Genomic DNA, 144,179 nt, shown 5'->3' on the forward strand with positions numbered 1-144,179 from the left:
ATTTGGTCAGTATTTTACATCAGTATTTGTAAGCCAAAACCAGGAGTGGGTGATAAATACAGAAGTGGTGTATATGTTTCTATCATACTTTTCCTCTGATTTTTCCAGTCCTGGTTTTGGCTGAAAAATACTGATGTAAAATACTGGTTTTGGCTGAAAAATACTGATGTAAAATACTGACCAAATACTGCTAGTGTGACGGCAGCCTCAAATGACGGCACATTTCTAGCGCACGCCCATTTTGACACAGCAACAGACGTTAGCGTGCACATGAAATTAAATGGAGTAATGTCCTTATTGTATGTAAGATATGAATGCATATAACATAGGCAATTTAGAAAAATTAAAGCATTTGGAACTTTTGTTATTTGTCTGCTATGATGCTGTCCTTTCCATCTTTCACATGGACACGGCAAGTACAGCATGTGCCCGCTGAGGCTGGTAATCGGGGGTATTGGTGTATGAATTATGGTTGAGAAATAACCACTGCAAAACTGATGGGGGGAAGAAGTATTTATTTCTTTAGCATTGCCTACTGTTTGGCAACGTTTAAAAAAAAAAAAGAAAACCCTTTAAGTTGTACAGTATACAAAACTAATCTAAAGCCAGCAATACATATATTCAGTGTCGGACTGGGGTGCAATGGGTCCCGCTGTTTAGCCCATTCAAATGTTATTTTACCCTCTTTCACAAATTTACATTGAGTAGTTTGAGTAGTATGAGAATTTGTTCTGTTTCTACAAAGTGTATTGTACCAACTAAAGGTCATATAAGGGGGCATGTGGCCCAATGCTGTATAGAGGCCCACTGGAATCACCTGTTCCTCTGTGGGCAAGTGCGGGCCTGTGTATATTAAATTATTGTTCCCCAATCTGCCAATATCAGTGGCATTTGGTGACCATCTGCTGTATATTGGGCTATCCCAACTTTCCCCAGATGGCAGAAGGCAGTAAGATTAGGCTGTTGGATTCAACATGTCAATCTTGTTGTTCTCTTCAACAAGGGTACAATAATTACAGTATGTATAGTTAGTGAGTGGTACCTACAAGCCGTTTTTTATATTACTGTGTGAAACCACATCTGCTGACAGATTCTCTTTAAAGTTACAACCATGCAATAATCACATAATACTCACACCCTAACCCCATACCCTACTCTATACAGTGGATGCATAAGAATCTAGAATCAGGGAAGCATAAGCAAGTATATATTTTATTATATTTACTGTAATTATTGAATTATTTTATGTACAAGCATAGCTAAAAAATATTGCAATGAATATGAATAAAAAATTATCTATTCACTTAAACACTGTGTACACTGTGCTTCTGTTTTGTTGAGACTGGAGCCATTTTGAGTGAGTCATATAGATACTGTGTGGACGGTACGGAGGGATATTGTAGTCATCCAAATCAAGTTCTTCTTTCACCAGGAATCCTTCATTATCAAGAGTGCGACACCAGCAAATGTCTTTGCTGTAAATAAAAATGTAAAGAAAACATGTCAGAATGAAATCTGGAAAAAAGTTTTAGCAGTAATTAGAAAATACGTATATGGCTAAATGTGCATTAATGATCATTTATAAAATCCAGTATGGTTACTATATGCTTGCACCACCAAATCTACCTCCCAGATCTTGCCAATCACAGCTTGGCAACTTCTGTGACTGCAAAATAAGTTGCAGAACTGTGATTGGCAGTAACTGTCAGGGAGGGGAAAAAGCGCATGCCCCCAGAGAAGACTCTGAGGAAGCGTCCAGTTGAACCTCAAGCAGAGATTTCTCATGCTGCGCTTCAAAAGCTACAAATGTGAATTATATTTGCAGAGCGATGTTATGTAAAATGGAAAAAAAACAGTAGAATCATGAGAGCTGAGGGATTATTTCCTAGGTGTTTAACTAATTTAAATTAAGTTGGCCATACGTGAGTTAGGTGTTGGTCGAACATACAGTATGTTCAGCAGACAGCTATCTCTCCCAACTCCCCCATACACATGAGCGCTTAGCTTTAGCCCCTTTATGACCATGAGATTTTTGTTTTCTATGCTTTCTATTTTTCCTCTCCTTCCAAGAGCCCCATCGTTTTTATTGTTCCTTTAATATAGGCACACAAGAGCTAGGTTTTGTCTCGGATGAGTTGTAGTTTTAAATGACACTATTCATTTTACCAGACAAAGTACTGAAAAGAGGGAAAAAAAATCAAACAGGTTGAAACGATGAAAAAAGAAACCGTACGATTCTGTCACTGTTTTTTGGATTTTATCTTTACAGCATTTGAGGTAAAAATGACCTGGCAGTATGAGTCTTCAAGTCATCAAGACCTGTTTTGTCTCGCTAATTGCATTTTTTCATTGCATTTTTTAATGTGATTTTTTACATGCATTTGTATAACACTTTTTTCTGCTGCATTTTTTTTTCCTCTTTTTGTTGTGTCATGTTTTAAATAAAACTAACTTGTTTTGGAAAACTACTGTTACTTAGTTTTGATAAAACTGTATTGATAACATTATTTGAAGATTACATACACTTTTATTGCATTTCTGCTAAGGGAAAAACTATAAATATACATATGCATTTTTTATCTGCCAATTCTTCTCATCTCAGTTAACTCTATAGGAAAATCCACAAATAAAATGCTTATATACTGCAAGAGAGGTTAACTTGTCTCAGATTTCAAAATAGCACCATATGTCAGTTTCCGCAATGTAAAAGAAAGCACAGTAAGATTTACATAAATACCCTATACTTTTCAGGAACTGGAATATGCTGCGTTTTTTGTGTAGTGAAAATATGCAGCATAAAAAATGTATCTAAATAATCATCCTAAGAACTTAGCCTAAGCGAATCCCACCTCCGGTAGGATCTAATACACTCACTAAAGGTATCTTCACACATAACGATATCGTTGCTTTTTGTGACGTAGCAACGATATCGTTAAGGAAATCGTTATGTGTGACAGCGACCAACGATCAGGCCCCTGCTGGGAGATCGTTGGTCGCTGAACAAAGTCCAGAACTTTATTTCGTCGCTGGATCTCCCGTGGACATCGCTGGATCGGCGTGTGTGACACCGATCCAGCGATGTCTTCACTGGTAACCAGGGTAAACATCGGGTAACTAAGCGCAGGGCCGCGCTTAATAACCCGATGTTTACCCTGGTTACCAGCATAAAAGTAAAAAAAAACAAACACTACATACTTACCTACCGCTGTCTGTCCCCGGCGCTGTGCTCTGCACTCCTCCTGTACTGGCTGTGAGCGTCGGTCAGCCGGAAAGCAGAGCGGTGACGTCACCGCTCTGCTTTCCGGCCGCTGTGCTCACAGCCAGTGCAGGAGGAGTGCAGAGAAGCAGAGCGCTGGGGACAGACAGCTGTAGGTAAGTATGTAGTGTTTGTTTTTTTTTACCTTTACGCTGGTAACCAGGGTAAACATTGGGTTACTAAGCGCGGCCCTGCGCTTAGTAACCCGATGTTTACCCTGGTTACCCGGGGACTTCGGGATCGTTGGTCGCTGGAGAGCTGTCTGTGTGACAGCTCTCCAGCGACCAAACAGCGACGCTGCAGCGATCCGGATCGTTGTCAGTATCGCTGCAGCGTCGCTTAATGTGAAGGGGCCTTAAGGTACATGTCAGACATGGAGGCAATTGTTAGGCAATACCAATCAATGGGCACCATATGACCATGCTGTGGAGTAGGCAACAGGCTGACAGGAGGAGAGTTTTCCCTCTGTCAAACTCCTCAGGTGCCAAGGTTGCTACTGACCACAGCATCTGAGGAGTTAACTTGCTGGGACTGAACCGTAGCTCTTGTCTCAACAGTGACAGCAGGAGTTTTTATATTTATTTCCACTGGCCCGCTGTGTTAGATGTTTAGTTCCCGCCGCTGCACAGGGGGAATCTCGAACCATGTCTCCCATTGTCCTCCAGCCGCAGTGGAACCTGCTCAGCAGAGACGTTGATCCCAGCATCTGACTCAAGCTGATACTGTGCGCTTGTGTGCTGCTAGCTTTCCAGGCTCTGCCTTTGTAGCCAGCACTGTTCAGCAGCGAGCAGGTGTTTCAGGGACTAAGTCCTGCTTTACCCACACTAAGCATGCCCACGGGGCACATGCTCAGGTCCTGTTGCGGCCCAAATTGGACCATCAGGAAGGTCCCGGAGCGCTACTGCTATAAAAGCTAGTGTAAAATTATTAACTTGTGTGTGTAGATGAATGTCTGTCGATGGATGAAAGCTCTGAATCATTCCCATCCCTAGTGTTGTTGCCTGCTCACGAATGGTAGAGCTACCTAGCGCCCGACAGTGCTATCCTGCACAATTGCACAAGTTGCTGTGGCCAGTTAGCAGTGACTGCCTGACGGAGGCAATGTCACTATATATCCAGGAGAATCTGGCAAGAGGATTCATTAGGAAGCCAGTGTCACCTGTGGGGGCGGGGTTCTTCTTTGTGCAAAAGAAGAACAGAGAATTGCGTCCATGTATTGACTACCGGGGTCTTAACGCCATCACTGTTAAGAATAAGTACCCTCTGCCTTTGATATCTGAGCTCTCCGATAGACTACGAGGGGTGAGGGTATTTACTAAGTTAGATCTGCGGGGTACTTACAACCTGATTCTCATCCGTGAGGGGGATGAATGAAAGACGGCCTTTAATACCAGGGATGGGCACTATGAGTATCTGGTGATGCCCTTTGGGCTCTGTAATGCCCCAGCCGTCTTCCAAGACTTTGTGAATGACATCTTCCGGGATTTGCTCTCCACTTCAGTGGTAGTCTATCTGGATGATATTCTCATCTACTCTCCAGATATAGATTCCCACTGGAGAGATGATTGCAGAGTCTTCGACCTCCTATGGGCAAACTCCCTCTATGCCAATTTGGAGAAGTGTCTGAGCAGGAGTCCTTGCCTTTCCTGGGCTATCTCAGCCCAGGGATTAGCTATGGATCCTGCCAAGCTACAAGCAGTAATGGACTGGCAGGAACCTCATTCTCTCAAAGCGGTGCAGCGCTTTATGGGGTTCATTAATAATTATCGCCAGTTCATTCCCCACTTCTCCACTTTGGTAGTTCCCTTGGTAACCCTCACCAAGAAGGGTACAAATCCCAAATTGTGGTCAGAGGAGGTCTCCAAGGCCTTCTTATCTGTTAAGTCCCATTTTGCTAGCGCTCCCATCCTGCATTGTCCCGATGTAGATAAGCCCTTCATTATTGAGGTGGATGCCTCATCCGTCGGTGCTGGAGCGGTCCTCTTCCAAAAGGATGCTCAAAGTTGGAAGCATCCTTGCTTCTTCTACTGCAAGACCTTCACTCCGGCGGAGAGGAATTATTCCATTGGGGACAGGGAGTTGCTAGCAATGAAGTTGGCCTTTTCAGAGTGGAGATACCTCCTGGAGGGGGCTCGCTTTCCCTTCCAAGTTTACACTGACCACAAGAATTTGGTGTATTTGCAAACACCCCAGCGGCTAAATTCTCACCAGGCTAGATGGTCCCTGTTCTTCTCTCGATTCCACTTCACCCTTTATTTCCTATCCGGGGAGAGGAACATTCGCGCCGATGCTCTCCCATTCCGTGGTGTCATCAGAGGAGGAGGAGGAGGAGCCTTGGCTAATTGTGCCCTCCGAGAGTCTGGGAACTATGGCTCCGGTGTTGCTAGAGTCTGTGCACCCGGGCAAGACTTTCGTGCCATCTAATTTGTGACCGGAGGTTCTCTCTTGGGCTCACTCGTCCAGTGTGGGTGGACATTTCGGGATCAAGAGGATATCAGAGCTTCTGGCGAGGATGTACTGGTGGCCGTATATGGCCCGTGATGTCGAAGACTATATTTGAACTTGTGTCTCCTGTGCCAAGAATAGGTCTTCTCGACAACAGCCTGCTGGGCTACTTTACCCCCTACAGGTGGCTGATAGGCCCTGGTAGATGGTCGAGATGGACTTTGTGGTTGGCTTACCCAAGTCCCGTAGCTGCACTGTTATTTGGGTAGTTACCAATCATTTCTCTAAAATAGTGCATTTGGTGCCTCTCCCACGGTTACCTTCTGCACGGGCCTTGGCGGCGTTGTTTGTCAAACATGTCTTCCGCTTACACAGTATGCCTGATAAGATTGTCAGTGACCGGGGTCCCCAGTTTGTGTCTCGGTTCTGGAGAGAGCTTTGCCGCCTACTTAGTGTTGAGCTGAATCTCTCTTCAGCATACCATCCCGAGACAAATGGGTTGGTAGAGAGGGCCAACCATACCCTGGTCACATACCTACGACATTTTGTCTCAGCCAGGCAGGATGACTGGGCATCCCTGCTACCGTGGGCGGAGTTTGCCTTGAACAACACCGTAGCCGACTCCACTGGGCAGACTCCATTCCTCCTTAATTACGACCAGCATCCACGGGTTCCTGTGCCCATGCCTTCCGGCGACTCTAGGGTGGTAGACTGGGCAGTGGAAGAACGGGACATCTGGGACCGCACACAGGATGCCATCCGGACCTCCAAGGAGAGAATGAGGGTCTCTGCCAATGCACATCGGCGCCCCGCTCCGACCTTTTCTCCTGGCGACTTAGTGTGACTCTCCGCCCGCAATATCGGGCTGCGAGTTGAGTCCACTAAGTTTGCGCCTCGCTACTTAGGTCCCTTCAAGGTTCTGGAACAGGTTAATCCTGTGGCTTACCGTCTGGCTCTTCCTCCACGCCTGGGTATCACCGACACCTTTCATACTCCCGACTCCAAGACTTCTCTCATGCTGTGCCAATCCTCTGGAATGCTCTACCCCAAGATATTAGGACCATCCACAATTTGCATAGTTTTAGGCGCTCGCTCAAAACACATTTGTTCAGAGCGGCCTATCACGTTCACTAATCAAAGTCATTTTATGTTTGTGTGTGTGTGTAGCCCATTCACTATCCCTATCTATTCCCCAACCCCTGAAGATGGCTGGACCATCATTGTAACTACATCATTGTAAATACACACCTGTACTTTGTATCTCCCCCTCCTCATTGTAGATTGTAAGCTCTCATGAGCAGGGTCGTCTTATTTCGCTTTAATTATTGTATTGTTAACGTTGTTACTTATGACTTTTGTGTTTGAAACTGTTAAACGGTAAAGCGCTGCGGAATATGTTGGCGCTATATAAATAAAGATTATTATTATTATGTGTGCCTCTTAAAGCCCGTTTACATGTCCCGGTTTTCCGAATCATCTGCCGGGACATCGGGTTCGTCCACGGATGAGTACAAGGTGAATTCTATCTTGGGGTGCAAGGTGGTATGTGGCAAAACATACTATCTGGTGGACTGGAAGGGTCACGGCCCAGAGGACAGAACCTGTGGAGCACATTCGGGCTCCACTGCTCATTGCAGCCTTTGAACGTAGCGAGGCCCATGTTAGGTGTCGAGTCCCGCCACTGCGCAGTGAAAATCTCGAACCATGTCCACTTCGGTCTCCTATTCTCCTCCAGCCACACAGTGGAACCTACTCAGCAGAGACGTCAATCCCAGCATCTGGCTCAAGCTGATACTGTGCACTTGGGTACTGCTAGCTTTCCAGGCTCTGCCTTTGTAGCCAGCACTGTTCAGCAGCGAGCAGGTGTTTCAGGGACTAAGTCCTGCTTTTCCCACACTGAGCATGCCCACGAGGCGACCTTCCATTGGAGGTCAGGGGTCACATGCCCAGGTCCTGTTGCGGCTCGAATTGGACCATCAGGAAGGTCCCGGAGCGCTACTGCTATAGAAGGTTCGCATGGCCGCTCGGCCATGCGCTAGTGTAAAATTATTAACTTGTGTGTGTGTGTGTGGATGAATGCCCGTCGATGGATGAAAGCTCTGAATCATTCTCATTCCTAGTTTTGTTGCCTGCTCGCGAATGGTAGAGCTACCTAGCGCCCAACAGTGCTATCCTGCACAATTGCACAAGTTGCTGTATCCAGTTAGCAGCCACCGCAAGAGCGGCACCATGCGCAGATAGTGCGCTTTCCTGGCCCTAGTTAGGGTGGTTAGTGGCGTCCGCCAGAGAGGCGCTGCACGCACTCCTATGCGGTAAATATTTACTTTAGTTGTTCCCCCAGCACCGCAGTAGCGGTGTCGAGCGCATGAGATCTAGAAGGACTCTTACCCTGAGTCTTGGGGCAGAGTTCTGTGTCGCCTTGCTTGCGCTCTCTGTGCAGTTAACCCGTGTGTGTACTCACATTATACCACCATATAGTCTGTCATTACCAAGCTGCAGGTGTCTTAGCTGCACGGTGGACCCCGGACTGTGAATGCACCTTATATCATCTCTAATACCCTGTGCCTGCATCATCTATGGGATGTACTTGTATGTTATGATGAATGAACGTACTCTCCTTCAGAACTAGAATATACATAATTTTCTGCTTTAGCGGAATGAAAAATGTTGACACAAATGGCAACCATTTAAATGAATGGCCATTTATGAAATATGTGAATGTGCCAGGTATTAACCACTTTTACATTGATGCCAGGGTCACACGACTGTAGATTCTCTCATCTAAGAGAATTGACATGAATATGCTAATGAATCTCTCATTAGAGTGACAGCATAGTGTGATCTGATTCTCTCGGATGAGAGAATCAAGCAATGACTATGGCATGACAATACATCACCAGCTTTGACATCTCAAGTAATTTATAGTGAAGAAAGCGGCTGTGAAATGATATCTATTACATCAGCTAACCTAGTGTTAGGTGTTAAGTTCCCGCCACTGCAAAGGGGGAATCTCAAACCACCTCCGCTGCGGTCTCCCATTCTTCTCCAGCCGCAGTGGAGTCTGCTCAGCGCTTGGTTGCTGCTGCTCTTCCAGGCTCAGCTATTGTAGCCAGTACTAGTCAGCGGCGAGCAGACGCCTCTGGGACCAAGTCCTGCTTTTCCCCTTCTGAGTATGCCCAAAGGAAAACTTCTCATTGGAGGTCGGGGGTCACATGCTCAGGTCCTGTAGCAACTGCCATTGGTCCTCTAGGAAGGTCCTGAAGATGCTGCAACTATAAAAGGTTTGCATGGCCGCACGGCCATGCGCTAGTATCATTTGTGTATGTGCTTGTTGCCAGTTGATACACTATCAATCTCTCTACATGTGGTGTGTGTTCGTCTAGCTTTGGGAATACTCTCAGGCAGGCAGTTAGCGTCAGTGGGGGCAATTAGCTGCTTGGCTTAGCATCTGGTTCCTTTCTGTGTGCGGTTAGCATGGAAGAGTTCCAGAGCAAGCACAACCCTAGTTAGGGTATTATTCCCACGTGGAATCTTACGACTCTGTGTAGCAACAGGGTTCATTCATATTCAGACCGAGTGACAGGACCCGTGTCTGTACCGCCATATAATTTTGACATCATTACATCAGAGGTGGATTTTGTTCAGGTAAACTACTGTGACCCTGCAACCATGTTTCCTTCAAATTTTCTACTGTAACATCACAAAATTGCTTTCATCAGCTGTACTGTTCCCACTGTAACTGCTTAAATGGAATCTGTCAGTAGGATCAACCCTCCTTAGCTTTTTTTCATAGAAATCCATATTTTTCTTATATGTAAATGAGCTGTTCGGGAGGATGAGCATGACACAGATCTGTATAAGAATTTACCTCCAGAGCTTTTAATAAAAAGGGAGTTACCAGTTTGAATCATGTAACTAACACACAACAGTAGAACTGAACTTTGTCTCCTTACAAACACATTTGCTGCAGCTCTCACAGTTCTGCTGTACTGTAACACTATTGAAGCCCTGTCTGCCTGTGAGATAGAAGCTGAGAGGAACCTGCAGATGTGTCAGGTATAATGACACACAGCTCTGCAGTGAGATCAGGACAGCAGGGATCGGCCATTACACATCACACTGGTATCTCCCCTTCATGTAACAAAAGCTCTGGAGGCAGATTCTCATACAGATCAGTGTCCGGCCCATAGTCCTGGACGAGCTCATTTACAGATAAGAAAAATGTGGATTTGCCTGGAATAAGAAATCAGATCGCAGATATCAAGATATAATTTTATTCAGGTTCCTATGTCCTGTGTGCCCATATAGACTGCTTAAGAGGGTCGATATTACTGACAGTGTCCTTTACTGCTTGTTTGGACAGCGGGACCCTATCTAAAGACAGAGAATGCCGGCGTTACACAAAAGAAACTTTCCAGAAGTGTTGTTTTTCCTCAAGGTTTTGGTAAGACTCCAGGGTCTTTTCAACTCCTACAGGGCTCCTGGTGAGAGTTGGCAAATATGGCATTTGGACAGAGGATGTTATTATAAAAAACTGAGGAACTTTACAAAAATTCAAATCACGGTAATAATGATAATATAAAATAATACATATTAATGTCATTACCTGCCAACAGCAATTGCAGCTATTAGGAATGCAAGCAAAATTGCCAGAAGAACGGAGAGAATGACAACAATTACGATCATTCCTGCACTACGTCTACCAGGCCCAGTATCAATAGTACTTTTGTTCATTCCTGTTAAAAGAGAGTACAATTTCACATACATAGTATACCTGGTATAAATGTATATGCTGGACTGCACTCACAAAGACATAGTAACTATGGATAGTCAAAATGTAAATCTTGTTGATAATAACTAATAATAAAAAAAAGTTTAAAATAACATCTGGCAATAGTTTTTTTTAAAACATAAGAGACACAAAAATATCATCAAAAAGTTTCAAAATGCCATGTGTAAACCCCCTTCAGGCAAGTTTTGCTGTAGGATCTGGGATACTGGGTCCCTTTTTATTTATTTACCAAGCAAGCGTTTTCTAGCTGTGAAGTAGCAGTCAATCATCATTTTAAAATATGGTACCTGTTATGAGGTTGAATTTTTCAGACCAGCGCGTCTCTCTGGTTAGTGTAGTATTATTCAGCAAAACAAATTTAACCCTAGAAACAAAAAACAACAGTTCGGTTTTTAAACCTTTACACTTGTGAAAAATAAATCTGAATGATAAGAATATAGTCATAAATTAAGTTAGTTTCAAAGTATGTAAAACACTACTTTTTAATTTATGTGACCTGTGCTGTAGCTTATGGTAAAATCACTTAAAGCAATATTGAGGTTTTTCTTATTAGCTTATATAATAAAACTAGCTATTGAACCCGTTCTACGCCCGGGTGGCGAGCATTTATATTGGTATATGGTCTCCATCCTGGTATGTGCTGCTCCATCCTGCGTCCCCATCCTGTCATGTGCTGCTCCATCCTGCTTCCCCATCCTGTCATGTGCTGCTCCATCCTGCGTCCCCATCCTGTCATGAGTTGCTCCATCCTGCGCCCCCATCCTGTCATGTGCTGTTCCATCCTGCGCCCCCATCCTGTCATGTGCTGCTCCATCCTGCATCCCCATTCTGTCATGTGCTGCTCCATCCAGCGTCCCCATCCTGTCATGTGCTGCTCCATCCTGGGTCCCCATCCTGTCATGTGCTGCTCCATCCTGCGTCCCTATCCTGTCATGTGCTGCTCCATCCTGCGTCCCCATCCTGCCATGAGCTGCTCCATCCTGCGCCCCCATCCTGTCATGTACTGCTCCATCCTGCGCCCCCATCCTGTCATGTGCTGCTCCATCCTGCGCCCCCATCCTGTCATGTGCTGCACCCATCCTGCGCCCCCATTCTGACATGTGCTGCTCCCATCCTGCGCCCCCATTCTGACATGTGCTGCACCCATCCTGCGCCTCCATTCTGACATGTGCTGCACCCATCCTGCGCCTCCATTCTGTCATTTGCTGCTCCCATCCTGGTCCCCCATCCTGTCATGTGCTGCTCCCATCCTGCACCCCCGTTCTGTCATGTGCTGCTTCCATCCTGCACCCTGGTTCTGTCATGTGCTGCTGCCATCCTGCACCCCCGTTCTGTCATGTGCTGCCCTATTCTGTCATGTGCTGCTCCCATGCTGCGCCCCGGTTCTGTCATGTGCTGCTCCCATCCAGCGCCACCGTTCTGTAATTTGCTGCTCCCATCCATATGCCCCATACGCTGCTCCATTATGGTTGATGGCCCCCGTAAGATGCTCCATAGTATATGCCTCAAATGCTGCTCCATTATGGTTGATGGCCCCCATAAGATGCTCCATAGTATATGCCCCGTATGCTGCTGCATTATGGTTGATGGCCCGCATAAGATGCTCCATAGTATATGCCTTATATGCTGCTGCATTATGGTTGATGGCCCCCATAAGATGCTCCATAGTATATACCCAGTATGCTTCTCCATAAAGGTTTATGGCCCCCATTAGATGCTCCATAGTATATGCCCCGTATACTGCTCCATAAAGGTTTATGGCCCCCATAAGATGCTCCATAGTATATGCCCCGTACACTGCTCCATAAAGGTTGATGGCCCCCATAAGATGCTCCATAGCATATGCCCCGTATACTGCTCCATAAAGGTTTATGGCCCCCATAAGATGCTCCATAGTATATGCCCCATATGCTGCTGCATTATGGTTGATGGCCCCGATAAGATGCTCCATAGTATATGCCCCGTACACTGCTCCATAAATGTTGATGGCCCCCATAAGATGCTCCAGAGTATATGCCCCGTACACTGCTCCATAAAAGTTTATGGCCCCCATAAGATGCTCCATAGTATATGCCCCATACACTGCTCCATAAATGTTGATGGCCCCATAAGATGCTCCATAGCATATGCCCCGTATACTGCTGCGATATATATAAAAAAAAAATACCATACTCACCTATCGTCGCTGGGCGCCGAGTGCTGGGGGGCCAGAGCAGGCGGGGACACCGGCGCGCTGTGGGGGTCAGGTGTCGGAGTCGCCGCTAGCTCAGGCCCCCGACACTTGCTATAGTCACCTGGCCCTGATCCAGCGCTGTGCGCCGCTCCATGTTCCAGGTCATCTGGCTGTGACTGTTCAGTCAGAGGGCGGCTCGCATTAAGCGCGTCATCGCGCCCTCTGAACTGTGAACGTCACAGGCAGAGGACCCGGAAGATGGAGCGGCGCGCAGCGCTGGAACGGGCCAGGTGACTATAGCTTATACTCACCCTCCTGCCACGTCCCTGCTTCTCCGTTGGAGATCGCGGTGTGCGTTCAGTGCTTACGCATACCGCAATCTCCTGGGCTGCGTCACTCTGTGGGGTCCAGACTGCGCCGGCGCTTGCGCAGTCTATAAAGGCTTCGGACAGAGTGACGCTCCCAGCCTTATATTATAGATATTATTCTTTTTTTCCCAATGTGTATTAACTTGGATTCATTTAATTAAGTTGACATACTTTTTTATTCACAAAAATGCAAAATTTTTTCACTGCAGCTTTCAATGTGGATTTTGTGGGTATTTTTATCTGCATCCAAATAATTCAGTGAGCAAATTTTATTCATTTTCCATACTGAAAATGCTACAAGAATGATATCTTGGTAAAACAGTTTAAGGGCTTGCTCACATGAGCGTATACCTCGGACAAGTGCTATTTGATTTGTTTTTCGGATAGCACTCTGACCAATATTATTCTATGGGGCAAGTGCTAATGCACATTTTTACACTGACAGAATCATGCTGTAATTTCACTTTGAAATCGGATGCCACTCACCCATACGTGGATGCGTGGAAAACATCAGACTGCATTTGTATGACATCTGAGTGCAGTCCGATTTCCATTGACTCACAGAATGGAGAATATGGAGAAATTTTGTTCTCCATCTTCTCTTCATAGTGGGATATGATTCTCAATCAGATCACACTATCCTGACATTCTGACCAAACTCTGATCACAGTTTGCTCAAAGTGTTACTTGTATAATCGGCCCAATTCTCTAGGATGAGAGAATGTCTCACCGTAATCTTACAAAAACAAACACCTTTTTTCTAGATGATGTCATGTTGTTAATAGAGTAAAAAGACAACACACACTCACTCATACACACACACAAATCGGAACAATTTTGGAAATGCCATACATCTTAGATAACTGTTTGGCTCACGACTATCTTTTTTGACTTCCCCCCACACATCGACACTTGGCTGTACACCTTACAGACATTGCTTATCTCTTATTAAAACAAAAGGACAGGGTGTTTGAATTCATACTGTACAATTTTTCTCTCCCCCTCACATCAGTTGGGGGAAAGTAAGGAGGCCCTTATACACATTGCATGGTTGTCCAGTTGAAGGCTTGAATTGTAGAGGACAATCTAGTGTGATGAAGTAGTGTGACACTAGTCACTACTACTCACAGACTAGGCATGGGGCAGAGTAGTCAAGAGGTCCAAGGTCAAATGCCAAAAGCCTGGAAGGTATGCCAAAGACAGAGGGATTATCACGGATCCACCCCTCAGGGTGTCTGGGATGCAGTTACTGACAGCTCGGCCGTCCAATCTGGTATAATAAGGTATAATTTGATTGACAGCTTGGCCATCCAATCTGGTACAGGGGCATGCTGAGTTGTCAATGTGTTGATTGACAGCTCAGCTATCCAAGCCATGCTTCTTAACTGAGCTGTTTCCCAGAACTCTGCCAGACGTACATTCAGTGTGTGAGGTTTGTGGTTTCCTGTGCCTTGAGTTCTGTATGCTTGATCTGTTGCCTGACCTTGGACTTTGTTCTGACCATCCGCCTGTTTAACCTCTTTTGCTCTGATCCATTATCCTCCCGGTACTCTGACCTTGGAACATTACCTGACTACGCTTTTGTCTCTTCCTTCTGTTTATGACGTACCCTCTTGGCTTCTGACCTTGAACTCCTTGACCACTCTGACTCACAGCTTGGCCGTGCGAAGTGACTAGCGTCACAGGGATAAGACAAACGATTAGTCTGTGTGGGACAAAGTGACTATTGGGGTGGCCTGTGGGCAAGCTTTTCCTTGGTTTCTCTGGCTTAGAGCAGAAGATAAGACTCTGCCTACAGTCAGGCCCTGGGGCACGGGCATATCATTAGCTGAAAACTTCTAGCACTGATTACACAAGAACCACAAGATGGATTTATTCACCCCAGATACTGTATCATTTTATTCAGTATAACAGCAGCAACATGACAGTGTCTGTAGTTTACTTAGCAAAATCCGCTGAGAGGTTCACTTTAACTCGTAAATGAAAACTCTTGTTAGATATTTGATAACAGTTTAAAGAGGTTTTCCACATTTAGAACAGTGTACCCCAAAATCTGATACCCCTACGCCCCTTGTCTTGCTCTGATTTTCTTATCTTCCATGACAGGCAACTTATGGGGTTCAGTTTTCTAACAGTAGAAAGCCCCTTTAATTGATGTCCAAAAGCAAAAGAAAAAAAAAAAGCCATTTACTGCAAATTACTCAGGCTTTTGCAAAGAAGGTACATATGGGTAATGCACATCAAAATCATGCTTCAACTGCATTGCACCAGTTTGGGCAAAACTCTGTGGCTACCTGTATGGTTACCTTTGGATCTATTCACTTAGTCCAGGTTATTGCAATGATTTTCAGATTTTGCAAAAGAGAAGTGTTTTGCAGTTAAAACTGAAATAAAATAAAATGTGTAGATTGGTTCTTATACTTTCACAGCACTGCAAATGGTGCAATTTTATTTTAATTCAAGTACAAAACCATAAAAGGTTTAGGTTTATTCTCCATACATTGTGTACTGTATTGCCAAAATTCATTTATATGGCAGCTGTTTAGGGCCCTTGTTTCACTGCTCTTCTGTTTTTATGATACTGTGGAGTAAATTCCTTCATGGACTCTTGTGCAAACAGCCATGGGATGAAAAAAGTTGTGTAATGGTGTCAAATGCCATCGTACAGCTACATGGGCTAAAAATTATGAGTTAATGGAAAGCTTTCTAGTAGTGCAAATATAGCATGAATTGAGTATTGCCAAAATTATAGAATAAGAATAAACATTTAATTTTTTTAACGCACTTTGAACGCTATAAAAAAGGAACCCAAATACACTGTTGGGGGTTGGGAGACCCTATTATTGATTCTTCTGATAAAAGTTGTCTCTTTAAATGAGACAACAAAATTAAAAAAATCATTAAATGGAATCCATCACCCTCAATGCATTTTAGATTGGCTATACAATGTTGTAGGAGACATAGTCCCTACAAAAAAAATCACACTACCATTTTACCTGTTACGCCGGCGTCACACAGCCAAAGAATACTGCCGAGTGCTATGCGAGAAAACATTGCATAGCACTCAGACCAGTGTTAATCTATGGGGCAGCTCCCATCACCTTTTATTTTCTCAAGCGTAATCGATGTGCGTGTAAAATTGCAGCATGCTGCAATTGTCACCGATGTTCAGCCAAGACTCACCAATGCAAGCGTATGGGTGCGAGAAAAAAAATCGCACCACACTCGGACCATGCGAGTGCTGTCCGATTTTTATGCACCGATGTCCTTTGAAAAGTCGGCAATTCATCTGCCGCATACAGTAAAATCACAGAGTGACACGTTAGAATAGATAGATAGAATAGATATATACACATAGAATACATAAATATACAGATGTCAGTGACACACACATATATATGTATTTATATTACACAGACTGATAGAAGAAAAGCCGGCAATTCAGCAGCCGCGTAGAGTAAACTCACAGTAGGAGCCAACAGGATAGAAGAGATCGATTACATACAGTAAAAACACATAGAATAGGTAGATATACAGATGTTTGTGACAAATACAATTGGTACATTGTGTTTGCAGCTTACTGTACATGTATTTAATTAACCCCTTAATCCCATATGACGTACTATCCCGTCGAGGTGGGGTGGGCTTTAATTCCCACCGACGGGATAGTACGTCATAGGAGATTGGCCGCGCTCACGGGGGAAGCGCGGCCGATCGCGGCCGGGTGTCAGCTGCCTATCACAGCTGACATCCGGCACTATGTGCCAGGAGCGGTCACGGACCGCCCCCGGCACATTAACCCCCAGCACACCGCAATCAAACATGATCGCGATGTGCCGGCGGTATAGGGAAGCATCGCGCAGGGAGGGGGCTCCCTGCGGGCTTCCCTGAGCCCCCCGCAGCAACGCGATGTGATCGCGTTGCTGCGAGGGTCTCCTACCTCCTTCCTCCTTGCTGGACCCGGATCCAAGATGGCCACGGATCTGGGTCCTGCAGGGAGGGAGGTGCCTTACCAAGTGCCTGCTCAGAGCAGGCACTTGGTAACGCTGCAGCGCTGTTTGACAGATCGGTGATCTGTCAGAGTGCTGTGCAAACTGGCAGATCATCGATCTGTATTGTCCCTTCCCCTGGGACAAAGTAAAAAAGTTAAAAAAAATTTTTCCAAATGTGTAAAAAAAAAAATAAAAAAAAATAGTCCTAAATAATGAAAAAAAAAAAAAATATTAATCCCATAAATACATTTCTTTATCTAAATAATAAAAAACAAACAATAAAAGTACACATATTTAGTATCGCCGCGTGCGTAACGACCCGACCTATAAAACTGGCCCACGAGTTAACCCCTTCAGTAAACACCGTAAGAAAAAAAAAAAAACGAGGCAAAAAACAACGCTTTATTATCATACCGCCGAACAAAAAGTGGAATAACACGCGATCAGAAAGACAGATATAAATAACCATGGTACCGCTGAAAGCAGCATCTTGTCCCGCAAAAAAACGAGCCATGATACAGCATCATCAGCGAAAAAATAAAAAAGTTATAGTCCTGAGAATAAAGCGATGCAAAAATAATTATTTTTTCTATAAAATAGTTTTTATCGTATAAAAGCGCCAAAACATAAGAAAATGATTTAAATGGGGTATCGCTGTAATTGTACTGACCCGAAGAATAAAACTGCTTTATCAATTGTACCAAACGCGGAACGGTATAAACGCCTCCCCCAAAAGAAATTCATGAATAGCTGGTTTTTGGTTATTCTGCCTCACAAAAATCGTAATAAAAAGCGATCTAAAAATGTCACATGCCCGAAAATGTTACCAATAAAAACGTCAACTCGTCCCGCAAAAAACAAGACCTCACATGACTCTGTGGACCAAAATATGGAAAAATTATAGCTCTCAAAATGTGGTAATGCAAAAAATATTTTTTTGCAATAAAAAGCGTCTTTCAGTGTGTGACGGCTGCCAATCATAAAAATCTGCTAAAAAACCCGCTATAAAAGTAAATCAAACCCCCCTTCATCACCCCCTTACTTAGGGAAAAATTAAAAAAATGTAGTTGGAGCGCCCCCAGGCACAAGGCCACGACGTTTCGGTACCGGGCCTCTCCGGTTCGGTTCTGAGGCTGTCACGGTGGCTAGACCCGGTCCGCGACCCTGCTAAGGGGCATCCAATGAAGGTGGTGGTATAGTCTGTCAGGAGTTCGTCACGCCACCTGTGTTGTTCGGTCAGGGTGACCGACGCTGCTGTAGGGTCCGCTGGGGTGATGGAATGGCAGCTGGATGGTATACCTTCCCACAGGTGAAGTATGTCCCCAGGGCTTCCCAGTAGGGTGGATGGTGATGGTGTGAGGTGCAGGCAATAACGAGGACACAGGGTTGCAGTCTCTTTACCTTTTACTGAAGGCTTCAGTTCACTCAGTCCAGAGCACGTTCAACCGGGCTATCAGAGAAAGTAGAAAAAGAACTATAGACAATAGGGATCACGGGTAAACAAAGGGACCCCTTTAAGAGTTAACCCTGGACAGGTTTAAAGCAGCAAACAGGAAACAGTTAAATAACTATGTACATACTCAGTTCTTCGAGGTTTAGTGCTGTAACTCAGAGGGTAGCACCGGTCGGAGTAGCCCAGCTGGATACTGACGGCTACCAGGTGCCACATAAAGGGCTCCCTCACTCCAGATGGGGGCCATATGGCTTTGCATATCTTTTTTCTCATCCGATACGGTATCAATGTCACTAATCGGTTGTTCAGGTATAATCTGGGTACGAATGTCACTTTTGGTAGTAGGTTCAGTAGCGGCAATAATGCCCACTGTGGTAGCAGTATTAGGAATTGTCAGTTCAGAGTTAGTCTTAGTCAGGGCAGCAGGTGGCGCTGCTACGGAGCTTATCAGTAGGTCTTCTGTTACTGGGGCAGGGTCGTTCTTCATACCTGTTTCAGATGTGGTCCCTCCGATGCCGGCCTGCTCCGTCTCCGCTGGGATCTGGAACGTTGACCACGGGGCCTTGCGCTGTGGCGTCGTCATCTCTGTTTGCAGTAGCGCGCTTTCCGGCAGGACCTTGCTTTCTGGCTTTGGAGCGCTAGAACTTCTTTCTCGCTCCGGACCACACGAGGCTGCCGACAGACGTCTGGTGAGGCCTCCGGTGATGATCTCCTTCCACCCGGCCTCAGCGCTCAGCTGCATCCGCCGGAGTCGATCGCCGAGCTCGTCCACTCCAGCCGGCAGGAAGTCGGGGCCAACAGGTGACGCCTGGCCGCGGTATCTCTCTGGGTAGCTGGGGGAGTCCTCTGCTCCGACCCCACGCTCTGATCCTGATCCCGGGCGGCTTGTCATGGAGTCTCCCACGTGGTTCTGTTCTTCTCCCTCCTTGTCCTTTTCCCGCTCTCTCCTTTGTGGGCGGTTTCGTTTTCTTTGTCTCCGCCCTCCACTGAGGATCAGGAGGCGGATCTCAGCAGCTGACGGACACGTCCTCAAGGTACAGAAATATTTAGACTGGGCGGCCATTACCTTTCGCACTCTTCAGCTTGCTCACGTCCACTTCCACGCCCTTCTTCTTCTCCTGCGCTACTCGTGGCGCGGCAATAACGGCGGTTTTGGCGGGAATCTTGCGGCAGATAGCGATACACAGTCTTTGCAATAAATCACAGTCAAACACGTTTCAATCACAGTTCCAAGGCACACATGACCCAATTCTTCAGGCTTAAGTACGATCCTGTTCGTGACGCCAAGTTGGAGCGCCCCCAGGCACAGGGCCACGACGTTTCAGTACCGGGCCTCTCTGGTTCGGTTCTGAGGCTGTCATGGTGGCTAGACCCGGTCCGCGACCCTGCTAAGGGGCGTCCAATGAAGGTGGTGGTATAGTCTGTCAGGAGTTCGTGACGCCACCTGTGGTGTTCGGTCAGGGTGACCGACGCTGCTGTAGGGTCCGCTGGGGTGATGGAATGCCAGCTGGATGGCATACCTTCCCACAGGTGAAGTATGTCCCCAGGGCTTCCCAGTAGGGTGGATGGTGATGGTGTGAGGTGCAGGCAATAACGAGGACACAGGGTTGCAGTCTCTTTACCTTTTACTGAAGGCTTCAGTTCACTCAGTCCAGAGCACGTTCAACCGGGCTATCAGAGACCGGCCGGTCCGATGGGCACATCCAGAGTTTCCCTCGCAGATGGAAATCGTTGCCTACCAATAGCGCCTGTGTGTTGTAGTCCTACCCTGCTAAGCATTCGGAATAGTCCTCACAACTGCTGTTCTCGTTCGTTCATTCTCTACAGCTTTCTCTCTCTCTCTTTCTTTGGTTCCAGATGTTGCTAGTTGCTAACGTCCCCGAGATATGTTATGGCTAGGATGCCACCCGTTTGACGGGAAGGCTTGGAGGTCTTCCGGGACCCTAGAGACGCCCCTCTCCCAATGTTGCCCCCTATGTCTTCGTAGGTGTAGAATGTAGACAGCCAACCTATAATTGACTGCCCAGCGGAATTTGAAGTAATGCGTGAAGTCAGTTACTCCTACGGTGATCCGGCCACCGACTACGCCCCTCAGTAAGATGTTGCCTTCCTCTCTCAGCACGACTCTTACTGGCTCTCCTTTGTGCTGATCTCGTTTACACTGTTCCACAATATTCTTCCCCTCTTGTCTCTTCCTTAGGATACCGCCGCAAGGTGTGCAGGCGCGGTTCCGTAACGTTCTGTTCTGTCGCTAGGCACCTGTCAGGTTCCCACGCCTGACAGGGACCCCCCTGTGTCTTCTCCCCGCAACACCCCCTGCCACGGGATGTTGCCTGGTTCCAACCCAGTCAGCTTCTGACTAACTTCCTCCCCAGCCCCTAGTTTTACCAGTGTGAGGAGTGGCCCAATAAATAAAGCCTTTTTCTCCCCCTAGTGGCCGGAGTGTGAAGTGTAATGTGTTCTGGTGATACCTGGTCAGGAGAACTCTTTAGTGCCATCGGACATACCGCTACTCGCCTTGGGGCCATACTGCAACGACCAGGTCTCTGGGGCGCTGCATATTTATTTCCATTTTCCCATTAGGGTTAGGGTTAGGGCTAGGGTTAGGGCTAGGGTTAGGGCTAGGGTTAGGGCTAGGGTTAGGGATAGGGCTAGGGTTAGGGATAGGGCTAGGGTTAGGTTTAGGGCTAGGGTTAGGGTTAGGGTTGGGGCCACAGTTAGGGTTGGGGCCACAGTTAGGATTGGGGCTAAAGTTTGGGTTAGGGTTGGGGCTAAAGTTACAGTTAGGGTTTAGATTACATTTACAGTTGAGAATAGGGTTGGGATTAGGGTTAGGGGTGTGTCAGGGTTAGAGGTGTGGTTAGGGTTACTGTTGGGATTAGGGTTAGGGGTGTGTTTGGATTAAGGTTTCAGTTATAATTGAGGGGTTTCCACTGTTTAGGCACATCAGGGGCTCTCCAAACGCGACATGGCGTCCGATCTCAATTCCAGCCAATTCTGCGTTGAAAAAGTAAAACAGTGCTCCTTCCCTTCCGAGCTCTCCCATGTGCCCAAACAGGGGTTTACCCCAACATATGGGGTATCAGCGTACTCAGGACAAATAGGACAACAACTTTTGGGGTCCAATTTCTCCTGTTACCCTTGGGACAATACAAAACTGGGGGCTAAAAAATATTTTTTGTGGGAAAAAAAAGATTTTTTATTTTCAAGGCTCTGCGTTATAAACTGTAGTGAAACACTTGGGGGTTCAAAGTTCTCACAACTCATCTAGATGAGTTCCCTGGGGGGTCTAGTTTCCAATATGGGGTCACTTGTGGGGGGTTTCTACTGTTTAGGTACATTAGGGGCTCTGCAAACGCAATGTGACACCTGCAGACCATTCCATCTAAGTCTGCATTCCAAATGGCGCTCCTTCCCTTCCGAGCCCTCCCATGCGGCCAAACAGTGGTTACCCGCATATATGGGGTATCAGCGCACTCAGGACAAATTGGACAACAACTTTTGGGCTAGAATTTCTCCTCTTACCCTTGGGAAAATACAAAACTGGGGGCTAAAAAATAATTTTGGGGGGAAATTTTTTTTTTATTTTCACGGCTCTGCGTTACAAACTGTAGTGAAGCACTTTGGGGTTCAAAGCTCTCACAACACATCTAGATGAGTTCCTTAGGGGGTCTACTTTCCAAAATGGTGTCACTTGTGGGGGTTTCTACTGTTTAGGTACATTAGGGGCTCTGCAAACGCAATGTGACACCTGCAGACCATTCCATCTAAGTCTGCATTCCAAATGGTGCTCCTTCCCTTCCGAGCCCTCCCATGTGGCCAAACAGTGGTTCCCCCCCCACATATGGGGTATCAGCGCACTCAGGACAAATTGGACAACAACTTTTGGGGTCCAATTTATCTTCTTACGCTTGGGAAAATACAAAACTGGGGGCTAAAAAATAATTTTTGTGGGAAAAAATTTTTGTTTTATTTTTACGGCTCTGCATTATAAACTTCTGTGAAGCCCTTGGTGGGTCAAAGTGTTCACCACACCTCTAGATAAGTTCCTTAGGGGGTCTACTTTCCAAAATGGTGTCACTTGTGGGGGGTTTCAATGTTTAGGCCCATCAGTGGCTCTCCAAATGCAACATGGTGTCCCATCTCAATTCCTGTCAATTTTGCATTGAAAAGTCAAACGGCGCTCCTTCCCTTCCGAGCTCTCCCATTCGCCCAAACAGTGGTTTACCCCCACATATAGGGTATCAGCGTACTCAGGACAAATTGTACAACAACTTTTGTGGTCCAATTTCTTCTCTTACCCTTGGGGAAATAAAAAATTGGGGGCGCAAAGATAATTTTTGTGAAAAAATATGATTTTTTATTTTTACGGTTCTGCATTATAAACTTCTGTGAAGCACTTGGTGGGTCAAAGGGCTCACCACACCTCTAGATAAGTTCCTTAGGGGGTCTACTTTCCAAAATGGTGTCACTTGTGGGGGGTTTCAATGTTTAGACACATCAGGGGCTCTCCAAACGCAACATGGCGTCTCATCTCGATTCCAGTCAATTTTGCATTGAAAAGTCAAATGGCGCTCCTTCGCTTCCGAGCTCTGTCATGCGCTCAAACAGTGGTTTACCCCCACATATGGGGTATCGGTGTACTCAGGACAAATTGTACAACAACTTTTGGGGTCCATTTTCTCCTGTTACCCTTGGTAAAATAAAACAAATTGGAGCTGAAGTAAATTTTTTGTGAAAAAAAGTTAAATGTTCATTTTTATTTAAACATTCCAAAAATTCCTGTGAAGCACCAGAAGGGTTAATAAACTTCTTGAATGTGGTTTTGAGCACCTTGAGGGGTGCAGTTTTTAGAATGTTGTCACACTTGGGTATTTTATATCATATAGACCCCTCAAAATGACTTCAAATGAGATGTGGTCCCTAAAAAAAAAATGGTGTTGTAAAAATCAGAAATTGCTGGTCAAATTTTAACCCTTGTAACTCCCTAATAAAAAAAAAATGTTGGTTCCAAAATTGTGCTGATGTAAAGTAAACATGTGGGAAATGTTACTTATTAAGTATTTTGTGTGACATATCTCTGTGATTTAATTGCATAGAAATTCAAAGTTGGAAAATTGCGAAATGTTCATAATTTTCGCCAAATTTTCATTTTTTTCACAAAGAAACGCAGGTACTATCAAAGAATTTTTACCACTATCATGAAGTACAATATGTCCTGAGAAAACAATGTCAGAATCACTGGGATCTGTTGAAGCGTTCCAGAGTTATAACCTCATAAAGGGACAGTGGTCAGAATTGTAAAAATTGGCCCGGTCATTAACGTGCAAACCACCCACGGGGCTTAAGGGGTTAATAAAAGATAATTTTTCCGAAAAAAATGGCGTGGGCTCCCGCGTAATTTTCATAACCAACAGAGGGAAAGCCAACTCCTGGGGGTCTATGTTTATAGCCTGGTAAGGGGGTAATATCCATGGAGCTTCCCAGGCTATTAATATCAGCTCACAACTGTATACTTTGCCTTTACTAGTTACTAAAATGGAGGACCCTAAAAAAAATTACGTAGGGTCTCCCTATTGATAACCAACAAAGGCTATGCAGACAGCTGCGGGCTGATATTAATAGCCTAGGAAGGCTGCCCCCCCACCCAGGCTAAAAACATCAGCTCTCAGCCACCTCAGAAAAGACGCATATCTAATATGTGCCAATTATGGCACTTTACCTCACTCTTCCCACTTGCCCTGTAGTGGTGACAAGTGGGGTGATAGTTGTAGGGCTGATATCACCTTTGTATTGTCAGGTGACATCAAGCCCCAAGGTTAGTAATGGAGAGGCGGCAATAAGACGTCCCCATTACTAACCCCATAGTCACATTGTATAAAAACACACACCCAGAATAAAGTCCTTTAATTGAAAGAATAACACAGACTCTTTTAATAAATTTTAATTAAACCATACTTACGACCTCGCGCATTCCACCGACACCCTTGTCATCTGCAAAATAGTTAAAAATAAAAAACAACAATATTCCTCACCTTTCCACAGAGATGCTGCTAATCCATTTGTCCCACTGTGGGTCTAGCTCTGCTACATCTAGATGGCAGGCTGCTTGGTTGCATAATGTGTCCATACATCCTGTCATCCAGCAGAAACTCGGAGCACAGTGTGCTCAGTGTCCCCCTGTGAACTCCTATTCCCTGTCTGATGGCACCACGAGCGTGAGAAACTACTCCTGCTCGCGATGCTGTGAGACAGGTCCTGTGAGCTCACAGCCAATGAACTCGCCTTGCCTTTCTGACATCAATGCGAGCGCCGTGGGAAATGGAAATATTTGTCAAAACACACACATTATATATATATATACTTACTACCTCAGTCAGTTCTCAGCTGCTGAGGTGCCAGGTCCTGTCTCTGACTCCTGTGTCTGCCACCCAGTGGGGTGTTGTACCCTGGCCTGTGTCCTTGTGTAGCCACCCAGTAGGGCTTCGTACCCTGGCCTGTGTCTGCCACCCAGTTGGGCGTCGTACCCTGGCTTGTGTCCGTGTCTCTGTGCCTTGTCCCTTTCCTGACTCTGTCTTAGTCTAGTCCTGTTCTGTGTTCCTTCATGCGACTTACGGTGGAGGCCGCGTCCCTTCAGACCACACACACAGGCTCCAGATTCTCCCTAAGGGCACCTTCCGGATACTTATACAAGCCCTGAGACACTGTCTGTGTCCACCATCCCCCATGAATCTACTGAGATCTCACAATCCTGGGGTCTGCCTGGTGTCAACCATATCTTATTACTGTGACTGAGGAAGGTCCGAATATTAGGACCGAAACGTTTCTGTTGTTTAACGTGGACACAATTAAACCACTGACTAAAAGCTAAGTTAGAGTGCTGGGTTTTTTTACTACAATTTATCATATTGGAATCTACCCAGGCACCTCACTATCAGGCTGTGCACGCGTTCACCTTTCTAATCTAGGGACAAGATCATAGACCTGCAAAAAGCTGGAATGGGCTACAAAACCATAAGTAAGACGCTGGGTGAGAAGGAGACAACTGTTGGTACAATAGTAAGAAAATGGAAGAAATTCAAAATGACTGTCAATCGACATCGATCTGGGGCACCAAGCAAAATCTCACCTTGAGAGGTATCCTTGATCATGAGGAAGGTGAGAGATAAGCCTAAAACTACACTAAAGACTTGTTATTGATATCAAGGCAGCTGGGACCACAGTCACCAAGAAAACTATTGGTAACACATTACGCAGTAAAGGTTTAAAATCCGAAAGTGCCCGCAAGGTCCCCCTGCTCAAGAAGGCACATGTGGAGGCCCATCTGAAGTTTGCCAATGAACACCTGGATGATTCTGTGAGTGATTGGGAGAAGGTGCTGTGGTCAGATGAGCCAAAAATTGAGCTTTTTGGCATTAACTCAACTCGCCGTGTTTGGAGGAAGAGAAATGCTGCATATGACCAAAAGAACACCATCCCCATTGTCAAGCATGTAGGTGGAAACATTATGTTTTGGGGGTGTTTATCTGGTAAGGGCACAGGACTACTTCACCGCATCAATGGGAGAATGGATGGAGCCATGTACCACATAATCCTGAGAGACAACCTCCTTCCTTCCGCCAGGACATTAAAAGTGAGTCTTAATTGTGTCAGCAAAACATACAGCCAAGGCAACAAAGGAGGCTCAAAAAGAAGCACACTAAGGTCATGGAGTGGCCTAGCCAGTCTCCAGACCTTAATCCCATAGAAAATGTATGGAGCTAGTTGAAGCTCCGAGTTGCCAAGCGACAGTCTCAAAATCTTAATGATTTAGAGATGATTGGCAAACAGAAGTGGCCCAAAATTCCTCCTGATATGTTCACAAACCTCATCATCAACTACAAAAATGTCTGACTGCTGTGCTTGTCAACAAGGGTTTTGTCACCAAGTTATTAAGTCTTGTTTGCCAGATGGCTTAAATGCTTATTTCTCACTGCAAAATGCAAATAAATTTATATAATTTATATAATCTGATTTTCTGGATTTTATTTTTGATATTCTATCTCCAACGTTAAAATTAACCTACCCTTAACCCCTTAAGCCCCGAGGGTGGTTTGCACATTAATGACCGGGCCAATTTTTACAATTCTGACCACTGTCCCTTTATGAGGTTATAACTCTGGAACGCTTCAACGGATCTTGGCGATTCTGACATTGTTTTCTCGTGACATATTGTCCTTCATGTTAGTGGTAAAATTTATTCGATATAACTTGCGTTTATTTGAGAAAAAATAGGAAATTTGGCGAAAATTTTGAAAATTTCGCAATTTTCCAACTTTGAACTTTTATACCCTTAAAGGGACTCTGTCACCTGAATTTGGAGGGAACAATCTTCAGCCACAGAGGCGGGGTTTTCGGGTGTTTGATTCACCCTTTCCTTACCCGCTGGCCGCATGCTGGCTGCAATATTGGATTGAAGTTCATTCTCTGTCCTCCATATTACACGCCTGCGCAAGGCAAGATTACCTTGTGCAGGCGTGTACTACGGAGGACAGAGAATGAACTTCAATCCAATATTGCAGCCAGCATGCGGCCAGCGGGTAAGGAAAGGGTGAATCAAAAACCCCCAAACCCCGCCTCCATGGCTGAAGATTGTTCCCTCCAAATTCAGGTGACAGTGTCCCTTTAAATCACAGAGACTTGTCATGCAAAATACTTAATAAGTAACATTTCCCACATGTCTACTTTACATCAGCACAATTTTGGAACCAAAATTTTTTTTTTGTTAGGGAGTTATAAGGGTTAAAAGTTGACCAGCAATTTCTGATTTTTACACCATTTTTTTTTTAGAGACCACATCTCATTTGAAGTCATTTTGAGGGGTCTATATGATAGAAAATACCCAAGTGTGACACCATTCTAAAAACTGCACCCCTTAAGGTGCTCAAAACCACATTCAAGAAGTTTATTAACCCTTCAGGTGTTTTACAGGAATTTTTGGAATGTTTAAATAAAAATGAACATTTAACTTTTTTTCACACAAAATTTATTTCAGCTCCAATTTGTTTTATTTTACCAAGGGTAAGAGAAGAAATTAGACCACAAAAGTTGTTGTGCAATTTGTCCTGAGTACACTGATACCCCATATGTGGGTGTAAACCATTGTTTGGGCGCATGGCAGAGCTCGGAAGGGAAGGAGCGCCATTTGACTTTTCAATGCAAAATTGACTGGAATTGAGATGGGACGCCATGTTGCGTTTGGAGAGCCCCTGATGTGCCTAAACATTGAAGCCCCCCACAAGTGACACCATTTTGGAAAGTAGACCCCTTGAGGAACTTGTCTAGATGTGTGGTGAACACTTTGACCCAACAAGTGCTTCATAGAAGTTTATAATGCAGAGCCGTAAAAATAAAAATTCTTTTTTTTTCACAAAAATGATTTTTTAGTCCCCAGTTTTGTATTTTTACAAGGGTAACAGGATAAATTGGACCCCAAAAGTTGTTGTCCAATTTGTCCTGAGTACGCTGATACCCCATATGTGGGGGGGAAGCACTGTTTGGTCGCATGGCAGAGCTCGGAAGGGAAGGAGCGCCATTTGGAATACAGACTTAGATGGATTGGTCTGCAGGCGTCACGTTGCATTTGCAGAGCCCCTGATGTACCCAAACAGTACAAACCCCCCACAAGTGACCCCATATTGGAAACTAGACCTCCCAAGGAACTTATCTAGATGTGTTGTGAGAACTTTGAACCCCCAAGTGTTTCACTGCAGTTTACAACGCAGAGCCGCGAAAATAAAAAAATCTTATTTTTCCCACAAAAATGATTTTTAGCCCCCCACATTTTTATTTTCCCAAGGATAACAAGAGAACTTGGACCCTAAAAGTTGTCCAATTTGTCCTGAGTACGCTGATACCCCATATGTTGGGGTAAACCCCTGTTTGGGCGCACCAGAGAGCTCAGAATGGAAGGAGCACTGTTTTACTTTTTCAACGCAGAATTGGCTGGAATTGAGATCGGATGCCATATTGCGTTTGGAGAGCCCCTGATGTGCCTGAACAGTGGAAACTCCCCAATTCTACCTGAAACCCTAATCTAACAACACCCCTAACCCTAATCCCAACGGTAACCCTAACCACACCCCTAACCCTGACACACCCCTAATTCTAATCCCAACCGTAAATATAATCCAAACCCTAACTCTAACTTTAGCCCCAACCCTAACCCTAGCCCCAGCCCCAACCCTAGCCCCAACCCTAGCCCCAACCCTAGCCCAACCCTAGCCCCAACCCTAGCCCTAGCCCTAACCCTAGCCCTAACCCTAGCCCTAACCCTAACCCTAGCCCTGATGGGAAAATGGAAATAAATACATTATTTTAATTTTATTATTTTTCCCTAACTAAGGGGGTGATGAAGGGGGTTTGATTTACTTTTATAGCGTTTTTTATATCGGATTTTTATGATTGGCAGCTGTCACACACTAAAAGACGCTTTTTTATAGCAAAAAAGTTTTTGCGTCTCCACATTTTGAGACCTATAATATTTCCATATTTTGGTCTACAGAGTCATCTGAGGTCTTGTTTTTTGCGGGACGAGATGACATTTTTATTGATAACATTTTTGGACACGTGACAGTTTTTGATCACTTTTTATTCCGATTTTTGTGAGGCAGAATGACCAAAAACCAGCTATTCATGAATTTCTTTTGGGGAAGGCGTTTATACCGTTCCACGTTTGGTAAAATTGATAAAGCAGTTTTATTCTTCGGGTCAGTACGATTACAGCGATATCTCATTTATATCTTTTTTTTATGTTTTGGCGCTTTTATACGATGAAAGCTATTTTATAGAAAAAATAATTATTTTGGCATCGCTTTATTCTCAGGACTATAACTTTTTTATTTTTGACTCATTTTTTTTTTTTTCTTACAGTGTTCACTGAAGGGGTTAACTAGTGGGATAGTTTTATAGGTTAGGTCGTTACGGACGCGGCGATACTAAATATGTGTACTTTTATTGTTTTTTTTTTTTAGATAAAGAAATGTATTTATGGGAATAATATATATATTTTTTTATTTATTTAGTAATTTTTTTTTTTTTTTTTTTTACACATGTGGAAATTTTTTTTTTAACTTTGTCCCAGGGGGGGACATCACAGATCGCCCATCTTACAGTTTGCATAGCACTCTGTAAGATCGGCGATCTCACTCACATCGCTGCAGGCTTACCAGCACCTGCAGTCGACCCGGAAGTACTCCCTGCAGGACCCGGATGCAGCCCCGTGGCCATTTTGGATCCGGGGCCTGCAGGGAGAAGACGCTCGGTACAAGGTGAGCAAATCACCTTGTACCGATCGTCTAAGGGAAGCACGCAGGGATGCTTCCCTATACCGCCGGCACACCGCGATCATGTTTGATCGTGGTGTGCCGGGGGTTAATGTGCCGGGAGCGGTCCGTGACTCGAGACTCGAAGCTGCGATTGTCCAAACGCTTGTGCTATACACAGTAGGAATGAATAGACCCGTGGAAGTTCCAGTTCTGGTACCCCATCTGAACTTTATTTATTTTCTACCAGAACGCTACCTGAACTTGAACCAGAACCCCATAGAAAACAATGAGGACCAGGATTTTTGAGCCAGAAAACTTCCGCTCTCTATCTCTGCAACGGAATTCCTTGGAACTCTCAATATTGCAGCAGATTTCCAGGAGAAGTACATATTTAACATTTAGCACCGAACACTAACTGTCCAGTGCGAACTCTGAACTTTTAACTTTGGGTTCGCTCATCTCTAATACACAGGAGTTCACAGGAGAATCGCAATGACATCAGTTTACGGGGGTCATCAGCAGACGGCTGTCCTGACAGCCCATCGACGCTCTGCCATCACATCACTGGCGCGCTAATGGGCAGGAGGAATGATGTCCTTCCCACCGGTGCGCGTTACATGCTGCTGACAGTGATTGACAGTGGCATTTAGCTGTTTAACAGTTGTGGGCGGAGCACTGCACCATCCACAGCGGTTAGAAGCACTTCATGGCTGATTTAATCAGAAATCAAGTGAGGGATGACAAACTCCCTTTAAGGCTGGAGTTACACCAGCATTATGGCATCTCATGCAAGAGCAACAGATGCGATATGCTAATGACCCTCGTCTCCTGCTGTGCTGCAAGCGGGAGCCGAGTGTCACGCTACTGTGCTGCGGTCATCTTGCACAGAGAGGATCGGAGTACATCTGCAGAGGAAGTGGAGAAATTAATTTCTCCATCTCCTCCGTTGCCGCCGTTGGCGTATATCGCACCGCACTCAGATGATATCCGAATGCTGTGAGTTGTGTCACTCACACCCATAGACTTATATGGGTGCGAGTAAGCCAAGACTCGTCAGAGTCTCGGTGCCAATCGCAGCATGCTGCAATTTCACATGCACGCCGAATACGCCGGAGAAAAAACACACTGATCTGGATTGCCCCGTAGAATAACACTGGGACGAGTGCTATGCGATGTTTTATCTCATAGAACACAGCCATATTGTATAGTAGTGTGACTCCAGGTTAAGGCCCAAAATAGGCTAGTCATTTTGTATTGTATATTTTACATATGTCATAATGTGCAGATCATTATTGTAAAAGCAGTAGACAGTTTTTGTTGCATTTTTCAACAAATGACAAGAGTGAATTATAAAGGAAATCGTAAAAGAGTTACTGGAATATTCCTCTATTTGTGAGGTTATGGGAAAAGACTGTTTCATCACATAACCCCTTCCTGACAAATGGCGTACCAGTAATTAATATTTTGAGGTACATTCCTGGAAATGGATGCACCGGTATGTCATGGTGATCGTGCGGGCACAAGAGCTGTGCTAACGTGATCGACATTAGGGGCTCGGCTTAAATGATAGCCGAGACCCGGCTGTCACAGCCAGGAGCGGTGCCTGCACTGCCCGGGCTGTTTAACCTTCTAAATGCTGCAATCAATCACAATCGCAGCATTTAGAAGGCTGTGAGAGGGAGAGCACTCCCTCTACCACCAATCGACATCCCCACGACATCATCGCTGGGGCATGAAGGTTGCCATTGACAGCATGAGGTCACATGATGACCTCCTCATCTGGCAGCCATACAGGCCTGTGCAGTTCAAGCCCGGAGTATGGTCTAAGAATCTACTATCAATGTAAGGGCCCTTCCCCACTTGCGATGAAATTGGACTAATGAAATCCGATAAAAAAGTGGTTTAAGGCGAAACCTGTAAATGTTTTGCAGTGGCCTAGTCAAAGCACAGTTCTTAATCCAATTGTGAATCTGTGGCCAGACTTGAAGATTGCTGTTAACCAGAGGACACCATCTACAGTAACTTGAAGAAACTGGAGTAGTTTTACCTTGAAGAATGGGCATAAATCCAAGTGGCAATACGTGGAAAGCTCGTAGAGACGTATCGAAAGCGATTTTCAGCTGTAATTATCACCAAAGGAGCCTCTTCAAAGTACTGACTTTATGAGGATGAATAGCTATGCACGCCAAAGTTTTAAGTTAATTTGTCCTATTTGTTGTTTGCTTCCCAATCAAAAGAAAACCAAATGTTCATGACTGTAGGTATGTTCTTTACGTGAACTGGTGCAAACCCTCAAAAAAACAGTAAAATTCCAGTTTTTAAGGTAGCAAAACACAAAGAATGCCAATGGAGAGGGGGTGAATACTTTCACAAGCTACTGTAAGATGTTAAAGTAATCAGAATAATGAAGTGATCTTACCTATAAGGTCCATTTTCAGTTAAAATCCCATTACAAAATGAAACATTTCCGCAAACCATTTCTATTCCAACCGGAATCAAAGCCTTAAATTCTGGGACAGTATCAGCACATGGGTATTTAGCAGCTGGCTGCTGGTAGATGTGATAGTAATGTTTAGTTGGGAATAACTTGTAATCATATGGAGTACTGAGATCATATTCTGTCAATTTTGGAACAACTGTGGATAAAACAAATTTAAAGTCAGTGAAGATAACAAATCCCTACATTAAATTAAAATGTTATGTTTGTTTATGACATGTTTCTGTTCTTTATTTTATTTTAATGTAACACTGGAAGGGAAAGAAGTAAAACTGAGTTTCTAACTGTAATTATTTGGATGTCTTTCTGATTGAAAAATGAAATACACTATGTGATCAGAAGTATTGTGACACCCACACCTTACATCTGTGAGTGTTTATGATAACCCATTCTAAATCCATAGGCATTAATCTGAAGTTTCCAATTTTCTGGAAAGGCTTTCTACAAGATTTTGGAGTGTCCAAATGAATTTGTGATTATACATCCAGAAGAGTATTTGTGAGGTCAGATAGTGATGTTGGACAAGAGTGTCTAGCTTGAAATCTTCTCTCTAGTTCACCCCAAAAGTGTTCAACATTCAATAGAGTTGAGTCAGGACTCTGTGCAGGACAGTTTTCCACACCAAACTCACTCAATCACGCCATTATTGACCTTTGTGTACTGAGGCTCATTTATGCTGGAACAAAAAAGTGCCTTGGCCAAACTGTTACCACTAAGTTGGAAGAATACAGTTGTCCAAAATATCTTTGTTTGCCAAAGCATTAAGGCTTCCCTTCAGCTTCAACTTGGGGGCCGAAAAAACAACTCTGCAGAACAGGACAGAGAGTGGAGGGACCCATGTCTTTTATGCACCTAGCACTTTAATAACCTTATGCCTGAATGCAAGTTAGTCCCCGAAAGAGTCGCTTGGACGAAACGCATCGGGACATCCAAGAAGGAAGAGTGCAGGGCCTCCATAACAGGGATAGTTGTGGACTGCCCTTGTCAGGCCGGGAGTATTTGGGGTTAGATCCAAATTGAGCCTTTATAGTGACCTATAGGACTAATCTACATTCCATTAATTTGTTGCCTGGAGTACCAAACCAGGCACAACGTTTATCCCGAACTGAAAAGAGGACCTCAGAATGGGTGAGAGATTTCCATTATAGCATTTTTTTCCATTCAGTGAGGCACTACTTACGCTATTTATGAATAGTATGCATGATACATATTTGATGTGCATATCCTTTTCTTAATAAGGTGGCCTCAATTTGACCACTGTCAGCACACAATCATAGATAGACCACCTACAAAATAATATTGTCCCATGAACTCATCACAAAGAAATATTTTTTTTTGTGTCCATTGATTTTGATTCTCACACTGTATGAATAATCAAATCAGCTACACTTGATCCTTTTATTAATAGGGAGGACAGACCTTCAGACCCTGAGAAAAGAGACTATGTCCCGGACTGAACGTTTTGTATTTTTTAGTGGTGGCATTAAATGTTATTGTAGAATCATTGAGGTTTTGTTTGTTATCTCTCACATTTGCTATATTCTGGATGAAAAACAACTCCATAACGTTATACCTCCTCCCTCATATTTTACAGTTAGCATTATAGATCAACTGATCAATTCGCAGAAAATCGAGTTTGAGTCAAATTTCCTGAAACTCAAAGTTCCACACAAATTCAAATACTTTGGCATTTTATTTGTGATTTGCAAAAAAAAACCCTACTAAACATAATTTCCCACAATGCTGATGCATCAGTGAGAATTGTAATGTCTGGAGTCCCTATAATGCCCTGCAGCTGTGACATACCTTCTACATTGGTGGTATAATGAACAGGAAGTGAGAGCTGTGGCTGCAATCTCATGTAATTTAGAAAACTTTGATTGCTGGCAGAGCTCACGTGATCCCAGGGAATGCGAGTACCGACAGGGCTGCAACGACCCTGGCAACAGAGGTGAGTATAACTATTTTTATTTTAACAGGGACAAACATGGGGAATAAAAAGGGGTTGTCCTAATAGTGGACAACCCCTTTAATATGTAAAAATATAGTATACACACAGATATGTGCCGATAATGTTAGCTGTACCAGTAATACTATGTTACTGAGAGGATTTAATGTGACTGGATTTTTGATCTGGGTTTTTTGAGTAACCAAAAGAATGTGGCTAGGAAAAATCAATTCTATGATCCAGTCTGGCGTTTATATGCCTTTTACTGGAAACTGGATTAGCTCAGTAATGTGGAGTGTGTGAAGACTGGAAATAGGCAGAGCTGCTGGTCAGTGTGCTCTGCAAAAAGAGATATGCTGGAGCCATAGAGGTGTTTGTTTTGTGAACACATTTGATACGAGTGTGAGTTGCTGCTGGGAATACCTAGGTTGGTAGGTTAGTGAGGTTGCAACATTTATGTTCAGTATCCATTGATACTGATGGAAGACTGTTTTCATTTTGGACCTGTAAAGTTTATCATGGACAATTACGTATATACTCGAGTATAAGCCGACCCGAGTATAAGCCGACCCCCCTAATTTTGCCACAAAAAACTGGGAAAACTTATTGACTCGAGTATAAGCCTAGGGTGGAAATGCAGCATTTACCGGTGAATTTCAAAAATAAAAACATCATTATTTCCCCATAGCTGTGCCATATAGTGCTCTGCACCGTTCATTATTTCCCCATAGCTGTGCCATATAGTGCTCTGCGCCGTTCATATTTCCCCATTGCTGTGCCATATAGTGCTCTGCACCGTTCATATTTCCCCATAGCTGCCATATAGTGCTCTGCACCGTTCATATTTCCCCATACTGTGCCATATAGTGCTCTGCACCGTTCATATTTCCCCATAGCTGTGTCATATAGTGCTCTGCACCGTTCATACTGCCCCATAGCTGTGCCATATAGTGCTCTGAACCGTTCATATTGCCCCATAGCTGTGCCATATAGGGCTCTGCACCGTTCATACTGCCCCATAGCTGTGCCATATAGTGCTCTGCACCGTTCATACTGCCCCATAGCTGTGCCATATAGTGCTCTGCACCGTTCATATTTCCCCATAGATGTGCCCCATATAGTGCTCTGCACAGTTCATCATTCCCGATAGATGCTCCACATAAATCTGTGCCATTGCTGCAGTAAAAAAAAAACAAAAAAAACGCCATACTCACCTTTCTTGCTTGCAGCTCCCGGCATCCGGTCTCTCCGCACTGACTGATCAGGCAGAGGGCGCCGCGCACACTATATGCGTCATCGCGCCCTCTGACCTGAACAGTCAGAGCGCAGAGACGCCGGGAAGATGGAGCGGCGCCCGGAGGCTGGAACGTGGACAGGTAAATATGCGATACTTACCTGGTCCCGGTGTCCAGCTACTTCTCCCGCACAGCTGGTCTTCGGTGCCGCTGCTTCTTCCTCTATCAGCGGTGACCGGCACCGCTGATTAGAGAAATTAATAGGCGGCTCCACCCCTATGGGAGGTGGAGCCGCTTATTCATTTCTCTAATGAGCGGTCCCACGTGACCGCTGAACAGTGGAAGAACTGCAGCACCGAAGACCGTGGGACGGCAGGGGGAGCGCCAGGATCGCTGGAAGCAGGTAAGTATGCCTCAGTGCCCTCACCCCCTCACCCGCCGACCCTGCCACCCACCTTGACTCGAGTATAAGCCGAGGGGGGCACTTTCAGCCCCCAAAAAAATTTGGACTGAAAATCTCGGCTTATACTCGAGTATATACGGTAACTACATGCTGTTTTGACCCCATGCCACGTGTATCCAAGTGGCTACCCGAAAGCATAAAACCCTACAATATGTATGTATATATACAGTGGATACGGAATGTATTCATACCCCTTTAAATTTTTCACTCTTTGTTTCATTGCAGCCATTTGGTAAATTCATAAAAGTTCATTTTCTTTCTCATTAGTGTGCACTCTGCACACCATCTTGACTAAAAAAAACAGAAATGTAGTAATTTTTGCAAATTTATAAAAAAAAAGAAAAACTGAAATATCACATGGTCATAAGTATTCAGACACTTTGCTCAGTATTGAGTAGAAGCACCCTTTTGAGCTAGTACAGCCATGAGTCTTCTTGGGAATGATGCAACAAGTTTTTCACACTTGGATTTGGGGATCCTCTGCAGTTCCGTCAGGTTGGATGGTGAACATTGGTGGACAGCCATTTTCAATTGGGTTTAGGTCAGGGCTCTGGCTGGGTCCATCAAGAATGGTCACAGAGTTGTTCTGAAGCCACTCCTTTGTTATTTTAGCAGTGTGCTTAGGGTCATTGTCTTGTTGGAAGGTGAACCTGAGGTCCAGATCACTCTGGAAGAGGTTTTCATCCAGGATATCTCTGTACTTGGCCGCATTCATGTGTCCTTCAGTAACAACCAGTCGTCCTGTCCCTGCAGCTGAAAAACACCCCTATAGCACGATGCTGCCACAGCCATGTTTCACTGTTAGGATTGTATTGGGCAGGTGATGAGTAGTGCCTGGTTTTCAAGGGGCAAACATCCCCACGCACGCCTGACACGTTTCAGACTTTATGTCCTTACTCATAGGCATCTAAAAATGTATCTAAATGAGTATGCAAATTGCCTCTTCTGAGAAAAAGAGGACTTAAACTCTATAGCGCCACCTGTTGGAAGTAGCGATCCTACAAGTCACAATCAACTCTTTAACGAGTCATGCAATATGACTTAGGATAAAAGCCAAATTAGTATCTCAATTCGCAGACACGGTGTTTCGGGCTGTTGGCCCTCGTCAGTGCGAAGCATGAGAACTAATGAGTAAGGACATAAAGTCCGAAAACGCGTCAGGCGTGCGGGGGGATGTTTTCCCCTTGAGACTCTGATATGTAAGTTCTTAACTTTTTACAAACAATGGATTAAATGAAAAACAAAACTTGAATTTATATGGAAATCACCTGGTGTTGGTTTTTCCTTTTTTGCATGCGCTGTGAGGTCTTATATAGACAGGTGTGTGCCTTTCCAAATCAAGTCTTATCACTTTAATTACACACAGCTGGCCTCCAATGAAGGAGTAGAACCATTTCAAGGAAGATTACAAGAAAGTGGACAGCATGTGACTTAAATATGAGTGCCTGAGCAAATGGTCTGAATATTTATGACCATGTTATATTTCAGTTTTTCTTAAATTTGCAAAAACTTCTACATTTCTGTATTTTTTTCAGTCAAGATGATTTAATGGGGTCTGAATACTTTCCGTACCCACTTTAATATAGATACACACACACACACACACCCCACACACACACACGCACGCATGCACGCACGCACACACACACCCCACACACACACACGCACGCATGCACGCACGCACACACACACACACACACGAATTTATATGTGTATCGAGAGTGTATTGTGCAAAAATTTACTCAGGTGTAGAGCAACAATGCTGCAAGAGGTTTTTAATATTCTTCAAATATAATGGCCTATCCTTAATGGGTTTTCCTGGAATGGAAAAATAAAAAAATATGTAAGTAAATAAATTTGTCATCTAATATATAAAGCTGAATGTGTGTGTGTATGTGTGTGTATGTCCGGGATTGGCATCTGCACCGTCGCAGCTACAGCCACAAAATTTTGCACAGTCACACGTCTGGACCCCGAGAGTGTCATAGGCTATGTTGTGAGGTGAAATTTTAACCCCGCGCTTTCCAATTCACCAAACAATTTTGCCCCTATCTACATAATGGGGAAAAAGTGAAAGGAAAAGTGTTGGAGGCAAATTGACAGCTGCCAGATGTGAACAAAGGGGACTTAAAGAATGAGAGCGATGGCGCCAAAGAGTATATACCGTACCGTTGCTAAGGTGGGGCCCCGACATGGGATACTCACCACACACGGAGATATGAACACACACACAAAATGCGCCACACACTACCACGTGCTTGAACACATATACCACCCACAGCACACATTTCACCACACATACACCAACCTCGCCACATAAAAGTCAAAACACAAAAGTCACCGCTCAAAACTCGCCACGCGCAAAACTTGCACACGCGGAAAAATTGCCACATGCACAAAAGTTGCAACACATGCAAAAGTTGCCTCACACAAAACTTGCACATACTCAAAAGGCACCAAGCATAAAACTCGCCACGCGCAAAACTCGCCATGCGCAAAACTTGCTCCACACAACTTGCTACACTAACCTGTCACATGCAACTCGACACACAAAAAGTTGATACACGCATGTTGCCATACCAAACTCATCTCACAAAAGTCGCTACATACATGTCGCCACACGCAACTCAACACACAACTTGACACACGAAACTCGCCCTGAAACACACACAAGTCTGGTATTATCCTTCAAAAATAAAAATCTGATTAATAAGCAGACAAACTACAAGAGCAACAAATGTACCATATAGGAAATACGGCAGCTGTCAGTCACATGACCTGTCTATTATGTGTATGTGTGAGCTAATATATACTGCCATGGGGAGGGCTTCCTGTTGGCTGGGGATTTATCAGGCTGCCAATTTAGCTTACAAATACTGAGGTAAAAATACTGAGCAAATAAAGTGTGAACGAGGTCTAATACAGGAGGAGATGACACACAGATATACTGTATACTACATACAGGGGAGATGACACACAGGTATATACTATATACAGGAGCAGATGTTAGGAGTTGAGTTTCCTCTGCTGCACAGGGGGAATCTCGATCCGTGTCTGCTGCGGTCTCCCATTCTGCATCGGCCACAGTGGGGTCTGCTCAGCGGAGGCGTCGCTCCCAGCGTCTCGCTGGGGCTGATTCTGTACAAAGGGTTACTACTGCCTTTTCTGGCTCTCCCATTGTACCCTGCACTGATCTGCGGCGAGCAGGCTTCTCTGGGACTTATTTTCACACACTGAGCATGCCCAGGGCAAGGTCTAGGGTCACACGCTCAGGTACTGCAGCGACTCCCATTGGTCCTTCTCATGGAAGGTCCTGCAGGTACTAGGACTAGCTCTGCTTTGCGCACTGAGCATGCCCAGGGCAGGATCTCTCAGTGGAGGTCTGGGGTCACGTGCTCAGGTGCTGCAGCAATTCCATTGGTCCTTCTTTCACAGGTCCTGAATGTGCTGCAGCTATTTAAGGTTCGCATGGCCGCACGGCCATGCGCTAGTATTGTCTTTATATTATGTGTGTGTGTAGATGGATGTATGTTGAAGGATGAAAGCTCCTAAATATCCCATTCCTAGTGTTGTTGTCTGTTTGTGGATGGTGGTAGCTATCTAGCGCCCGACTAGCCATCAGCACGTAACACACATTACAGCGTCCAGTTGCTGTGTCCGCCAGTACGGCGCCGTGCGCTTTCTCTGCGCCTTCCTGACCCAAGCCTGGGTGGTTAGTGGCGTCCGTCGGTGCGGCACCGCACGCACTCTCGTGCCTTTGTATATTATTATTTCTATTTCTCTGACACCCCAGTTGCGGTGTCGAGCGCATGAGGTCTTTGAACTCAAATCCTCAGTCTTGGGATTGAGATTAGAGACTCCTTGCTTGCGCTCTATGTGCGGTATTGCGGTCCTGTGATGCAGCAGGGTTCGCTTCCAGCATACAGCGTGAAATTAACCCATGAGTGTATTTTTATAGTACCGCCATATAGTCCGTCTCTACTAGCAGCAGGGTTTTTACCTGCATGGTGGGCCTCGGACTGCGAACGCACCTAATTCCATAACATCTTATTCTTGGTGCGTTCTGCCAGTCCTTAACATAATACTAGCGCCAAGGTCTGGCTAGTAAATGACGGACGATCAGTGTTCACAGCGGTACATCCAGCAGCTGGAGGGAAGGTTGGCGGCTCTCGAGCGTTCAACCTCAGCTGTGGATGTCACTGCTGTCGCTGTTCAGGCTGCTAGTGTGGCTGTAGCCACCTTGTCCACTGCCGCCCCTGTGCCGACTCTATCTCGCCTCCCGCTACCACAGAAATTTTCTGGTGACAGTAAGTTCTGTAGGGGTTTCGTAAGTCAGTGCTCAATACATCTCGAGCTTCTGGCCTCTTGTTTCCCCACAGAGCGGGCTAACGTGGGGTTTATTGTATCTCTACTGTCGGACAGGGCATTGCAGTGGGCTACGCCGCTGTGGGAGCGTGGCGATCATGTGGTGCAGAGTGCTCCGTTGTTTCTGAGCACTCTGAAACAGGTTTTTTTAGGACCCCGTGTCACCCATGATACGGCGCTCCAACTGTTGGCATTGACTCAGGGCTCGTCCTTGGTCAGCCATTTTGCCGTCCACTTCCGCACCTTAGCATCATAGTTGGAGTGGTCGGATAAAGCCCTTATTCCAATATTTTGGAGGGGGTTGGCTGACCATGTTAAGGACGCCCTGGCCACTAGGGAGATTCCCGCCACACTGGAGGAATTAATAACCGTATCCACTCGTATTGACCTCCGATTTCACGAGTGGAGGTTAGAGCGGGCCCAGTGTAGGCAGAGGTTTCGGCTGGCTCCCACCTTCGCCAAACCTTTGGAATCTCCAGTCCAGGCACCTGAGTCCCATGAGCCTGTGGTAGTGTCACGAGCGGGATCTAAGTCCCGGACCGCTCGGGCACAGGTTTGTCATGTTTGCCAACAGTCAGGACATCTTGCCGCCAGATGTTCCCAGCGGTCGAGGAAACGTCAGCGTCTAGTGGTAGTAGGTGGAGGTGCACTAGACACGGCGACGTTTGCCTCCAAACTGTCCTTTAAGGGGACAATAATATTAGGCTCATCCTCCTACTCGGTAGAGCTCTGCGTGGATTCTGGGGCGGAGGGCAATTTCATGTCTTCTGCCTTCGCCCAACGTCACACAGTACCCCTGGTTATGCTACCTCAACCAGTAACGGTACGAGTGGTGAATGGGTCGACACTCCCCGCACAGATAACACATCAGACTATCCCTTTTACTCTGTCCATGTCACCATCTCATCAGGAGATTATATCTCTGCTCATCATTCCTGAAGGAATTGATGAGGTCCTGTTGGGGATACCTTGGCTACGGTACCACTCTCCTCATATCGAGTGGTCCTCGGGCAGAATTCTGGGATGGGGTAAATCTTGTGGGGGCAGGTGTCATCAAGAGTGCGTTCAGGTTGCTACTACAGAGGTACCCGCAGATCTTTCCTCTCTCCCCAAGCAATATTGGTCTTATGCAGACGTGTTCTCCAAAAAGGCGGCGGAGACCCTTCCGCCCCATCGCCCCTATGACTGTCCTATTGATCTCTTGCCTGGTGCTGAGCCTCCCCGGGGTCGAGTTTATCCACTATCTCTCCCGGAGACGGAGGCAATGTCTCAGTACATTCAAGAGAATCTGGCAAGAGGGTTCATCAGGAAGTCAGTGTCACCTGCTGGGGCAGGGTTCTTTTACGTGCAGAAGAAGAATGGGGAACTACGTCCATGCATAGACTACAGGGGCCTTAACGCTATCACCATTAAGAACAAGTATCCTTTGCCCTTGATATCTGAGCTCTTCGATAGGCTTCGGGGAGCTAGAGTGTTTACTAAACTAGATCTGCGGGGTGCTTATAACCTGATTCGCATCCGTGAAGGGGACGAATGGAAAACGGCGTTTAACACCAGAGATGGGCACTATGAGTATCCGGTGATGCCCTTCGGGCTCTGTAATGCACCTGCCGTTTTCCAAGACTTTGTCAACGATATCTTCCGGGATATGCTTTCCACCTCAGTTGTAGTCTATCTGGATGATATTCTCATCTTTTCTCCAGATATTGATTCCCACTGGAGAGATGTTGGCAGAGTCTTCGACCTCCTACGGGCAAACTCTCTGTATGCTAAGTTGGAGAAGTGTGTGTTTGAGCAGGAGTCTTTACCTTTCCTGGGCTATATCATCTCCGCCCAGGGATTGGCTATGGATCCTGCCAAACTACAGGCTATGATGGACTGGCAGGAGCCCCACTCTCTTAAGGCGGTGCAGCGCTTTATGGGTTTCATTAATTATTACCGCCAGTTCATTCCCCACTTCTCAACTCTGGTAGCTCCCTTGGTAGCCCTCACCAAGAAGGGAGCGAATCCCAAATTGTGGTCGGAAGAGGTCTCCAAGGCCTTCACTGCTATTAAGTCTCATTTTGCTAGCGCTCCCATCCTACATCGCCCTGATGTGGATAAGCCATTCTTAATGGAGGTGGATGCCTAATCCGTTGGTGCTGGAGCAGTCCTCTATCAAAAGGATGCTCAAGGTCGGAAGCATCCTTGCTTCTTCTCCAAGACCTTCACACCAGCGGAGAGAAATTACTCCATCGGGGATAGGGAGTTGCTAGCAATGAAGTTGGCCTTTTCGGAGTGGAGACACCTTCTGGAAGGTGCGCGGTTTCCCTTCCAAGTTTTCACAGACCACAAAAATTTGGTTTATCTACACACTGCCCAGCGGCTGAATTCTCGTCAGGCCAGATGGTCCTTATTTTTCTCCCGGTTTCATTTTACTCTGCATTATCTCGCCGGGGAGAAGAATATTCATGCCGACGCTCTCTCTCGCTCCCTTATGTCAACTGAGGAGCAGGAAGAGGAGCCTCGGCTTATTGTCCCTTCAGAGAGCCTGAGGACCGTAGCGCCGGTTTCGCTAGAGTCTGTTCCTCCAGGTAAGACTTTTGTGCCCATAAATCTGCGACCGGAGGTTCTCTCTTGGGCTCATTCGTCCAGGGTGGGTGGACACTTTGGGACAAAAAGGACATCTGAGCTACTGGCGAGGACGTATTGGTGGCCACATATGGTCCGGGATGTCAGAGGTTACATTCAGGCGTGTGTCTCTTGCGCCAAAAATAAATCTCCTCATCAAAGGCCAGCTGGGTTACTCTATCCCTTGCCGGTGGCAGATAGGCCCTGGGAGATGGTCGGGATGGACTTTGTTGTGGGATCACCCAAGTCTCGCGGCTGTACCATCATTTGGGTCATCACCGATCATTTCTCAAAAATGGTGCATTTGGTGCCGCTATCACGGTTACCTTCTGCACGGGCCTTGGCAGCGTTGTTCATAAAACACATCTTCCGCCTACATGGTATGCCAGACAAAATTGTCAGTGACCAGGGTCCCCAGTTTGCGTCTCGGTTCTGGAGAGAGCTTTGTCGTCTTCTCAGCATTGAGTTGAATCTCTCTTCCGCATATAATCCCGAGACGAATGGCTTGGTAGAGAGGGCCAACCAGACCTTGGTCACATACCTGCGACATTTTGTTTCAGCCAGGCAGGATGACTGGGCATCCTTGCTATCGTGGGCAGAGTTTGCACTGAACAACGCCGTAGCCGATTCCACTGGACAAACCCCATTCCTCCTCAACTATGGTCAGCATCCACGGGTACCTGTGCCTATGCCCGTGTCTTCCGCAGACTTCAGGGTGGCAGACTGGGCTGTGGAGGCACGGGATATTTGGGACCGCACTCAGGATGCCATTTGGGCCTCCAAGGAGAGAATGAGGTCCTCCGCCGATGCTCATCAGCGCCCCGCTCCGACCTTTGCTCCTGGCGACTTAGTGTGGCTCTCCGCCCATAACATCAGGCTGCGAGTTGAGTCCACTAAGTTTGCTCCTCGCTACTTGGGTCCCTTCAAGGTCCTCGAACAGGTTAATCCTGTGGTCTATCGTTTGGCCCTTCCGCCACGCCTGGGTATCACCGACACCTTTCATGTGTCCCTCCTGAAACCCGTGTACATGTCCCGGTTTTCAGAATCATCTGCTGGGACATCGGGTTCGTCTACGGACGATTACGAGGTGAACGCTATTTTGGGGTGCAAGGTGGTACGTGGCAAAAAATTTTATTTGGTGGACTGGAAGGGTTATGGTCCTGAGGACAGGTCCTGGGAGCCTGCTGAGCACATTCGGGCTCCGCAGCTCATTGCTGTCTTTGAGCGTAGCGAGGCCCAAGGGGGGGGGGCCCTTGGAGGGGGGGGTAATGTTAGGAGTCGAGTTTCCTCTGCTGCACAGGGGGAATCTCAATCCGTGTCTGCTGCTGTCTCCCATTCTGCATCGGCCGCAGTGGGGTCTGCTCAGCGGAGGCGTCGCTCCCAGCGTCTCGCTGGGGCTGATACTGTGCAAAGGGTTACTACTGCCTTTTCTGGCTCTCCCATTGTACCCTGCACTGATCTGCGGCGAGCAGGCTTCTCTGGGACTAAGTCCTTATTTTAACACACTGAGCATGCCCAGGGCAAGATCTCTCAGTGGAGGTCTAGGGTCACACGCTCAGGTACTGCAGCGACTCCCATTGGTCGTTCTCATGGAAGGTCCTGCAGGTACTAGGACTAGTTCTGCTTTGCGCACTGAGCATGCCCAGGGCAGGATCTCTCAGTGGAGGTCTGGGGTCACGTGCTCAGGTGCTGCAGCAATTCCATTGGTCCTTCTTTCACAGGTCCTGAATGTGCTGCAGCTATTTAAGGTTTGCATGGCCGCACGGCCATGCGCTAGTATTGTCTTTATATTATGTGTGTGTGTAGATGGATGTATGTCGAAGGATGAAAGCTCCTAAATATCCCATTCCTAGTGTTGTTGTCTGTTTGTGGAGGGTGGTAGCTATCTAGCGCCCGACTAGCCATCAGCACGTAACACACATTACAGCGTCCAGTTGCTGTGTCCGCCAGTACGGCGCCGTGCGCTTTCTCTGCGCTTTCCTGACCCAAGCCTGGGTGGTTAGTGGCGTTCGTCGGTGCGGCACCGCACGCACTCTCGTGCCTTTGTATATTATTATTTCTGTTTCTCTGACACCCCAGTTGCGGTGTCGAGCGCATGAGGTCTTTGAACTCAAATCCTCAGTCTTGGGATTGAGATTAGAGACTCCTTGCTTGCGCTCTATGTGCGGTACCACGGTCCTGTGACGCAACAGGGTTCGCTTCCAGCATACAGGGTGAAGTTAACCCATGAGTGTATTTTTATAGTACCGCCATATAGTCCGTCTCTACTAGCAGCAGGGTTTTTACCTGCACGGTGGACCTCGGACTGCGAACGCACCTAATTCCATAGCATCTTCTTCTTGGTGCGTTCCGCCAGTCCTTAACAGCAGATGACCTACAGGTACAGTATATACTATATACAGGAGGAGATGACATACAGGTATATGCTACATATAGGAGGAGATGACATACAGGTATATACTACATACAGGAGAAGATGACACACGTATATACTATATACAGGAGGAGATGACATACAGGTACATACTATATACAGGGGAGATGACACACAGGTATATACTATATACAGGGGAGGTTACACACAGGTATATACTATATACTGGAGGAGATGACATACAGGTATATACTATATATAGAAGGAGATGACATACAGGTATATACTATATACAGGAGGAGATGACACACGCATATACTATTTACAGGAGGAGATGACATACAGGTATATACTATATAAAAGAGGAGATGACACATAGATATATAGAGGAGGAGATGACATACAGCAGGTATATACTATAGATAGGGGAGATGACATACAGATATATACTATATACATGAGATGACATACAGGTATATACTATATATATAGGAGGAAATGACATACAGGTATATACTATATACAGGGGAGATGACATACAGGTATATACTATATACAGGGGAGATGACATACAGGTATATACTACAGTATATACAGGAGATGACACACAGATATATACTATATACAGGGGAGATGACACACAGGTATATACTGTATACAGGAGGAGATGACATACAGGTATATACTATATACAGGGGAGATGACACACAGGTATATACTATATACAGGGAGATGACACACAGGTATATACTATATACAGGAGGAGATGACATACAGGTATATACTATTTATAGGAGGAGATGACATACAGGTACATACTATATACAGGAGGAGATGACACATGTATATACTATATACAGGAGGATATGACATACAGGTACATACTATATACAGGGGAGATGACACACAGGTATATACTATATACAGGGGAGATGACGTACAGGTATATACTATATACAGGGGAGATGACACACAGGTATATACTATATACAGGGGAGATGACACACAGGTATATACTATATACAGGAGATGACATACAGGTATATACTATATATAGGAGGAGATGACATACAGGTATATACTATATACAGGAGGAGATGACACACGTATATACTATATACAGGAGGAGAAGACATACAGGTATATACTATATAAAAGAGATGACACATAGCTATATAGAGGAGGAGATGACATACAGCAGGTATATACTATATGCAGGGGAGATGACATACAGATATATACTATATACAGGGGAGATGACATACAGGTATATACTATATACAGGGGAGATGACATACAGGTATATACTATATACAGGAGATGACATACAGGTATATACTATATATAGGAGGAGATGACATACAGTGTTGTGAATTCCGCTCTTGGGCTCCCTCCGGTGGTTGTAAGTAGCATTTTTGTGAGTTCTGCTCTTGGGCTCCCTCCTGTGGTTTAGAGTGGTATGGCTGCTTTTTGGATTTAGCTTCTGCAGCTGTTTTCACTGATCATCTTCTTGGCTCAGCTATATTAGTCTGGCCTTATCTCTCATTCAATGCCAGTTGTCAATTGTTCCTGCCTGGAGTCATTGCTCTTAGGATTTCCTGACACTCTGACCAGCTCTGCAAAGCTAAGTCCTTGCTTGTCTTTTTGCAGTTCACTTGTTGATCAGCATTTTGTAGTTTTTGCTCTTTTGTCCAGCTTATCAATATGGATCTATTCAGCTAGCTGGAAGCTCTGGGCACCAGAGTTTGCCCTCCACACCTTTAGTTAGGTGTGGAGACTTTTTGCATTTCTCTGCGGTGGACTTTTTCTATTTTTTTTTTACTGACCGCACAGTGCTCTTTTCTGTACTTTTTCTATCTAGCTAGAAGTGGCCACCTGTGCTAAATCTTGTTTCATACTACTTATGTCATTTCCTTCTCCTCTCACAGTCATTACATGTGGGGGGCTATCTATCCTTTGGGGATTTTCTCTGAGGCAAGATAGTTTTCCTGCTTCTGTCTTTAGGGGTAGTTAGCTCTTAGGCTGTGTCGAGGGGTCTAGGGAGTGTCAGGTACCCCCCACGGCTACTTCTAGTGTTGTGTTGACCTTAGGGACTGCGGTCAGTATAGCTACCACCTGCTCAGAGCTAGTCACATGTCGCTCCTTAATTACCAGATCATAACAATACAGGTATATACAGAAGAGATGACCTACAGGTATATACTATATACAGGAGGAGATGACACATAGGTATATAGAATATACAGGAGGAGATGACATACAGCAGGTATATACTATATACAGGGGAGATGAAATACAGGCATATACTATATACAGGAGATGACATATCGGTGTATACTATACATAAGGGAGATGACAAACATGTATATACTGAGGTGAAAATGAGAGGTGTGAGGTAAAAATGAAAAGGTGTGAGTGCAAAATGAGAGGAGTGAGGGAAAGTAGTGGAGTGATCGGAAAATGACAGATGTGAGGTCGAAATGACAAGTGTTAGGGGGAAATGAGAGGAGTGAGGGGGAAAATAAGAGGAGTGAGGGGGGAAATGAGAGGTGTGAGGGAGAAATTGAGATGTGAGTGGGAAAATGAAAGATGTAATGGGGAAAATGAAAGGCGTGATGGGAAAATAAGAGAAGTGAGGTACTATAACTAACCACAGATATTTACTATGCCCAGGCAACGCCAGGCTCTTCAGCTAGTTATAAATAATTTCATAAATACCTTTAATTAGCTAGCATACACTTGTTTTGCCTAGGGAGCTAATTACTATAGTACTATTAAATAGCCACACTTAATACACTGACAGAAACCTGTCCTAGAATGTTAGTAAGACAGGTGCTTTTCAGCATGTGCAGTAGGAACTCTGCCCACTCCCTTTGTGTGTAAGAAGATATTCTCCCAAAAGATACTTTGAGCTAATACCAGAGAGACCAAGGGTGCTGAATACTGATGTAAGATGAGGCTGCTTACACTGTTAGCCACCACATCTGCCTGCTCTAATACTGGAGATACCAGGTGTGCTGAGGTAAGAAGAAGCTGCTCACTTTGCTATCCACCACTTTTTTCTGATGTAATACTATAAATACCATGAGTGCTGAGGTAAGAAGAAGCTGGTCACACTACTGTCTATCCTATACTTCTGATCTAATACCGTAGATACCTAGAAGTGCTGAGGTTAGAAGAGGTTGCTCACAGTGCCATACTCAATGTCTTTCAGTTCTCATACTGTAAATATCAGGAATGCTGAGGTAAGACGATGCTACTCACTCTACTTTCCACCCTGTTTTTCTGATCTAGTACTGTAGATACCTGGAGTGCTGAGGTAAGAAGAAGCTGCTCACACTGCTGTTTAACCTGTCTTTCTAACCTAATATGATAGATACCTAGAAGTGCTGAGGTTAGAAAGGTTGCTCAGACTGCCGTTCTCAATGTCTTTCAATTCTAATACTAAAAATATTGTGGATGCTGAAGTAAGAAGAGGCTGCTCAGTCTATTATCCACCCTCTTTTTCTGATCTAATACTATAGATGCCAGGACAGCTGAGGTAAGAAGAGGCTGCTCACTCTGCTGTCCACCTTGTCTTTCTGTTCTAATACTGGAGATACCAGGGGTGATGAGGTAAGAAGAGGCTGCTCACTCTGCTGTTCACCACGTCTTTCTGTTCTAATACCACAGATACCTATAAGTGCTGAGGTTAGAAGAGGTTGCTCATGCTGCCATACTCAATGTCTTTCAGTTCTAATCCTGGAAATATTAGGGATACTGAGGTAAGAAGAGGATGCCCATACGGCTGTCCACCCTGTCTTTATGTTCTAATGTTGGAAATACTAGGGATGCTGAGGAAAGCAGTGGCTGCTCACACTGCTGTCTACCATGGATGGATGGACAGCAGTGTGAGCAGTTTATTCTTGCCTCAGCACCCCTGGTATCTTCAAAATTAGATCAGATAGAGTGAACAGCGGTGTAAGCAGCATCTTGATACCTCTGCACCCTTGGTATCTCCAGTGATAGATTAGAATATAATCTAGGAGCACAGCTAATGAAAGAAAGTGGTGAGGTAGAAGAGGCAGCTTCCCTATACAAAACAAGTGTCATTTGTTAATCAAACATATTGAGGTTTTCATTTATAATTACATTTCTTTGATTTACGTATCTATTTTTTCTATTCCTGAAGAGCCTGTTTAAGGCAGGTTATCAGATGTTTGCATTCCTGCAAAACCTATTCCTTTCATTATTTACACTTCTTTGTACATCCCATTGCTATACTTTTGGTAGTGGCTGTATTACGCATTCCATCCTTGTGTCTTTCACTGTAAGGATTTCTTGTGTTGTTAGCAGTAAAAACAATGAGACGTTCAAAGCTCTCGCAGGAGCAGTGTGGCCCCTTTTTTTATAAAAAAAATATAGTCTCTTTAGTGATATGGTTTAATAATATATTCACTTACCGCTATTCAGTGCAACAACCAACCACACATCAGTTGTGTTATACAGGTTAAAAATGCACTGTGGTTGATCAAGTGCAAAACTGTTATTTGTCAGTCTTCCTAAAAGTGGCTTGGTTGTAACTTGAGGAACATAATATCGAACCTCTGAAAAAGGACAGAAGAATTAATTAATAGTATTTAATTTGTAGTATTTATGTGCAGATAGGCTCACAAAAGTACAGGGATGCCTGTGGTGTAGTGATGAGCGAACGTGCTCGGATAAAGTGTTATTTGAGTCAGCGCGCCTGCATGTCTCACGGCTGTTTGACAACCATAACACATGCAGGGATTGCCTGTTTGTTAACAAATAACACCTTATCCGAGCATATCACTTCTCATACTGTAAATATCAGGAATGCTGAGGTAAGACGATGCTACTCACTCTACTATCCACCCTCTTTTTCTGATCTAGTACTGTAGATACCAGGAGTGCTGAGGTAAGAAGAAGCTGCTCACACTGCTGTTTATCCTGTCTTTCTAATCTAATATGATAGATACCTAGAAGTGCTGAGGTTAGAAGAGGTTGCTCAGACTGCGAATGTCTTGAATGTCTTTCAATTCTAATACTAAAAATATTGTGGATGCTGAAGTAAGAAGAGGCTGCTCACTCTATTATCCACCCTCTTTTTCTGATCTAATACTATAGATGCCAGGACAGCTGAGGTAAGAAGAGGCTGCTAACTCTGCTGTCCACCTTGTCCTTCTGTTCTAATACTGGAGATACCAGGAGTGCTAAGGTAAGATGCAGCTGCTCACTCTGCTGTCCACCCTGTCTTACTCTTCTAATATTGGAGATACCAGGGGTGATGATGTAAGAAGAGGCTGCTCAATCTGCTGTTCACCACGTCTTTCTGTTCTAATGCCACAGATACCTATAAGTGCTGAGGTTAGAAGAGGTTGCTCACGCTGCCATACCCAATGTCTTTCAGTTCTAATCCTGGAAATATGAGGGATGCTGAGGTAAGAAGAGGATGCCCATACGGCTCATCACTTCTGTGGTGGGCAGGGAACTGACATGTTAAATGCCGCATAAAATTTAGTGGTAGACAACTCTATCCGTGTAAGACAGTAACTAATTTCTCAATTATTATTTCATAAATGAATAGTATGCATGAAAATATGCAACTTTGTGATAAAAAAAATATCTAGAACCCTGGTGCAAATATGTCCAGGGTAAAGAAGAGATCCATAGAAGATAAAAAAAATATGGTTTTATATCAAAATAATTAAAAAACGAATACATAAACAAAAAATTAAAGAAGCAGAGTGTCCCAAAGAAGGAGACGCTGCCAAACCACTAATTATCACCTTAAGGGTAAATGCTAATAATATCTTTAATCCCTTTACCCCTAAGGGTGGTTTGCACGTTAATGACCAGGCCAATTTTTACAATTCTGACCACTGTCCCTTTATGAGGTTATAACTCTGGAACGCTTCAATGGATCCCAGTGATTCTGACATTGATTTCTTGTGACATATTGTACTTTATGATAGTTGTAAAATCTCTTTGATATTACCTGCGTTTATTTGTGAAAAAAATGGAAATTTGGCAAAAATTTTGAAAATTTCGGAATTTTCCAACCTTGAATTTTTATGCAATTAAATCACAGAGATATGTCACACAAAATACTTAATAAGTAACATTTCCCAAATGTCTACTTTACATCAGCACAATTTTGGAACCGAAATTTTTTTTTGTTAGGGAGTTATAAGGGTTAAAAGTTGACCAGCAATTTCTCATTTTTACAACACCATTTTTTTTTAGGGACCACATCTCATTTGAAGTCATTTTGAGGGGTCTATATGATAGAAAATACCCAAGTGTGACACCATTCTAAAAACTGCACCCCTCAAGGTGCTCAAAACCACATTCAAGAAGTTTATTAACCCTTCAGGTGTTTCACAGGAATTTTTGGAATGTTTAAATAAAAATGAACATTTAACTTTTTTTCACAAAAAAATTTATTTCAGCTCCAATTTGTTTTATTTTACCAAGGGTAGCAGGAGAAAATGGACCACAAAAGTTGTTGTACAATTTGTCCTGAGTACGCTGATACCCCATATGTGGGGGTAAACCACTGTTTGGGCGCATGACAGAGCTCGGAAGCGAAAATTATCTTTTCACCCCCAATTTTTTTATTTTCCCAAGGGTAAGAGAAGAAATTGGACCACAAAAGTTGTTGTACAACTTGTCCTGAGTACGCTGATACCCCATATGTGGGGGTAAAGCACTGTTTGGGTGCATGGGAGAGCTCGGAAGGTAAGGAGCACCGTTTGACTTTTCAATGCAGAATTGACAGGAATTGAAATGGGACGCCATGTTGCATTTGGAGAGCCACTGATGTGCCTAACATTGAAACCCCCCACAAGTGACACCATTTTGGAAAGTAGACCCCCTAAGGAACTTATCTAGATGTGTGGTGAGCACTTTGACCCACCAAGGGCTTCACAGAAGTTTATAATGCAGAGCCGTAAAAATAAAACAAATATTTTTTCCCACAAAAATTATTTTTTAGCCCCCAATTTTGTATTTTCCCGAGGGTAGCAGGAGAAATTGGACCCCAAAAGTTGTTGTCCAATTTGTCCTGAGTACGCTGATACCCCATATGTGGGGGGAATCACCGTTTGGGTGCATGGGAGGGCTCGGAAGGGAAGGAGCACCATTTGGAATGCAGACTTAGATGGAATGGTCTGCAGGCATCACATTGCGTTTGCAGAGACCTTAATGTACCTAAACAGTAGAAACTCCCCACAAATGACACCATTTTGGAAAGTAGACTCCCTAAGGAACTCATCTAGATGTGTTGTGAGAGCTTTGAACCCCCAAGTGTTTCACTACAGTTTATAACGCAGAGCCGTGCAAGTAAAAAATATTTTTTTTTCCACAAAAATTATATTTTAGCCCCCAGTTTTGTATTTTCCCAAGGGTAACAGGAGAAATTGGACACCAAAAGTTGTTGTCCAATTTGTCCTGAGTACGCTGATACCCCATATGTTGGGGTAAACCCCTGTTTGGGCACACGGGAGAGCTCGGAAGGGAAAGAGAACTGTTTTACTTTTTCAACGCAGAATTGGCTGGAATTGAGATTGGACGCCATATCGCGTTTGGAGAGCTCCTGATGTGACTAAACTGTGGAAACCCCCCAATTATAACAGAAACCCTAATCCAAACACACCCCTAACCCTAATCCCAACGGTAACCCTAACCACACCCCTAACCCTGACACACCCCTAACCCTAATCGCAACATTATTCCCAAACGTAAATGTAATCCAAACCCTAACCCTAACTTTAGCCCCAATCCTAACCCTAACTTTAGCCCCAACCCTAACTGTAGCCTTAATCCTAGCCGCAACCGTAACCCTAGCCCTAACCCTAGCCCTAACCCTAATAAAGTAATTACAAAAAGGTGAAAAAAGAAATCAACTGGGGTTATAATGAATTAATGATCTGTTCTGACAAGATGTAAATAAACTTGATATCCATTCGATATAAAGTGCACTGTGCTGCTAATGTAATTACAGTATGATATATAACACAAGATATTAAACAATATTGATCATAATGGGGCCCTAAAATATTGGCCCTATGATTACAACAGTGAAGGATATATCCTTAATGACCACTAGTGCATATCAAAGAAAACAATCCATAGAATCCAATCTGATGGTTCTCCCTCTAAAGTAAATACTGTACCAATAAACGGATTGCCATGAAAACATTTCTCGCTAGGAGATTCAATGCTAAGCAAAAAAAGTTATCAGGTGCTCTGTATACATCACGCAACATACAATGACATCAGTCCTATGTAGCCAAATAGCCTAAATGCTGCATTTCCAACAGTGTGGAAGGATACATATATTTTAAGACATAAGACAAATAAAGAGCCTAATTCACCTTAAAGATTCATGGTGGTGTCTCCCCACCCCGACGCTGGCTTCTTCCAGGGGCATGATACAGTATATCTTAGAAAATAATCTGCCTTCTTGTCTTCTTCGACTGATCTTTCACTCTCAGTACATGGGTAAAATCTGTATTCAGTGAAGGCAGACTTTCACATTACTGAGATAGGAGATGACAGATGGTTCTTATAAGATTATATGGAGAGGGAAGGGGGTGGCTGAGGGACACATTCTGGTGCACGTTCTCCTGCAATGAAAGTTCAACTTTTTTACCATTTGATTTAAATTAAAGTATAACTGATGATTTGGGAGAACGTACAGCAGGAAGTCTACATCTGCCTTCAGTTCTCCTCTCTTCATAAAATCTTATCAGTAGTAACTGTCATCTCCTATCTCAATACAGGAAAGAAATATATCTTGGTACCGTGTTAGCCAGTAGATAGAAAAATATTTAGAATTGAGAGTCCTCAGTGGTTGATACCTTTTAATGGCCAACTGAAAAGATGGTAATAAATTGCAAGCTTTCGAGACTACACAGGTCTCTTCATCAGGCAAAGACTAACCTAATTATTTGTACTAAATGTCCAACTGGGGGTCTGTATGTGGGGGAGACAGGGCAGAAACTGAGAACAAGGATGAACTCCCATCGCCATACAATAAGAGAAAAAAGAATGGATCTACTTGTGGCAATACATTTTTGTCTCCCAAATCATAGCATTATGGACATGAAATTACTTCTGCTAAAGGGGAATTTCAAATCCCAGAGAGACAGAAGAATCTGGGAATATAAACTGATGACGACCTTTGACGCTCTAAATGCAGGAATGAATGTGTCACACGGATTTATGTCTTTTTACATCAACTAAGGAACTTGTCCCTCAGACCATGAAGGGTCATTACAACAGAGACCCTAATCACAGGACAATAAAACAATCCTTATCTAAGAATTGGCCCAATATTTATGGATGTAACTGTTTATCACCCATGGTAATTCTGCTTCATGTCACCTGGCTTATCCATGTTTTTTTTTCCCCTTTTTTTTTCTATACTATGTTGTGCATAAATAATAATAATAATAATTTTTATTTATATAGCGCCAACAAATTCCGCAGCACTTTACAATAAGCGGGGACATGTACAGACAATAAATTCAGTACAAGTTAAGACAATTTAAACAGTGAATATGTGATTCTTCAGAATTTGTTTTAGTCTTTGCCTGATGAAGAGACCTGTGTAGTCTCGAAAGCTGAATACAGATTTTACAGTTTTACTCTTGAATTGTGATAGGGAAAGGTCAATCCAGAAGAAGCAGCAGATTTCTCTGATAAGACATGTTACAAAGTGTCTCATTTTCATGAAATCAATAATAAAACTACGGTTACTCTTTAGGCTACTTTCACACTAGCGTCGGAATCTCCCCGTCGCAATGCGTCGGGCAGAGATTCCGACGCTAGCATTTGACGCACTGCACAACGGGTGCAGCGGATGCATTTCTCCGCCGCATCCGCTGCCCCATTGTGAGGTGCGGGGAGGTGGGGGCGGAGTTCCGGCCGCGCATGCGCGGTCGGAAAAAGCGGTCCGTCAGGAGCAAAAAACGTTACATGTAACATTTTTTGCTCCCGGCGGTCCGCCACAACACGGCGCAACCGTCGCACGACGGTTGCGACGTGTGGCAAAGCGTCGCAATGCGTCGCTAATGTTAATCTATGGGGCAAAAACGCATCCTGCAAACAACTTTGCAGGATGCCTTTTTGCCATAAACGACGCATTGTGACGTCTGGCAAAAAACGCCAGTGTGAAAGTAGCCTTAAGCTAATACTCAAAATCCTGGTTAGTCCTTCGCTCTGGTCATAGCTATAAAGGAGCCCCAAGATAACCAAGTCTAATATACAGTATTTCTGTTTATAATATTATTATATGATCTATAAATGTTTTTAGATACCACTTCAATTTAGCATTAAACAGTTCATTTCAACTTCTTTCAGCCTTTCAATTTACATTCGGTAAAATAAAATGCACTGTTTGTCAGTATTACCTCTTGTAATAGAAACAAAACAGACAAATTCTCTATTCTGCATTATAACCTTATTATAAATGGATCAAAATATATTTTGTTCCACATGGTCTTAGACAAACTTATTTAGACTTTCTACTATATAGCCTAGTGACATGCAAATTGCTAATTTTTGGAAAAACAATTGTGAGAATGAAAAATCTTTTCTTGGGTTGCACAAGTAAAGTTTAGGAAACAGGAACACATGGGCTACTTGCACAGTGAACAAGTCTGTAAGAACATGTTCACACACCACCAAGAAACCTGAAGACACAAAAGAGAATGGTAAAACCAAAAACACTCAGTTTGAAAAAATGTTTGCAGTAATCCGCAAGTGCTAGTAAAAGATGTAAAGAACAGGGTATTTGGTTGATACGTTTTTTGCAAAAAATGTATACTAAGCTGCTCTACCAATCTTCACGGTATACCCATATCAGAGCAGTCCTAACTAATGTATGCAATCCCTATCTGATGTATTTAAAAACCTGATCATCTGTATATTACCTGTGTGAACAGGGTTCAGAGAGGAAAAATCCATGTGTGCATACAGGACAGAACAGCTTTTGTGCAGCTAGCCCAAGAGGAGTGGTGGAACTCCCCAGTCTTGTAGACACAAGAGAACAATCATGGAAACAGGAACACATGGGCTACTTGCACAGTGAACAAGTCTGTAAGAACATCTTCACACACCACCAAGAAACCTGAAGACACAAAAGAGAATGGTAAAACCAAAAACACTCAGTTTGAAAAAATGTTTGCAGTAATCCGCAAGTGCTAGTAAAAGATGTAAAGAACAGGGTATTTGGTTGATACGTTTTTTGCAAAAAATGTATACTAAGCTGCTCTACCAATCTTCACGGTATACCCATATCAGAGCAGTCCTAACTAATGTATGCAATCCCTATCTGATGTATTTAAAAACCTGATCATCTGTATATTACCTGTGTGAACAGGGTTCAGAGAGGAAAAATCCATGTGTGCATACAGGACAGAACAGCTTTTGTGCAGCTAGCCCAAGAGGAGTGGTGGAACTCCCCAGTCTTGTAGACACAAGAGAACAATCATGGAAACAGGAACACATGGGCTACTTGCACAGTGAACAAGTCTGTAAGAACATGTTCACACACCACCAAGAAACCTGAAGACACAAAAGAGAATGGTAAAACCAAAAACACTCAGTTTGAAAAAATGTTTGCAGTAATCCGCAAGTGCTAGTAAAAGATGTAAAGAACAGGGTATTTGGTTGATACGTTTTTTGCAAAAAATGTATACTAAGCTGCTCTACCAATCTTCACGGTATACCCATATCAGAGCAGTCCTAACTAATGTATGCAATCCCTATCTGATGTATTTAAAAACCTGATCATCTGTATATTACCTGTGTGAACAGGGTTCAGAGAGGAAAAATCCATGTGTGCATACAGGACAGAACAGCTTTTGTGCAGCTAGCCCAAGAGGAGTGGTGGAGGAGTTCCACCACTCCTCTTGGGCTAGCTGCACAAAAGCTGTTCTGTCCTGTATGCACACATGGATTTTTCCTCTCTGAACCCTGTTCACACAGGTAATATACAGATGATCAGGTTTTTAAATACATCAGATAGGGATTGCATACATTAGTTAGGACTGCTCTGATATGGGTATACCGTGAAGATTGGTAGAGCAGCTTAGTATACATTTTTTGCAGGAACACATGGGCTACTTGCACAGTGAACAAGTCTGAAAGAACATGTTCACACACCACCAAGAAACCTGAAGACACAAAAGAGAATGGTAAAACCAAAAACACTCAGTTTGAAAAAATGTTTGCAGTAATCCGCAAGTGCTAGTAAAAGATGTAAAGAACAGGGTATTTGGTTGATACGTTTTTTGCAAAAAATGTATACTAAGCTGCTCTACCAATCTTCACGGTATACCCATATCAGAGCAGTCCTAACTAATGTATGCATTACACTCCTCTTGGGCTAGCTGCACAAAAGCTGTTCTGTCCTGTATGCACACATGGATTTTTCCTCTCTGAACCCTGTTCACACAGGTAATATACAGATGATCAGGTTTTTAAATACATCAGATAGGGATTGCATACATTAGTTAGGACTGCTCTGATATGGGTATACCGTGAAGATTGGTAGAGCAGCTTAGTATACATTTTTTGCAAAAAACGTATCAACCAAATACCCTGTTCTTTACATCTTTTACTAGCACTTGCGGATTACTGCAAACATTTTTTCAAACTGAGTGTTTTTGGTTTTACCATTCTCTTTTGTGTCTTCAGGTTTCTTGGTGGTGTGTGAACATGTTCTTACAGACTTGTTCACTGTGCAAGTAGCCCATGTGTTCCTGTTTCCATGATTGTTCTCTTGTGTCTACAAGACTGGGGAGTTCCACCACTCCTCTTGGGCTAGCTGCACAAAAGCTGTTCTGTCCTGTATGCACACATGGATTTTTCCTCTCTGAACCCTGTTCACACAGGTAATATACAGATGATCAGGTTTTTAAATACATCAGATAGGGATTGCATACATTAGTTAGGACTGCTCTGATATGGGTATACCGTGAAGATTGGTAGAGCAGCTTAGTATACATTTTTTGCAAAAAACGTATCAACCAAATACCCTGTTCTTTACATCTTTTACTAGCACTTGCGGATTACTGCAAACATTTTTTCAAACTGAGTGTTTTTGGTTTTACCATTCTCTTTTGTGTCTTCAGGTTTCTTGGTGGTGTGTGAACATGTTCTTACAGACTTGTTCACTGTGCAAGTAGCCCATGTGTTCCTGTTTCCATGATTGTTCTCTTGTGTCTACAAGACTGGGGAGTTCCACCACTCCTCTTGGGCTAGCTGCACAAAAGCTGTTCTGTCCTGTATGCACACATGGATTTTTCCTCTCTGAACCCTGTTCACACAGGTAATATACAGATGATCAGGTTTTTAAATACATCAGATAGGGATTGCATACATTAGTTAGGACTGCTCTGATATGGGTATACCGTGAAGATTGGTAGAGCAGCTTAGTATACATTTTTTGCAAAAAACGTATCAACCAAATACCCTGTTCTTTACATCTTTTACTAGCACTTGCGGATTACTGCAAACATTTTTTCAAACTGAGTGTTTTTGGTTTTACCATTCTCTTTTGTGTCTTCAGGTTTCTTGGTGGTGTGTGAAGATGTTCTTACAGACTTGTTCACTGTGCAAGTAGCCCATGTGTTCCTGTTTCCATGATTGTTCTCTTGTGTCTACAAGACTGGGGAGTTCCACCACTCCTCTTGGGCTAGCTGCACAAAAGCTGTTCTGTCCTGTATGCACACATGGATTTTTCCTCTCTGAACCCTGTTCACACAGGTAATATACAGATGATCAGGTTTTTAAATACATCAGATAGGGATTGCATACATTAGTTAGGACTGCTCTGATATGGGTATACCGTGAAGATTGGTAGAGCAGCTTAGTATACATTTTTTGCAAAAAACGTATCAACCAAATACCCTGTTCTTTACATCTTTTACTAGCACTTGCGGATTACTGCAAACATTTTTTCAAACTGAGTGTTTTTGGTTTTACCATTCTCTTTTGTGTCTTCAGGTTTCTTGGTGGTGTGTGAACATGTTCTTACAGACTTGTTCACTGTGCAAGTAGCCCATGTGTTCCTGTTTCCATGATTGTTCTCTTGTGTCTACAAGACTGGGGAGTTCCACCACTCCTCTTGGGCTAGCTGCACAAAAGCTGTTCTGTCCTGTATGCACACATGGATTTTTCCTCTCTGAACCCTGTTCACACAGGTAATATACAGATGATCAGGTTTTTAAATACATCAGATAGGGATTGCATACATTAGTTAGGACTGCTCTGATATGGGTATACCGTGAAGATTGGTAGAGCAGCTTAGTATACATTTTTTGCAAAAAACGTATCAACCAAATACCCTGTTCTTTACATCTTTTACTAGCACTTGCGGATTACTGCAAACATTTTTTCAAACTGAGTGTTTTTGGTTTTACCATTCTCTTTTGTGTCTACAAGTAAAGTTTATTATACTGAGTTCTTCATTCTTCATTTGCCATACTTTTTGTCATGCGTGAAATATATGTAGCAATTAAGTCGCTAAGATTAGATATGTTGGAATATCTTTTCATGTATGACAAATTGTTAAAAATGACAAAAAGTCTGAATAAATCTTAAGTAAACAGTTTCTGTTTATTTCTGAGGATACCCTTATATATAGTGCGAAGCAAATATAACTACTTGCTAATTGTTAACTACAACAATGAAAATGTTACATTTAATGTGTTTATCAAAATAGTGAATGAATAATTAGTGATAAATCTTTGAAAAACATAAATGGCAACAATAAATATCACTTTGAGAATATTTAACGTGGGAAAATTGCCCGAACACATTTCCTCTATACAAAAGGTGCTACATACTCTTGAAAAAAATCAGCTCAAGGAAATAGTAAAGAGTGAGAAGAGATAAACTTCTTTACCTGCTAATGTTGCCGTGACCCCCAGAAGCAGGAGCCCCAGTTTTAGGAGCAGATCCATGATTGAATAATGTATTACAATTTTAGTACAGTAGGGTAAGTACAGTCTACGTAGTACTTGTTTGTCTGGCTCCGGACGATTCTGAACTTTTAAGACTATTTCTATGAAGGGTTGGTGTCTCCCCTGGGGAAATAATGGTCCCTAGCATATAATGGTTCCTGCATTCCTGACATAATGAAGAGAAGAATAGCGGACAGACACGTCAGACTTGTTTTAGTGTACAAATAATAAAACGTAATAGGAGGTTATTTAGTGAAAAATATAATTTTTAAGGGATTCTTTCATTTCCAAAAAAGAGAATTATGAGAACTAATGTTTATCAACTACTGCTAATGAAAGTTCTGATGAAGCATTCAAGATATATTATGTGATACCATTGGCGCAGTGACCCAGATTTCCAAGAGTGCACAAGAGTAAATATCATGCTAGGTGTGGTAAGAATGTAGGGTTTTTCATGTTTTGCGTAAGTTCCTGAGGTATTTTTAGCTAGACAAACCCTAACTGGAGGTAAAGTAGTTAATGAAACACAATATCTGGCAATGGTATGAGTATGAATTGTATGTCTACATATATAAGTATTTATACACATGTCTATAGTTATACATACAAACATTTCCTGATAGAAATATATGTATGTCTTGTACACGTACACAAAAACACACGTAACCACATTTTCTTTTACGTTGTGATTTTTCTTTATTTATATGACCGACTAAATGCTTTTTAAGATTGTTAGTTAGTATCCTTCTTGTACAACCGCAATTCTAAAAAAGTTAGGACGCTGTGTAAAATGTAAAGAAAACAAGAATGCAATGATCTGGAAATATTTTATAGCCATATTTTGTTCAGAACAGAACACAAAGCACATATCAGAAGGTGAAATTAGATATTTTTCGTTTTTATTTGAAAACCATTTACTAATTTAGAAACTGATGGAACCAACACGTCTCCAAAAAGTCGGACCAGGGCCATGTCTGCCATTGTGTGGTATCCCATCTTGTTTTAATAATTGGTCTGTAACATCTGGGATGTGAGGAGACCAATTGCTTGACTTTTGGAGGATTGTTGCCCTATTCTTATCTGATGTATGATTCTTGCTGTTCGACAGTCCTGGGTCTTCTCTGTTGGATTTTTCATTTTCATAGTGCATTATATCTTTTCTATTGGTGCAAGGTCAATATATAGGAAGGCCACGTGAACTCTTCTTCTGTAGAGTCAAGGTGTTGTGATGGATGCAGTATGTGGTTTAGCATTGTTCGGCTGAAATATACAAGGCCTTCCATTGAATTGACATTGGGATGGGAGCATAAGTTGTTCTATAACCTTTATATAATGTGTAAGCTGCACATGCCATGGACAATAATATAACCCCATGCCATCAGATATGCAGGTTTTTGAATTTTGCGCTGATATTAAACTGGATGGTCCCCCTCATGTTGAGTCTGCAGGACATGGCGTCAGTGGTCAATTAATCTGCGCATAGCTCATGAACATACAATATTGACCTTTGTCCTCTGTGCTCATGGATTTTTGCAGAATTTCTGTAACTTTTGATGATATGTTCTGTAGAAGGTGGGATATTCAAAGTCTTTGTAATTTTACACTGAGGAACATTTTTTTCTGAAATTGTTCCACAATTTTTAAATGCACTTGTTCACAGACCGGTTAACCTCTGACCATCATTCCTTCTGAGAGACTCTGCCTCTCTAACATACTTTTTTATACGCAGTCATGTGACTTAGGTGAAAATTGACCATCCAAGTATTTTCAATTACCACTTACTTTTCCATCTTTTTATTAACACTGCCCCAACTTTTTTGAGATGTGTTGCTGTATTAGCAGACACAGACAGAAGAGGTCCCCTGTGCAAGAACAGTAGATGGGCCCTTTGCAGTAAGTTAACTCATCATAAAGCACAATTCCACCTGCTTTGGAGGTAGAAATGAGCCCTTTTACTGTTATGATCTGGTGGCCTATGAGCAGCATGAGACGTACTCTGGAGAAGGTGGTACCTGTACTGACCACAAACCCTGAACCTAGCAGGGCAACTAGAAGTAGCCGTGGGGGTACCTAACACTCCCTAGACCCCTCGACACAGCCTAAGAACTAACTTCCCCTAAAGACAGAAACGGGAAAACTATCTTGCCTCAGAGAAAATCCCCAAAGGATAGACAGCCCCCCACAAATATTGACTGTGAGAGGAGAGGGAAATAACATACGCATACATGAAATCAGGATTTAGCATAGGAGGCCATTCTAGCTAAAAAGAAAGAATAGGACAGAGTACTATGCGGTCAGTATTAAAACACTAGAAAATATCCACCACAGAAAATACAAATCACCATATCTGACTAAAGACATGGAGGGTATTGTTAGGAGTCGAGTTTCCTCTGCTGCACAGGAGGAATCTCGATCCGTGTCTGCTGCGGTGTCCCATTCTGCATCAGCCACAGTGGGGTTCACTGGACACAGCGGCATTTTCCTCCAAATTGTCCTTTAAAGGGACAATCCTGTTAGGCACATCCACTCTTACAGTAGAGCTTTGTGTGGATTCAGGAGCAGAAGGAAATTTTATGTCTTCTGCTTTTGCTCTGCGCCACGCAATACCTCTGGTTATGCTTGCCAAACCAGTAACCGTTAGAGTGGTGAATGGGTCGACACTTCCATTACAGATCACACATCAGACTGTCCCTTTCACGTTAGTCATGTCCCCATCCCACCAGGAGATTATTTCCCTTCTTGTCCTTCCCGAGGGAATGGATGAGATTCTGCTGGGAATACCCTGGCTCCGTTTCCACTCCCCACATATTGAGTGGACCTCTGGGAGGATATTGGGTTGGAGTGAATCCTGTAAGGGCAGATGTGTGAAAGAGTGCGTTCAGGTTTCCACCACTGAGATACCCGCAGATCTCTCTACTCTCCCCAAATACTATTGGTCTTATGCAGACGTCTTCTCCAAAAAGGCCGCGGAGACCCTTCCGCCTCACCGTCCCTATGACTGTCCTATAGATCTCTTGCCTGGAGCAGAACCTCCTCGGGGACGTGTCTATCCCCTCTCTCTCCCGGAAACGGAGGCTATGTCCCAATACATCCAGGAGAATTTGGCAAGAGGATTTATTAGGAAGTCAGTGTCACCAGCAGGGGCAGGGTTCTTCTTTGTACAGAAGAAGAATGGAGAGTTGCGTCCTTGCATAGACTACAGGGGTCTTAACGCCATCACCGTTAAGAATAAGTACCCGCTGCCCCTGATTTCTGAGCTTTTTGATAGGCTACGGGGAGCTAGGGTATTTACCAAATTAGACCTGCGGGGAGCTTATAACCTGATTCGCATCCGTGAGGGGGATGAATGGAAGATGGCGTTTAACACCAGAGATGGGCACTATGAGTATCTGGTGATGCCCTTCGGGCTCTGTAATGCCCCAGCCGTTTTCCAAGACTTTGTCAACGACATCTTCCGGGATATGCTTTCCACCTCGGTCGTAGTCTATCTGGATGATATTCTCATCTTCTCTCCAGATATTGACTCCCACCGGAGAGATGTTGGCAGAGTCTTCGACCTCTTACGGGCAAACTCTCTTTACACAAAGTTGGAGAAGTGTGTGTTTGAGCAGGAGTCTTTACCTTTCCTGGGCTGTTTCATCTCTGCCCAGGGATTGGCTATGGATCCTGCCAAACTACAGGCTGTGATGGACTGGCAAGAGCCCCATTCACTTAAAGCGGTGCAGCGCTTTATGGGGTTCATTAATTATTACCGCCAGTTCATTCCCTATTTCTCAACTTTGGTAGCTCCCTTGGTAGCCCTCACCAAGAAGGGAGCAAATCCCAAAGTGTGGTCTGAAGAGGTCTCCAGGGCCTTTTCTTCTACTAAGTCTCATTTTGCTAGCGCTCCCATCCTACATCGTCCCGATGTCGATAAGCCGTTTATAATGGAGGTGGATGCCTCTTCCGTTGGTGCTGGAGCAGTCCTCTTCCAAAAGGATGCTCAAGGTCGGAAGCATCCGTGCTTCTTCTTCTCCAAGACCTTCACACCAGCGGAGAGGAATTATTCCATCGGGGACAGGGAGTTGCTAGCGATGAAATTGGCTTTCTCTGAGTGGAGACATCTCTTGGAGGGGGCTCGTTTTCCCTTTCAAGTTTTTACAGACCACAAAAATTTGCTATATCTACAAACGGCCCAGCAGCTGAATTCTCGCCAGTCTAGATGGTCCCTGTTCTTCTCCCGGTTCCATTTTACTCTCCATTTTCTCTCCGGAGAGAAGAACGTTCGTGCCGAAGCTCTCTCCCGCTCCGTAGTGTCATCTGAGGAGGAGGAGGAGGAGCCTCGGCTTATTGTCCCTTCTGAGAGCCTGAGAACTGTAGCTCCGGTTTCGCTAGAGTCTGTGCCCCCGGGCAAGACTTTCGTGCCAGCTACCTTGTGACCGGAGGTTCTCTCTTGGGCTCACTCCTCCAGAGTGGGTGGGCATTTTGGGACCAAGAGGACATCTGAGCTTTTGGCGAGAACATACTGGTGGCCGCATATGGCCCGAGATGTCAGGGACTATATTCAGGCGTGTGTTTCTTGCGCCCAGAATCGGTCTCCTCGGCAACGGCCTGCTGGGTTGCTTTACCCTCTACCGGTGGCAGACAGGCCCTGGGAGATGGTCGGGATGGACTTTGTGGTGGGCTTACCCAAGTCGCGTGGCTGCTCCATTATTTGGGTTGTCACCGACCAGTTCTCTAAGATAGTGCATTTGGTGCTGCTTCCTCGGTTACCTTCAGCACGGGCCTTGGCGGTGTTGTTCATTAAGCACGTTTTCCGATTGCATGGTATGCCTGATAAGATTGTCAGCGATCGGTGTCCCCAGTTCGCGTCTCGGATTTGGAGAGAGCTCTGCCGTTTACTCAGCATAGAGTTAAACCTCTCGTCTGCATACCTGTTGTGAATTCTGTGGCAGAGCTCCCTCCTGTGGTCACAAGTGGTACTTCGGCTGATTCTCTCTGTGAGCTTCTGTTGGTGGAGGGAAGTGGTACTGCGGCTTCTGAGTTTCCTCCCTCAGGTGATCTGGTGAGGTCGTTAGGTGCTTCTCTACTTAACTCCACCTAATGCTTTGATCCTGGCTTCCTGTCAATGTTCCAGTGTTGGACTTGCTTTTCCCTGGATCATTCCTGTGGCCTGCTGCTCTGCATAGCTAAGTTCTTCTTTGCTATTTGTTTGCTATTTTTTCTGTCCAGCTTGTCTTATTTGTTGCTGGAAGCTCTGGGACGCAAAGGGTGTACCTCCGTGCCGTTAGTTCGGTACAGAGGGTCTTTTTGCCCCCTTTGCGTGGTTTTCTTTAGGGTTTTGTGTAGACCGCAAAGTTACCTTTTCTATCCTCGCTCTGTTAAGAAAGTCGGGCCTCACTTTGCTGAATCTATTTCATCTCTACGTTTGTCTTTTCATCTTAACTCACAGTCATTATATGTGGGGGGCTGCCTTTTCCTTTGGGGTATTTCTCTGAGGCAAGGTAGGCTTATTTTCTATCTTCAGGCTAGTTAGTTTCTCAGGCTGTGCCGAGTTGCATAGGCAGAGTTAGGCGCAATCCACGGCTGCCTCTAGTGTTGTTTGGAGAGGAATAGGGATTGCGGTCTGCAGAGTTCCCACGTCTCAGAGCTCGTTCTATGATTTTGGGTTATTGTCAGATCACTGTATGTGCTCTGACCGCTATGTCCATTGTGGTACTGAATTGCCTTTCATAACACATTCCATCCCGAGACGAATGGGTTGGTGGAGAGAACCAACCAGACTCTGGTGACATATTTGCGTCATTTCGTCTCTGCTAGGCAGGACGACTGGGCATCTTTGCTACCTTGGGCGGAATTTGCCTTGAACAACGCCGTAGCCGATTCCACTGGTCAGACTCCTTTTCTCCTTAATTACGGCCAGCATCCGCGTGTCCCTGTGCCCATGCCCGTGTCATCCACCGATTCTATGGTGGCAGACTGGGCGGTGGAGGCACGTGACATCTGGGACCGCACACAGGATGCCATCCGGGCCTCCAAGGAGAGAATGAGGGTTTCGGCTGATACACACCGGCGCCCCGCTCCGGTCTTTGCTCCTGGCGACTTGGTGTGGCTCTCCGCCCGTAAGATCAGGCTGCGAGTTGAGTCCACTAAGTTTGCTCCTCGCTACATTGGCCCGTTTAAGGTTCTGGAACAGGTCAACCCTGTGGTCTACCGTTTGGCTATTCCTCCACGCCTTGGTATCACCGATACTTTTCATGTTTCCCTCTTAAAGCCCGTTCGTTTGTCCCGGTTTTCTGAGTCATCTGCTGGGACATCGGGTTCATCCACGGATGAGTTTGAGGTGAATGCTATTGTGGGGTGCAAGGTGGTACGTGGCAAGAAATTTTATCTGGTGGACTGGAATGGTCACGGCCCAGAGGATAGAACCTGGGAGCCTGTGGAGCACATTCGGGCTCCGCTGCTTATTGCAGCTTTTGAGCGTAGTGAGGCTCAAGGAGGGGGGGCCCTAGGAGGGGGGGTAATGTTAGGAGTCGAGTTTCCTCTGCTGCACAGGAGGAATCTCGATCCGTGTCTGCTGCGGTCTCCCATTCTGCATCAGCCGCAGTGGGGTCTGCTCAGCGGAGGCGTCGCTCCCAGCGTCTTGCTGGGACTGATTCTGTGCAGAGGGTTACTACTGCCTTTTCTGGCTCTCCTGTTGTACCCTGCACTGATCTGCGGCGAGCGGGCTTCTCTGGGACTAAGTCCTTATTTTCACACACTGAGCATGCCCAGGGCGGGATCTCCCGTTGGAGATCGAGGGTCACATGCTCAGGTACTGCAGCACATTCCATTGGTCCTCCAGGAAGGTCCTGAAAGGGCAAAACTTCGATAGCAGCTTCCTGTGCTGCAACTATATAAACTGCGCATGACCGCACGGCCATGCGCTAGTATTGTCTTGTAAATATGTGTGTGTGTTGTGAGTGAAAGTCGCTCTTTAAATAACCCTCCCTACTGGATGTCTGTTCGCGGAAGGTGTATGTTTGCTATCTAGCGCCCGACTTATCCAACAGCACGTAACACACATTACAGCTACCAGTTGCTGTGTCCGCCAATACGGCGCCGTGCGCTTGCTCTGCGCTTTCCTGACCCAAGCCTGGGTGGTTAGTGGCGTCCGTCAGTGCGAAACCACACGCACTCTTGTGCCTTTATATTATTATTTATGTTCCTCTGACACCCCAGTTGCGGTGTCGAGCGCATGGGGTATTCTGAACTCAAACCCTCAGTCTCGGGTTTGAGATTAGTGACTCCTTGCTTGCGCTCTATGTGCGGTACCGCGGTCCTGTGACGCAACAGGGTCGCTTCCTTCACACAGGGTGAAGTTAACCCATGTGTGTATTCTTATAGTACCACCATATAGTCCGTCTTTACTAGCAGCAGGGTTTTTACCTGCACGGTGGACCTCGGACTGTGAACGCACCTAGTTCCATTTCATCTTGTACTTGGTGCGTTCCGCCAGTCCTTAGCAGGTATATCTGCATCTCCAGAGACACAGCTTGGCTGCAAAAAATCCTTCACAGACAAAGCTGGACAAGACAAAACATGAAAATGCACAGAACTATAAGGTCCACAACAGGTGGACAGCAAAAACAAAGCCAGAACTTATCTTTATTGAACAGCAAAAACAGGAGAGACCAGGAATGGATGTGAATCCTCCAAAAACAATGGACAACTGGCACTGACTAAAGGATAAAGCAGGACTAAATAGCCCAGCCCAAATTGCAAAAAATGGATACACCTGATAAATGCTGCGATCCAAAGACAGCAGCACTACCACTCATAACCACCGGAGGGAGCCCAAGAGCAGAATTCACAACAGTACCCCCCCTTGAGGAGGGGTCACCGAACCCTCACCAGAGCCCCCAGGCCGATCAGGACGAGCCAAATGAAAGGCACGAACGAAATCGTCAGCATGAACATCGGAGGCAACAACCCAAGAATTATCCTCTTGGCCATAACCCTTCCATTTGACCAGATACTGAAGCTTCCGCCTCGAAAAACGAGAATCCAAATTCTTCTCAACCACATACTCCAACTCCCTATCAATCAACACCGGGGCCGGAGGATTAACAGAGGGAACAACAGGCACCACATACTTCCGCAACAAAGATCTATGGAACACATTATGGATGGAAAAAGAGGCTGGAAGGGCCAAACGAAAAGACACTGGATTGATAATCTCAGAAATCCTATAAGGACCAATAAACCGAGGCTTGAACTTAGGGGAAGAAACCTTCATAGGAACATGACGGGAAGACAACCAGACCAAATCCCCAACCCGAAGCCGGGAACCAACACACCGACGACGGTTAGCAAAACGCTGAGCCTCCTCCTGAGACAATACCAAATTGTCCACCACATGAGCCCAAATCTGCTGCAGCCTGTCAACCACTGAATCCACACCAGGACAATCAGAAGGCTCAACCTGCCCTGAAGAGAAATGAGGATGAAAACCAAAATTACAAAAAAAAGGCGAAACCAAGGTAGCAAAACTAGCCCGATTATTAAGGGCAAACTCGGCCAATGGCAAGAAAGCCACCCAATCATCCTGATCAGCAGACACAAAGCATCTCAAATAAGTTACCAAAGTCTGATTAGTTCGCTCGGTTTGGCCATTTGCCTGAGGATGAAATGCGGAAGAAAAAGACAAATCAATGCCCAGCCTAGCACAAAAGGCCCACCAAAACCTAGAAACAAACTGGGAACCTCTATCGGACACAATATTCTCCGGAATGCCATGAAAACGAACCACATGTTGAAAAAACAACGGAACCAAATCAGAAGTGGAAGGCAATTTAGGGAAAGGTACCAAATGAACCATCTTAGAAAACCGGTCACAAACCACCCAGATAACCAACATCCTCTGGGAAACCGGAAGATCTGAAATAAAATCCATAGAAATATGCATCCAAGGTCTCTCAGAGACCGGCAAAGGCAGAAGCAACCCACTAGCGCGGAAACAGCAAGGCTTAGCCCGCGCAGAAATCCCACAGGACTGCACAAAAGAACGCACATCCCGCGACAAAGAAGGCCACCAAAAGGACCTACCAACCAAATCTCTGGTACCAAAAATCCCAGGATGGCCAGCCAACACAGAACAATGAACCTCAGAAATCACTTTACTAGTCCATCTATCAGGAACAAACAGTTTCCCCACTGGACAGCGGTCAGGTTTATTAGCCTGAAATTCCTGAAGAACCTGTCGTAAATCAGGGGAGGTGGCAGAAAGAATCACCCCTTCCTTCAGAATGCCGGCCAGCTCAAGAACCCCAGGGGAATCAGGAAAAAAACTCCTAGAGAGGGCATCCGCCTTAACATTCTTACTACCAGGAAGGTACGAGACCACAAAATCAAAACGGGAGAAAAACAGGGACCATCGAGCCTGTTTAGGATTCAGTCGTTTGGCAGACTCGAGGTAAATCAGATTCTTATGATTGGTCAGGACCACAATACGGTGCTTGGCCCCCTCAAGCCAATGTCGCCACTCCTCAAATGCCCACTTCATAGCCAACAACTCCCGATTGCCGACATCATAATTGCGTTCCGCAGGCGAAAACTTCTGAGAAAAGAAGGCACACGGTTTCATCAAGGAACCATCAGAATTCCTCTGAGACAAAACGGCCCCTGCCCCAATCTCAGACGCGTCAACCTCAACCTGAAATGGAAGAGAAACATCCGGCTGACGCAACACAGGGGCAGAAGTAAAACGGCGTTTAAGCTCCTGAAAGGCAGAAACAGCCGCAGAGGACCAATTCGTCACATCAGCGCCTTTCTTCGTCAAATCGGTCAGAGGTTTAACCACACTGGAGAAGTTGGCAATGAAACGACAATAAAAATTAGCAAAGCCCAAGAATTTCTGAAGGCTCTTCACAGATGTGGGCTGAATCCAATCATGAATGGCCTGAACCTTAACCGGATAAATTTCTATAGATGAGGGAGAAAAAATGAAGCCCAAAAAAGAAATCTTCTGCACTCCAAAGAGGCACTTCGACCCCTTCACAAATAAAGCATTATTACGTAGGATCTGAAATACCATCCTGACCTGTTTCACATGAGACTCCCAATCATCAGAAAAAATCAAAATATCATCCAAATGTACAACCATGAATTTATCAAGATAACTCCGAAAGATACAGTTAGGTCCATATATATTTGGACAGAGACAACATTTTTCTAATTTTGGCTATAGACATTACCACAATGGATTTTAAACAAAACAATTCAGATGCAGTTGAAGTTCAGACTTTCAGCTTTCATTTGAGGGTATCCACATTAAAATTGGATGAAGGGTTTAGGAGTTTCAGCTCCTTAACATGTGCCACCCTATTTTTAAAGGGACCAAAATAATTGGACAATTGACTCCAAGGCTATTTCATGGACAGGTGTGGACAAGCCCTTCGTTATGTCATTCTAAATAAAGCAGATAAAAGGCCTGGAGTTGATTTGAGGTGTGGTGTTTGCATTTGGAAGGTTTTGCTGTGAAGTAAACATGTGGTCAAAGGAGCTCTCCATGCAGGTGAAAGAAGCCATTCTTAAGCTGCGAAAACTGAAAAAACCCATCCGAGAAATTGCTACAATATTAGGAGTGGCAAAATCTACAGTCTGGTACATCCTGAGAAACAAACAAAGTACTTGTGAACGCATCAAGGCAAAAAGACCTGGGCTCCCACGGAAGACAACAGTGGTGGATGATGGCAGAATAACCTCCATGGTAAAGAGAAACCCCTTCACAACAGCCAACCAAGTGACCAACACTCTCCAGGAGGTCGGCGTATCAATATCCAAATCTACCATAAAGAGAAGACTGCATGAAAGTAAATACAGAGGGTTCACTGCACGGTGCAAGCCGCTCATAAGCATCAAGAATAAAAAGGCTAGACTGGACTTTGCTAAGAAACATCTAAAAAAGCCAGCACAGTTCTGGAATAACATTCTTTGGACAGATGAAACCAAGATCAACCTCTACCAGAATGATGGAAAGGAAAAAGTATGGCGAAGGCGTGGTACAGCTCATGATCCAAAGCATCCCACATCATCTGTAAAACACGGCGGAGGCAGTGTGATGGCTTGGGCATGCATGGCTGCCAGTGGCACTGGGTCACTAATGTTTATTGATGATGTGACACAGGATAGAAGCAGCGAAATGAATTCTGAGGTATTCAGAAACATACTGTGTGCTCAGATCCAGCCAAATGCAGAAAAACTGATTGGTCGTCGTTTCATACTACAGATGGACAATGACCAAAAACAAAAAGCCAAAGCAACCCTTGAGTTTATTAAAGCAAAGAAGAGGAATATTCTTGAATGGCCAAGTCAGTCACCTGATCTCAACCCAATTGAGCATGCATTTCACTTGTTAAAGACTAATCTTCAGACAGAAAAGCCCGCAAACAAACAGCAACTGAAAACCACCACAGTGTAGGCCTGGCAGAGCATCAAAAAGGAGGAAACACAGCGTCTGGTGATGTCCATGAGTTCAAGACTTCAGGCAGTCATTGTCAACAAAGGGTTTTCAACCAAGTACTAAAAATTAACATTTTATTTAAAATTATTAAATCTGTCCAATTACTTTTGGTCCCTTTAAAAACAGGGTGGCACATGTTAAGGAGCTGAAACTCCTAAACCCTCCATCCAATTTTAATGTGGATACCCTCAAATGAAAGCAGAAAGTCTGAACTTCAACTGCATCTGAATAGTTTTCTTTAAAATTCATTGTGGTAATATCTATAACCAAAATTAGAATAATGTTGTCTCTGTCCAAATATATATGGACCTAACTGTATCATGCATGAAGGATTGGAACACAGATGGGGCATTAGAGAGTCCGAATGGCATCACTAGGTATTCAAAATGGCCTTCAGGCGTATTAAATGCAGTTTTCCATTCGTCACCCCGCTTAATACGAACAAGATTATATGCCCCTTGAAGGTCAATCTTAGTAAACCAGCTAGCCCCCTTAATCCTAGCAAACAAATCAATAAGCAAAGGCAAAGGGTATTGAAATTTGACCGTGATCTTATTCAAGAGGCGATAATCAATACAGGGTCTCAAGGAGCCATCCTTCTTGGCAACAAAAAAAAAACTTGCTCTCAATGGTGAAGAAGATGGCCGAATATGCCCCTTCTCCAAAGACTCCTTAATATAGCTCCGCATGGCGGCATGTTCTGGCACAGACAGGTTGAAAAGTCGGCCCTTAGGGAACTTACAACATGGAATCAAGTCAGTAGCACAATCACAGTCCCTATGTGGTGGAAGGGAACTGGATTTGGGCTCATCGAATACATCCTGGAAATCTGACAAAAACTCCGGAATTTCAGAAGAGGGGGAAGAGGAAATTGACATCAAATGAACGTGACCATGAACCCCCTGACAACCCCAACTAGTCACAGACATAGATTTCCAATCTAACACCGGATTATGTACCTGTAACCATGGAAAACCCAGCACAATATCATCATGCAAATTATGCAACACCAGAAAACAACAATCTTCCTGATGGGCTGGCGCCATGCGCATGGTCAGCTGTGTCCAAAACTGAGGTTTATTTATAGCCGACGGTGTAGCATCAATGCCCCTTAAAGGAATAGGGTTCTGCAAAGGCTGCAAGGGGAAACCACAACGTCTGACAAATTCTAAGTCCATTAAGTTCAGAGCTGCGCCTGAATCCACAAACGCCATGACAGAAAATGATGATAATGAGCAGATCAAGGTCACAGATAACAGAAATTTAGGTTGTACAGTACTGATGGTAACAGAACTAGCGATTCTCTTTGTACGCTTAGGGCAATCAGAAATAACATGAGCAGAATCGCCGCAGTAAAAACACAACCTATTCTGACGCCTAAATCCTTGTCGTTCAGCTTTAGACAAAATCCTATCACACTGCATAGGCTCAGGGCTCCGCTTGGAGGACAACGCCACAGTGTGCACAACTCTGCGCTCGCGCAAGCGCCGATCAATCTGAATGGCCAGAGACATAGAATCACTCAGACCAGCAGGCGTGGGGAACCCCACCATAACATCTATAATGGATTCAGAAAGACATTTTCTTAAAATTGCCGCCAAGGCATCCTCATTCCATTTAGTCAGTATAGACCATTTTCTAAATTTCTGGCAATACGATTCTGCCGCTTCTTGACCCTGACACAGGGCCAACAAGATCTTCTCAGCTTGATCCACAGAATTAGGCTCATCATACAATAACCCCAATGCTTGAAAGAAAGAATCAACATTAAGCAAAGCAGGATTGCCAGATTCCAGGGGAAATGCCCAATCCTGTGGGTCACCACGCAGCAGGGATATGATGATTTTAACCTGCTGAATGGGATCACCAGAGGACTGGGGTCTCAATGCAAAAAACAGTTTACAGTTATTTTTGAAACTCAAAAATTTGGATCTGTCACCAAAAATAAATCAGGAGTGGGAATCTTAGGTTCTAAGGCAGGAGTCTGAATAATATAATCTGAAAAACCCTGTACCCCAGCAGCAAGCTGATCCACCCGAGAAACTAACTCCTGAACATTCATGTTATTACTAGGTTCCGTAGCCACCCAGAGATTAAGAGGGAGGAAAACACAAAACAGGCTAAGGAAAAAAAATGGCTCAAAACCTTTCCTCCCTTCTTCTGAGATGCAATTAACTCATTGTTGGCCAGTTGTACTGTTATGATCTGGTGGCCTAGGAGCAGCATGAGACGTACTCTGAAGAAGGTGGTACCTGTACTGACCACAAACCCTGAACCTAGCAGCGCAACTAGAAGTAGCCGTGGGGGGTACCTAACACTCCCTAGACAGCCTAAGAACTAACTTCCCCTAAAGACAGAAACGGGAAAACTATCTTGCCTCAGAGAAAATCCCCAAAGGATAGACAGCCCCCCAGAAATATTGACTGTGAGAGGAGAGGGAAATAACATACGCATACATGAAATCAGGATTTAGCATAGGAGGCCATTCTAGCTAAAAAGAAAGAATAGGACAGAGTACCATGCGGTTAGTATTAAAACACTAGAAAATATCCACCACAGAAAATACAAATCACCACATCTGACTAAAGACATTGAGGGTATATCTGCATCTCCAGAGACACAGCTTGGCTGCAAAAAATCCTTCACAGACAAAGCTGGACAAGACAAAACATGAAAATGCACAGAACTATAAGGTCCACAGCAGGTGGACAGCAAAAACAAAGCCAGAACTTATCTTTGTTGAAATGAACAGCAAAAACAGGAGAGACCAGGAATGGATGTGAATCCTCCAAAAACAATGGACAACTGGCACTGACTAAAGGATAAAGCAGGACTAAATAGCCCAGCCCAAATTGCAAAAAATGGATACACCTGATAAATGCTGCGATCCAAAGACAGCAGCACTACCACTCATAACCACCGGAGGGAGCCCAAGAGCAGAATTCACAACATTTTACCTCTTGTGCCTCTCTGAGACTGTACAGGTTGCACAAATGATATGTCCACCCCTGTGTTGCTGTGTTCAATTTCTGATAGGTGTTCTATGTTCTGATTAACCCCTTCACCCTGAAGCTTGTTTTCACCTTCCTGACCAGGCCAATTTTTACAATTCTGACCACTGTCACTTTATGAGGTCATAACTCTGGAACGCTTCAATGGATCCCACTGATTCTGAGATTGTTTTCTTGTGACATATTGTATTTCATGATAGTGGTAAAATTTCTTTGATATGACTTGTGTTTATTAATGGAAAAAATGGAAATTTGGTGAAAATTTAGAAACAATTTTATGCCCTTCTATCAGAGTCATATCGCACAAAATAATTAATAAATAACATTTCCCACATGTCTACTTTACATCAGCACAATTTTTGAAACATAATTTTTTTTTAGGAAGTTATAAGTTGACTAAAGATTTCTAATTTTTACAACAAAATTTGCAAAACCATTTTTTAGGGACCACCGCACATTTGAAGTGACTTTTAAAAAGAAAATACCAAAAAGTGACATCACTTAAAAAACTGCAACCCTCAAGGTACTCAAAATCACATTCAAGAAGTTTATTAGCCCTTCAGGTGCTTCACAGGAATTTTTGGAATGTGGAAGGAAAAAATACACATTTACTTTTCTTTCACAAAAATTTTCCTTTAGACAAAATTGTTTTTACTTTTGCAAGAGAAACAGGAGAACATGGACCATACAATTTGTTGTGCAATTTCTCCTGAGCATGCCGATATCCCATATGTGGGGAAAATCTACTGTTTGGGCACACTCCAGGACTCAAAAGAGAATGAGTGCCATTTCACTTTTTGAATGTAAAATTTGCAGGCATAATTAGCGGACACCATGTCATGTTTGGAGAGCCCCTGATGTGCCTAAACAGTAAAAATCCCCAACAAGTGACACCATTTTGGAAAATAGACCCCTTAGGGAACTTATCTAGATGTGTATTGAGCACATTGCACCCACAGGTGCTTCACAGAAGTTTATAACGTAGAGCCGTGAAAATAAAAAATAAAAATTTTCCCAGATTAATCTTTTTAGCTCCAAATTTTGCATTTTTGTAAAGGTAACAGAAGAAATTGCTCCATAAAATTTGTTGTGCAATTTCTCCTGAGTACGCCGGTACCAAATATGTGGAGGAAAACAACTGTTTGGGCACATGGCAGGGCTTGGAAGGGAACGAGCGCCATTTCACTTTTTAAATGCAAAATTTGCAGGAATAATTAGAGGATGCAATGTCGCGTTTGGAGATCCCATGATGTGCCTAGACAGTGGAAACCCCCACAAGTGACACCATTTTGGAAAATAGACTCCTTTGTGGACTTATGTTGATGTGTATTGAACACCTTGAATCCCCAGGTGCTTCACAGTCGTTACTAACGTTAAGCCGTGAAAATAAAAAAATCACATTTTTCCCGCAAAAATCTTTTTTAGCTCCAAATTTTGTATTTTAACAAGGGTAACAGGAGAAATTGGACCCCAAAATTTGTTGTGCAACTTCTCCGGAGTTTACCGATACCCCATATATCATTGAAAACTACTTTAGAAGCACAGTGCAAGCTCAGAGGGGAAGAAACGCCATATTATAGTGCAGATTTTGCTGCACTTGTTTCAGGGTTACCGTACATTGGCAGAGCCCCTGAGGTGCCAACAGCAGAACCACCCATAAGGGACTCCCTTTTACAAACTAAACCTCTCAATGAATTCAACTAGGGATGCAATGATTATATTGACACCACAGGTGTGTCACAGACTTTTATACCATTGGGCAGTGAAGAAAAAATAATTTTAATTTTTACCACCAAAATTGTGTGTTAGCCCCAAGTTTCACATTTTCATACTGGGCATTGGGTAAAATGGCAGCAAAATTTATCCCACAATTTCTACTGACGATGACAATACCCCATACAATGGAGGTAATAAGTATTTGATTATTTGCTGATTTTGTAAATTTGCCCACTGACAAAGACATGAACAGTCTATAACTTTAAGGGTAGGTTAATTTTAACATTGAGAGATTATCAAAAATAAAATCCAGAAAATCACATTGTATAAATTATGTAAATTTATTTGCATTTTGCAGTAAGAAATAAGTATTTGATCCCCTACCAACCATTAAGAGTTCTAGCTCCTACAGGCTAGTTAGACACTCCTAATCAACTCATTACCTGCATTAAAGACAGCTGTTTTACATAGTTACCTTAATAAAAGACTCCTGTCCACATACTCAATCAGTCAGACTCTAACCTCTACAACATGAGCAAGACCAAAGAGCTTTATAAGGATGTCAGGGACAAGATCATAGACCTGCACAAAGCTGGAATGGGCTACAACACCATAAGTAAGATGCTGGGTGAGAAGGTGACAAATGTTGGTGCAATAGTAAGAAAATGGAAGTAATGCAAAGTGACTGTCAATCGACATCAATCTGGGGCACCATGCAAAATCTCACCTCGTGGGGTATCCTTGATCATCATGAGGAAGGTGAGAGATCAGCCTAATAATACACAGGGGGGACTTGTTAACCCCTTCCCGACCTTTGACGCATACGCTGCGTCATGAAAGTCGGTGCCATTCCGACCCATGACGCAGCATATGCGTCATGGAAAGATCGCGTCCCTGCAGGCCGGGTGAAAGGGTTAACTCCCATTTCACCCGATCTGCAGGGACAGGGGGAGTGGTAGTTTAGCCCAGGGGGGGTGGCTTCACCCCCTCGTGGCTACGATCGCTCTGATTGGCTGTTGAAAGTGAAACTGCCAATCAGAGCGATTTGTAATATTTCACCTAAAAAACTGGTGAAATATTACAATCCAGCCATGGCCGATGCTGCAATATCATCGGCCATGGCTGGAAACACTTATGTGCACCCACCCCACCCCTCCGATCGCCCCCCCACCCCCCCGATCTGTGGTCCGCTCCCCTCCGTCCTGTGCTCCGCTCCCCCGTCCTCCTGTCCGCTTCCCCGTGCACCAATCACACCCCCTGTGCTGCAATCAAACCCCCCCGCACTCCGATCCCCCCCCGCACACAGCGACCCCCCCCCCCGTGCTCCGATCCACCCCCCCCGCACAGCGATCCCTCACCCCGTGCTCCAATCCTTCCCCGTGCTCCAATCCTCCCTCCCGTGTTCCGATCCACCCCCCCCCATGATCCGATCCACCCCCCCGTGCTCCGACGCCCCCCCCGTGCCCTGATCTCCCCCCCTTATACTTACCTGGCCGCCCGAGGTCCGTCCGTCTTCTTTCCTGGGCGCCGCCATCTTCCAAAATGGCGGGCGCATGTGCAGTGCGCCCGCCGAATCTGCCGGCCGGCAGATTCGTTCCAGAGTGAATTTTGATCACTGAGATATATCCTATCTCAGTGATCAAAATAAAAAAAATAGTAAATGACCCCCCCCTTTGTCACCCCCATAGATAGGGACAATAAAAAAAATAAAGAATTTTTTTTTTTTTCACTAAGGTTGGGGTAAGAACTAGGGTTAGGGTTAGAGGTAGGGTTAGGGGTAGGGTTAGGGGTAGGGTTAGGGGTAGGGTTAGGGGTAGGGGTAGGGTTAGGGCTAGGGTTAGGGGTAGGGGTAGGGTTAGGGCTAGGGTTAGGGTTAGGGTTAGGGTAGGGTTAGGGCTAGGGTTAGGGTTTCGGTATGTGCACACGTATTCTGGTCCTATGCGGATTTTTCCGCAGTGGATTTGAAAAATCCACAGTGCTAAACCGCTGCCGATTTATCGTGGATTTACCGCGGTTTTTCTGCGCATTTCACTGCGGTTTTACAACTGCGATTTTCTATTGGAGCAGTTCTAAAACCGCTGCGGAATCCGCAGAAAGAAGTGACATGCTGCGGAATGTAAACCGCTGCGTTTCCGTGCAGTTTTTCCGCAGCATGTGTACAGCGATTTTTGGTTCCCATAGGTTCACATTGAACTGTACACTCATGGGAAACTGCTGCGGATCCGCAGCGTTTTCCGCAGCGTGTGCACATACCTTTAGAATTAGGCCATGTGCACACGGTGCGGATTGGCCGCTGCGGATTCGCAGCAGTGTTCCATCAGGTTTACAGTACCATGTAAACATATGGAAAACCAAATCCGCTGTGCCCATGGTGCAGAAAATACCGCGCGGGAACGCTGCGTTGTATTTTCCGCAGCATGCCAATTCTTTGTGCGGATTCCGCAGCGTTTTACACCTGTTCCTCAATAGGAATCCACAGGTGAAATCCGCACAAAAAACACTGGAAATCCACGGTAAATCCACAGGTAAAACGCAGTGCCTTTTACCCGCGGATTTTTCAAAAATGATGCTGAAAAATCTCATACGAATCCGCAACGTTGGCACATAGCCTTAGAGTTGGGTTGGAATTAGGGTTGTGGTTAGGGTTAGGGGTGTGTTGGGGTTAGGGTTGTGGTTAGGGGTGTGTTGGGGTTAGGGTTGTGATTAGGGTTACGGCTACAGTTGGGATAAGGGTTAGGGGTGTGTTGGAGGTAGAATTGAGGGGTTTCCACTGTTTAGGCACTTCAGGGGGTCTCCAAACGCAACATGGCGCCACCATTGATTCCAGCCAATCTTGTATTCAAAAATTCAAATGGTGCTCCCTCACTTCCGAACCCCGACGTGTGCCCAAACAGTGGTTTACCCCCACATATGGGGTACCAGCATACTCAGGACAAACTGCGCAACAATTACTGGGGTCCAACTTCTCCTGTTACCCTTGAGAAAATAAAAAATTGCTTGCTAAAACATAATTTTTGAGGAAAGAAAAATGATTTTTTATTTTCACGGCTCTGCGTTGTAAACGTCTGTGAAGCACTTGGGGGTTCAAAGTGCTCACCACATATCTAGATAAGTTCCTTGGGGGGTCTAGTTTCCAAAATGGGGTCACTTGTGGGGGGTTTCTACTGTTTAGGCACACCAGGGGCTCTGCAAACGCAACATGACGCCCGCAGACCATTCCATCAAAGTCTGCATTTCAAAAGTCACTACTTCCCTTCTGAGCCCCCACGTGTGCCCAAACAGTGGTTTACCCCCACACATGGGGCATCAGCGTACTCAGGAGAAACTGGACAACAACTTTTGTGGTCCAATTTCTCCTGTAACCCTTAGGAAAATAAAAAATTCTGGGCTAAAAAATTATTTTTGAGGAAAGAAAACGTATTTATTATTTTCACGGCTCTGCGTTATAAACTTCTGTAAAGCACTTGGGGGTTCAAAGTGCTCACCACACATCTAGATAAGTTCCTTTGGGGGTCTAGTTTCCAAAATGGGGTCACTTGTGGGGGGTTTCTACTGTTTAGGCACACCAGGGGCTCTGCAAACGCAATGTGACGCCCGCAGACCATTCCATCAAAGTCTGCATTTCAAAAGTCACTACTTCCCTTCTGAGCCCCCACGTGTGCCCAAACAGTGGTTTACCCCCACACATGGGGTATCAGCGTACTCAGGAGAAACTGGACAACAACTTTTGTGGTCCAATTTCTCCTGTAACCCTTGGGAAAATAAAAAATTCTGGGCTAAAAAATTATTTTTGAGGAAAGAAAACGTATTTATTATTTTCACTGCTCTGTGTTATGAACTTCTGTGAAGCACTTGGGGGTTCAAAGTGCTCACCTCACATCTAGATAAGTTCCTTTCGGGGTCTAGTTTCCAAAATGGGGTCACTTGTGGGGGGTTTCTACTGTTTAGCCACATCAGGGGCTCTGCAAACGCAACGTGACGCCCGCAGAGCATTCCATCAAAGTCTGCATTTCAAAACGTCACTACTTCACTTCCGAGCCCCAGCATGTGCCTAAACAGTGGTTTACCCCCACATATGGGGTATCAGCGTACTCAGGAGAAACTGGACAACAACTTTTGGGGTCAAATTTCTCCTGTTACCCTTGGGAAAATAAAAAATTGCGGGCTAAAATTCATTTTTGAGAAAATAATTTTTTTTTTTTATTTTCATGGCTCTGCGTTATAAACTTCTGTGAAGCACTTGAGGGTTCAAAGTGCTCACTACACATCTAGATTAGTTCCTTTGGGGGTCTAGTTTCCAAAATGGGGTAATTTGTGGGGGATCTCCAATGTTTAGGCACACAGGGGCTCTCCAAACGCGACATGGTGTCCGCTAATGATTGGAGCTAATTTTCCATTTAAAAAGCCAAATGGCGTGCCTTCCCTTCTGAGCCCTGCCGTGCGCCCAAACAGTGGTTTACCCCCACATATGGGGTATCTGCATACTCAGGACAAACTGGACAACAACATTTGTGGTCCAATTTCTCCTATTACCATTGGCAAAATAGGAAATTCCAGGCTAAAAAATCATTTTTGAGAAAAGAAAAATTATTTTTTATTTTCATGGCTCTGCATTATAAACTTCTGTGAAGCACCTGGGGGTTTAAAGTGCTCAGTATGCATCTAGATAAGTTCCTTGGGGGGTCTAGTTTCCAAAATGGGGTCACTTGTGGGGGAGCTCCATTGCATAGGCACACAGGGGCTCTCCAAATGCGACATGGTGTCCGCTAACAATTGGAGCTAATTTTCCATTCAAAAAGTTAAAAGGCGCGCCTTCCCTTCCGAGCCCTGCCGTGTGCCCAAACAGTGGTTTACCCCCACATATGAGGTATCGGCGTACTCGGGAGAAATTGCTCAACAAATTTTAGGATCCATTTTATCCTATTGCCCATGTGAAAATGAAAAAATTGAGGCGAAAATAAATTTTTTGTGAAAAAAAAGTACTTTTTCATTTTTACGGATCAATTTGTGAAGCACCTGAGGGTTTAAAGTGCTCACTAGGCATCTAGATAAGTTCCTTGGGGGGTCCAGTTTCCAAAATGGGGTCACTTGTGGGGGAGCTCCAATGTTTAAGCACACAGGGTCTCTCCAAACGCGACATGGTGTCCGCTATCGATGGAGATAATTTTTCATTCAAAAAGTCAAATGGCGCTCCTTCCCTTCCGAGCCTTACCATGTGCCCAAACAGTGGTTTACCCCCACATGTGAAGTATCGGTGTACTCAGGAGAAATTGCCAAACAAATTTTAGGATCCATTTTATCCTGTTGTCCATGTGAAAATGAAAAAATTGAGGCTAAAAGAATTTTTTTGTGAAAAAAAAGTACTTTTTCATTTTTACGGATCAATTTGTGAAGCACCTGGGGGTTTAAAGGGCTCACTATGCATCTAGATAAGTTCCTTGGGGCGTCTAGTTTCCAAAATGGGGTCACTTGTGGGGGAGCTCCAATTTTTAGGCACACGGGGGCTCTCCAAATGTGACATGGTGTCCGCTAAAGAGTGCAGCCAATTTTTCATTCAAAAAGTCAAATGGCGCTCCTTCCCTTCCAAGCCCTGCCGTGCGCCCGAACAGTGGTTTACCCCCACATATGAGGTATCGGCGTACTCAGGACAAATTGGACAACAACGTACGTGGTTCAGTTTCTCCTTTTACCATTGGGAAAATAAAAAAATTGTTGCTGAAAAATCATTTTTGTGACTAAAAAGTTAAATGTTCATTTTTTCCTTCCATGTTGCTTCTGCTGCTGTGAAGCACCTGAAGGGTTAATAAACTTCTTGAATGTGGTTTTGTGCACCTTGAGGGGTGCAGTTTTTAGAATGGTGTCACTTTTGGGTATTTTCAGCCATATAGACCCCTCAAACTGACTTCAAATGTGAGGTGGTCCCTAAAAAAAATGGTTTTGTAAATTTCGTTGTAAAAATGAGAAATCGCTGGTCAAATTTTAACCCTTATAACTTCCTAGCAAAAAAAAATTTTGTTTCCAAAATTGTGCTGATGTAAAGTAGACGTGTGGGAAATGTTATTTATTAACTATTTTGTGTCACATAACTCTCTGGTTTAACAGAATAAAAATTCAAAATGTGAAAATTGCGAAATTTTCAAAATTTTCGCCAAATTTCCGTTTTTATCACAAATAAACACAGAATTTATTGACCTAAATTTACCACTAACATGAAGCCCAATATGTCACGAAAAAACAATCTCAGAACCGCTAGGATCCATTGAAGCGTTCCTGAGTTATTACCTCATGAAGGGACACTGGTCAGAATTGCAAAAAACGGCAAGGTCTTTAAGGTCAAAATAGGCTGGGTCATGAAGGGGTTAATGATCTCAAGGCAGCTGGGACCACAGTCACCAAGAAAACCGTTGCTAAAACATTACACCATAAAGGTTTAAAATCCTGCAGTGCCCGCAAGGTCCCCCTGCTCAAGAAAGCACATGTGCAGGCGCATCTGAAGTTTGCCAATGAACACCTGGATGATTCTGTGAGTGATTGGGAGAAGGTGCTATGGTCAGATGAGACAAAAATTGAGGTCTTTGGCATTAACTCAACTCGCTGTGTTTGGAGGAAGAGAAATGCTGCCTATGACCCAAAGAACACCATCCCCACTGTCAAGCATGGAGGTGGAAACATTATGTTTTGAGGGTGTTTTTCTGCTAAGGGCACAAGACTACTTCACTGCATCAATGGGAGAATGAATGGAGCCATGTACCATAAAATCCTGAGTGACAACCTACTTCCCTGAGCCAGGACATTAAAAATGGGTCGTTGCTGGGTTTTCCAGCAAGACCATGACCCAAAATATACAGCCAAGGTAACAAAGGAGTGGCTCAAAAAGAAGCACATTAAGTTCATAGAGTGGCGTAGCCAGTCTCCAGGCCTTAATCCCATAAAAAACTTATGGAGAGAGTTGAAGCTCCGAGTTACCAAGCGACAGCCTCAAAATCTTAATGATTTAGAGATGTTCTGCAAAGAGGAGTGGACCAAAATTCTTCCTGACATGTGTGCAAACCTCATCATCAACTACAAAAAATGTCTGACTGCTGTGCTTGCCAACAAGGGTGTTGCCGCCAAGTATGAAGTCTTGTTTGCCAGAGGGATCAAATACTTATTTCTCACTGCAAAATGCAAATAAATTTATACAATGTGTGTTAGGTGTCGAATTCCCACCTCTGCACAGGGGGAATCTCGAACCATCTCTGCTGCGGTCTCCCATTCTTCTCCAGCCGCAGTGGAGTCTGCTCAGCGGAGACGTCAGTCCCAGCGTCTTGCTCAGTCTCACTCTGTGCATAGGGTTACTGCTGCTTTTCCAGCTTCTGCCATTGAAGCCAGTGCTGGGCAGCAGCAAGCAAGTCCTACTTTGCACACACTGAGCATGCCCAGGGTTAGCTCTCTCAGTGGAGATCTAGGGTCACATGCTCAGGTACTGGAGCGACTTCCATTGGTCCTTCTAACGGAAGGTCCTGTAGGTACTAGGACTAAGTTCTGCTTTGCACACTGAGCATGCCCAGGGCAAGATCTCTCAGTGGAGATCTAGGGTCACATGCTCAGGTACTGCAGCAATTCCATTGGTCCTTCTTTGAAATGTCCTATACGTGCTGCAGCTATTTAAGGCTTGCATGGCCGCACGGCCATGCGCTAGTGTACACTTGTAAATGAGTGTGTGTTGTGAGTGAAAGTCGTTCTTTAAAAAACCCCTATTGGATGACTGTTTGCGGAAGGTGTATGATTGCTATCTAGCGCCCGACTTACCCGACAGCACGTTACATACCAATACAGCGTCTAGTTGCTGTGCCCACCAGTGTGGTGCCGTGCGCTTTCACAGCGCTTTCCTGACCCAAGCCTGGGTGGTTAGTGGTGTCCGCCAGTGCGGCACCGCACGCACTCTCGTGCATTCTTTAGTTATTATTTTGGTTACGCTGACACCCCAGTTGCGGTGTCGACCGCAAGTAGTCTACACAAACTCAGATCCCAAGTCTTAGGACTGAGCTCGGAGACTCCTTGCTTGTGCTCTTGTGTGCGGTACCGCAGCCCTGTGACTTAACAGGGTTCGCTTCCTTCACACAGGGTGAAGTTAACCCATATGTGTAGTCACATTGTACCGCCATATAGTCCGTCATTACTTGGCAGCAGGTTCCATCTATGCACGGTGGACCCCGGGCTGCGAACGCACCTTATTCTACCTATCTTATTATTTGGTGCGTTCCGCGAGCCCCAACAATGTGATTCTCTGGATTTTATTTTTGATATTTTATCTCTCAATGCTAAAATTAACCTACCCTTAAAATTATAGACTGTTCATGTCTTTGAAAGTGGGCAAATTTACAAACTCAGCAAAGGATCAATTACTTATTACTGTATGTGGCTGTACAGTACTACTTAGTCATATGGAGAGACTCGGGAGGGATGGAACGCTATTTGCCTCCTTGAACTCAGATTTTCCAAGAATATTTTGCGGATTCCATATAAAGAGCACCTTGGTGCGAGAAAAGCAGCATTCCCCCTCAAGTGACCACATTTTGGAAATTATAATCCATTGGGAATTTATCTACTGATGTAGTGATGATTTTGACTCCATGGTTGTTTTCCAGGAACAAGCAGCAGTGGATGTTGCTGAGTGAAAATTGCAAACTGCCGTTGTAGTCAGGGCTAGTTTTAGATAAAGTGGGGCCCTGGGCAAAAGTTTAACGTGGGGCCCCAAATGCTCACCTACTGCACCATTACACAGAAACATTTTGGTTGTATTTACATGCGCAAATTTAAACGAGCATGATCGACAATATTGAAGTCATTTGAGGCTTGTTCCCCGGTTTCTTTACTCTGGCTGAGGAAGAATGATGGGGACAGATAGTCCTTGATACAGTATAATGCAGGTCCCATATATTACATATAATATAATGCACTCTCCATTGTCCTTGATAGAGTATAATACTGCCCCACTAAGAGTATACTACTGCCCCCTCATAGAGCATAGTGCAGCCCCCTCATAGAATATAATGCATCCCCACACATACAATATAATGCAGCCCCCTTAGAGTGTAATGCAGCCCCCTCAGAGTATAATACAGCCCCCTCATAGAGCATAATGCAGCCACACACACAGTATAATGCAGCCCCCTCGAGAGTATAATGCAGCCTCCCTCAGAGTATAATGCAGTTCCCCTCAAAGCATAATGCAGCCCCCCTCAAAGCATAATGCAGCCCCCCTCAAAGCATAATGCAGCCCCCCTCAGGGTATGTTACAGCCCACCTCAGAGTATACTGAAGCCTCCCTCAGAGTATAATGCAGCCCCCCTCAGTATAATGCAGCCCCATTAGAGTATACTGCAGCCCCCTCAGAGTATATTGCAGCCCCCTCAGAGTATATTGCAGCCCCCTCAGAGTATATTGCAGCCCCATCAGACTATAATGCAGCCCCCTTAGAGTGTACTGCAGCCCCCTCAGAGTATACTTCAGTCCCCAGCAGATTATACTGCAGCCCCCTCAGAGTATAATGCAGCCACATACACACAGTATATTGCAGACACAAACAGTAGAGTGCAGCCTCCCCACACACAGTATAATGCAGCCCCTCACACACACAGTATAATGCATCCCCCACACACAGTATAATGCAGCTCCCCTACACACAGTATAATGCAGTCCCCCACTACACAGTGTAGTGCAGCCCTCCCACACAGTGTGACACAGTATAATGTAGCATCTCACAATATAGTGCAGCCCCCTGTGAAAGAAGTGGTTAATTTCTGTTCTGAATAAAATAGAAGAAAATAGTATTATGTAATAATGACCTATGTTCCAGTTGTCATCTGTCTACATGCCGATATCCACATGGTCGATGGTCAGTTCCTACGATTCCCAGAAATTGACAAATACATGTGTTGTTTTCAATATTGTCTGTAATCACCTAAAATTTTATTTGTTCTGCCAAATTCTCTTGAGAACTTTAACTTTTTAACCAGAACACATTGACATGCTGGAACATTTTCTCTTATGTAGTTTATCTAATTGACAACCCATTGTATAACTCATATTTCTGCCAGATTATTGTGTAATGCCTCATTTGCCTTTGAACTTGTACTATCAAAGAACACCCTAACCCCCCACCCCTTAAACAGAGACTATTTGGAAAGACAACAAGCAGTGTGTCTCTCTGATTATTGCGTCATCGGTTGGGTACCTAAAACAGAATACCTGAGTAGATTAGAATCCCTTCTCTAACAACTTGGAGGCCCCAGTGAGATATAATATTCCCCTTCGACTTTCATCTCAGACTGAACAATTGACCGCCTCCCTCCTGAACAGAAAACCAGATCCTAGGTAAGTGAGAAGATTTATTACTCACAGTTTTCTCTCCTGGAAAGGAGGCTTTCTAGAGTCAGTCTTTGGGGATATCTAATGGGAAAACCCTCAGGTAAAAGAAAGTATCTGTTATTTGTTGTCTCTTGTTTGTCTGTTGTTTGTTTAAGTGCTGTTAACAATTATTTTGTTTCATTATGAAGTGCAATGATTTTCCATCATTTGTTTTGTATGTATCTATAATAAGGGTTCCTGTCTGTCTGTTTTTAACAATGTCAATGTTCATTAATACTATAAATATTGTAATTACATTGTCTTGATCCTGCTCTGCTATGCTCTGCTATACTTGTCCTATGTTTTTTCTAGGTTTCTTTCCTTCTTTATTACTTTTATTCTGCTTTGTTAGCTAATTATATTAGTTCAGTTTATTGGTGCCTTGTCAGTTGTTAATTGATAAGTAATATTGATAGAGCTGTGCTAAACTGTTCTGATTATACTGTGATCCTGATATATTGCTGAATCTGTGTTGTTGGGTACTAAGCATCGCTGGTGATGTATGGAGACTAAACGATGTGTACTCAATGTTTAAAGAGCCTTCTCATTAGAGGCAGTAGCTACACGAAAAAAACTTACAGGAAGGTCTCGGGTGGGAGTTTGAAATGAAGTAGGAAAAAGCACGTGAAGTGTTATGAAAGGCAATTCAGAATCACAATGGACATGGAGGTCAGAGCACATACAGTGAACTGACAATAACCCAAAATAATAGAACGAGCTCTGAGACGTGGGAACTCTGCAGACCACAATCCCTAAGCCTATCAAACCACAACTAAAGGTAGCCGTGGAGCGCTCCTGACCAGAACCTAGGCGCCTCGTCACAGCCTGAGAAACTAGCTAATCCTGAAGATAGAAAAATAAGCCTACCTTGCCTCAGAGAAATTCCCCAAAGGAAAAGGCAGCCCCCCACATATAATGACTGTGAGTAAGATGAAAACACAAACATAGAGATGAAACAGATTTAGCAAAGTCAAGCCCGACTAGCTGAACAGAACGAGGAAAGGGAAGATAACTTTGCGGTCAGCACAAAAACCTATAAAAAACCACGCAGAGGGGACAAAAAGACCCTCCGCACCGACTAACGGTACGGAGGTGGTCCCTCTGCGTCTCAGAGCTTCCAGCAGGCGAGAAAAACCAATTAAGCAAGCTGGACAGAAAAATAGCAACAAAATAACATAAGCAAAACTTAGCTTTGCAGAGCAGCAGGCCACAGGAATGATCCAGGGAAAAAACAAGTCCCACACTGAAACATTGACAGGAAGCATAGATCAAAGTATCAGGTGGAGTTAAGTAGAGAAGAAGCTAACGAGCTCACCAGATCACCTGAGGGAGGAAACTCAGAAGCTGCAGTACCACTTTCCTCCACAAACGGAAGATCCCAGAGAGAATCAGCCGAAGTACCACTTGTGACCACAGGAGTGAACTCTGCCACAGAATTCACAACAGTACCCCCCCCTTGAGGAGGGGTCACCGAACCCTCACCAGAGCCCCCAGGCCGACCAGGATGAGCCACATGAAAGGCACTAACAAGATCGGGAGCATGGACATCAGAGGCAAAAACCCAGGAATTATCCTCCTGAGCATAACCCTTCCATTTAACCAGATACTGGAGTTTCCGTCTTGAAACACGAGAATCCAAAATCTTCTCCACAATATACTCCAATTCCCCCTCCACCAAAACCGGGGCAGGAGACTCAACAGATGGAACCATAGGTGCCACGTATCTCCGCAACAATGACCTATGGAATACGTTATGTATGGAAAAAGAATCTGGAAGGGTCAGACGAAAAGACACAGGATTAAGAACCTCAGAAATCCTATACGGACCAATAAAACGAGGTTTAAACTTAGGAGAGGAAACCTTCATAGGAATATGACGAGAAGATAACCAAACCAGATCCCCAACACGAAGTCGGGGACCCACACGGCGTCTGCGATTAGCGAAAAGTTGAGCCTTCTCCTGGGACAAGGTCAAATTGTCCACTACCTGAGTCCAAATCTGCTGCAACCTGTCCACCACAGTATCCACACCAGGACAGTCCGAAGACTCAACCTGTCCAGAAGAGAAACGAGGATGGAACCCAGAATTGCAGAAAAACGGTGAAACCAAGGTAGCCGAGCTGGCCCGATTATTAAGGGCGAACTCAGCCAAGGGCAAAAAGGACACCCAGTCATCCTGATCAGCAGAAACAAAGCACCTCAGATATGTTTCCAAGGTCTGATTGGTTCGCTCGGTCTGGCCATTAGTCTGAGGATGGAAGGCCGAGGAAAAAGACAAGTCAATGCCCATCCTACCACAAAAGGCTCGCCAAAACCTCGAAACAAACTGGGAACCTCTGTCAGAAACAATATTCTCTGGAATGCCATGCAAACGAACCACATGCTGGAAGAACAAAGGCACCAAATCAGAGGAGGAAGGCAATTTAACCAAGGGCACCAGATGGACCATTTTAGAAAAGCGATCACAGACCACCCAAATGACTGACATCTTTTGAGAAATGGGAAGGTCAGAAATAAAATCCATAGAGATATGTGTCCAAGGCCTCTTCGGGACCGGCAAGGGCAAAAGCAACCCACTGGCACGAGAACAGCAGGGCTTAGCCCGAGCACAAATCCCACAGGACTGCACAAAAGCACGCACATCCCGCGACAGAGAGGGCCACCAAAAGGATCTAGCCACTAACTCTCTGGTACCAAAGATTCCAGGATGACCAGCCAACACCGAACAATGAAGTTCAGAGATAACTCTATTCGTCCACCTATCAGGGACAAACAGTTTCTCCGCTGGGCAACGATCAGGTTTATTAGCCTGAAATTTTTGCAGCACCCGCCGCAAATCAGGGGAGATGGCAGACACAATTACTCCTTCCTTGAGGATACCCGCCGGTTCAGATAAACCCGGAGAGTCGAGTACAAAACTCCTAGACAGAGCATCCGCCTTCACATTTTTAGAGCCCGGAAGGTACGAAATCACAAAGTCAAAACGGGCAAAAAACAACGACCAACGAGCTTGTCTAGGATTCAAGCGCTTGACAGACTCGAGATAAGTCAAGTTCTTATGATCAGTCAATACAACCACGCGATGCTTAGCTCCTTCAAGCCAATGACGCCACTCCTCGAATGCCCACTTCATGGCCAGCAACTCTCGGTTGCCCACATCATAATTACGCTCAGCAGGCGAAAACTTCCTGGAAAAGAAAGCGCATGGTTTCATCTCTGAGCAACCAGAACCTCTCTGCGACAAAACAGCCCCTGCTCCAATCTCAGAAGCATCAACCTCGACCTGGAACGGAAGAGAAACATCTGGTTGACACAACACAGGGGCAGAAGAAAAACAACGCTTCAACTCTTGAAAAGCTTCCACAGCAGCAGAAGACCAATTGACCACATCAGCACCCTTCTTGGTCAAATCGGTCAATGGTTTAGCAATACTAGAAAAATTGCAGATGAAGCGACGATAAAAATTAGCAAAGCCCAGGAACTTTTGCAGACTTTTCAGAGATGTCGGCTGAGTCCAATCATGGATGGCTTGGACCTTAACTGTTGTGAATTCTGTGGCTGAATTCACTCCTGTGGTCACAAGTGGTACTGCAGCTTCTGAGCTTCCTCCCTCAGGTGTTCTGGTGAGCTCGTTGGCTGCTTTGTTATTTAACTCCACCTGATTCTGTCTTCCTTGCTCCTTGTCAATGTTCCAGTGTTGGATCTGAGCTTTTGGATCTTTCCTGTGGCCTGCTGCTCTGCTTAGATAAGTGCTTCTTTGCTTTTGTTGCTACTTTTTCTGTCCAGCTTGTCTTTTCTTTTTGCTGGAATCTCTGAGACGCAAAGGGTGTACCGCCGTGCCGTTAGTTCGGCACGGTGGGTCTTTTTGCCCCCTTTGCGTGGTTTTTTGCTTTAGGGTTTTTTGTAGACTGCAAAGTTCTCTTTGCTATCCTCGCTCTATCTAGAATATCGGGCCTCACTTTGCTGAATCTATTTCATCCCTACGTTTGTCTTTTCATCTTGCTAACAGTCATTATATGTGGGGGGCTGCCTTTTCCTTTGGGGTATTTCTCTGAGGCAAGTCAGGCTTGTTTTTCTATCTTCAGGCTAGTCAGCTCCTCAGGCTGTGCCGAGTTGCATAGGTAGTGTCAGGCGCAATCCACAGCTGCCTTTAGTTGTGTTCAGGTTAGGTTCAGGTATTGCGGTCTACAGAGATTCCACGTCTCAGAGCTCGTTCTATTGTTTTTGGGTTATTGTCAGATCACTGTATGTGCTCTGATTGCTGGCACACTGTGTCACTGGATTGCCTACATAACAGTACAAGGAGCCGACCTAATGATTCTCAATAGAGGGAAAAAAGAAGTTCTGACATCATTTTTTTTTTTCTCAGCTCTGTGTTCAGTCTTTTTTTTCCCCTAGACATTTGGGTGTTTCAGGACACAGGTGTGGACATGGATATTCAGGGTCTGTGCTCTTCAATGGATAATCTCGTTACACATGTACAAAGGATTCAAGATACTATTGATCAGAAATCTATGTTAGAACCAAGAATTCCTATTCCTGATTTGTTTTTTGGTGATAGAACTAAGTTTCTTAATTTCAAAAATAATTGTAAGCTATTTCTGGCCTTGAAACCTCATTCTTCTGGTAATCCTATTCAACAGGTTTTGATTATTATTTCTTTTTTGCGCGGTGACCCTCAGGACTGGGCATTTTCTCTTGCGCCAGGAGACCCTGCATTGAGTAATGTCAATGCGTTTTTCCTGGCGCTCGGATTACTTTACGATGAGCCTAATTCAGTGGATCAGGCTGAGAAAAATTTGCTGGCTTTGTGCCAGGGTCAGGATGATATAGAAGTATATTGTCAGAAATTTAGGAAGTGGTCAGTACTCACTCTGTGGAATGAATCTGCGCTGGCAGCTTTGTTCAGAAAGGGTCTCTCTGAGGCTCTTAAGGATGTCATGGTGGGTTTTCCTATGCCTGCTGGTTTGAATGAGTATATGTCTTTGGCCATTCAGATCGGTCGACGCTTGCGCGAGCGTAAATCTGTGCACCATTTGGCGGTATTGTCTAAGATTAAACCTGAGCCTATGCAGTGCGATAGGACTATGACCAGAGTTGAACGGCAAGAACACAGACGTCTGAATGGTCTGTGTTTCTACTGTGGTGATTCCACTCATGCTATTTCTGATTGTCCTAAGCGCACTAAGCGGTTCGATAGGTCTGCCGTCATTGGTACTGTACAATCCAAATTCCTTCTGTCCATTACCTTGATATGCTCTTTGTCATCGTATTCTGTCATGGCGTTTGTGGATTCAGGCGCTGCCCTGAATCTGATGGATTTGGATTATGCTAAACGTTGTGGGTTTTTCTTGGAGCCTTTGCGGTGTCATATTCCGTTGAGAGGAATTGATGCTACACCTTTGGCCAAGAATAAACCTCAGTACTGGACCCAGCTGACCATGTGCATGGCTCCTGCACATCAGGAAGTTATTCGCTTTCTGGTGCTACATAATCTGCATGATGTGGTCGTGTTGGGGTTGCCATGGCTGCAAACCCATAATCCAGTATTAGATTGGAACTCTATGTCGGTATCCAGCTGGGGTTGTCAGGGGGTACATGGTGATGTTCCATTTTTGTCTATTTCGTCATCCACTCCTTCTGAGGTCCCAGAGTTCTTGTCTGATTATCAGGATGTATTTGAAGAGCCCAAGTCTGATGCCCTACCTCCGCATAGGGATTGTGATTGTGCTATCAATTTGATTCCTTGTAGTAAATTCCCTAAAGGTCGATTATTTAATTTATCCGTGCCTGAACACGCCGATATGCGCAGTTATGTGAAGGAATCCCTGGAGAAGGGACATATTCGCCCATCGTCATCACCACTGGGAGCAGGCTTCTTTTTTGTAGCCAAGAAGGATGGTTCGCTGAGACCGTGTATTGATTACCGCCTTCTTAATAAGATCACTGTTAAATTTCAGTATCCCTTGCCATTGTTATCTGACTTGTTTGCTCGGATTAAGGGGGCTAGTTGGTTCACTAAGATAGATCTTCGTGGTGCGTATAATCTGGTGAGAATCAGGCAAGGAGATGAATGGAAAACTGCATTTAATACGCCCGAGGGTCATTTTGAGTATCTAGTGATGCCGTTCGGACTTGCCAATGCTCCATCTGTGTTTCAGTCTTTTATGCATGACATCTTCCGAGAGTATCTGGATAAATTCCTGATTGTTTACTTGGATGACATTTTGATCTTCTCAAATGATTGGGACTCTCATGTGAAGCAGGTCAGAATAGTTTTCCAGGTCCTGCGTGCTAATTCTTTGTTTGTGAAGGGATCAAAGTGTCTCTTCGGTGTGCAGAAAATTTCATTTTTGGGGTTCATCTTTTCCCCTTCTACTATCGAGATGGATCCGGTTAAGGTCCAAGCCATCCAGGATTGGACTCAGCCGACATCTCTGAAAAGTCTGCAAAAATTCCTGGGCTTTGCTAATTTTTATCGTCGCTTCATCTGTAATTTTTCTAGCATTGCCAAACCATTGACCGATTTGACCAAGAAGGGTGCTGATTTGGTTAATTGGTCTTCTGCTGCTGTGGAAGCTTTTCAGGAGTTGAAGCATCATTTTTGTTCTGCCCCTGTGTTGTGTCAACCAGATGTTTCTCTTCCGTTCCAGGTCGAGGTTGATGCTTCTGAGATTGGAGCAGGGGCGGTTTTGTCACAGAGAGGTTCTGGTTGCTCAGTGTTGAAACCATGTGCTTTCTTTTCCAGGAAGTTTTCGGCTGCTGAGCGTAATTATGATGTGGGCAACCGAGAGTTGCTGGCCATGAAGTGGGCATTCGAGGAATGGCGTCATTGGCTTGAAGGAGCTAAGCATCGCGTGGTGGTATTGACTGATCATAAGAACCTTACTTATCTCGAGTCTGCCAAGCGCTTGAATCCTAGACAGGCCCGTTGGTCGTTATTTTTTGCCCGCTTCGATTTTGTGATTTCGTACCTTCTGGGCTCTAAAAATGTGAAGGCGGATGCTCTGTCTAGGAGTTTTGTGCCCGACTCTCCGGGTTCATCTGAGCCGGCGAGTATCCTCAAGGAAGGAGTCATTGTGTCTGCCATCTCCCCTGATTTGCGGCGAGTGTTGCAAAAATTTCAGGCGAATAAACCTGATCGTTGTCCGGCGGAAAAACTGTTCGTTCCTGATAGATGGACTAGTAAAGTTATCTCTGAACTTCATTGTTCGGTGTTGGCTGGTCATCCTGGAATCTTTGGTACCAGAGAGTTAGTGGCTAGATCCTTCTGGTGGCCATCTCTGTCACGGGATGTACGTACTTTTGTGCAGTCCTGTGGGATTTGTGCTAGGGCTAAGCCCTGCTGTTCACGTGCCAGTGGGTTGCTTTTGCCCTTGCCGGTCCCAAAGAGGCCTTGGACACATATTTCGATGGATTTCATTTCTGACCTTCCCGTTTCTCAAAAGATGTCAGTCATTTGGGTGGTCTGTGATCGCTTTTCTAAAATGGTCCATCTGGTGCCCTTGGTTAAATTGCCTTCCTCCTCTGATTTGGTGCCTTTGTTCTTCCAGCATGTGGTTCGTTTGCATGGCATTCCTGAGAATATTGTTTCTGACAGAGGTTCCCAGTTTGTTTCAAGGTTTTGACGAGCCTTTTGTGGTAGGATGGGCATTGACCTATCTTTTTCCTCGGCTTTCCATCCTCAGACTAATGGCCAGACCGAACGAACCAATCAGACCTTGGAAACATATCTGAGATGTTTTGTTTCTGCAGACCAGGATGATTGGGTGTCCTTTTTGCCATTGGCTGAGTTCGCCCTTAATAATCAGGCCAGCTCGGCTACCTTGGTCTCTCCATTTTTCTGCAATTCTGGGTTCCATCCTCGTTTCTCTTCAGGACAGGTTGAGTCTTCGGACTGTCCTGGTGTGGATTCTGTGGTGGACAGGTTGCAGCAGATCTGGACTCAGGTAGTGGACAATTTGACCTTGTCCCAGGAGAAGGCTCAACTTTTCGCTAATCGCAGATGCCGTGTGGGTCCCCGACTTCGTGTTGGGGATCTGGTTTGGTTATCTTCTCGTCATATTCCTATGAAGGTTTCCTCTCCTAAATTTAAACCTCGTTTTATTGGTCCGTATAGGATTTCTGAGATTCTCAATCCTGTGTCTTTTCGTCTGACCCTCCCAGACTCCTTTTCCATACATAATGTATTCCATAGGTCGTTGTTGCGGAGATACGTGGCACCTATGGTTCCATCTGTTGAGCCTCCTGCCCCGGTTTTGGTGGAGGGGGAATTGGAGTATATTGTGGAGAAAATTTTGGATTCTCGTGTTTCTAGACGGAAACTCCAGTATCTGGTTAAATGGAAGGATTATGCTCAGGAAGATAATTCCTGGGTTTTTGCCTCTGATGTCCATGCTCCAGATCTTGTTCGTGCCTTTCATGTGGCTCATCCTGGTCGGCCTGGGGGCTCTGGTGAGGGTTCGGTGACCCCTCCTCAAGGGGGGGGTACTGTTGTGAATTCTGTGGCTGAATTCACTCCTGTGGTCACAAGTGGTACTGCAGCTTCTGAGCTTCCTCCCTCAGGTGTTCTGGTGAGCTCGTTGGCTGCTTTGTTATTTAACTCCACCTGATTCTGTCTTCCTTGCTCCTTGTCAATGTTCCAGTGTTGGATCTGAGCTTTTGGATCTTTCCTGTGGCCTGCTGCTCTGCTTAGATAAGTGCTTCTTTGCTTTTGTTGCTACTTTTTCCGTCCAGCTTGTCTTTTCTTTTTGCTGGAAGCTCTGAGACGCAAAGGGTGTACCGCCGTGCCGTTAGTTCGGCACGGTGGGTCTTTTTGCCCCCTTTGCGTGGTTTTTTGCTTTAGGGTTTTTTGTAAACTGCAAAGTTCTCTTTGCTATCCTCGCTCTATCTAGAATATCGGGCCTCAGTTTGCTGAATCTATTTCATCCCTACGTTTGTCTTTTCATCTTGCTAACAGTCATTATATGTGGGGGGCTGCCTTTTCCTTTGGGGTATTTCTCTGAGGCAAGTCAGGCTTGTTTTTCTATCTTCAGGCTAGTCAGCTCCTCAGGCTGTGCCGAGTTGCATAGGTAGTGTCAGGCGCAATCCACAGCTGCCTTTAGTTGTGTTCAGGTTAGGTTCAGGTATTGCGGTCTACAGAGATTCCACGTCTCAGAGCTCGTTCTATTGTTTTTGGGTTATTGTCAGATCACTGTATGTGCTCTGATTGCTGGCACACTGTGTCACTGGATTGCCTACATAACACTTAACAGGATCCATCTCGATAGTAGAAGGGGAAAAGATGAACCCCAAAAATGAAACCTTCTGCACACCAAAGAGACACTTTGATCCCTTCACAAACAAAGAATTAGCACGCAGGACCTGAAAAACCGTTCTGACCTGCTTCACATGAGACTCCCAATCATCCGAGAAGATCAAAATGTCATCCAAGTACACAATCAGGAATTTATCCAGGTACTCTCGGAAGATGTCATGCATAAAGGACTGAAACACTGATGGAGCATTGGCAAGTCTGAACGGCATCACGAGATACTCAAAATGACCCTCGGGCGTATTAAATGCAGTTTTCCATTCATCACCTTGCTTAATTCGCACCAGATTATACGCACCACGAAGATCTATCTTTGTGAACCAACTAGCCCCCTTAATACGAGCAAACAGATCAGATAACAATGGCAAGGGGTACTGAAATTTAACCGTGATCTTATTAAGAAGGCGGTAATCTATACAAGGTCTCAGCGAACCATCCTTCTTGGCTACAAAAAAGAACCCTGCTCCTAATGGCGACGATGACGGGCGAATATGCCCCTTCTCCAGGGATTCCTTCACATAACTGCGCATAGCGGTGTGCTCAGGCACGGACAAATTAAACAATCGACCTTTTGGGAATTTACTACCAGGAATCAAATTGATAGCACAATCACAATCCCTATGCGGAGGTAGGGTATTGGACTTGGGCTCATCAAATACATCCCGGTAATCAGACAAGAACTCTGGGACCTCAGAAGGAGTGGATGACGAAATTGACAGAAATGGAACATCACCATGTACCCCCTGACAACCCCAGCTGGACACTGACATGGATTTCCAATCTAATACTGGATTATGGGCTTGTAGCCATGGCAACCCCAACACGACCACATCATGCAGATTATGCAACACCAGAAAGCGAATAACCTCCTGATGTGCAGGAGCCATGCACATGGTCAGCTGGGTCCAGTATTGAGGCTTATTCTTGGCCAAAGGCGTAGCATCAATTCCTCTCAATGGAATAGGACACTGCAAGGGCTCCAAGAAAAACCCACAACGCTTAGCATATTCCAAGTCCATCAAATTCAGGGCAGCGCCCGAATCCACAAATGCCATGACAGAATATGATGACAAAGAACAGATCAAGGTAACGGACAGAAGAAATTTTGACTGTACAGTACCAATGGTGGCAGACCTAGCGAACCGCTTAGTGCGCTTGGGACAATCAGAGATAGCATGAGTGGAATCACCACAGTAGAAACACAGACCATTCAGACGTCTATGTTCTTGCCGTTCAACTCTGGTCAAGGTCCTAACACACTGCATAGGCTCAGGTTTAAGCTCAGGTAATACCGCCAAATGGTGCACAGGTTTACGCTCACGCAAGCATCGACCGATCTGAATGGCCAAAGACATAGACTCATTCAAACCAGCAGGCATAGGAAATCCCACCATGACATCCTTAAGGGCTTCAGAGAGACCCTTTCTGAATATTGCTGCCATCGCAGATTCATTCCATTGAGTGAGCACTGACCACTTTCTAAATTTCTGACAATATACCTCTATCTCATCCTGAGCCTGACAAAGAGCCAGCAAATTTTTTTCTGCCTGATCCACTGAATTAGGCTCATCGTATAGCAACCCAAGCGCCAGGAAAAACGCATCGATATTACTCAATGCAGGATCTCCTGACGCAAGAGAAAACGCCCAGTCCTGAGGGTCGCCGCGCAAAAAAGAAATGACGATCCTAACCTGTTGAATTGGGTCACCAGAAGAGCGAGGTTTCAAAGTCAGAAATAGTTTACAATTATTTTTGAAACTCAGAAATTTAGTTCTATCTCCAAAAAACAAATCTGGAATAGGAATTCTCGGTTCAAGCAAAGAATTCTGGACCACAAAATCTTGAATATTTTGAACTCTTGCCGTGAGCTGATCCACACATGAAGACAGACCTTTAATGTCCATTGCTACAACTGTGTCCTGAACCACCCAAATGTCTAGGGGAAAAAAAAGACAAAACAGAGTGCAAAGAAAAAAAAATGGTCTCAGAACTTCTTTTTTCCCTCTATTGAGAATCATTAGCACTTTTGGCTTCCTGTACTGTTATGAAAGGCAATTCAGAATCACAATGGACATGGAGGTCAGAGCACATACAGTGAACTGACAATAACCCAAAATAATAGAACGAGCTCTGAGATGTGGGAACTCTGCAGACCGCAATCCCTAAGCCTATCAAACCACAACTAAAGGTAGCCGTGGAGCGCTCCTGACCAGAACCTAGGCGCCTCGTCACAGCCTGAGAAACTAGCTAATCCTGAAGATAGAAAAATAAGCCTACCTTGCCTCAGAGAAATTCCCCAAAGGAAAAGGCAGCCCCCCACATATAATGACTGTGAGTAAGATGAAAACACAAGCATAGAGATGAAACAGATTTAGCAAAGTGAGGCCCGACTAGCTGAACAGAACGAGGAAAGGGAAGATAACTTTGCGGTCAGCACAAAAACCTATAAAAAACCACGCAGAGGGGACAAAAAGACCCTCCGCACCGACTAACGGTACGGAGGTGGTCCCTCTGCGTCTCAGAGCTTCCAGCAGGCGAGAAAAACCAATTAAGCAAGCTGGACAGAAAAATAGCAACAAAATAACATAAGCAAAACTTAGCTTTGCAGAGCAGCAGGCCACAGGAATGATCCAGGGAAAAAACAAGTCCCACACTGAAACATTGACAGGAAGCATAGATCAAAGTATCAGGTGGAGTTAAGTAGAGAAGAAGCTAACGAGCTCACCAGATCACCTGAGGGAGGAAACTCAGAAGCTGCAGTACCACTTTCCTCCACAAACGGAAGATCCCAGAGAGAATCAGCCGAAGTACCACTTGTGACCACAGGAGTAAACTCTGCCACAGAATTCACAACAGTGAAGACAATCTTTGTGAACATAAATGCTAATTTTTGTATACAACAACGTACTCAGATAGGAAATGAATAAGAGGATATAGAGAACCAAATAAGAGATTCCACAAATAGATGTGATTTATGCCTTTGCCCAGTGGTACTAGAGCATTTTGATAAGATGTGGGGAGCGAGAAAGTACAGAAGTACTGCGTGTATGGATGTGATTGAAATGCCAGACAAATGCTTACCATGTGTGTACCACATGCGGTGTGAAAAGTGTCTATGTTCAGTTCACCAGTATAGGTGCAGAGAGTACTCTTGTCATATAGTAACTCACCCTCATGGATTGTTCAAAAGTTGGGTAGATAGATTAGACTTTAGATGGTATATGCCAAGGTGGCAAGAAAATATCATGCACGAATATTATCTTATTGAACCCGGAGTGGATTCAGGAATAGACCTTGCATATTCAGAGTCTAGCGAGGACTCAGATCCAGATGTATGAGGAGTATATAGCGCTTGTGGTTGGAACTGCGTTGTTCATAGTGAACTACTTTTTCAGGACAGTGTGCATCAACATCAGGACAGAACAGAGAGTTGCGGTTTAGCTTATTGCTTTGGAAGCAAGATTGCTGGTTATCATAGTAGACCAGTGGGATCCAGCTTATACATAAAAGGGCTGAAGATAGGGGTCGCTCCCTTTGACAACTGTTATGGGTGCTAGACTAACCAGGTCAGGACAGATTACGGATCCGAGATATAAGATAAAGGACCTGGTGCGTCTTGAGCAGGGAAATAAAGCAGATAAGGATACCGCTAATAATTCTAGAAAAGGCAGGAATGACAAGGAATGGATGTTTGGATGCTGAGAGATGGAAGCATTAGGTAAGAAGCATGCCGCATAAATATGACTATGGGATGCAAGGAGCAGTATAGATCAGAACCTGTGAACGACATGGTCTGTTTTTAAATACTGAGAATGAGGAATGTGATGAAGTTAGAATGAGAGAATGCATGAGAGGCAATCTACAGCTGCCCCCCTAACAAAGTCAGTCACACACAGGATAGTGCAGCCCCCCACAGTATAATGAAGCCCCCCAGACACACACACAGTATAGTGCACCCTCCCCACAGGATAGTGCAGCCCCCCACAGATAGTATAATGCAACCCCCACTCACAGTATAATGCAGCCCCCACACACATAGTGTAATGCAGAGAAACACAGACACAAACACTCTAATGCGGCCCACACACACACTATAATGCAGCTCACACACACACACAGTGTAGTGTAGCCCGCACACATAATATAATGCAGAGAAACACAGACTATAATGCAGACACACACACACACATTGTAGTGCAGCCCACACAGTACACATATATACAGACACACATAATACTCACCTCTCCTCCTTGTTCCTTACACTGCTGCAGGCTCTGCTCAATTCTCAGCTTCTCCACTGCAGGCACAGTGTGGCGCACGATGATGTGACATCATTGTGAACCCACTGAGTCAGAAGCAGAGTGGGAGTGATGGAAAAAGGAGCATCAGCTGATACTCTCTCCTCCATCTGTGCTTTCAACTGTATCGGCATCTGTGATGCCGATAAGTTGAATGCTTGGTGGGAGTGTGTGGCACCGGGTCCCTCTTATGGGCCGTATAGTGAGCACCACTACCTGGATGCCCCTGGCAGCTGCCTTGTCTGCCTGCCCCTAACGCCAGCCCTGGTTGTAGTGACCAGTACATTATTCCCAGCTCATGCTTCTGGAGACATGCACCTGTAAATTAGGCAGACTCATCACTACAGAAATGTCAAATATGTGGGTTCTGTGGTAGAGCGGCTCACTCGGCTGGAGACAGAGGTATAACTGGAACACTGTCTGAAAGGGCTTGGTTTATTGTAGCAGCATAAACCAAGCTGTGAAAGTAAACACTGCCCACTGGGCAAAACAGCAAAACAAAGAAGCAAAAAAAAAAAAAAAAAACAGTCCTTTTTTACTAGCGGGATAGGCCTGCTCACAGGCAGCAATGTCCATGGTTCAGATTGAGCACACAGCTTCCTGGAGTGTTCTCTCTCCAATCAACCACTGAACACTGGAAGCTCTGGCAGCCATTTAAGCCCAGACTATGTGACTCCTCCATCATGTGACTTATTATGTGATCTATTCTTCACATTATTACGTGATCTCAACATCACACAGGTCCTGTCAGGACACTGCAGGTTGAGATTCGGTGCAGATACGGTGGACTCCCACCTGCTCTATGGAGGTCCACTAAAACAGCCCATAACATAACTCTCATTTAATCCTCTCAACATATTCCCCCTTCTGCCCAAAGCCTTGGCACCTTCACTAGATAAGCAGGGGACACTGGACAGGACATCTGCGTTCCCATGCAACCTCCCTGGCCTGTGCTCCACATGGAAAGTGAAGTCCTGGAGTGCCAGAAAGCACCTAGTTACCCGGGCATCTTCCCCTTCTTTTCCCTCATCCATCTCAGGGGTGCATGATCAGATATTAGCCTGAACCTTCTGCCTAACAGGTAATATCTTAGGGTGTTGATTGCCCATTTGATGGCCAAGCACTCTTTCTCCACAATGGCATAGTTCTTCTCACAGGAGGAGAGTTTCCTGCTCAGGTATAGGAATGGGTGTTCGTTGCCATCTATTACCTGGGACAGCACAGCTCGTAAACTGACTTCAGAGGCATATTTCTGGAGCACAAACTCCTTCATGAAGTCTGGTGGGTCCAAAACTGGCTGTCTGCACAGGATGAGCTTCAATTCCTGGAATGCAATCTCCATTTCAGAGGACCATTTGACCAGGGGGGAAGCTATCATGGTGAAGTTTCGGATAAATCGCTGATAACATCCCACAATTCCGAGGAACGCCCTGACCTGCTTTTTGGAGATCTGTTGTGGCTATTTCTGGATTGCCTCCCCTTTATCTACTTGGGCTTTATCTTGCCTTTTCCAATGATATAGCCCAAGTACTTCGCCTCATCTTTCCTGAGGACACACTTCTTTGGGTTTATGGTAAACCCTGCTTTCCTTAGTGCATCGAGTACCGCCTGGACCTTCTGCAGGTGACTTCCACAATCCGGGCTGAAGATCACGATGTCATCCAAGTAAGCGGTGGCGTACTTCTTGTGTGGGAATAGTAGCCAGTTAATAGCCCTCTGGAAGGTAGCTAGGGCTCCTTGTAGTCCGAACAGCATCAGGGTATACTGAAAGCACCCATCAGGTGTAGAGAAGGCCATCTTCTCCTAGTTAGTTGGAGACAGGAGAATTTGCCAGTAGCCCTTATTTAGGTCCAGGGTAGTAATGTACCTGGCTGACCCTAGCCTCTCAATAAGCTCATCGACCCACTCGAACACCATCAAAAGGCCTCAACATCATCACCCGGGGTCAATTTTTGCATGGCTAGTCATACCATCTTCTGGACATATGCGTCATCACTTGGACTTGGGGGGAAGGGCTGTCGGCCTTCCACGAACCACCTATGCCAGTAAGTCAATCTGCTGCTCGTGTTGCTAATGCTGCATTTGTTGTATAAGCAACCTACTGGTCTCTTGTTGTAGCTGCATTAATTGCTACTGATGTTGTAGATTCTATTGCTGCTGTGCTTGTAGCTGGTGTTTGAGCAGGTCCTCCATCTAGCCTGACATCAATGCTGGCTTGTAGCCGCTACACGTGTTCGCTGGGAAATTGCCCACACTTCTAATGTGGCACCCCAGGAGTCCGGTTGCCACAGTGGCATTACCTCCCTCACAGGGGGTGATGTCATGCCTGGAAGCAAGGAGGGATTCCCTTAGCAGGTAATACATCAGCAGCTTTCCTAGTCCAGACCAAAAGGAGAGCTCTAACACCTGATTTTAGGGGAGCTTCCTGATATATAAGTTCTGGCCTGGAGGTGGAGTTAGTTAGTCTGAGGGAGACAGAGAGGAGAAACGAAGTCAAGGAAGAACCTGAGGAGTGGAGCTGTAGATAAGCTCACCTCAGGGCCAAGTGCTAGAGACTGGACGCCAGAGTCCGTGGTTGTGCGGGTACTGAAGTCCCGGCAGCTAAATCCGGAGGGCAGGGGACTTCAGGTCTCCTGGCCCATCACAACATCTGGAGGCACAGCAGCAAATGAGAGTGCGGAGCCACCACAAAGGAGTGACACCTGTAATAGGCTCAAGCTGCCTGCCATATAGACAAGAACAAGAAGGGGCAGAGGACTGAGCACAGCTTTAGGCAGCAAGGACCTCAAAATACAGCTTAATAGGGAGGCCTACTCTTAACTCACCTGGTTAAGTGGATCCCAAATTGCTTCCAGGCTGCCTGGATCTCCATTACCATCTGTAATCAGTGCCATGGACTGCACCACAAACTGTGAGTAAAAGTGTGGAAACTGCACCCTGCTGTGTCCTCAGAGTTAGTTATTGCACCATCCACTCTGCACTACAATCATCACTACTATCTTTCACATCATAAGTGCCCTGGGACTTAGCTCTACCTGTGGAGAGCTGTACGAACTCTGCTGCATCACCATCAGCCCCAGCAGTCTCTTTAAGCAGAATTGGCTATCCCTTGCTGAATACCACAGGTGGCATCATGAACTATGCCCCATAAACTTTATTTTCCCCTTTATTTCACTTTTATTGGATGCCCAGGGCCACAGATCGAGTCGCTGCTGCCGTGACACATCCCTTTAACCCCTTCCTGACCTGTGACCCCACGCAGGCTTCATGAAAGTCGGTGCCAATCTGACCTGTAATGCCTATGTGGAGTCATGGCAGGATCGCATTCCTGCAGATCGGGTGACAGGGTTAACTGTAATTTCACCGAACCTGCAGGGACAGGGGGAGTGGTACTTGAGCCGAGGGGGGTGGCTTGGCCCCCCGTGGCTACGATCTCTCTGATTGGCTGTTGAAAGTGACGTTTCACTTTCACTTTCAATCAGAGCAATAGTAATATTTCACCAATGAAAATTGGTGAAATATTACAATCCAGCCATGGCCGATGCTGCAATATCATCGGACATGGCTGGAGACCACGATCTGCCCCCACCACCTCCACCGATCTCCTCCCCTCCATCCTCTGTCTTTTCCTCTGCTCCCTTCCGTCCTTCTGTCCTCTCCCCCGTGCTCCGATCCCACTCCCCGTGCTCCTACCCTACCCCCCATACTTACCGACCTCCGGTGTCCCAACCGGTGTCCGTCCATCTTCTGCATGGGCGCCGCCATCTTCCAAAATGGCGGGCGCATGCGCAGGACGCCCGCCGAATCTGCCGGTCGGCAGATTCGTTAATTCATTTTGATCACTGTGATACATCATATCATAGTGATCAAAATAAAAAAAAGTAAATAACCCCTCCCTTTATCACCCCCATAGGTAGGGAACATAATAAAATAAAGAAAATATATTTATTTTTATTTTTCCACTAGGGTTAGGGTTAGAACTAGGGTTATGGTTAGAACTAGGGTTAGGGTTAGAACTAGGGTTAGGGTTATTGTTAGAACTAGGGTTGCAATTAGGGTTAGGGTTACGGTTAGGGTTAGAATTAGGCTATGTGCACATGGTGCTGATTTGGCTGGGGATCCGCAGCGGATTGGCCACTGCGGATTCGTAGCAGTTTCCCATCACGTTTATAGTACCATGTAAACCTATGGAAAACCAAATCTGCTGTGCCCATCGTGCGGAAAATACAGCTCAGTATTTTCCGCAGCATGTCAATTCTTTGTGCAGATTCCGCAGCTTTTTACACCTTTTCTTGTATAGGAATCCGCTGGTGAAATCTGCACAAGAAAACACTGGAAATCTGTGTTAAGTCCTCAGGTAAAACGCAGTGTGTTTTACCTGCGGATTTTTCAAAAACTGTGTGGAAAAATCTGCACACAAATCCGCAACGTGGGCACATAGTTTTAGGGTTGGAATTAGAGTTAGGGTTGGAATTAGGGTTAGGGTTGGAATTAGGGTTAAGATTAGGGTTAGGGGTGTGTTGGGGTCATGGTTAGGCTTGTGGTTAGGGTTGGGATTAGGGTTAGGGGTGTGTGTTGGAGTTAGGGTTGTGGTTAAGGGTGTGTTGGGGTTAGGGTTGTGATTAGGGTCATGGTTAGATTTGGGATTAGGTTTAGGGATGTGTTGGGGTTAGTGTTGGAGTTAGAATTGAAGGGTTTCCAAGGTTTAGGCACATTAGGGGGTCTCCAAACGCGACATGGCGCCACTATTGATTACAGCCAATCTTGCGTTCCAAAAGTCAACTGGTGCTCCCTCCATTCCGAACCCCAACGTGTGCCCAAACAGTGGTTTACCCCCACATACAGGGTACCAGCATACTCAGGACAAACTGGACAGAAATTTTTGGGGTCCAATTTCTCCTGTCACCCTTGTGAAAATAAAAAATTGCGGGCTAAAAAAATCATTTTTGAGGAAAGAAAAATGATTTTTTTATTTTCACGGCTCTGTGTTATAAACTTCTGTGAAGCACTTGGGGGTTCAACGTGTTCACCACACATCTAAATAAGTTCCTTGGGGGGTCTAGTTTCTAAAATGGGGTCCCTTGTGGGGGGTTTCTACTGTTTAGGCACATCAGGGGCTCTGCAAACACAACGTGACGCCCGCAGACCGTTCCATCAAAGTCTGCATTTCAAAACGTCACTACTTCCCTTCCGAGCCCCGACGTGTACCCAAATAGTGGTTTACCCCCACATATGTGGTATCAGCATACTCAGGATAAACTGGGCAACAACTTTTTGGGTCAAATTTATCCTGTTACCCTTGGGAAAATAAAAAATTGTGGGCTAGAAAATCATTTTTGAGGAAAGAAAAATTATTTTTTATTTTCACAGCTCTGCGTTATTAACTTCTGTGAAGCACTTGGGGGTTGAAAGTGTTCACCACACATCTAGATAAGTTCCTCGGGGGTCTAGTTTCCAAACTGGGTCACTTGTGGGGGGTTTCTACCATTTAGGCACATCAGGGGCTCTGCAAACGCAACATGACGCCCACAGACCATTTCATCAAAGTCTGCATTTCAAAACGTCACTACTTCCCTTCCGAGCCCCGACATGTGCCCAAATAGTGGTTTACCCCCACCTATGGGGTATCAGCGTACTAAGAACAAACTGGACAACAACTTTTGTTGCCCAATTTCTCCTGTTACCCTTGTGAAAATAAAAAATTGCAGGCTAAAAAATCATTTTTGAGGAAAGAAAAATGATTTTTTATTTTCACGGCTCTGCGTTATTAACTTCTGTGAAGCTCTTGGGGGTTCAAAGTGCTCACCACACATCTAGATAAGTTTCTTGGGGGAGTTTAGTTTCCAAAATGGGGTCATTTGTGGGGGAGCTCCAATGTTTAGGCACACACAGGCTCTCCAAACGCGACATGGTGTCCGCTAACGATTGGAGCTAATTTTCCATTCAAAAAGTCAAATAGCGCTCCTTCCCTTCCGAGCCCTGCCGTGCGCCCAAACAGGGGTTTACCCCCCACATGTGAGGTATCGGTGTACTCATTTGACATTGCCCAACAAATTTTTGGATCCATTCTATCTTCTTCCCCATGTGAAAATGAAAAAATTGAGGCTAAAAGAACATTTTTGTGAAAAAAAAAAGTAATTTTTCATTTACGGATCAATTTGTGAAGCACCTGGGGGTTTAAAGTGCTCACTATGCATCTAGATAAGTTCCTTGGGGGGTCTAGTTTCTAAAATGAGGTCACTTGTGGGGAAGCTCCAATCGTTAGGCACATAGGGGCTCTCCAAACGCGACATGGTGTCCGCTAAAGATTGGAGCCAACTTTTCATTCAAAAAGTCAAATGGCACTCCTTCACTTCCGAGCCCTGTCATGCGCCCAAACAGTGGTTCCCCCCCACATGTGGGGTATCAGCGTACTCAGGACAAATTGGACCACATCTTTCGGGGTCCAGTTTCTCCTTTTACCCTTGGTAAAATAAAAAAATTGTTGCTAAAAGATCATTTTTGTGACTAAAAAGTTAAATGTTCATTTTTTCCTTCCATGTTGCTTCCGCTGCTGTGAAACACCTGAAGGGTTAATAAACTTCTTGAATGTGGTTTTGGGCACCTTGAGGGGTGAAGTTTTTAGAATGATGTCACTTTTTGGTATTTTCAGCCATATAGACCCCTCAAACTGACTTCAAATGTGAGGTGGTCCCTGAAAAAAATTTTTTGTAAATTTTGCTGTAAAAATGAGAAATCGCTGGTCAAATTTTAACCCTTATAACTTCCTAGCAAAAAAAAAATGTGTTTCCAAAATTGTGCTGATGTAAAGTATATATGTGGGTAATGTTATTTATTAACTATTTTGCGTCACATAACTCTCTGGTTTAACAGAATACAAATTCTAAATTTGAAGATTGTGAAATTTTCAAAATTTTCGCCAAATTTCCATTTTTTCACAAATAAACGCAAAAATTGTCAACCTAAATTTACCACTAGCATGAAGCGCAATATGTCACGAAAAAACAATCTCAGAATCGCTACAATCCATTGAAGTATTCCTGAGTTATTACCTCATAAAGGGACACTGGTAAGAATTGCAAAAAATGGCCAGGTCATTAAGGTCAAAATAGGCTGGGTCATGAAGGGGTTAAATGTATATCAAATGAAAAAATACATTTTTAGAATAATAATAATAATAATTTTTATTTATTTTCCACAGCACTTTACAATTAAGCGGGGACATGTACAAACAATAAATTCGGTACGAGTTAAGACAATTTAAACAGTGACATTAGGAGTGAGGACCCTGCTCGCAAGCTTACAATCTACAAGGATATTGATTAATTTCTTGTGATCCCTTTGTTATAATCCCCATGCATGTTATACCTTAGGTATTCTGTGATACCTGTTATGAACTGGTGATTCAGAACCACAATGGACCTGGTGGTTACGAGCACAGAAAATGATCTGATAGTTGCTAATCACATAGGACGAGCTCTGAGACGTGGGAACTCTGCTGACCGCAATCCCTAATCCTATCACACCACACTAGAGGTAGCTGTGGAGCGCTCCTGACCAGACCTAGGCGCCTCGGGCACAGCCTGAGAAACTAGCTAGCCCTGAAGATAGAAAAATAAGCCTACCTTACCTCAGAGAAATTCCCCAAAGGAAAAGGCACCCCCCACATATAATGACTGTGAGTAAAGATGAAAATACAAACACAGAGATGAAATAGATTTTAGCAAAGTGAGGCCCGACTTACTGAATAGACCGAGGATAGGAAAGATAGCTTTGCGGTCAGCACAAAAACCTACAAACAACCACGCAGAGGGCGCAAAAAGACCCTCCGCACCGACTAACGGTACGGAGGTGCTTCCTCTGCGTCCCAGAGCTTCCAGCAAGCAAGACAAACCAATATAGCAAGCTGGACAGAAAAAATAGCAAACAAAAGTAACACAAGCAGAACTTAGCTTATGCCGAGCAGACAGGCCACATGAACGATCCAGGAGAGAGCAAGACCAATACTGGAACATTGACTGGAGGCTAGGAACAAAGAACTAGGTGGAGTTAAATAGAGCAGCACCTAACGACTTAACCTCGTCACCTGAGGAAGGAAACTCAGAAGCCGCAGCCCCACTCACATCCACCAAAGGAAGCTCATGGACAGAACCAGCCGAAGTACCACTAATGACCACAGGAGGGAGCTTGACCACAGAATTCACAACAGTACCCCCCCCTTGAGGAGGGGTCACCGAACCCTCACCAGAGCCCGCAGGCCGACCAGGATGAGCCAAATGAAAGGCACAAACCAGATCGGCAGCATGAACATCAGAGGCAAAGACCCAGGAATTATCTTCCTGACCATAACCCTTCCACTTAACCAGGTACTGGAGTTTCCGTCTCGAAATACGAGAATCCAAAATCTTCTCCACTATATACTCCAACTCCCCCTCAACCAAGACCGGGGCAGGAGGATCAACGGATGGAACCACAGGCGCCACGTATCTCCGCAACAATGACCTATGGAATACATTATGGATGGAGAAAGAAGCTGGAAGGGTCAAACGAAAAGACACAGGATTAAGAACCTCAGAAATCCTATATGGACCAATGAAACGAGGCTTAAACTTAGGAGAGGAAACTTTCATAGGAATATAACGAGACGACAACCAAACCAAATCCCCAACACGAAGTCGGGGACCCACACAGCGCCTGCGGTTAGCGAAACGTTGAGCCTTCTCCTGGGACAATGTCAAATTGTCCACTACATGAGTTCAAATCTGCTGCAACCTATCCACCACAGTATCCACACCAGGACAGTTCGAAGACTCAACCTGCCCTGAAGAGAAACGAGGATGGAAACCAGAATTGCAGAAAAACGGCGAAACCAAAGTAGCCGAGCTGGCCCGATTATTAAGGGCGAACTCAGCCAAAGGCAAAAAGGACACCCAATCATCCTGATCAGCAGAAACAAAACATCTCAGATATGTTTCCAAGGTCTGATTGGTTCGTTCAGTTTGGCCATTTGTCTGAGGATGGAAAGCCGAGGAAAAAGACAAATCAATGCCCATCCTAGCACAAAAGGCTCGCCAAAACCTCGAAACAAACTGTGAACCTCTGTCAGAAACGATGTTCTCCAGAATGCCATGTAAACGAACCACATGCTGGAAAAACAATGGCACCAAATCAGAGGAGAAGGGCAATTTAGACAAGGGTACCAATGGTGGCAGACCTAGCGAAACGCTTAGTGCGCTTAGGACAATCGGAGATAGCATGAGTGGAATCACCACAGTAAAAACACAGCCCATTCCGACGTCTGTGTTCTTGCTGTACAGCTCTGGTCAAAGTCCTATTACATTGCATAGGCTCAGGTTTATGCTCAGATAATACCGGCAAATGGTGCACAGTTTTACGCTCACGTAAGCGTCGATCGATCTGAATGGCCAAAGACATAGACTCATTCAGACTATCAGGCATAGGAAATCCCACCATGACATCCTTAAGGGCTTCAGAGAGACCCTTTCTGAAAATTGCTGCCAGAGCACATTCATTCCATTGAGTGAGCACAGACCACTTCCTAAACTTCTGACAATATATCTCTACCTCATCCTGACCCTGACACAGAGCCAGCAAGATTTTCTCTGCCTGATCCACTGAATTAGGTTCATCATAAAGCAACCCGAGCGCCAGAAAAAACGCATCAATATCACATAATGCAGGATCTCCTGGCGCAAGGGAAAATGCCCAGTCTTGAGGGTCGCCACGTAATAAAGAAATAATGATCTTTACTTGTTAAACTGGGTCACCAGAGGAGCGGGGTTTCAAGGCCAGAAATAGTTTACAATTATTTTTGAAATTCAGAAACTTAGCTCTATCTCCAGAAAATAACTCAGGAATAGGAATTTTAGGTTCTAACATAGGATTCTGAACCACTAAATCTTGAATGTTCTGTACACTTATAGTGAGATTATCCATCAAAGAGGACAGACCTTGAATGTCCATGTCTACACCTGTGTTCTGAACTACCCTGATGTAAAGGGGAAAAGAAAGACAAAACACAGTGCAAAGAAAAAAAATGGTCTCAGAACTTCTCTTTTCCCTCTATTGAGAAGCATTAGTACTTTGGGCCTCCAGTACTGTTATGAACTGGTGATTCAGAACCACAATGGACCTGGTGGTTACGAGCACAGAAAATGACCTGATAGTTGCTAATCACATAGGACGAGCTCTGAGACGTGGGAACTCTGCTGACCGCAATCCCTAATCCTATCACACCACACTAGAGGTAGCCGTGGAGCGCTCCTGACCAGACCTAGGCACCTCGGGCACAGCCTGAGAAACTAGCTAGCCCTGAAGATAGAAAAATAAGACTACCTTGCCTCAGAGAAATTCCCCAAAGGAAAAGGCAGCCCCCTACATATAATGACTGTGAGTAAAGATGAAAATACAAACAGAGATGAAATAGATTTTAGCAAAGTGAGGCCCGACTTACTGAATAGACCGAGGATAGGAAAGATAGCTTTGCGGTCAGCACAAAAACCTAAAACAAAAACAAAAAGACCCTCCGCACCGACTAACGGTACGGAGGTGCTTCCTCTGCGTCCCAGAGCTTCCAGCAAGCAAGACAAACCAATATAGCAAGCTGGACAGAAAAAATAGCAAACAAAACTAACACAAGCAGAACTTAGCTTATGCAGAGCAGACAGGCCACATGAACGATCCAGGAGAGAGCAAGACCAATACTGGAACATTGACTGGAGGCTAGGAACAAAGAACTAGGTGGAGTTAAATAGAGCAGCACCTAACGACTTAACCTCGTCACCTGAGGAAGGAAATTTCGAAGCCGCAGCCCCACTCACATCCACCAAAGGAAGCTCATGGACAGAACCAGTCGAAGTACCACTCATGACCACAGGAGGGAGCTTGACCACAGAATTCACAACAGATACCCCATGACTTCAGCTGTATGTGATGTGGGGCACATGTTTTGGAATTAGATCTTGAACTCTTTTTATCTAAAAAGTTTTTTTGTCTAAGGTCCTGTCTCACTACACAAAGTATTAGGCCGGGGTCACACTAGCGAGTGTGATGTGAGAAACTCGCACGAGTCTCTCATCAATACCCTTTCAAAAACCTGACCGGCACATCCAAACATAGACTAAGTGTGAACAGGTGCTGAACCTAGAGTCGCCAACTCGTATATAGTTAAGTAAATAAGGCAGCACACTGTAGAGCTAAAACATGTAAACTTGAAAATACGAAATTTGAACTGCATTACTGCACTAGAAATATGAAAAATGAGAGCTTTTAGCGCATAAAAATGGCCAATTTTATGTGTACCTGGTAGCCCCTTTACGGCATCTCTCTTGTACCAGGTCCTAAAACTTGCCTTACCTCGCTGAGAATAAACGTCTCCATCTGAATGGGTACATGTGAAACCTTTTCTTAGACTAAAATTCTCTCTCTCTGTGGAGGGGTATTGGACCTGCTGTAATTAAAACACCTGAAGCTAGGAGGCGGAGTGCACGATCAGAAGGCTAAAGAATACATTTCAAAAACCTGACCGGCACATCCAAACATAGACTAAGTGTGAACAGGTGCTGAACCTAGAGTCGCCAACTCGTATATAGTTAAGTAAATAAGGCAGCACACTGCAGCGCTAAAACATGTAAACTTGAAAACACGAAATTTGAACTCCATTACTGCACTAGAAATATGAAAAATGAGAGCTTTTAGCGCATAAAAATGGCCGATTTTATGTGTACCTGGTAGCCCCTTTACGGCATCTCTCTTGTACCAGGTCCTAAAACTTGCCTTACCTCGCTGAGAATAAACGTCTCCATCTGAATGGGTACATGTGAAACCTCTTCTTAGACTAAAATTCTCTCTCTCTGTGGAGGGGTATTAGACCTGCTGTAATTAAAATACCTGAAGCTAGGAGGCGGAGTGCACGATCAGAAGGCTAAAGAATACATTTCAAAAACCTGACTGGCACATCCAAACATAGACTAAGTGTGAACAGGTGCTGAACCTAGAGTCGCCAACTCGTATATAGTTAAGTAAATAAGGCAGCACACTGCAGCGCTAAAACATGTAAACTTGAAAACACGAAATTTGAACTGCATACTGCACTAGAAATATGAAAAATGAGAGCTTTTAGCGCATAAAAATGGCCGATTTTATGTGTACCTGGTAGCCCCTTTACGGCATCTCTCTTGTACCAGGTCCTAAAACTTGCCTTACCTTGCTGAGAATAAACGTCTCCATCTGAATGGGTACATGTGAAACCTCTTCTTAGACTAAAATTCTCTCTCTCTGTGGAGGGGTATTGGACCTGCTGTAATTAAAACACCTGAAGCTAGGAGGCGGAGTGCACGATCAGAAGGCTAAAGAATACATTTCAAAAACCTGACCGGCACATCCAAACATAGACTAAGTGTGAACAGGTGCTGAACCTAGAGTCGCCAACTCGTATATAGTTAAGTAAATAAGGCAGCACACTGCAGCGCTAAAACATGTAAACTTGAAAACACGAAATTTGAACTGCATTACTGCACTAGAAATATGAAAAATGAGAGCTTTTAGCGCATAAAAATGGCCAATTTTATGTGTACCTGGTAGCCCCTTTACGGCATCTCTCTTGTACCAGGTCCTAAAACTTGCCTTACCTCGCTGAGAATAAACGTCTCCATCTGAATGGGTACACGTGAAACCTCTTCTTAGACTAAAATTCTCTCTCTCTGTGGAGGGGTATTGGACCTGCTGTAATTAAAACACCTGAAGCTAGGAGGCGGAGTGCACGATCAGAAGGCTAAAGAATACATTTCAAAAACCTGACCGGCACATCTAAACATAGACTAAGTGTGAACAGATGCTGAACCTAGAGTCGCCAACTCGTATATAGTTAAAAAAATAAGGCAGCACACTGCAGCGCTAAAACATGTAAACTTGAAAACACGAAATTTGAACTCCATTACTGCACTAGAAATATGAAAAATGAGAGCTTTTAGCGCATAAAAATGGCCAATTTTATGTGTACCTGGTAGCCCCTTTACGGCATCTATTTGTACCAGGTCCTAAAACTTGCCTTACCTCGCTGAGAATAAACGTCTCCATCTGAATGGGTACATGTGAAACCTCTTCTTAGACTAAAATTCTCTCTCTCTGTGGAGGGGTATTAGACCTGCTGTAATTAAAATACCTGAAGCTAGGAGGCGGAGTGCACGATCAGAAGGCTAAAGAATACACTTCAAAAACCTGACTGGCACATCCAAACATAGACTAAGTGTGAACAGGTGCTGAACCTAGAGTCGCCAACTCGTATATAGTTAAGTAAATAAGGCAGCACACTGCAGCGCTAAAACATGTAAACACGAAATTTGAACTGCATTACTGCACTAGAAATATGAAAAATGAGAGCTTTTAGCGCATAAAAATGGCCGATTTTATGTGTACCTGGTAGCCCCTTTACGGCATCTCTCTTGTACCAGGTCCTAAAACTTGCCTTACCTCGCTGAGAATAAACGTCTCCATCTGAATGGGTACACGTGAAACCTCTTCTTAGACTAAAATTCTCTCTCTCTGTGGAGGGGTATTGGACCTGCTGTAATTAAAACACCTGAAGCTAGGAGGCGGAGTGCACGATCAGAAGGCTAAAGAATACATTTCAAAAACCTGACTGGCACATCCAAACATAGACTAAGTGTGAACAGGTGCTGAACCTAGAGTCGCCAACTCGTATATAGTTAAGTAAATAAGGCAGCACACTGCAGCGCTAAAACATGTAAACTTGAAAACACGAAATTTGAACTGCATTACTGCACTAGAAATATGAAAAATGAGAGCTTTTAGCGCATAAAAATGGCCAATTTTATGTGTACCTGGTAGCACCTTTACAGCATCTCTCTTGTACCAGGTCCTAAAACTTGCCTTACCTCGCTGAGAATAAACGTCTCCATCTGAATGGGTACATGTGAAGAGAGAGCTCTCATTTTTCATATTTCTAGTGCAGTAATGCAGTTAAAATTTTGTGTTTTCAAGTTTACATGTTTTAGCGCTGCAGTGTGCTGCCTTATTTACTTAACTATATACGAGTTGGCGACTCTAGGTTCAGCACCTGTTCACACTTAGTCTATGTTTGGATGTGCCGGTCAGGTTTTTGAAATGTATTCTTTAGCCTTCTGATCGTGCACTCCGCCTCCTAGCTTCAGGTGTTTTAATTACAGCAGGTTCAATACCCCTCCACAGAGAGAGAGAATTTTAGTCTAAGAAGAGGTTTCACAAGTACCCATTCAGATGGAGACGTTTATTCTCAGCGAGGTAAGGCAAGTTTTAGGACCTGGTACAAGAGAGATGACGTAAAGGGGCTACCAGGTACACATAAAATTGGCCATTTTTATGCGCTAAAAGCTCTCATTTTTCATATTTCTAGTGCAGTAATGCAGTTCAAATTTCGTGTTTTCAAGTTTACATGTTTTAGCGCTGCAGTGTGCTGCCTTATTTACTTATCTCATCAATTCCCGCCACTGCCTCCAGCCCTCGGACCGGAGTTTGAGGCTGCTTGTATTTCTATGCAGCTGAACGCTCTGATCCCGAGTGCCGGCGGCAGTGACGGGTATTGATGTGAGAGACTCGTGCGAGTTTCTCGCATCACCCTCACAAGTGTGCCCCGGCCTTACACAGCATCCCAGCTTTTTTTGGAATTAGAGTTGTAATATATGAACATCGTTTTTTACTATCTATCATTTAGAAGCAGCCATGTGATCAGGCTTCTTTCCAAACATTGAAGGATCCAAGGAAGAGAAACATGAAACATTGCAACCTACAAGACCCTACAGCAAGTACAAATCTGTGCTTCCCATGATGATTTCCGTTTATGTTTTTTCAATTAACTTTGCTCCATTTCCGCATCCTCTATTTTTGCTAATGATAGTCATTGTAGAGACATGTCTGGTATAAAGTAACAAAGGCCCATTTTCTTCAAGTGCCATTTGTGCTTCCTCTGTGGTTTACATTCCCATGGCTTACTGTTTTCTGCTTCTCTATCGTCATAGATTTGTTTCAGCATGGCAAGTGGTTGAACCTTCATACGGGTGAAGCAGTGGTCGCACCTCCATGGTGTAATTATGAGACATGTGGCAGTTTTGTGGCCCAACAATTTGCCGCTTATTTAATCACTGAGATTTAAATCTTTAGAACCTTTTCTAAGCTACTCCTGCTATAGAGTAGACCTCAGCCATTGCTATGCTGCCTACTCCTGCTCTACAGACTACATAGGCAATGCAGGAGCTAGAATTGGGATTGAGTGCCATCTAGTGGTAATCCAGTAGCATTACAAGCATATTTATGTAAACTCTTTTTACATATTGTTTTTTTGTAGTGTAGTGTATGTTCAGTATATAACATTTCTGCAGTTGGTTTTCATTGATCTTTTCCCTTAGCTGACTGCTCTTCTGCAACTTGTGCGTGTTACAACAGGTTGCAAACTGCTGGTTTTATGTAGACTCAGTCCCAACAACCTACTCCCTGTCAGATCAGTCTTGGTCCTCTTTAGACTGTCTCCTGAGCACTAAGAGCTCAAATGAAATGAATTCAGATATTTAACTTAGATGAAGAGAGCCAGCAATTAGGATTATGGCCCAATGGAATCAAAGATGTTTTCACTATGGTAAGGTGTTCACATTGTGTTTGATATCTTTATTCAGAGGTACAGTACTGTGCAAAAGTTTTGGGTAGATGTGGAAAAAAATGATGAGAACTAAATGAACGCATCAATTCTTCTAGGTACAATGGCAAAAAAGAGAAGAAATAAGACCAGAACAGGAAACATAACAACATATAGCCATTTAACAGGACCCTGTACCCATACAGGGGGACCATCTACGGGATAAAAAGAGGACACCCCAAAACTGGATTTTATGCTAAAAACATGGAATACATGTCCAAAACGTATGGCATATAAAAATACTAATTTACTGAACTCACAGAAAAACCTATACATACATGTAATAAACAGGTAAATCAGTTAGAGTTAATTAGAGCAAAACATGAGGTAGATATCGGCATTCACATGGATAACCACATCTGGGGGAGTTTGAATCAATTGAAAAGTGCATAGTGCTTATGTAAACCTAAACATCGCTCAGACAGAGTGGGGGAACAATGCTGCTTCATTATATGCCTATGTTAAATGTGGGATCTAATGTAAACCCACCCCACCATATCAAGAGAGACTTTTACCCATTGTCAGATGTGAATGATGCCACGCCACCAGCTCCAAAGCGCGTTTCGCATCAGCTTCCGTAAGGGGCCGTACTCCATTGGCAAAAAAGTAGGGATTTTGTAAGATTGTTATCAGATCTATGAGTAACAGAGGCGTAGCTAGGATTTCAACTAGGGGGGGGGCGAAACATCTGAGTGGGCCCCTAACCAGCTAACCCTGATTACAGCTACGGTTGCGCACTCTAATTGTGAATATAGGGGAACCTCAGAATATGACCGCACTGTTGTTGAAAATAAATCTATATACAAAAATGAAAATTGACTTTACCGCCATATTGTGACCATATGCAACTTTGATGGTCGCAATACTCTGAGTGCCCCTATAACAATGATGCTTAAAGGGAACCTGTCACCCCGAAAATCGCGGGTGAGGTAAGCCCACTGGCATCAGGGGCTTATCTACAGCATTCTGTAATGCTGTAGCTAAGCCCCCGATGTTACCTGAAAGAGGAGAAAAGAGGTTAGATTATACTCACCCAGGGGCGGTCCCGCTGCTGGTCCGGTCAGATGGGCGTCTCTGGTCCGCTGCGGCGCCTCCCATCTTCATTCCAAGACGCCCTGTTGAGGGCAGAGCAAAGTACTGCAGTGCGCAGGCGCCGGGCCTCTCTGACCTTTCCCAGCATGGAAAAAAATCCAAATGACACAGCTATGAAATATAAGACCTGGGGTGCAGGAGAATGGCAGCAGGTGCTATGGACTGATGAGTCAAATATTTGTCTGAAACAGAAGGGAGTGTCCACTGAAGGACTAGAGAGTGGTACAATGAGTGATTGCAAGCAAAAGTGAAGCATGGTGGAGATTCCTGTCAAGTTTGGGGCTGCATTTCTGAAAATGAAGTTGGTGAGGATTAATGGTGTCCTCAAATACAGAAATACAGGAAGATACTTATCATTCGTGCAATACCATTAGTGGTGTCTGGCATCAACATAATTCTGCAGCAGGACATACAACTAACAATGAGCATAAACATACAACTTACGTGATTAAGAACTCTCTTTATCATAAAGAAGAACACAAAGTCCTGGAAGTGATGATATGACCCTCACAGAAGCCCTGATCTCAACATGTGGGATTACACGAAGCGTCGATTTGATTTAAATTTCTTTTTTTGGTCATCCACTTTACAGTTTGTTTATTTTTTTATTAGTTAACTAACACTTTTATTTTTTAAACCATTTTTACTTTGCTGCAGTTTTTTTTCACACATGCCTAAAACTTTTGCACTGTACCATATATGTAGGGGACTAAGGACACATCTGTCTGAAATGCATTAGTAAGCCATATGGGCTATAAAATTTTAATGTACAGTTGTGCTCAAAAGTTTACATTTCCCAGCAGAATTTTGCTTTCTTGGGGCCTTTTTTCAGAGAATATGAATGATAACACCAAAACTTTTTATCCACTCATGGTTAGTGTTTGGGTGAAGCCATTTATTGTCAAACTACTGTGTTTTCTGTTTTTTAATCATAATGGCAACCCAAAACATCCAAATGACCCTGATCAAAAGTTCACATACTCTGGTCTGATAGCATGCACAGAAATTGACACAAATGGGTATGAATGGCTACTAAAGGTAACATAATCACCTGTAACCTGTTTGCTTGTAATCAGTGTGTGCGCATAAAAGCTGAGTGAGTTTTTGGGATCCAGACAGACTCTTGCATCTTTCATCCAGCCACTGACGTTTCTGGATTTTGAGTCATGGGGAAAGTAAAAGAATTGTTAACGGATCTATGGGAAAAGGTACTTGAACTGTATAAAACAGGAAAGGGATACAGAAAGATATCCAAGGAATTGATAGTGCCAGTCAGCAGTGTTCAATCTATGATTAACAAATGGAAAATCAGGGGCCCTGTAAAAACAAAAGCACTGTCAGGTAGACCAACAAAAATGTTGTCCACAACTGCCATGAACATTTTTCGGGATGCAAATAAAAACCCAAAAATAACATCAACTGAAATACAGGACTGAATGGTCGAGTTGCCAGAAGAAAGCCATTACTGTGCAAATGCCACAAAGTATCTCACCTACAATACGCAAAACAGCAAAGAGACAAGCCTCAAAACTTCTGGAACAAGGTAATTTGGAGTGATGTGACCAAAATTGAACTTTTTGGCCACAACCATAAATGTTACATTTGGAGTGAGGACAACAAGGCCTATGATGAAAGGAACACGATTCCTACTGTAAAGCACGGAGGTGGATAGCTGATGTTTTGGAGATGTGTGAGCTACAAAGGCACAGCAAATTTGGTCAAAGTTGAAGGAAAGATGAATGCAGCATGTTATCAGAAAATACTGGAGACAAATTTGCAATCATCAGCCCAGAAGCTGCGCATGGGACGTACTTGGACGTTCCAACATGACAACGATCCAAAACACAAGGCCAAGTCGACCTGTCATTGGCTACAGCTAAACAAAGTGAAGGTTCTGGAGTGGCTATCTCAGTCTCCTGACCTCAATATCATGCCACTCTGGGGAGATCTCAAGCGCACAGTTCATGCTAGACAGCCCAGGAATTTACAGGAACTAGAGGCTTTTTGCCAAGAAGAGTGGGCAGCTTTACCATCTGAGAAAATAAAGAACCTCATCCACAACTACAACAAAAGACTTCAAGCTGTCATTGATGTTAGGGCGGGCGATACATGGTATTTAGAAATGGGGTATGTGAACTTTTGATCAGGGTTATTTGGATGTTTTGGGTTGTCATTATTATTTAAAAAGAGAAAACACAGTAGTTTGACAATAAATGGCTTCAACCAACCACTAACAATGAGTGGAGAAAAAGTTTTTGTGTTATCATTCATATTCTCTGAAGAAAGGCCAAGAAAGCAAAAATTCTGCCTGGGTATGTAAACTTTTTTTTCATAATCTAGTTTATTTATCAATTGAGAACAGCATATAATTACAACATTTCTAAATACAACCAAATAGGTAGTTTTCATTATAGTGGTACAGACCATAGTGATACTGTCAAAAGGTTTCAAAAATATCAAGACAGTATGTTAACGTCAATCACATATTAGAATACCCCTTTTTTAAGAAAATTATGACATTAACAAATTAATGGCAAAAATTTGTAAAAGAGAAATTTATATTTGCGCTAAAGAACCTGAGAACACTTAAAAAAAAATCCAACCTAATATAGGAATAAAACTATGCAATATAAAAGGAAGAGAAAACCTTGATACTCAGATAAAACAAAAGAAAAATGATACACAAGAAGTTGGGGCGCCATTCCGGCCGGTAATAGATGCCCCTCTGGGAAATATCAAGCTGCCACGTGCAGTAGATGCTTGCACGGAATCTATAGTAAAGGGGCTTTACTATAGATCCCGTGCAAGCATCTACTGCATGTGGCAGCTTGATATTTCCCAGAAGGGCGTCTGTTCCCGGCCGGAACAGCGCCCCAACTTCTTGGGTATCATTTTTCTTTTTTTCCCTTGCTCTGAACTCTGGTTATGATGCCATACCGTGGTGGACATTGAACCACGTTCAAACAAGAGGACCTACACACCATAAGAACTGCTCTCACTTGGGAGCATCATTCGTACGCCGCTATCCTTTTTCAGAGAGGTAATTTGATTTTTTTTTTGGGGGGGGGGAAGGGGGGGTTATCTGAGTATAAAAGTTTTCTCTTCCTTTTATATTGCATAGTTTTATTCCCATTTTAGGTTGGATTTTTTTTTTTAGTGTTCTCAGTTTCTTAGCGCAAATATAAATTTCTCTTTTACAAATCATTTTATACTGGACAAATAGGGTGGTATTGTCCCTTTATTGGCTGCAGAGACTTGTAATTGTGTGCTGCGCCTTTAGTTGCTTATTTATATTTTACATAATGGCAAAAATTGACTGGCACATTCAGACTAGTGTGAATAGGTGCATACCAGGAGGAGCTACCTCCATATACAATATACAAAAAAAAGTTGCACTACCTCTCATACTTACCCATAAATGCAGGCATTGCTGAGAGAGGAGTCCACATTCACCCAGGAATTCAGACATCAGCCTAAGAGAAGTATTTACACACGTAGGGACTAGTGTTGAGTATTCCGATACCGCAAGTATCGGGTATCGGCCGATACTTGCGGTATCGGAATTCCGATACCGAGATCCGATACTTTTGTGGCATCGGGTATCGGTATCGGATCCATAGGGATGTGTAAAATAAAGAATTAAAATAAAAAATATTGATATATTCACCTCTCCGGCGGCCCCTGGACATCACGCTGGTAACCGGCAGGCTTCTTTGTTTAAAATGAGCGCCTTTAGGACCTGCGAATGACGTCGCGGCTTCTGATTGGTCGCGTGCCGCTCATGTGACCGCCACGCGACCAATCAGAAGCCGCGACGTCATTCGCAGGTCCTAAAGGCGCTCATTTTAAACAAAGAAGCCTGCCGGTTACCAGCGTGATGTCCAGGGGCCGCCGGAGAGGTGAATATATCAATATTTTTTATTTTAATTCTTTATTTTACACATTAATATGGATCCCAGGGCCTGAAGGAGAGTTTCCTCTCCTTCAGACCCTGGGAACCATCAGGATACCTTCCGATACTTGGTGTCCCATTGACTTGTATTGGTATCGGATATCGGTATCGGCGATATCCGATATTTTTCGGCTATCGGCCGATACTATCCGATACCGATACTTTCAAGTATCGGACGGTATCGCTCAACACTAGTAGGGACCCATCAGTTTTTGAGACCACCTTGACGATGGTTGATGGGCAGATATAATTTGGCCAAATTTTATGCTAAGCGTCTTCATTTTTTTTCCCTAATATTCAAAAGCTGTATTGCTATTCATATTTCATATATTTCACATTGACATGCTTTAGCATGATAGAGTGCAACCTTTTCTGTATATTAACAAATTGTTCATTAACTTCTTGCAATCAAGTTGGACTTTGTCAAGCCTGACAAAGGTAAGAAAATACATTTCAGCAGAAAATTATAACAAAATAGAAAAGTCAAGAAGATATCTTAAGGGGAGAGGAAGAAATGAGCAAAGTTTATGAATCCACCCAGATTCAGGTATGTACAAGTACAATATATGGTGTCTTCATCATGATAGAAGGATTGAGGAGTACTCTGGGGAATCTCTGAATAAAATTCATCCTTGCCAAGTATGGAAAAAGTTGTCTGAGCTAATTTTATTATGAGCAGAGAGTCTTTCTATTCCACCCAAAAAATCCAGAGACCATTTCAATAGACCATTCAGGGATAGATGGCATTGTTCTGGAACATCAGTGCCTGGGAATGACTGTTCTAGTTGCGGATAAACAGTGTCTCAGCAGTCCTCTTTTGATAGATTAAAAAGACCCTGGTATCATAGAAAGAAATCCGGTCTGGGGAGAACTAGATGATGATTCCCCTGTAATGTATTTGTGAACATCAAAGACTTTGCTCCAGAGGCCACTTATTTAAGGGCATTCCTACCAGATATGAAGCATAGGGCCTTCTGTTATGACCTGGTGGTTAGGAGCACCCGGAATGACCTGATAGTTAAACCTCATACAGGACGAGCTCTGGGATGTGGGAGCTCTGCTGACCGCAAGCCCTAATCCTATCACACATACTAGAAATAGCCGTGGAGCGCTCCTGACCAGACCTAGGCGCCTCGTCACAGCCTAAGAACTATCTAGCCCTAGAGATAGAAAATAAAGCCTACCTTGCCTCAGAGAAATTTCCCAAAGGTAAAGGAAGCCCCCCACATATATTGACTGTGAGTAAAGATGAAAGTCACAAACGCAGAAATGAAACAGGTTTCAGCGAAGGGAGGCCAGACTTACTAAATAGACAGAGGATAGGAAAGGTAACTTTGCGATCAGCACAAAAACCTACAAAAGACCACGCAGAGTGTGCAAAAAAGACCTCCGCACCGACTCACGGTGCGGAGGGGCCACTCTGCATCCCAGAGCTTCCAGCTAGCAAGACAAAATCGTGAAAACCAGCTGGACAAGAAAACAGTGAACAAATAATGACTATCAGGAACTTAGCTTCTGCAGGAGAAGGCAGGTCACCAGAGAGATCCAGGAGCGAACTGAACCAATGCAAAAACATTGACAGCTGGCATGGAGTAACGATCTGAGAGGAGTTAAATAGAGCAGTCAACCAAAGGATAAACCACGTCACCTGTGTAAGGAACCTCAGAAGCAGCAGCTTCACTCACAGCCACCAGAGGGAGCCCATAGACAGAACTCGCCGAAGTACCATTCACGACCACAGGAGGGAGTTCAAAAACAGAATTCACAACAGTACCCCCCCCCCCTTGAGTAGAGGTCACCGAACCCTCACCAGAGCCCCCAGGCTGATCAGGATGAGCCAAATGAAAGGCACGAACAAGATTGGCAGCATGAACATCAGAGGCAAAAACCCAGGAATTATCTTCCTGACCATAACCCTTCCACTTGACCAGGTACTGGAGTTTCCATCTCGAAACACGAGAATCCAAAATCTTCTCCACCACATACTCCAACTCCCCCTCGACCAACACCGGGGCAGGAGGATAAACGGAGGGAACCATAGGCGCCACGTATCTCCGCAACAACGACCTATGGAACACATTATGGATGGCAAAAGAAGCTGGAAGATCCAAACGAAATGACACAGGATTAAGAACTTCAGAAATCTTATATGGTCCAATGAAACGAGGCTTAAACTTAGGAGAGGAAACCTTCATAGGAACGTGACGAGATGACAACCAAACCAAATCCCCAACACGAAGTCGGGGACCAACACAACGCCGGCGGTTAGCAAAACGTTGAGCCTTCTCCTGGGACAATGTCAAATTGTCCACCACATGAGTCCAAATCTTCTGCAACCTGTCCACCACTGCATCCACACCAGGACAGTCCGAAGGCTCAACCTGCCCTGAAGAGAAATGAGGATGGAAACCAGAATTAAAGAAAAAAGGAGAAACTAAAGTAGCCGAGCTGGCCCGATTATTAAGGGCGAACTCAGCCAAAGGCAAGAAAGACACCCAATCATCCTGATCAGCAGAAACAAAGCATCTCAGATATGTCTCCAAAGTCTGATTAGTTCATTCGATTTGGCCATTAGTCTGAGGATGGAAAGCCGAAGAAAAAGACAAATCAATGCCCATCTTAGCGCAAAAGGACCGCCAAAACCTCGAAACAAACTGGGAACCCCTGTCCGAGACGATGTTCTCTGGAATGCCATGCAAACGAACCACATGCTGGAAAAACAATGGCACCAAATCAGAGGAGGAAGGCAGTTTAGATAAGGGTACCAAATGGACCATCTTAGAGAAGCGATCACAAACCACCCAAATGACCGACATCTTTTGAGAAACAGGGAGATCAGAAATAAAATCCATGGAAATATGCGTCCAGGGCCTCTTCCGGCAAGGGCAAAAGCAACCCACTGGCACGAGAACAGCAGGGCTTAGCCCGAGCACAAATCCCACAGGACTGCACAAAAGAACGCACATCCCGTGACAAAGAAGGCCACCAAAAGGATCTGGCCACCAAATTTCTGGTACCAAAGATTCCAGGATGACCAGCCAATACTGAACAATGAATCTCCGAGATAACTCTACTAGTCCATCTATCAGGGACAAACAGTTTCTCCGTAGGACAACGGTCAGGTCTATCAGCCTGAAACTTTTGCAGCACACACCGCAAATCAGGGGAAATGGCAGACAAAATTACCCCATCTTTAAGAATACCCGCCGGCTCCGGAACACCCGGAGAGTCAGGCACAAAACTCCTTGACAGGGCGTCAGCCTTCACATTCTTAGATCCCGGAAGTTATGAAACCACAAAATCAAAACGGGAGAAAAAGAGCGACCATCGAGCCTGTCTAGGATTCAACCGTTTGGCAGACTCGAGATTCTTGTGATCCGTCAAGACCACCACGCGATGTTTAGCTCCTTCAATGCCCACTTCATGGCCAACAACTCCCGATTGCCCACATCATAATTGCGCTCAGCAGGCGAGAATTTTCTAGAAAAGAAGGCACAGGGTTTCATCACCGAGCCATCAGAACTTCTTTGCGACAAAACAGCCCCTGCTCCAATTTCAGAAGCATCAACCTCCACCTGAAAAGGGAGCGAAACATCTGGCTGGCACAACACAGGGGAAGAAGCAAAACGACGCTTCAACTCCTGAAAAGCCTCTACAGACGCAGAGGACCAATTGACCACATCAGCACCTCTCTTGGTCAAATCAGTCAACGGCTTAGCAACACTGGAAAAGTTAGCGATGAAGCGACGATAAAAATTAGCAAAGCCCAGGAACTTCTGCAAGCTCTTCACAGATGTCGGCTGAGTCCAATCGTAAATGGCCTGAACTTTAACAGGGTCCATCTCGATAGTAGAAGGGAAAAAAATGAAACCTTCTGAACTCAAAAGAGACACTTTGACCCCTTCACAAACAAGGAATTCGCACGAAGGACCTGAAACACCATTCTGACCTGCTTCACATGAGATTCCCAATCATCCGAAAGACCAAAATGTCATCCAAATATACAATCATGAATCTATCCAGGTACTCTCGGAAGATGTCATGCATAAAGGACTGAAACACAGATGGAGCATTAGAAAGCCCGAATGGCATAACCAGGTACTCAAAATGGCGTATTAAATGCCGTCTTCCATTCATCACCCTGTTTAATTCACACAAGATTATACGCACCACGAAGATCTATCTTGGTGAACCAACTAGCCCCCTTAATCCGAGCAAATAAATCAGACAGCAGCGGCAAAGGATACTGAAATTTGACTGTGATCTTATTAAGAAGGCGGTAATCAATACAAGGTCTCAAAGAACCATCCTTCTTGGCCACAAAAAAGAACCCTGCTCCCAATGGTGACGACGACCAAGCAAAAACATTGACAGCTGGCATGGAGTAACGATCTGAGAGGAGTTAAATAGAGCAGTCAACCAAAGAATAAACCACATCACCTGTGTAAGGAACCTCAGAAGCAGCAGCTTCACTCACAGCCACCATAGGGAGCCCATAGACAGAACTCGCCGAAGTACCATTCACGACCACAGGAGGGAGTTCGACAACAGAATTCACAACAGCCTTCAGCATTTTCACATCTCCAGCATTTATTGGAGACAGAGGGAAATATCTTATGAAGATTTGCTGGGCAACAATACCATCTAGTTATGATTTTGTAATTTTTTTCTTGAGCTTTGCAAGCCAATGGAAGTTTGTGTGTGCAAAAGAAAGTTTTGTTCCATTGCTCCTCCGAGAAGGTCATCCCAATCTCTCTCTCTCACTCTTTCTTGAACCATACGAGTTCTGTATTAGTCTGAGATGACAATATATAATATATTTGAGAGATTGTATGCTTGGGTGCAACTTCTCTGACCAGCAACGAATCAAACTGAAAAGGGTCAGACTTGAGCACTGAGAACGGCTGAAGGGAATCAATGAATGAATGGAACTAGAGGTATGAAAACCAGGGTATGGTTTGATTGTTGTAGAGAGCTTTAAGCGTGTTTAGCAATGGTATATTAATGAAATTTGCAATGACCTGATGGAGTCTAGTTTTATAGTTGAAGACCAGGAATTTACTCACTCCAACTCCAGGGGGGAATTCTGGATTGTCAATGATCGGTGTCATAGGTCCTGAAATCTTAGAAATCTTAAGTTTCTTTACCAATTGGTCCCACCTTTGAGAAGATCAACTGTTAATGGGGCGAGTGGTCCCTTTGAAGAACGAAAGTGCTTAGAAATCTAGGGTAGAGAAGTTAAGTCTAGGTACAATAGAAATGACTCAAGTGTGACCCAACGCTTCTGATCCGCACCAGGAAACCAGTCCACCACCTGCCCCAGCACAGCCGCAGCATGATAGAGTTGAAAATTCGGGAGGCCGGCCCCCCCTTGAGATTTAGATCTAGCCAAAAATTTAATGGCCAGTCACGATCTTTTTGATCTCCAAATGAAATTGCCACAGACTGTATTTAGTCGCATAATAAGGAACAGGGGAGTGCAATTGGAACTGCTTGAAATACATAAAGCAGTTTTGGAAGAATGTCCATCTTTAATATGTTACTTCTACTGAACCAAGATAATCGTGTTTTGTCATAAGCCTTAAGCTCAGCTTTGACACTACTGAACAAAGGCTCATGATTCAGTTGGAAGAGCTGGGACAAGTCTGAGGGCAATTGGACCCCACCATATTTCATAGAACCATTACACCAACGGAAAGGAAATGACCCCTTTAATAATTGTGCCTCCTCCTGTGGGATATTGATGGTCAAAATCTCTGACTTAGAAAGATTTAACTTAAAATTACTCAGTTGACTTTGTCTCAAATTCTTTCAGAATAGAGGACAGTGATGTTTTAGGATTAGTGATGTATACTAGGATGCCATTTGCGTATAGCGTCAATTTATGAGATTCATGCCCGACTGGGATTCCTTGAATATTGGAGTTTTTCCTGAGGCCATTGTCAGATGTTCCATCACAATAATGTACAATAATGGGGAGAGTGGACACCCCTGTCTTGTTCCATTCGACACTCCAAAAGATTCTGAATAGGTGCCAATGCAACGGACCTTGGCAGATGGGTCTTGATATAAAGCCATTATTTTGTTGAGAATGTTGGGACCTAAATTGATTTGTTTAAGAGTACTATGTAGAGATGGACAGCTAACCCGGTGAAATGATTTTTCAGCATCAACCGATAGAATGCATGCTAGGATCTTTTCAATTTCGTACAGGACATAAGCAGCATCGTTATATTCGTGTTGTCTCTTGCCTCCTTCTTCGGCACAAATCTTACTTGATCGTTGTGCACGGAGGCTAATCTGGTCGCTATGATTTTAGAGAAGAGTTTAACATCAATGTTAATTAAGGATATTGGCCTGTAACTAGAGCATAATGTTTGGTCTTTCCCAGGTTTCAGTATCACCAAAATATAGTCTTCCAGAGTTTATCTGGGAAAAGGGTTTGAAGTCGAAACTGAATTAAGTACTTTGGTTAAGAATGGTGTTGTCCAAAGCATAAAAAATCAAAAAGCACAAAATATGAACGGCACTAGGTGTTATCGCAGCAGGCGGTGTAGCCGCAGCCTGAGGATTCCACTGCAAGACTCCTATAGCACGTATATAGTCTGCAATGTTCGGGTGGTGCTCAGCATAAAAAGCAGTGAACAAATATCCAAGGAGAAAAAGGAAAATGCGGCACTCACCCAGGTAGATTGCGAATCAAAGTCCTTTATTCATCATAACATAACAACGGACATAGTAAGGAGAGGCGGCTGGGAGAGATCAGCGGTGCGGGGAGAAAGAACAGGACTACGATCGTTTCGCGCTTGTGCGCTTCCACGGGTCCATGTGCACAATTAAAATCACCATTTCCTTTATAGGGAACTAGGCAGCTTGATGTGAACAGGTGTGAGATTAAAAAAAAAAAACACATTGGTTTGTGTGCAAGAAACAAGATTAACAAGCACAAATACAAATCGGCATTATGAGCCACATAACATGAGGGAGCCAGCACATGATAATTACAACAATATTGCTACAAAAATATATAACAAAAATGTTACAAAAATATTACAAAAATATTGTCATGTCCAGTTTATCATTGAGACCAATGGGCCCTTGCGCATTGGTCTCCATGATGCAATGTGCCTCGCGCTGTAATAGAATTTTCTTGCGGTCACCACCTTTTACTGGATTTTTAACCACCTCAAGACCTGCGAATTGTAACACATTTGGATTCGCATTGTGGTGATCCCGCATATGTTTAATAAAGCGCGGGCGACCCTTCCCGGACGTTATAGAATTGCAGTGCTCACTAAATCTCGTGACCATGGGACGTATTGTTTTACCAATATAATAAAACTGGCATGGGCAGAGGATTAAATAGACCACATATGGAGTTTTGCACGTAATTAAGTCTCTAACTGTATGACAAACTGAGCCTATGCGAATCGGATTTTTCAGAAGTCTTAAATGGCAGAATTTACAGTTGCCACATTTGTGATTACCCGTAGGTTGATGTTTCGTGAGCCAATTATTTTCTATTGTGGGGAGACGATTTTTAATCAGTAAATCCCCTAAATTTCTCGTGCGCCTATACCCAAACCTTGGGCGATTCATAGTCAGAGAAGATAATTCTCTATCCGATTGCAAAATGTGCCAATTTCTATTGATGGCAGCGTAGATCTCTTTGTCAATCGGACTGTGGGTAAACGTAAATGTGAACCTGTGCTGCTTATTAGGGAAGATGTTTGGTGTTATTTTGCGTCTTTTTAATAAATCGTTTTGAGTTAATTGCACTACCCTCCGTTCCGCTTTTGCTAAAATATCTGATGGATAGTTTCTGTTTAGGAGATTAGTCTTTAACTCTGCAATTTGTTGGCCGAATAATTCCTCGTTATTATTGATTTTTCTATATCGCACTATCTGACTATAGGGTATACTGTTTTTGGTATGGAATGGGTGGGCACTATTAAAGTGAAGAAGACTATTAGTAGCAGACGATTTTTTATGTACTTTTGTAGTGAGCATGCCATCTAATATCTGAATTTTCACGTCCAAAAACTCTAATTCGTTCCCCCCAAAACAGGCAGTAAATTGCATATTGTCATCATTTATAGTATTAAGATGGGAAACGAAAGAATTAAACACATGTTCCGAACCATCCCAGACAATAAAAATGTCATCCGCGAATCTCAGGTACAAACGTATAAACTTTAGAAATTGATTTGTCACGGCCGTTATATATTTCTCCTCAAAGACAGCTAAAAATAGATTAGCGAATACACAAGCGACGGGCGTCCCCATCGCAGTTCCAGTGCGTTGAAGGAACCATTTCTCACCAAACTTAAAGGCATTATGTGATAAGACAAATTCCAGACTCTCTATGATAAACGCAATGAAGTCTCGGTCCTTATCAGTATTCAGCAACACAGTTCTTATAGCTTCAATGCCTTTATCCTGTGGTATCCTGGTGTATAAACTGACCACGTCAATTGAAGTCAGAGAGAACGTGGGTTGCCAGTCTAATGATTGCAAAGCAATCGAAAAATCTCCCGAGTCCTTAATAAATGACGGTATATTTTGCAGCAGTGGTTTCAGTAGCCAATCCAGAAAGTGGGAAAGGGGTTCTGTCAAAGAACCAATGCCAGCTATTATAGGACGCCCAGGCGGGCAAGTATCATGTTTATGTATCTTTGGTAGACTGTACCAACAGGGTATAATAGGATGGTTGGGAAGTAATTTTTCAGCTTTATTTTTCAATAGAGTACCCTTAGCTACATATTTGTTTAATAATGTCCTTAATTTCTCTTTAAATTTTTCAGTGGGATTAGAATCAAGAGTGACATAAGTAGTTTTATCATTCAATTGAGACATGGCTTCGTTGATATAATAATTTTTGTCCAGAATAACAAGGTTACCCCCCTTGTCTGCCTTTCTGATGACTACGTCATCCCACCGCTGCATTTCACGTATAGCCTTTTCCTCCTCATCAGTTAGGTTCTTCCTAGGTTTACGATATAGGATGGCCTCTACATCTTTTACTACAAGATCTTGGAATAAGTCAATCGCGTTACCTGGAGAAACGGGCGGCATAAACGTAGACCGTTTACCACCTGAAAAGGGTCTGAAATTGATATCCTTATTAATAGTTACATTGCATTCCTCAGTTTCTTGTGGTGGATCACTAAGATTAGCGAGTAGCCAGGCATTTTCAATATCGTGGGGTTCAGCTGGAGGAAAAGCCAAACTCCAGTGCAAAACTCCATATGTGGTCTATTTAATCCTCTGCCCATGCCAGTTTTATTATATTGGTAAAACAATACGTCCCATGGTCACGAGATTTAGTGAGCACTGCAATTCTATAACGTCCGGGAAGGGTCGCCCGCGCTTTATTAAACATATGCGGGATCACCACAATGCGAATCCAAATGTGTTACAATTCGCAGGTCTTGAGGTGGTTAAAAATCCAGTAAAAGGTGGTGACCGCAAGAAAATTCTATTACAGCGCGAGGCACGTTGGATCATGGAGACCAATGCGCAAGGGCCCATTGGTCTCAATGATAAACTGGACATGACAATATTTTTGTAATATTTTTGTAACATTTTTGTTATATATTTTTGTAGCAATATTGTTGTAATTATCATGTGCTGGCTCCCTCATGTTATGTGGCTCATAATGCCGATTTGTATTTGTGCTTGTTAATCTTGTTTCTTGCACACAAACCAATGAGTTTTTTTTTTTTTTTTAATCTCACACCTGTTCACATCAAGCTGCCTAGTTCCCTATAAAGGAAATGGTGATTTTAATTGTGCACATGGACCCGTGGAAGCGCACAAGCGCGAAACGATCGTAGTCCTGTTCTTTCTCCCCGCACCGCTGATCTCTCCCAGCCGCCTCTCCTTACTATGTCCGTTGTTACGTTATGATGAATAAAGGACTTTGATTCGCAATCTACCTGGGTGAGTGCCGCATTTTCCTTTTTCTCCTTGGATATTTAAGAATGGTGTTAATTGCGTAGCAAATGTTTTAGCAAATTTGGCAGAGTAACCATCTGGACCTGGGCATTTATTAGATGGAGAGGTTTTGATTACCTGAAGTACCTCCTCTTCTTCAAATGATTGCATTACTCTAGGGATGCCTTTGTGTCATCCGGTATTGAGGGCAGTGTCTTTCATGTATTGATCAACTTTCAAATGATGCAAGTAGCCCATGTGTTTCTGGTTCTATAATTGTTCTCTTGTTTCTACAAGACTGGGGAGTCTATCACTCCTCTGTGGGTCATTTGCATTTAAGCTGTTCCATCCTGCATGTCCACATGGATATTCCTTCTCTGAACCCTGCTTATACAGGTACTATACAGATGATCAGGTTTTAAATACATCAGATAGGGATTATATACATTAGATAGGACTGCTCTATAAGGGTATACCTTGACGATTGGTGTAGCAGCTTAGTATACATTTTTTTGCAAAAAAAAGTATCAACTAATTACCCTGCTTTTTTCCATCTTTTGACAAGCACTTGCTTATTACTGTGATTTTTTTTTTTTACAACAGAGCATTTTTGACCTCACTGTGCTTTTTTGTGTCTTCAAGTTTTTTGGTGGTGTGAACAGGTTCCTACAGACTTGTTGAAGTAGCCCATGTGTTTCTGGTTCTATAACTTTCAAATTATATATACATAGGCGTCAGTAAGTAATATATACAAAGCGACTCAATATTAATGCTATACACGAGATATACGAGTCAAATAATTGCCATGAGTACTACTAGCAAAATATATTTATTAGATTTTCACTGAAAATCATACATATCATATATGGTAGAAAATAGATAAAAGGATGTGACTGCATCCACAGGTGCAAAAAGTCCAGGTATAGCCGACAAAAACACAATAAGTTACAATGCATACATAATATTGAGGTATACAAAAAATGCAAATAGCCCATGTGTGTGGCAGACAAAACATCAAGGTGGGTGTTATCTATACATAGTAATCCTGATAATGCCTCATGTAACTGCCACACATTAAGTATACATAGACCGCATTATATAAACAGCTAGTTAGCAAAGTAAAGAGTTAATTACCCATAGTTTGTGTCCTGTCTGGCTCCTGGATGAACCCCAACGCGCGTTTCGCGTGTATGTGTTGCCGCTTCCTCAGGGGGCGTGGCTAACTAGGGATCCCGGTCGCATATAAATAGTGCTCAAGTCCGGTCACATGACGTGACGATAACACCGTAGTGCGCATGCGTGAGTCATATGAGAGTGTCATCACCGCATAACCAGCCCCCATCCTGACGAGCAGATCCCAGTCACGTGAGTGGGTTGGCGCCACGCCCACACCGTACGACAAATGGATCGCCGCCAGGAACAGAGACAGGCAGCGGTATGCAGCACTCCCCCAATATATAATATACTTCAGGTTTGAAAGTGCATACATAAAAAATGTCACGATACTACGTGACATAAAGTGCAATATTATTTGTCTAAATGTCTAAAAGGCAATCACCAATTGCCTTATAATGTGTGTATATAAAGTGATAAGTGCATAAAGTGAACTAAGTGTCTACCATGTAATATATGATCAGATGATGCACATAATTTTAATTATAGTTACATACACAAAATTAGATAATAAACAAAGAAAAAAGAAAAAAAAGGGGGAAAAGAAGAAAAATAACATGACTAAAACTACTAAAGTCACGCGCAGACTATATCAATGCTAAATATGACGTCAGACGGAGATACTGAAATAAAGGGGAAACATTACTCATCTATTTATATGTTACTCTGCATATCCAATCCAGCAATTATATATCCAAATAAACAAGAAAAGATAAACTGTATACAGTATATTACATCATGCCGCCATAATGATCCATCTTAAGTAATTATCCATCTTCAGTTTCAAAGTAGTTGGAAATGCCAGATGTTCCCTTTCGGCCAGATATTCTCCTCCTTCAATATCGCAAGATCGTATACGCGTGACAGAAGCATAAACACACTACAATATAAACAAAGGAACCTAATTAAAACACTGATGGTACATAGCAGGGACCGGCAGGAAAATCCAACACACAAAGGGTAATGAATCAAAGAAAGGATGAGAACCCATGTGTCTCATTGAGGCCCATAGGTGTCATAGTGCCCACCATAGAGATCCAGCGGCATTCACGTTGTGCCAAAATGCGCTTAACATCGCCACCTCTAATGCCACATTGAACATGGTCAATGCCCCGTGCCATAAAAGATTTACATAGTTACATAGTTATTAAGGTTGAAGGAAGACTATATGTCCATCTAGTTCAACCCATAGCCTAACCTAACATGTTGATCCAGAGGAAGGCAAAAAAACCCCATGTGCAAAGAGTAAGCTCCACATTGGGGAAAAAAATTCCTTCCCGACTCCACATACGGCAATCAGACTAGTTCCCTGGATCAACGCCCTATCAAGGAATCTAGTGTATATACCCTGTAACATTATACTTTTCCAGAAAGGTATCCAGTCCCCTCTTAAATTTAAGTAATGAATCACTCATTACAACATCATACGGCAGAGAGTTCCATAGTCTCACTGCTCTTACAGTAAAGAATCCGCGTCTGTTATTATGCTTAAACCTTTTTTCCTCCAACCGCAGAGGATGCCCCCTTGTCCCTGTTTCAGGTCTATGATTAAAAAGATCATCAGAAAGGTCTTTGTACTGTCCCCTCATATATTTATACATTAAAATAAGATCACCCCTTAGTCTTCGTTTTTCCAAACTAAATAGCCCCAAGTGTAATAACCTATCTTGGTATTGCAGACCCCCCAGTCCTCTAATAACCTTGGTCGCTCTTCTCTGCACCCGCTCCAGTTCAGCTATGTCTTTCTTAAACACCGGAGACCAGAACTGTGCACAGTATTCTAAGTGTGGTCGAACTAGTGACTTGTATAGAGGTAAAATTATGTTCTCCTCATGAGCATCTATGCCTCTTTTAATGCATCCCATTATTTTATTTGCCTTTGTAGCAGCTGCCTGACACTGGCCACTGAATTTAAGTTTGTCATCCACCCATACACCCAGGTCTTTTTCATTGACGGTTTTGCCCAGAGTTTTAGAATTAAGCACATAATTATACATCTTATTACTTCTACCCAAGTGCATGACCTTACATTTATCCCCATTAAAGCTCATTTAAGGGTCGCAATTGTGGAATAATCTAAAATGGCGTGGTACGGTTTTCAATTTAGCCATATCTGTTTCATTCTTAGCCGCCATTATGTCACGCACATGTTCTCGTATGCGCGTACCCAGGCGGCGAGAAGTGAGGCCGATATATATTTTCGGACAACCACATACTGCATAGTAAACAACTTGTGTGGTGTTGCAAGTTATGTGGTGATTGATGGTGAAAGTTTTTCCACCATCAGCCGAATCAAAGGTCGCAATGCGACTAATGTTGGGGCATGAAATACAATTTCCACACGGGAAACATCCCCTCACTGATCCACGTGAGCCAAAACTAGGTCCATTAGATCTGGGAGCATAGTGGCTAGATACCAATTGATCTTTTAAATTTTTGCTCCTCCTGGCAGTCATTGAGGGATATTCCCTGAGGTACTTAGATAACAATGGATCACTGGTGAGTATGCCCCAATGTCTCTGAAGGCAAGTTCTCATCGTGGCCCATTCCCCATTAAAGGTGGAGATGAAGCGCACCGTATCTTGGTTAGAAGGCCCTCTATCGCTAGAATCACCTCTGGAACATAATAATTGGTCTCGGGGTGTATATTTAGCTCTCAAGTATCCTCTTTTAATGCTCCTGTTACTATATCCCCTTACTTTAAACCTATTTTTCAGATCTGCTGCTTGGGCCTCAAATTTCGTGGCTGAGGAGCAGATCCGCTTCATCCTAAGGTGTTGACCCACCTCATCATGTCCTTTCTGAGGATCAATTAGATGTGTTACAGAGGGGTTTAACATTCTCCCCTACTAATAAATTTGATCTATTCACAGCTACCAAGGACTTACACTTATTCTCAAGGAAATTGATTCTCAAGAAGTTATTTGAAAGGGGCGGTCTTGAACCAAAAAATAATGATGACATGGAAAGAGAGGCATTGATGGCATTGGAGGATCTCCTGGATGAACAGTCACCCCATGCGGTAAGCACATTTCCACCTGAATGCAGACCCAGATCTACCACATTTCCCCCCTTGTCTCTGTGCCCGGCTGTAGAAATTTTTACTAAGATGGTTGTCCAGGACTTTCAAAAGATATCCACTAAACGTAAGCATGATAACCTTACGGCCAAACAGAGAGCAGCCCTTGAACAACTCAAGAGCTTTGATGATGTAGTCATAAAGCCAGCAGACAAGGGGGGGAATGTGGTTCTCTGGCCCACTACTCTATATGAGAAGGAGGCATCTAAACATCTCAGAGATAAAGAGACCTATAGGAAACTGGACTTTAATCCAGTTAAAAAATTCTCTCTTGAATTGGAGGGTATCTTAAATGAAGCTCATGACATGGGTATCATTCCCAAACGCGTTCTGGATGGTTTGCTCACTAGGGCCCCTAGGGTTCCAACGCTCTACTTCATCCCTAAGATCCATAAGAATCCCATTGATCCGCCGGGTCGTCCGATTGTCTCTGGCATGGGGGGTTTGAGTGACCCCATATGCAAATTTGTGGACTATTATCTGAAACCGTTGGTTGAGTCGCTCCCCTCCTATGTCAGGGACACATCGGACGTTCTCCGCCGGATCAATGGGATACAACTCGAGGATGACATGTGCCTTGTCACTGCTGATATACAATCCCTTTATACTTGTATTGGCCATGATGATGGCTTGGAGGCGGTCCGCTTTTTTCTGGCTGCTAGTAGTTGGGATGGTGCCATTTGTGAACTGGTCATGCAATTGTTAACGTTCATATTGACTAAGAACTTTTTTGTTTTCAAGGACATCTTTTACCTTCAACAGCGTGGCACTGCCATGGGCGCGGCCTGTGCGCCCTATTTCGCCAATCTCTTCCTGGGATTTTGGGAGCTGGAGATTTTTGGCGGAGGGGGGCCGCAGGCCGTGGACCATGTGCAGTGCTGGCTGCGTTACATTGATGACCTGTTCATTATATGGCAGGGGCCCGAGGATGCATTACATGAATTCATGCAGCAATTAAACAACAACATGCTTAATATTAAATTGACCTATCAGATGAGTAAGACCGAGGTGGACTTCCTGGACATCAAAATTGAGGTGGATGACCTACGTTATTTACAGACTGATGTCTTCAGGAAGTCCATGTCGGTCAACTCTCTGTTGCATGCTAATTCGGGCCACCCAGCTAGTACCATCTCAGCCATCCCGGTGGGTCAACACCTTAGGATGAAGCGGATCTGCTCCTCAGCCACGAAATTTGAGGCCCAAGCAGTAGATCTGAAAAATAGGTTTAAAGTAAGGGGATATAGTAACAGGAGCATTAAAAGAGGATACTTGAGAGCTAAATATACACCCCGAGACCAATTATTATGTTCCAGAGGTGATTCTAGCGATAGAGGGCCTTCTAACCAAGATACGGTGCGCTTCATCTCCACCTTTAATGGGGAATGGGCCACGATGAGAACTTGCCTTCAGAGACATTGGGGCATACTCACCAGTGATCCATTGTTATCTAAGTACCTCAGGGAATATCCCTCAATGACTGCCAGGAGGAGCAAAAATTTAAAAGATCAATTGGTATCTAGCCACTATGCTCCCAGATCTAATGGACCTAGTTTTGGCTCACGTGGATCAGTGAGGGGATGTTTCCCGTGTGGAAATTGTATTTCATGCCCCAACATTAGTCGCATTGCGACCTTTGATTCGGCTGATGGTGGAAAAACTTTCACCATCAATCACCACATAACTTGCAACACCACACAAGTTGTTTACTATGCAGTATGTGGTTGTCCGAAAATATATATCGGTCTCACTTCTCGCCGCCTGGGTACGCGCATACGAGAACATGTGCGTGACATAATGGCGGCTAAGAATGAAACAGATATGGCTAAATTGAAAACCGTACCACGCCATTTTAGATTATTCCACAATTGCGACCCTAAATCTTTTATGGCACGGGGCATTGACCATGTTCAATGTGGCATTAGAGGTGGCGATGTTAAGCGCATTTTGGCACAACGTGAATGCCGCTGGATCTCTATGGTGGGCACTATGACACCTATGGGCCTCAATGAGACACATGGGTTCTCATCCTTTCTTTGATTCATTACCCTTTGTGTGTTGGATTTTCCTGCCGTTCCCTGCTATGTACCATCAGTGTTTTAATTAGGTTCCTTTGTTTATATTGTAGTGTGTTTATGCTTCTGTCACGCGTATACGATCTTGCGATATTGAAGGAGGAGAATATCTGGCCGAAGGGGAACATCTGGCATTTCCAACTACTTTGAAACTGAAGATGGATAATTACTTAAGATGGATCATTATGGCGGCATGATGTAATATACTGTATACAGTTTATCTTTTCTTGTTTATTTGGATATATAATTGCTGGATTGGATATGCAGAGTAACATATAAATAGATGAGTAATGTTTCCCCTTTATTTCAGTATCTCCGTCTGACGTCATATTTAGCATTGATATAGTCTGCGCGTGACTTTAGTAGTTTTAGTCATGTTATTTTTCTTCTTTTCCCCCTTTTTTTTCTTTTTTCTTTGTTTATTATCTAATTTTGTGTATGTAACTATAATTAAAATTATGTGCATCATCTGATCATATATTACATGGTAGACACTTAGTTCACTTTATGCACTTATCACTTTATATACACACATTATAAGGCAATTGGTGATTGCCTTTTAGACATTTAGACAAATAATATTGCACTTTATGTCACGTAGTATCGTGACATTTTTTATGTATGCACTTTCAAACCTGAAGTATATTATATATTGGGGGAGTGCTGCATACCGCTGCCTGTCTCTGTTCCTGGCGGCGATCCATTTGTCGTACGGTGTGGGCGTGGCGCCAACCCACTCACGTGACTGGGATCTGCTCGTCAGGATGGGGGCTGGTTATGCGGTGATGACACTCTCATATGACTCACGCATGCGCACTACGGTGTTATCGTCACGTCATGTGACCGGACTTGAGCACTATTTATATGCGACCGGGATCCCTAGTTAGCCACGCCCCCTGAGGAAGCGGCAACACATACACGCGAAACGCGCGTTGGGGTTCATCCAGGAGCCAGACAGGACACAAACTATGGGTAATTAACTCTTTACTTTGCTAACTAGCTGTTTATATAATGCGGTCTATGTATACTTAATGTGTGGCAGTTACATGAGGCATTATCAGGATTACTATGTATAGATAACACCCACCTTGATGTTTTGTCTGCCACACACATGGGCTATTTGCATTTTTTGTATACCTCAATATTATGTATGCATTGTAACTTATTGTGTTTTTGTCGGCTATACCTGGACTTTTTGCACCTGTGGATGCAGTCACATCCTTTTATCTATTTTCTACCATATATGATATGTATGATTTTCAGTGAAAATCTAATAAATATATTTTGTTAGTAGTACTCATGGCAATTATTTGACTCGTATATCTTGTGTATAACTTTCAAATTATGTTGGGTTGGTGACAGATCTAGATATTGGCCCTCAATATTGTACAGGGAGCTATAATATACTTTGAATGCCTCAGCAATTTGTTTGGATTCATTGATTACGGATCCTGTAGCCTCCTGTATAGATTGCATAAATGTCGTTGGGGGTTTACGATGGATGCTTCTAGCTAGAGGGCCACCACATTTGGTCTGCAAATTCATAATAGATCTGCTGTAACCTTTCCCTAGGTTTTGAGTAGCTTTGGTCTAGAGCGGTGGACTCCACGTTAGGGAGCACGTTTGCTCCAGGTACTAATACCATTCACTCTTTCCAATAGCGATCTGCATTGCGCTTGAAGCCCCATACTTGCCTTATACAAACGGCACTACTTATCTACGATCTACTTCTGGTATTGAACATTATGTAACTGATGAAGGTCACCACGGACCGAAAGGTTTTATTGTTCATCTCTGCAAATGACTTTCGATTAACCTCTGCACTAATCCGTACCTCCCACTCCCGACTCCAAGACTTCTCCCGTGCTGCGCCAATCCTCTGGAATGCTTTACCCCAAGATATTAGGACCATCCATAATTTGCATAGTTTTAGGCGCTCGCTCAAAACACATTTGTTCAGAGCGGCCTATCACGTTCACTAATCAAAGTTATGTTATGTTTGTGTGTGTGTAGCCCATTCACTATCCCCATCTATTCCCCAACCCCTGAAGATGGCTGGACCATGATTGTAAATACATCATTGTAAATACACACCTGTACTTTGCATCTCCCCCTCCTCATTGTAGATTGTAAGCTCTCACGAGCAGGGTCGTCTTATCTTGCTTTAATTATTGTATTGTTAACGTTGTTACTTATGACTTTTGTGTTTGAAACTGTTAAACTGTAAAGCGCTGCGGAATATGTTGGCGCTATATAAATAAAGATTATTATTATTATTATTCATACTACAATAAACCTTGCTGCAATATATACTTAAGTTGAGTGCTGGGTTTACTCTTTTGCATCTATATGGTTTGGGAACCTAACCCTAGCATCTCCCTTTATTTCGTAGTTGTGCTCACGCTGTCTTTTCCATACGAATACCACAGGTGGCGTCACAAACATTTTTATTCCTAAAAAACCCTTTAAAGACCTTCCCTTTAATTTGGACACCCAGGGCCACGGACCGGGTCGCTTCCACCATGACCACCCCTTTAATCACGACTGGACCCGTTACCGAGTAACCCTTAGTCTCTGGCAGGGCCCTCCATCCACAAAACAGCTCACATTATATAAAATAAAGTGTCTTATGATTCTAACAGGTCTAATTACACCTAAGTCCACAATATACACACTAAAAATAGGGAACTTGGTGAGTGATATATGAAATTTTTTTCATTGAATCTCCTAGAATGAAACAGAAACAACCAGAGATATCATTGTTCAACTGGACGAGAACGAGAGAATGGTTGTTTTCTGGGCCTTTGGGATTGTTGTACTTGTCAACGATTCATGTAGGAGTCCAAAGGAGTCAATGGATTTGTGGGACAATCAGAGATAGTAATTTCTGACAGATCCAAGTCCTCTAAGAATGACCACAATCCGTGTGGGTTCCTCAGAATGAAAGTTCCACGCTGGTTGCACACATGTAATTCAAAGGAAAAACCCCACGAGTAGGGGAAATCTTTCTCTGAGAACTTCCAACAGTGAGTGCAGAGCCCTACGTTTTATTAAGGTTGACCTAGATAGGTCCACCATAAATTGTAAATGGGCCCCATCAAAATCCATAGGCCCTTTGGATGGAGCCTGTCTGTCTCATAATTTCTTCTTTGGTTTTGAAATAATGAACTCGTCAAATTACATCTCTGGGGATGTCTGAGTCATTGTTGCGGGGTCTTAAAGCTCGGTGTGCTCTGTCAATAAGTATTTCTTTGGTAGGTGGCCTTTCCAGGAGAGCGTATTAAAGATGCTGCAAAGGGTGGGAATAAGATCGGCTGTGCCCGTTGCCTCAGGTAAACCCCGTATGCGAATATTATTGTGGCAATTTCGATTCTCGAGGTCCTCTATCATATCAAATAATGAGTCAATCTGTGTAGAATGGCATTGTTAGGGTTTGGTGGAACGCACCAAATATATATTAATAGAGTAATTGGTGCGTTTGCAACCGTGCAGGAGTAAAACCCGCTGCTAGTAACTGACGGTACTATATGGCGGTATAAGTGAACTCTGTTACTTCACAGAGTCACTTAAGACAAGAGAACGCTGTGCCCTGTTAACCTCACAGAGGAACACAGCTACCAAATAGAGTGAACAGTGGTCATGCAGTCAGAATAGCACATGCAAAACTCCTCACCGGAGGTGCCGGTATTCTAGGGGCTTATTTCAGCCGGGCCCTGAATCCACTGTCACAAAATTCCTCACAGAGGGGCTGGTATTCTAGGGGTCTATTTCAGCCGAACCCTGAAACCACATACACATGACCACACTGGCGCAGAACACATAACTTAGTTGATACTAGCGAATGGCCGTGCGGCCATGCAAATCTTTTATAGCTGCAGCAGCTTCAGGACCTTTCTAGAGGACCGATGTGAGCTGCAACAGTATCTGAGCAACTTCAGGATCTTCCTAGAGGACCAATGGGAGCTGCTGCAGTACCTGAGCATGTGACGCCTGACCTCCAATGAGAGGTCTTACCCTGGGCATGCTCAGAAGGGGAAAAGCAGGACTTAGTCCCAGAGATGTTTGCGCGCTGCTGACCAGTACTGGTTGCAATGGCTGAGCCTGGAAAGGCAGCAGTAATCATCCGCACCATATCAGACTGAGCCAGACTCTGGGACCGATGTCTCCGCTGAGCATGTTCCACTGTGGCTGGAGAAGAATGGGAGACTGCAGCGGAGATGGCTCAAGACTCCCCCTGTGCAGGCATTCTATTATTTGACTTTGCACCTTTTGTTCTACAGTAGCTGTGGCAGAGGAAGATTCCAACTGGGTCACTCTATCGGCAACTTGTGAGATTGACACCTTCAGGCCTTGTATCTCAGACTTATATAGCTTTTCAAATATATATAACCTTTAATATCTGTTTTGGTCAGAATATTCCACATTTGAGAATGGATATCTTTGATTTCTTCCATCATCCATGCCAGATTCTGAGATGGTTATAAAGGCACAGATGATTGGCCTCGGGGAGACCAAAACATCCAACACTGTGGAGACACCATCACGTGTTTCTCAACGCAGTGATTCCAGAACACTGCCCCCATCCCTGATGGGAAATATGCAGATGCATGTAAAGAAGCTGCGGAGACACCATCACGTGTTTCTCGACACAAGCAGTGAATAGCCAGGCCTTTCCCCGGGAAGGAACAACCACGGGAAGGGCAGCATCCTATGAAGGAAAGCCACCTATGCCAAGCATGGTATCCATCCACAGACAGCTGTTTCGGGGTTTTTGCCCCTCATCAGTGTGGAGTAGGAATCTGGCTATTAGGAGCAGTGCCTAGTAAAAAGGCTATAAAGGCACAGATGATTGGCCTCGGGGAGAACAAAACATCCAACACTGCGGAGACACCATCACGTGTTTCTCAACGCAGTGATTCCAGAACACTGCCCCCATCCCTTATGGGAAATATGCAGATGCATGTAAAGAAGCTGCGGAGACGCCATCACGTGTTTCTCGACGCAAGCAGTGAATAGCCAGGCCTTTCCCCAGGAAGGAACAACCACGGGAAGGGCAGCATCCTATGAAGGAAAGCCACCTATGCCAAGCATGGTATCCATCCACAGACAGCTGTTTTGGGGTTTTTGCCCCTCATCAGTGTGGAGTAGGAATCTGGCTATTAGGAGCAGTGCCTAGTAAAAAGGCTATAAAGGCACAGATGATTGGCCTCGTGGAGACCAAAACATCCAACACTGCGGAGACACCATCACGTGTTTCTCAACGCAGTGATTCCAGAACACAGCCCCCATCCCTTATGGGAAATATGCAGATGCATGTAAAGAAGCTGCGGAGACACCATCACGTGTTTCTCGACGCAAGCAGTAAATAGCCAGGCCTTTCCCCAGGAAGGAACAACCACGGGAAGGGCAGCATCCTATGAAGGAAAGCCACCTACGCCAAGCATGGTATCCATCCACCATCTTTGAAGATGAGTTATGTGAAGAACACCATCCGAGTGACGTTGGAGCCATCTATCCGGGCAAGGAACAGCGTTGTCTTTATCGTTCGTGACCTTATTGAGGAAAAGGCTGGAGGAAAACGGGAGAACATCTTTAGTATCAATGAGTTCCCTAATCAAGGTAACTACGATGTTACTTTTATGTCGGAGCATTATTGCCTGAATGTCTATGAGTGTTTTCGGAATCATGCCAGAGATCCCTGTTTGAAGGGAGTCAAATGTGAACCACTGTTTGGTCTTCAGGAAAGGCAGGTGACTATCACTGAAGAGATCCTGGCAGTGTGGGTGGGTTCAGACACCCTCCGGCGAACTTCTCTGTGGCAGGGCATAGGGGTTTCCTGACGTACCCTGGGCAGCCTCTGTTTTGCAGGAGATGTTTCTCTTTTGGACATGTCCAGGCAGACTGCCAGAAGGGAGCAGTGTTGCCGAAACTGCAAGAAGGAGGGGCATATGGCTGGTGATTGCCGATCGCTAAGACCTGTGACGTGTGTGGTAGTAGTGACCACATGTATAAGGATTGTCCGCGGAGGGCGCCTAGACGCTCAGAGAGTGAATGGAGAGAGGAGGAGGAGAGAAGGAGGAAGTTGGCGATTATCAGAAAGGAATCTGAAAGAATGGAGAGAGAGGAAAGGAGGGAGAGGGAAAGACGCTCTGTGGCTCCAGATGACATTGTGCTAGCACCCCGTGGTGCTATGAGTGATGCACAGAAGGAAGATAAGGAGTTTTGGTTGGCGGCAAAAAAAGTAGAGAAGGGGTTTAAGAAGAAGGAAGAAGATCAGGAAGAAGATGAGGAAGAAGATGATGACTCTACTGTGCCTGAAATGTTTTCTCTTGAGGAAGCAATGGATGCAACGGAGGAAGACGTGCGCATTTCTGAAGCTGAGAGCCCTGTGCACCCCTCAGATCCTCAGAACATTGGAGGGCTTTCTTCAGATGAGGACAGGGGTGGGAATAAGTGTCAGAGGGAGGAGGATGGGGAAAGTGATGAGGCATGCAGTAGTATGCCTAAGAGAAAAATTGGGCCGGCTATAAAAAAATGGAGTGAGCACGAAGGGGCTAGTGGTTCAGAGACTTGCTGTTCAGTCCGAATGGCAGAGGAGGACAATGGTGATACTGGGTAAAATGAAAGCTCAGTGGATCTGTTGTTTTTTTTTCTCTCCTTTCTGTGAGTCTTGACCTTTGTCAAGGGCTTTTTGTGTAA

The 144,179-nt window shown here is 44.2% G+C and overlaps 1 protein-coding gene across 2 annotated transcripts; it reads right to left on the reverse strand.

Annotated features, from left to right (window-relative positions):
• Positions 1–495: 495 nt before the first annotated feature.
• Positions 496–60,374, reverse strand: LOC138670195 (uroplakin-3b-like protein 1). Of its 2 annotated transcripts, XM_069757313.1 has the most exons (6): positions 60,198–60,356; positions 49,720–49,863; positions 32,205–32,421; positions 10,781–10,857; positions 10,308–10,437; positions 496–1,475 (listed from the first exon to the last, which is right to left on the reverse strand). In XM_069757313.1, the coding sequence occupies exons 1-6, from the start codon at positions 60,253–60,255 to the stop codon at positions 1,301–1,303; spliced, it is 801 nt and encodes a 266-aa protein (XP_069613414.1). In that variant the 5' UTR covers positions 60,256–60,356; the 3' UTR covers positions 496–1,300. The 2 variants fall into 2 exon arrangements, with proteins under 2 accessions (XP_069613414.1, XP_069613413.1); XM_069757312.1 differs by lacking the exon at positions 49,720–49,863 and having other exon boundaries at positions 60,198–60,374.
• Between the last annotated feature and the right edge of the window lie 83,805 nt (positions 60,375–144,179).

This window comes from Ranitomeya imitator, chromosome 3 (genome assembly GCF_032444005.1).
Source record: "Ranitomeya imitator isolate aRanImi1 chromosome 3, aRanImi1.pri, whole genome shotgun sequence".
Classification (NCBI taxonomy): Eukaryota; Metazoa; Chordata; class Amphibia; order Anura; family Dendrobatidae; genus Ranitomeya; species Ranitomeya imitator.

Bases quoted from the DNA above. Each gene is read 5' to 3' on its own strand.
- LOC138670195 (XM_069757313.1), bottom strand. From the start codon at position 60,255: ATGGATCTGCTCCTAAAACTGGGGCTCCTGCTTCTGGGGGTCACGGCA. The intron at 10,858-32,204 runs GTAAGATCACTT...TTTTGTTTCTAG, and splicing joins ACTGAAAATGGACCTTATAG to GGTTAAATTTGTTTTGCTGA. The intron at 10,438-10,780 runs GTACCATATTTT...CTCTTTTAACAG, and splicing joins AAAATTCAACCTCATAACAG to GAATGAACAAAAGTACTATT.